This window comes from Solea senegalensis, linkage group LG5, assembly GCF_019176455.1.
Source record: "Solea senegalensis isolate Sse05_10M linkage group LG5, IFAPA_SoseM_1, whole genome shotgun sequence".
NCBI lineage: Eukaryota > Metazoa > Chordata > Actinopteri > Pleuronectiformes > Soleidae > Solea > Solea senegalensis.
This window is the reverse complement of record NC_058025.1, coordinates 11,783,941-11,910,236: the sequence shown is the minus strand read 5'-3', so window position 1 is coordinate 11,910,236 and position 126,296 is coordinate 11,783,941. Positions and strand designations below refer to the sequence as shown.

General features: G+C 42.7%; 6 protein-coding genes across 7 annotated transcripts in view; 4 read left to right on the top strand and 2 right to left on the bottom strand.

Moving 5' to 3' along the window:
* Positions 1-5,390: 5,390 nt before the first annotated feature.
* Positions 5,391-51,203, bottom strand: LOC122769636 (zinc finger SWIM domain-containing protein 6-like). Its single transcript, XM_044026333.1, has 14 exons — positions 50,636-51,203; positions 24,782-25,138; positions 22,840-22,988; positions 20,701-20,851; positions 19,152-19,331; positions 17,866-18,036; positions 17,601-17,747; positions 17,316-17,462; positions 16,393-16,653; positions 15,376-15,511; positions 9,748-9,905; positions 9,490-9,653; positions 7,995-8,076; positions 5,391-7,897 (listed from the first exon to the last, which is right to left on the bottom strand). The coding sequence occupies exons 1-14, from the start codon at positions 51,066-51,068 to the stop codon at positions 7,032-7,034; spliced, it is 3,402 nt and encodes a 1,133-aa protein (XP_043882268.1). The 5' UTR covers positions 51,069-51,203; the 3' UTR covers positions 5,391-7,031.
* Positions 51,204-55,292: 4,089 nt separating this feature from the next.
* On the top strand, positions 55,293-57,215 carry smim15 (small integral membrane protein 15). The gene is made up of 2 exons (XM_044026336.1): positions 55,293-55,357; positions 56,509-57,215. The coding sequence occupies exon 2, from the start codon at positions 56,540-56,542 to the stop codon at positions 56,762-56,764; it is 225 nt and encodes a 74-aa protein (XP_043882271.1). The 5' UTR covers positions 55,293-55,357; positions 56,509-56,539; the 3' UTR covers positions 56,765-57,215.
* A 436-nt stretch (positions 57,216-57,651) lies between these two features.
* Positions 57,652-71,689, bottom strand: ndufaf2 (NADH:ubiquinone oxidoreductase complex assembly factor 2). The gene is made up of 4 exons (XM_044026335.1): positions 71,497-71,689; positions 61,836-61,925; positions 60,798-60,838; positions 57,652-58,758 (listed from the first exon to the last, which is right to left on the bottom strand). The coding sequence occupies exons 1-4, from the start codon at positions 71,609-71,611 to the stop codon at positions 58,516-58,518; spliced, it is 489 nt and encodes a 162-aa protein (XP_043882270.1). The 5' UTR covers positions 71,612-71,689; the 3' UTR covers positions 57,652-58,515.
* A 75-nt stretch (positions 71,690-71,764) lies between these two features.
* ercc8 (excision repair cross-complementation group 8) lies at positions 71,765-82,015 on the top strand. The gene is made up of 12 exons (XM_044026334.1): positions 71,765-72,163; positions 72,316-72,411; positions 73,163-73,264; positions 73,610-73,733; positions 74,546-74,627; positions 75,566-75,634; positions 75,750-75,816; positions 76,349-76,452; positions 77,045-77,169; positions 78,783-78,980; positions 80,138-80,233; positions 80,975-82,015. Exons 1-12 carry the CDS (start codon positions 72,087-72,089, stop codon positions 81,038-81,040), a joined length of 1,206 nt encoding a protein of 401 aa, XP_043882269.1. The 5' UTR covers positions 71,765-72,086; the 3' UTR covers positions 81,041-82,015.
* An 808-nt stretch (positions 82,016-82,823) lies between these two features.
* On the top strand, positions 82,824-89,602 carry elovl7a (ELOVL fatty acid elongase 7a). Of its 2 annotated transcripts, XM_044027196.1 has the most exons (9): positions 82,824-82,940; positions 84,744-84,825; positions 84,975-85,165; positions 85,620-85,700; positions 85,784-85,840; positions 85,930-86,035; positions 86,140-86,276; positions 86,372-86,663; positions 88,645-89,602. In XM_044027196.1, exons 2-8 carry the CDS (start codon positions 84,765-84,767, stop codon positions 86,615-86,617), a joined length of 879 nt encoding a protein of 292 aa, XP_043883131.1. In that variant the 5' UTR covers positions 82,824-82,940; positions 84,744-84,764; the 3' UTR covers positions 86,618-86,663; positions 88,645-89,602. The 2 variants fall into 2 exon arrangements, with proteins under 2 accessions (XP_043883131.1, XP_043883130.1); XM_044027195.1 differs by lacking the exon at positions 88,645-89,602 and having other exon boundaries at positions 86,372-87,201.
* Positions 89,603-97,962: 8,360 nt separating this feature from the next.
* The window catches only part of LOC122769436 (cAMP-specific 3',5'-cyclic phosphodiesterase 4D), a 36,377-nt gene continuing 8,043 nt past the window's right edge, over positions 97,963-126,296 (top strand). Inside the window, exons 1-2 of the mRNA XM_044025956.1 lie at positions 97,963-98,099; positions 120,039-120,095. Of these exons, the coding sequence (XP_043881891.1) occupies positions 120,051-120,095 (45 nt within the window). The 5' untranslated portion in view covers positions 97,963-98,099; positions 120,039-120,050. The remainder of the gene's footprint in view (positions 98,100-120,038; positions 120,096-126,296) is intronic.

The following is a 126,296-nucleotide window of genomic DNA, read 5'->3' as shown; positions in this document are numbered from 1 at the left end:
GCTCAGGGTGTAAGTTATGGCCGTAACTTTCTCACTCTGTCAGGCGCTTTAACCGTCTGTCCTGGAGGACACATTAACTTGGTATCCTTAAATAAAGTCCTTTAAATAAAGCTGGGGGAGTTAAATAATGAGAAAGCTGCTCCCACTGTCCTTTCTGCTTTTAAATGAACCTCTGCCTTTCTTATTAATGTCCCCTTATCGCTCATCACAGCCACTGACCCGCTGCTGTAACCCCTTCCCACTCAACCACATGAGAAGCTCTGGCAAGTGGTCGCCGCAGAAGTAATTGAGGGCAATTTTCAAATTAAAATTTAAACCCCTCGTCCATCTTCATGGGGTGGGAGGAGGCGGAGGAGCCGGGGGGTTGGCGTTTTGGGGGCTGATGACTTGATCAGGTTTTGTGAGCGAGGCAGGTACTCGGGCCGGGCGAGGTGAGATGATGAACGAGCGGCATTAATCTCTGTGACAGAAAGAGAGGAGTTAGCAGCGGTGATAGCAGCGCTAACGGCTTTAATTAGCATTTAATCAGATGCCTCGGGGCCGATGGAGGGGGAGAGAAGAGATCAAACTCCAACGGCCTTCTGTAAGACGAGTAGGAAAGGAAGACAGTCCCTGTGGTAGTCGACCTGATGCTGCAGGCAGTGTGGGAGAACACATGCCTGTGATCTTCCTTCTTTTTTTTGTACTCCTGTAATGATAGCAGGCTCCATGCATCACAAAAGCCCCAGACCTTTCTCAGAATGATGCTAATGTTAGAACGCTTGAAAAAAAAGTGTCTTCTCAGGACTTTTCCTCGATAGTTTTTGACTCCACAAGTTACGAATGATGACGGCGAGACAACTGGGCACCGATCCACAAGCATGAGGTCTCATGCTGGACTGAAGGGTCGTAAAGTGGGAAGAAATGCCTTGTGTATGCCGGGTTCATAAAGAGAAGTTACCTCATCAGCATAGACATGATTAGTTGACTACAGTTGGAGGACGTCCAAGGCTTGGGCAGACGTGTCGCCGTAGAGTTACCTGCACAATTGAAGGGTGAAACTCGGGGTACTTTTTCATAAACGGTGAAAAAAAACACAGGCATATACATCAAAATAATGTATATTATGTGCGTATTTCAAACATCACAGAGCATTAAAGGACGTCCATTTGTGCCACCACTGACAAACTGAAAAGCTGAAGCATATGCTTTGTAAACACATGATAATACACTGTGTGGTTGGTAGTTTTATTCAATGCTGAGAGGATAAAAGTTAACAACAACTTAAAAGATAAACTTCACTGGACGTGATGCCATTTATAAACGAACATAGAAAGCAGAACAACCTAAATCTACATCAGTGCATCGATCAGTACTAAATCCAGTCTTGTATAAAGTACTTTAAAGGGATACTTGAGTAAGAGTAAAAGTATCTTACCAGAAAATAGCACCCACAGCTTGTGTTCTTGTACTTGATTAAACTATAAAACTAAAACATCAAGACCAAAATGTGTTGTTGACGTTGTGGCACAGTGTGTGTGTGTGTGTGTGTGTGTGAAGGAGAGGGAGTGAATGCTCTGGATAGTTTTGATGGTGACGATGAGGAAGAGAACTCTTGGCATGAAAGGGGTGAGTGTGTAATCATGATGTCATTAGGAGGATACAGTGAGACAGACTGGAGGAGGCTGCTGCACCACACGTCACCCAAGGGACATCATTACCAACTGGAAGTGAGCAGGGACCTGAGCACAGGTCAGACACACAGGAAGTGGACGCACACACACACACACACCCAGAGAAGTGTGCGCTTACTCGCATGGATACACACATTTACCTGAGTCTTTTTTATTCTCCAACACACACACAGCCAGACATCCATCACATAACAAATGGACAGTTCTGTCTGGCATGTGAACGCAGACGGGCGCTTTTGTTACTAAACCTGACAAATTCCTCAATATCTAAGTGGACACCTCTATGGACGCACGTGCCTCGCTAATGAGCACACACAGATGGACGACGCACAAACACACACACGTCGACGCAGACCGGGAGCCCGTGCTGTGCTAAGCTGTGGCGTGTTCGCCGGTGTATCCGTCTGCGCTTCATTACTGTTCACACGCAGACAGTTGCAGTGTTTTTGTGTCAATGTTTAATGAGGGGCTGGGAGTCTAGGGACCTTTCTGCTGTCAGGAGCTCCTGTAGTCTGGAGCTACCACCTGTTCCCATTCACTCCCTAAAGGCCTCGACACACATGCAGGAAAACACATGCAGACACACGGAGGCATGCAAACAAGAAGGAGCATGCACCAAAACATGTCGACACAAACACACCTGACAAAACTGCGTACACTGATTTAGTCATTCTGTGGCACCACTGTCAGTGTTGGATGCGCGTAAACAGGTTAGTGCGGTCGGCTGCACAACGCGGCGATACACGAAGACGACGGGACTTTCCGATTGATCTAGTGCATATTCATCGTCAGCCTCGTCTGAGATGACAAGTGTGAAGGCTGCTGCCAGCCAGAGTGATCTGACTCTGACTTATTCTGACACGGCTGTTTGATGGAGATCTGCGCCGTCCCGACTGATGCGTCGACTGACGGACGCCTTCAAACGCACAGGCTGCGTTCAGTCCAGTAACGATCCATGACAGACCTCCTGAGACAAAAGTGCAGCTGTGCAAAAAAATAAAGTTTACTGTGTCAGGGTGCAGGGGTACGGAAGAGTGTTTGGGCCACATGCAGAGCAGATTTCTGTGAAAAGTCTGAGATTTAAGTCAGAATTCTGACTTTCTTCCCAGACTTTTATCTCAAATTCTGATTTATCTCAGAATTCTGACTTTCTTATCAGACTTTAATCTCGAATTCTGACTTTAATCTCAGAATTCTGACTTTCTTATCAGACTTTAATCTCGAATTCTGACTTTAATCTCAGAATTCTGACTTTCTTATCAGACTTTAATCTCGAATTCTGACTTTATTCTCAGAATTCTGACCTATCAGACTTAATCTTGAATTCTGACTTTATTCTCAGACTTTAAACTCAGAATTCTGACTTTCTTATCAGACTTGAATCTCGAATTCTGACTTTATTCTCAGAATTCTGACTTTCTTATCAGACTTAATCTTGAATTCTGACTTCAATCTCCGACTTTTTCTTTCTCAGAATTCAGACTTTTTTCTCAGAATTCTGAGATTAATTTATTTTTTACACGTGGCCCTAACACTCTTCCATACAGGGGGGTAAAAAGCATCTCAAAGACATGAATATACATTTCAAAAAAACTAACTTTTATTAAAACAAAAAAACAAAAAAAAACAAAAAAACAAATCAATTATTGACTCATTAACAAGATTATAAAACAGTGATTTTAGTTACATAAATAAATTGATATCGGTGTATCAAATCTTAATTTCATAAGCATGTATACATGGGTCATTGTAATAAATAAAATGGGAGAGCAGAAGTTTCCTACACGAACAAAAGAAAATCAAAATAAAAAATGAAATAAAAACAGAGAGAGAGAGAGACTCAGAGGAAATTGTTTCTGAAGAGAACAAGAGACACTGGACAATGATTTTCTTTTTTTTTCTTTTTCACCAAACACACGTGAGGAATTGCTTTTGTTAAAGCATGAGTTACACAGCCATTCACTTACTAATTAAGGACACTAAAGCTGGGACCAAGGTGGGTCGTCTCTCACCTCTTAGAACGCGTTTGGTTGTTAGACAAGATCTCCCGTTTGGTTACTTTAAAGCGTTAAGACAAGGCAAGAGAAAAGGCTGCTTTTTATGTTTAATCAACACAAAGTAGAAAAGAAGAGAAAAAAAAGAGGGGAGGGGTATAAAGAAGAAGAAGGTAAATTAATGACAGGACAGCTGAACATCGCAGAGGAGACACTGGCAATTCTGTGGTGAACGGAGGGGAAAAGTGACTCGTCTGTTTAATCTTGGACAGATTTGAACCTGTGCATAACTATCACTGTGTGTCTGAACGGCCATTTAGCTACAGATGTGACACTGACGTCAGCCAAGACTTACATTCATGCAAGGCTGGACACATAGTACACAGTTTCTTTTTTGTTAAAAAAAAAACCCAGGTTCTGCTCCAATTAGTAAAACACATTATCGTTTACCCCCCATAGGATCCTGTGGAAAACTAGGCTAGTACAACGGCTTACATGCATAATTAAGTACTTCAAGAAATCCTGTAGTGTTTTCAAACATTTATCGACCCATGGCCTGAAGTAGTCTACTTCCCTCTTCTTTCTCCCATGCTTTAGTCAGCAGGAATGAACATCTTTTATTTCTCTCTCTGTAATTACCAATTTGACTCAACTTGCATTTCTTAAGGGGATCCAGCATCTCATGTATGAACGCCCGAGGCCTTTGTGAGCGTAGAAATTTGTCAACAAGGTCAGTCTAGTCCTTCTGATATGTTCTGTTTTTCAACCAACAAAATGTAGAAAAAAAAAGAAAACAAGACAAAAGACAGAAAGGAGAGAGAGAGAGAGAGAGAGCAAACTACAGCGGCTTCAAGTATTTCACATTACATAGAATACTCTGTATAAATTAGTTAACATATACTTTCAGATCCTCCATATTCAGACATATACTATGGCATATATACAGAGTACAATAAATGCTCGCTCACGTTGTGTCATGTGTTTGTCTTTCTTTTTTTTTTCCTCTAGTCAGTCATTCATTTGTTCCGCCTTGGTTTTTTTTTGTTAGTTTTTTTTTTTTTTAAATCCTGTGTAGAGAAATCCCTGAGAACGTTCCGGTTTGACAATTACTGAAGGTTCCACACAATGAACTATAACAGCAGAGAGTCTAATTTTCTATGATTCACATGCACATAGCGTAAAAAAAAAGACACTGGCCAAGTCTGAGAATTGACCATACAATGGTGGCCGCAGATGAGAGGGGGACCGACATACAAGACATGTCTTCCGAGTGCCAATTTGTCTCTTGAAAAGGGGGCGGGGTTTAAGTACCAATGCCAGGGCAGTGATGATGTACAGCAGAGAAAAAAAAAAAAACACTGAGCGGGAATCCGACTCCCCCATAACCTTGGTGTCACTTGTGTGAATCTCTTGTTTAATTAACACTGTCGGGCTATCTGAGATGATAAATATCACGATAGCGGGAAAAAAAGAAAAGAATCGGGAGCTGGTTCAGTACCGTGTCATGAGGTAGTCGTCTCCCTCTGCTTCAACGAGAAAACTCAGCTACAGTGTGTGTGTGTATGTGTATATGTATATGTGTATGTATGTATGTATATATATATATTTATGTTTAACTTTAGCCTCATTTGGGGCTGTTGGGAAGTAACAGCTATACTGCATTACATTAATGTGACAATAATACTTGTTATCTTTGGCTACATCCACATTACTTAGTTTTCAGTTAAAAAAAAGGGGGGGGGGGTGATTCCCCTGATTAAGAGTACTGAAAATGGATCATATCTTAATTTTGGTTTGAAAACAGAAGCACAGACGCACCCGATTGGTCATTACCAGCAACAACTTGGGAGTGAAAATCCCAGTTTTCCTCTTCACCTGTTGTTTCTATAGACCGTATGCGAAAATGGACGTAGCCTTCTCATTTAAAAAGATAAAGCGCAGAAGTAGCAGTTAGCCACTAGGGGGCGACTTGGCTGGTTGCAAAAAGAAAGAACTCCATTTGAACCGAAGTCTATGGGAAAACGAGCGCACTTCTTACTTGACTTCTAATGTCGGTAAACGTTGTCCTGAGGAGTGGATGTCTCAGTCACTAGTTGCAGGTCTTCTTCAACAGCACATGATGTCAATTTGGTAAATAAATGATGTTCCACATTAGAGGCTGATGGACGATAAAGCATGGCTTATGTGAGTGTCTGGTTGCAGGTGAAATTCTGGTGGCAAAAGCCGATCAACTTGACTTGGAAACTGGAAGACTACGGCCATTTAATTACGCAGCCTACGGTTGTTCCTCTATGTTTATATTTGACCAAACTAAGTAACAGCAGAGCAGAGAGTCAACGTCCTGTTTACACCAGTACATAATCATTTTCAGGTGTTTTTTGAGTCTGGATGCAGATTTTTAATATCTGAAAATGCTTTTTTTTTCTCAAATGAAAGCACAGTAGTTTGGATGTAGCCTTTGTTTGTACGTGTAGCGCCTGCTCGCTGTGTTCGACAGGCACTCGTAAGAAAGGGTGTGTGAGACAGACTACGACCAGAGCAACACCAAGTTAGCTCAGAGCATTATTGTGTCGTCATGAAACTAATGCCTGGGACCCAGAGAACACCAATAGCTTCCCATGTGCCCAATGCTGCTGCTGCTGCTACTGCTACTACTGCTGTGTCTGGAGAAATGCTGATGGCAGCTTTCTGTCAGTGCTAAACCAAGCTGTGCCATGCCGAGCTGAGCCGAGCTGAGCTGTGCAGTGCTGCCCAGCACCCAGCGGTGAGGGCGTAGACAGAGGGAGGTGCTCTGTGTGGTTTAAAGCCTTAGTTTCTCTTTGAGGATTGCCGGGCTGTTTTTTTCTTCTTCTTCTATATTTGCTTGTACATGAGCGCTATCGTAGAAGGGCTTCTGCCACTTGACAACATATACCTCTTCATACACTGATAAAAGGGAGAAAATAAAGATGCTTCAAATAAAAAATAAAAAAAAAGCCATTTCACTTTTCATTTTTCCTCTCGCACACATGATGTAGAGAAATACACACAACATTCACAACATGACAAATTTCCTCTCTTCTGAAAAATAAAAACACGTATGTACATGTAGTAGTAATAATGTTATCAATAATAATAATAATAATAATAATAGTAATAATGTTTATAACAATAACAACAGCAAGAACAATAATACCACGTGTGGCTCTGTTGATTTTTTGTCATCTTTTCCTTTCTCTTTTTGCTTCATTCTACAAATCGCGTCCCTCGTTTTTCATTTGTCTGTTTTTAGAAGTCCAAAAGAAGTTCAAAAAGGCAGACTCAAGTTAATAGAAAAGTACTAGAGTCAGGAGGGGGGGCTTTTGTTGACCCCCCAGCCTCACCCTCAGCCGAACCTCTCCCTCACAAGCATCATTAGTTTCTTTTTGCCCTTGTAGATCTGTTTCAGGTTGTCTATGAACTGGGTGAACTGAATGTGTCCATCATGAGCCATCATGAAAGTCTCCCGGGCTTTCCCCAGGAACTCGATGAATTCGCTGTAGTGGCGCGGACTAATGTGTGTGAGACGTGAGTGCGTGGTGTTAATGTAGGCCCCGATGGTTGCGTCTAGCAGTTGCCTGAGTGGGGCCTTGTCCAGGGACATCAGTTTCCCAGAGTTCCTGCGGCTGTGAAGTGCGGACACCATGCCCGGCGTGGTCAGCGTGCACCGCCGCAAAATGTCCGAGAGCACGGTGGCGCACTTCACACTCTTGACCACCAGGGGGATGACGGCAGCCAGCTCGTTTTTCCCCAACGAGTGGCTGAGGGCGCAGGCCCACAACACGTCGTTGATGGCCGGGTGTGTGTCCTGGTTGTAACTTAGGTTCAGATGAGCCATGGCTAACGTGGCCAACTTATACGCCCGCATGGGGTAGCCGCGGTGTTCCATGTAGCGTGCTATAGTGAACAGCTGAGTGTAGCTCATCCCGGTTGCCGCTGCATCCAGTACAATCTGATAAGCTGTCTCAAAGGCAATGTGGTCCTTTTCACAGAGTGTAAGAGCGGAGAGGGCGCAGTTCTGGGGGTCCTTCATGGCGCACTGGAGGGCCAGGGTGCGGGCGGAGGAAGCCAGGTTCTCCTGCTGGTGGCAGTCCAGGTGGAGGCGGACGATAGTGCTGTTGGACATGACCGTGGTGGCCACAATACTGGTGGCTTCTGTGGGGGTGAAGAGGGTGAACCAGCTCTGCATGATGCTGTCCAGCGCGTACACACCTGCAGGAAAAAAACATGATAAAATGATTTAGAAATGCTACAAAACAGGAGAGTTAAAAAAGAACAAGAGGGGAGTTTAGGAGTCACGGTCACTAACCAACTTCGGTGGCACATGTGACTAACCAGCGCACCATCTCTCTTCTCCTCCAGTTTAACGTGGACAGCGTTATTCTCATTACCTGAGGGATAAGGAAAGAGTGAAGCAGATGGAGGAAAAAAGAAAAGATTTCAATACAATACAATTAATAACTGTCTCACTATCCATTGTATCCAATTTGAACCCTCAGGGGCATTGAAGAATAAATAGATCTTTGTATCCTTCGCACATAAATATTGTGTGAAGACAGGTCTTAAGACTGGTCTGGATATTAGAAAGAAAAGCGACTCAGAGTTTGATCTCTGAGTTCTGGTCCTTGTTCTGCATGGCCGTGTAATGGCCATGTAATACGGAGCCCTTTTTAAAGGAAGTCTAGTTCCTAGTATTCTGGGGAAATTTTTTTTAGGATTTTAGGTTTCACAAACACAGGTTGTACATCACTTAATCTTAATATCCTCAAAGGATTCTTTTTAGAGTTGTTTCAAAGAGACAGTGAGTCAAATATGAATATCACACAGAGTGAATGTAGAAGAAAAGGGCATTTGTCTTCAGTCTTCACACTTTAAAACTGTAATCTGGGTGAATCTAGTGAAAGCTGAGATACAAATGCACAAAAGCCACTATACATCTGTAGCACGCATGGCTTGGCTCTGCTCGAGAGTTGTCTTTTTTTTTGCTTTTCCATTAGCGATAGTACCTGGTATACCTGCTCTAGTGAGGACGACATCTGACACAAGAATCAAACCGAACAATGCCGAACTGCAGATCAGTTAAAAAGACTTAACAATCCTGAAAACACGAGTTAATCTCCAACATTTAGCGAGGGAATTTGTCAAATCTCAGTGATTAAAAGGGGAATCTGGTGTATTTAGTGACAGCACTGCTGAAAGGCAGCGAGCGAGAGCCAAATCACAACCCGTTCAGCCGAATCTTAGTTCAGTGACTGTGTCAGGCGGAGTCTGTGCTCCGGCCGTGCAGGAAGTACTGAACTGATCTTTTTAGTTGCACTGAAAACCACTGCTTTGCACTCGTCACTAGTTTGTGTCTTCCTGTCTTCCTGCAGCTTATGCCACGAAGACACTGCTCACGGTGAGGAGAGTTATGCCGAGTCATGCAAGAACTGTGTAGTGCAACCGTTAGAATGAAAAGAGCCATTTTTGTGCACCCAAATAAAATTAATCTGGAGCTGCAAAAACCATTTGACCCATAAAGTTAAGATAATATTACTATATACATGGAAAATGAATGAAATTAAAAGTAACCCACTTATATAAAGCAATATTGCAGTATGTGGATCCTGGCTTCCCATATTTCAAACGCCAGCTTTGACGTAGATATTGGATGACATATTAATACACTTATTTATCACCTTGATCTCTAAATAAGAGTTGTATTCAAAGCTGCAAGGAGCCACTGCAGAGGGGCCACAGGTTGCAGACCCCTGGTGTAGTGGAAAAGTGCCATAATAATGTACAGTATGTGAGCAGTTATGTACCTGCAGTCCCAGCTCCAGAGAGACTTTGAGAAGCGTGATGTCGGGCAGGCTGTCCATCAGCGTGGCAATCTTGAATGCGTCCTGTGCAAGTTTGAAGATGTGAGACGAGGAGTGAATGTTTTTCTGGATGGACTCCAGGACTGTTTCCAGCCTGCGACTATCGCCTAAAAGAAACACACCACAAACGCATGTGTGCGCGTGTTAGAATGGGACAAAACGTGCTTGGGTTAATACTATTTCTTGTGAGGGTTTATGCACCTTTGGCAGCGGTGAGCATGGTGGAGGCCAGCTCACACTGCTGAGACTCTATGTGGCTTAGGGTGAACCAGCGCGGGTAGCGATTGGGAACCACCGAAACAATGTGGTGAGGTCGCGACAGGTCACCAGACGAGGCTGTCGACTCCAACACCGGCAACCTAATGGACAAAGAGACGCAGGGAATGAGCTCCAAGGAACACTACTATGAATCAGAAAACTTCAAAAATACTAATAAGGAGAGTACAAAAAGGATTATGATGGCATTAGAAGTCGAAATAATAATCCGAGACACCAGAGGTCCATAAATCAGTAACATCACAGTGAGATCTTTTCTTTCTTCTTTCAGTAACAAGCAGACAGACAGAAATCCTGTACAGAGAGAACAAGTCTTCATTATGACGGTCTAAAAAGTGACTTCAAAATGACTTTGGTGATCACAGGAGGATTACAGTTAGCCTATCCCTGCAATTTATTTGCAACCTAGTATTTAATCACCTAGAAACCAAGGTATAATTAGTATTTTCTTCGGTCTAATTGGTCATGATGAACTCGGAGCTGTGCAACACCTGCTGGAGGATGAAGGAGCTCCACTAGTTTCCTTTCTCTCATTATGATAATTCTTGACAGGGCAGAAGCTTCACCGGCACCACGAGCATCACCACCATTACCACCACTGTGGCCGGCTCATCTCCTATTCTGCTTCACTTCTCCTCCCTCCGCTACCACCTCACTTTTCAAAGGTCTTCTCTCCTTCAGAAGATACGGCACAACCTGGCCTTCTCTCAGCCAATCACAAAGCTAATTGAGTCCGCGGGGAAATTAGGGAATTCACCCTCCAGCCCTGCAAGGCTGGACACACATCAAACAAATACCAACACACATGAATGAAAAGAGTCAGTGTGCACATGCGCGCACACACACACACACACACACCTGCCCTTTTGAAAACACATCAAAGCAGTCCGGTAAAAGCAATGTGATGCTAAATGCCAGTTTCAATTTCAGCGCAGAAGTGCATGTGATACTGTTGCCACCTGAGTGAAGGCAAGCACAGACACGACCTCGTCTTCACCGGGTTTTAAGTCATGCTCGTCACCGAGTGTGAGAGAGAGAGAGAGCGTGATGGAAAACAAAACCAGTCGAGAAGTGTGCAAATGTGAAAACTCACACATGGTGTAAAAACGCCCTGGCAACAGCCGCACACATCTAAGGAGCTGCTAAAAGCTTCCACAACACTGGGGCCTTCTGGAAGATTCCTGGGGTGTAGCAAAGCACAAAAAAGGGCCCTGGGTAAAGATGGAGGCCTCATCAACATTCCTGTCTTTGTTTGGGTTTCACCAGAGAGCCAGAGGCCTCCACTGGATGGGAGCTTGAGAGGCCTGGCCTGCTGAAAAATAAGCTAAAAATGTGGGGAGGAAAATCCATACTGGGCCATTGTTTCAGGAAAAACATGAAATGAAGGGAAAAAACCTAGTAGAGTAGAGTGTACCCCACTACAGGCATGTTCTCGTCGAGCATCTTGTAAACTGCTGCTGAATGATGCAAACTGGTTATAAACACCATCGTCTTCTCTGCAAAAACAACACTACACAGACACTTCATTCAAAGTCAAGTGTGCTTAAAAATGTGAAATTAAACTCATATTTCTTCGCGGCACTGCCATGGCTGGATATAAATGTACATCAGTGATGTATGGGGGGTCAGGTGTCAACCGTGTCCTGTGTGCGCTGTCGCACCGCGTCACATCTACGGCAGAACTTCAGCGCCTAAGTCTGAGGTGTTCATCCACACAACATGCTTGTTGACCTGAGCTACTGTAACCTTGCATGTGACCTGGCTGTCTGGAGTAGAGCTGAAACAACACAATAACAAAAATAACAAAAATTAAATTAACCAACAACTATTTCGATAATCGATTCATAGGTTTGAAGCTTTTTTCATGATTAAAACAAGATTTCCAATTGTTTGAGCTTCTTAAATGTGAATGTTTTCTTAATTTCTTTGCTCCACATAACAAGGAAATCATTAAAAGTGGACAAAACATTTGAGAACATCATCATTTCCAGGTTGGACGAACACCGATCAACATATATTAATCGAGAAAATAATCAACAGATTAATCGATTATGAAAATAATCGTTAGTTACAGTATTGCAGCTGCAATACACAAAAACAAGGTCGGTCACCAAGAAGAAGACGGTGCTTAACATGCTGTTGTGTTTTGAGAATTGATGGTTGAATGAATAAAAGGTGTGTCGAGATGAGAGCAGAATGTAAGAATTTTAGCGTTGTGTGTGTGTGTGTGTGTGTGTGTAATTCGGGATTTCAATAGGGAGCTGTAGTTGCATCCAAAGTGTGATTCAGAGACACTGGCGTGAAGGGAGTCCACAAAGGACCATGAAGACGGATAACACACACACACAACAAATCAGGAAACTATAAAAACAACAACAAATGGGTTGCTGTATTCTTCTTGGATGAATTTTATCTTGATCCATTGACACATGTACACAGCAAACTGTGTGGCAGGTGAAAGAAGAAGAAGAAGAAGAAGAAGAAGAAGGAGAAGAAGATGAAGATGAAGAAGGAACAGAGGAAGGAGTGAGACGTTGATAAAAAGCAGCCCCGCCAGGTTTTACCCAAATCCCAGGGCTTTGGGTTTCTGGTCAGCATCACCATGACTACTGACTCCCCAGGCTCACACTCCTCTCCCCCTGAGACGATAAACACCTTTCACTTTTCATAATCTATGGAGCACACATCCGTCAGCTCTGTGACACATCCGCTGGAAGACCTCCACTCTATACACAAACCAAGCCACTCAGGCCGGAAACCGCCGCGATACCTGGTGACAGGGGTCAAGTCATACTGCACACGACCTTAGAATTTCAGTCTGTGGATCTTAAGCGTCAAGGATTGTTGAAATAACACGTGTTTGTTGTTTCCTCGTTCAAAATATTAATGTCTTTAACAAGTTCTTTTACGATAACAAAAGCTATTGTCGCTTTCACAGCAGTGTGATCTCTGTTCACATGCCATACGTCAATAATAATAATAACTATCGAAGAATACTTTCATGAGTTCTACTTTACAGAGATTTTGTTGCCAGTAGTAATGCAGCTATAGATTTTTATATATATATATATATATATACATATATAAATATACATATATACTTCTAGGCTGGTTTTGCTATGTTTACTCTTGTAATGTTTAGGGTTTGAATTCTGAATGAACCAAATGAAAATGCTTTATGTGTACATTATGTGTTTAGACTTCCTGCTTTCCATAATTACCACAATGATATCTCATATTCAATAGATCACAACGTAATAATGTGCAAATTAGGGAACACATACAAGAAAAGAAAAAGTTTCAGTCAGAGTGAACTGAAAGACAAAAGGATGTTGGCTTCCTGTGAGTTTCACTGGCATCGCTGTTCTAGAATAGCCTCAGTCTGTTGTATGATACACAGCACTCTATGTATATATATATGTATATTTTACAGATTATGGATTATGCAGAGGATCGGCGGGTTGTGGATGATGGCGAGGATATAGATTCATTAGCATCGGAAGACTTGAATCTCATATGGAAATCTCATACAATACCAGAACGGCTAGGATTTGTCTCTTTGGCGTCCACGCAGCCGGGATAAGGACGATCTCTGGAGAGGCGACAGCCATGAACCAGTCAGCAGACTCCTTGTTTTTTTTGTTTTTGGCCGCTGCACATGCTATTCTCACACACTTTACTGAACCCCCATCCATGTGCATGCGCGTGTGTGTGTGTGTGTTAAAATACTCCACTGGATATACAGTATATGTGTGTATGAAGGCACTCTGACTCATTAAAAAAAGGCCCGTTTTTGAGAAGAGAAGACAAATAGAGACGGCAAGTGGAACGTGAAAAAGTGTGTAAATGAGAGGGTGAGTTAGACTTTCTCTCTCTTCTTGTATCAATGATCGTCTTATAATGGGTCCATTAAAATAGCACTGGTTCCTTTACCTCCTCCTCTATATTTAACTGTCCGCCATCCCGTGGGAGCAGGGAGGTATATGCTATCATATTACACTATGCTACATTACACACATTCATTATGTGCTGAGTAGACACCCCTGGTTCCCAGGAGCGCCCATAAGTGGCCATATTATTCTAAATCGCTGGTTTCACACCACAGGAGTGAGGATGGAGGAAGCAAGGGGAGGAAATAGGGGACGGAGCAAGGGATGGTGGGGAGTGGTTGACTCTGGGAAAACCGGCTCGGGGAAACACAGCAGCGAAAATGTGCAACCTTGGAACCGCATGGCCCTTAAATGAGAAGGTCCGACGTGTTGTTTTGGTTTTGTGAGCGTGTTATTTCAGTTCCCGATTCCTCACTCGACTCCTTAACTGCAGAGAGTGCAGAGAGAGTGGGAGCCATGTGTTTGTTGTTTGCTTTTGTTCTTTGCTTGTCCTAGTGTGGTTGAAGAGGAGGAGGAGGAGAAGAAGAAGGATAAAAACCTCCCTTCTCGTTCATTCACTAATCATTTACCAGTTTTACTGCGATGGATTTGAAGAGGCCCAGCTTTGCAGAAACACAACAAACATCTTCCCACACTGCCCTCTCCCTGTTGGCCCTGCATGTGTGTGTGTGTGTGTGTGTGTGTGTGTGCGTTCTCCTCATTACAGCCACACTAATTACACTCTCATTAATGTAATTAATATTCACTGATCAAGCTCCCACTAGTCTCAACATCAAAACACAGTAGCGCACACCGTTAAACACACACATACACATGTACACAGATTAACACACACATACACACACACACGTACACAGATTAACACACACAGAAGCTTGAAGGGCCCATATTTTGGCAACTTATAGATTCATAATATTAATGTTGAGGGTAGGGGAATCTATTGGAATAGTTTACACACCATAATATTTTTTTTCTTTAATTCTCTTTCACTTCTTGACCCTGCTCCCAAAACAATAAAACATCCAGGCTGCTCTGCTCTGATTGGTCAGCTGCTTGTTCCGTGTGTCGGAAACATCCCTTCCCCCGGGGCTTTCTGGTCATCTGTAAACTTTGTCGCCATGGCAACAACAGGAGTGTCTGTCCTGCCACACCAATTTCAACGTGATATCAGATACTGACAGTTGGGAAGACGCAGGCGACAGATCCGAGCCACCTTCACCTACGTCACGGTAAAAACTGTATCTCGGCAGATGTTTTTTTTATAACTCGTCAGGTCTTTTACACGCACTAAAAGGTAAACACACTTAAGGAAAGGGGGGAAAAACCTGAGAGGCTTTTAACATGGGTCGGCTCTTTCATGTGCCGTAGACAGATGACTGAAACCGACATTGGAGCTTTAGGGAAATGTGGGGAGATCTGGGATCAGATTTAGTAAGAGGTGTTAAGATATCCAACAGGTTTTACAAGCTTTCGTTCGAGTTGGGAATCCGGACCAATCTAAACATGGTCCTGCACTCTCAGGAGGTTAGTGGCTTTTAATAGGCTCCATTAACGCAAACTTCCTTCATCCAAATATCAGACTCGTGCAATTTGATCTATGGGGGGGGTTTGACATGGTTACAGCAACACACAAGCAACACACGTATAATATCAAGAGACCTACCGCATGGCTCTCAGTGCAATTTTGTACGCAAGTTCAGCGTCATGAGGTAGGAGAGAGCTGAAGAGATAACGGGCGAAGGTGTGCATGGGGACACTCTCTCTGTGGACAATCTCTCCGAGGCCAGAGTACGGACCAGCTGTTTGAGAAATGCACACAAAAAAAAGGGGTGTTTTAGTGACGGACAAAAAATGGAGATTGAAGAATTGAAAAAAAAATTCACCAACACAGCAACAATTTGTGCCATCAATCCAATGAATTTCTGCTTCTGAAATGTTCATTTTGCCATATTGTGAGCTGTGGTTCTCCCCCCTCCCCCCCCTGTGCTCCGAGTGAGCACGACTGGTCTGTTCCGTTGCAGCCAGGAAGAGGCAAAACCATGCAGCATTAAAACAAACCGTGACGTCAAAAAACCATATGGTCGTGTGTGTGCAGACTTGGCCTCGCGCTTGCTCTCTTCCTGCACTCCCCCCCCCCTTGTCTCTGGTGGGTTATTTTAAACCCCGACAAACTCCCAAGCCACAGACCACATCACACAGTGGTGCGGCTGCAGCCTCCTGGGGCCTGTGGAGGCCTCAGAGCCTGCTGTTCTATTAGCAACGGAGCCAGAGGTGGGTGGTCGTGCCGGGGCCGAGGCAGGGCTGGGGTTTGGGTGGGGACTGGAATGGAGATTGACTGGGCCAGGCCCTCCATGATCCGACACCTCCCTCCCTCCACCTCCTCCTCCGTCTACCATTTCCACAAACCAAGCCCCACTCTGCTCCGGCCCCGCTCCTGTAAATGCATGTGTGTGCTGACACAATTCCCCCGGTGTTGCTGTGTAAAGAGCTCATTTTGGTCTGGCCCAGAGCAGCTCAGCCTCTGTTTGCACCACAAAATGAAAGGATAATAAATAGTGAGACAAAGTCCAATGTGTTTTTTATCCAGTGTTGGGCTTGTGTCTGTGCCTTTGGGTGGAGACTGGGAGATGTAGTGAATTAACAGGGACAGCAGTCATTGAAATCTCTTCAATTTCCTCACCCTCGAGCAGAAAGACAGCCTGTTTACGGAAGATTTTGACCAAGGACTCGTCCAATTCCACTTCTTGCAGCTTGGCTAGTAGCTGCTCCTCGTTGCGACAGACCTTCTCTTGAGCATAAAGCCCATCGGGCATCACGCGCTGCTGGCCCAGACCTATCAAAGCTGTCTCCACCGCGAGCGCCACGTACGATTCGCCGTCGCCGAGCAATCGCTGCACAGGCAACCGCTGGAGGTCCGCTCGGCTTACGACGCTGGAGCAGTCTGTGGAGGAAGGGGAAGAGAAGGAAGGAAAAGAAAAAAGGTCTCCTGTTAAAAACCACCGCGTCATGGTCGAGGTCTGAATCCAACAACAATCTGAAATAAAGATCAGTGCCTCAGGAGCATTGCTCAGTTCACTTCTCTGCCTCAGAGAGGGCTATTTCTGGGAGCAGAGGAGGCATTCAGGGACAGAGCAGTAGTTATTTCACCACACTGTGTACAGTATGTACACACTGTATTTGATATATATATTTATATATCGAGGCAATATGATCTTTCTAAATTTACTTCACATGCTGCCATGAAACCTAAGCTGCATGTAAATACATGTGTGAGTCAAAGCTGTGCTGAGCGACTTCCACGTAAACAAACTTTCAAGCCACGTTCAAATGAGTTCACACAGTGCTGATTAAGCCCATCGGCTCTCCACGACCCTCTCGGTGTCTCTCCTCAGCACACATTCCCATGCTGGACACAGGAAGTTATTCATTGTCATGGCAACAGCAACGCTGCGCTAGTAAAGCGTGCACACAGGGACGCAAGCAGGATGGAGAGCGGCTGAAAAGCATGTGCCCACGAAACGAAGTGAATTCTACTGCTCAGAAAAACACAGCATACAGCGCTCTCTCCGTGCAGCCTGAAGTACAGGTGTGAGTTGAATGTACCTGAGAGGTCTAAGCAGGTGTTCGAGCCCTCTTCTCCTGATCGTCCTGACTCAGTCAGCGTGCTGAACAGGGTACCAATAGGATCGAGGGGGTGTCCCACCCAGCCCTCCATGTTGGTTATGGAGGTGTGGCCTTTCTGGAGCACCTCTGAGGGACAAAAGACAAAGAAAGTCTGAAATGATTAACTGTGAGCATCAATATACTAGACGTGTATGGGTTTGTTTTTTTTTGTGCGTGTGCATAATCCGAGAACTGGTGAAGAATAATGATAGAAATAATCTCAACCTTTCTTGTGCCGGCGGAAGTGCTCGAGCTGTCTCTGCTGTTGCCTTCGTAACGTGTTCACCACAGCGATGGCCAGTCGGAGGGCTTCCCTCGGGTAACCGTGTGAGCGCAGGGCGTCGACCCTGGCGCAGGCTGTCGGGACGTGTTCTGCGGAAGAGGCGACGTTTTAAATCACAAGATTCACAAAGTGGACATTGTACGTTCTCAGCCAAAGCCCACTTCGCCAGAATCTGGAATCAGTTATACACACACAGTCGAGACGTACCATGCCACAGGGGCCAGCCGCGGGAGTCAAAGAGGGAACCCTCCTGGTTGTCATGGTAACAGTAGTTGGCGTAGAGGTCACTGGCGATTATGTGCTGAAGGTGCCGGTCCTGCCAGTGCAGGTCACAGGCCTCGATGGCTCGTGTGAACACAGTCCGGTGGGGACGCATCTCTGCGACAGACCAGAGGAGAAGCGAAGAGAAGAGGAGAGGAGAGGAGAGTTTAACGCTTGAGGAAAAACACATTAGTGTGTGACTCTATAATATTCTTAATAGTGTCTGAGAACATGTGATTAGAAATGACAACTGTGGAGGAGGGAATTATACATTTAAGACGACAAACGGTCTCTCTGAACAGTGTTCTGACCAGAGGTTTTTTTTCAGGTGTGTGTAAAAGGAGCACACGGTAAGCACCACTCCGCTTGAAAACGTTGTAATGATGTCACGGTGAAACCCTCGCCGTGCTTTATCAGCGGTTTACCGTTTGCTCGTGAGTAATTACACCTGATCCCACACACAACTGTTTGTTAAGATGCCTTTTTCCTCCCCCCCACAAAGAAGGTGCAGAAAAGGCAATTTTCTCACTTCTCTTACACTGCACTTTAAGCAGCGGAGAGAGAGAGAGAAAGGCGACGCCATTGCGTTTATAAAAGGGGGAGGAGTCTGGGAAAGAAAACTTATGACGGAGGCTCGCACCAGCGACTTAAGCGTGGACTAAGAAAGGCAACATCTGAATGCCTGCAGTAAATATGCTGATTTTTTATTGTTGTTGTATAATTTCAAGTGTGAAGATTTGGCAAATAATGTTACTAGGCACAGAAATTCACTGGGTTTCACCTGTAAAAAAGTGATTCATTTGCACTTTCATGACCTTTTTTAAGTCCTTCAAAACTTGGCAAGGTTGTCTGTGACACATTTTTCTGTGGGTTGACAAATTCGGGAGCGATATTTTTATTGCTTTGCACAAACTTTGATTTTCAAGCCGTACCATTATGACTGAAAATGAATACAACTGTCACCTAAAAGACTGGCAGCCTGAAGTAGCTTCTGCACCATAGAAAATCTGCCAGGATGCTTCTTTTTTTTTTTTTTAAAAAGAAAGCTTGCGGGTGAAAGTGCTACAGGGAAAAATGACCTCAAATGTGTTGATCGTAACCAAAAGAGTAAAGAAGAACCTCTTCAGGTAGAGGCTTCACCTGTGGCACAACTCACTTTGTCTTACAGTCGTAAAAGGTATTACAGAGTAAATATGCTATTGACACACATACAAAACGTGTCAAACTCTGACCTTGGTTGCCATGGGCACCCTGAGGCAGTGAGTGGGTGAGGTTGGGCAGCTCGTTGCCGTGGTTACCATCCTCCCAGGGGCAGACGTCCACGCTGTTCCATCTGCGTAGCTGGCGCAGCCATGATGACTTCTGCTCTGGTTTACAGTGAGGGTTCAGTACAATGCACATCCACAGGGCACCTGGACACACACACACACACACACACACGCACATCACTTATCTGCCCTACTTTCCAATGTATGACAACAATGTCATCAACATCCTAAAATACAGTTATCAAGCAAAGATTGAAAGCTCAAGGCAGTTTTCATATCATCAAAACATTGGTTCCTGTTTCCCTTTAATGCACTATTTCTCTATGCTGCTGCCATCTTGCACTGGAATACAAAATGATTTTAAAAAACACAACTTAACTAGTCCCAAGGCTAGGCTGACTGCACACACATCATTTTGGAGTAAATTGGAACAAACAGAATATGAAAAGTGGCCGGGTCCCCGGGGAGGTGAGCACATTCAGGGATTTTACTCTCAAGACTGCTGAGGATTTGTACACTCCACAGTGTGTGTGTGTGTGTGTGTGTGTGTGTGTGTGAGAGAGTTTGAGAGGAAGGACAAAGACAAGGACAGACACGGTAGAACACGGAGAAAAAGAAAAAGTGCAGAAAAAGCGAAGTAGAAAATGAAATGAAAGTCGAGATGGTTTGGACAAGGATGAGGAGCCGTGAATGAGGCACGGCTGGCGTCTGGAGAAGAGGAGTAGCTCCGGCTCAAAGAAGAGAGAGACAAAAGAAGGAGCGAGAGAGAGAGAGAGAGAAGGGGAAAGAAAAGAGGACGAGAGCGGCGCCGAGAGGCAGCATTCACCACACATCAGGGGGAGTGATAAGGACTTGGGAAGAAAGGATTGAAGTATGGACTTCAAAGAGACTGTACACACACACACACACACTTCCGAAAATACGTGGAACTGAAACAGATGAGATCACGGCACTGTTCTCACAATGTGCTAAACAAGACTAAAGGGAAAAAAATGAACAGCATCATCAACTCCTGCAGCAGCAGCAGCAGCCGACAGAGAAACAAAGACAGGAGGAAACGCGACTGCTGTCCCGCTGACGGCCTTGTTGGTTTTTGTGGTTTGTGAGGAATCATTTTGTTGTAGATACAGTGCGTCCGCCACGACAACTGCACACTTTATCAAGAGCAGTGCTGACTAAATGTGTCATTTTACACCATTCTAATATCTGTGCTTTTGATGAGGCGTGATGCGCGGTGTTAAACAGCTCCTAAGTTACAAAAGACGCTCCTGCTGTGCTGTCACTGTGGAAGGAGAACGGAAGAGGCCGTCAGTGACGAGTGTGTGTGTGTGTATTTGAGTGGGTGTCTCTGTGTGGGCTGTTCTGGAAACAAAGGACAAACAAACAAACAGGAAAGAAATATGTGTTTGTGTATGTGCCTTCCTGTCAGTGTCTGGGATCCATCACCCACCTTGCTATATTCGTCCGTACAGAGTGTGTGTGTGTGTGTGTGTGTGTTTCCTCGCACACTCACCCAACTCATCCCAGAGCTGTCTGTACTTGTCGGTCATGGTGGTGCCCTGCTGTCTCCACAGTGCCAGCCGAGGGTCGGCCATGAACTGCTCTGTGATCAGTGTTAACATCCTCGCTCCGTTGGAGTCGCGCATCTTCAGCATCTCCCTCACCTACAGGGAGCGAGAGAGGGCGGACAGTTACACACACACACACACACACACAAACGTACATGACTGCACTCGACTATACACTCATTATAAGTGATAGTGTGAAGTGTTTACTTTGTGTACTGTATTACCGGTTTGCCATCAACACATTTTACAGTGACAGTATTGGATCTTTTTTTTTTATTATTGTTTGTGCACAGTCGATTTAAATTTAAATTTAGACGCAGCATCCAGTTGTTCTTATCTATATTTAATTGGAAAAAAACATCTCACATGCTTCATACAGCACACTGTGACACGTGAAGACAACAGCCGAGAGTGTGACATTCAGGTGTTTATTACTGAGAGATACTAAAGTTTGTCTCAATCTTTTTTTTTTTTTTTGTTAGGATCCAAACACACAGTGTTTTTCTTAATACTATTCAATCTCGCATTAGTAGTTTTGTCAGTTTTCTTAACGATGTTGTCTAAAAGCGACAAGATTTTCCAATTCATTTGATTTATTTACATAAAAGGCTAATTAAGTGACAATATAACGGAACTGTTTATTTTGGGATTTAGTGAGAGAGAGAGAGAGAGAGAACAAAGACCATTCACAAAAGCTGCCACTTGGTAATTGAACTATTTCCTTATTTTTCTAAAAAAAACATCTTTCTCTTACCTATTCACACTAAGTAAAAAAAATAAATGCATATGCAGTATGTGTTTTTGTGATTCGTGGGAAGCGCTGTGTGTGTGTGCACAACTCCCAGTGTGGTAGTGAGTGTGAATTTGTCATCGTGTGTGTGTGTGTGTGTGTGTGTGTGTGTGTGCTGAAAGGGATATAAGAGGCATAAAAGAGCAGAGGACATTCTAAAAGCTGAGCGGGATGGATGATAATGGCCTTGGCTTGCACTCTTTACATAGCGTACAGTACATTAATGCTGCCCCTGCACTGCCACTGAAATACCAGGCAACAGAGACAACCACATATCGCCCGTGTAATTGTTTAATCGTGGGTAGACAGTGTTATACTCTGTGAGATGTCCTTCCTTCTATAGGTCTTTGTCTCTTTCTCTCTCTCTCTCCATCTCAAACTCTCCCTGTTGCAGCTAAGAGCCATAATGGGATTTAATTCATGTGCCAATATGTATTTTGTCTGGATTGCTCTAAACAGAGTAGGCAGAGTAGGAGTCCACCAATACGTTTTTCCTCTGTGGCCGACGCCAATGGCAGTTTTTTAGACAACAGGGTATATAGCCGATAACTGCCATTTGTTATTTTTCTTTTATTTGATCAAATAAAACAGTTAAATGATAACAAATAATCAAAAACAATGACACTAATGGTCTGCGTCTCAATCTACATTTTATGTCTGCACTGCAGAGAAATTATATACATTATTTTAATTAAAAAAATGATGTATAAACTCAACATTTGTCCAGTTTGTCATAACTGGACAATTAATAAACAATAAACCAATTAGAGCTGAAACAATTCATCGATGAAGCGGTTATTAATCGATTACTAAATTATTCGACAACTATTTTGATAATCTATTAATCGGTTTGAAGCTTTTTTCATGATTAAAACATTTCCAATTGGTTAATGTGAATATTTTCTTCATTTCTTTGCTCTGCATAACAAAGTTAATCATCTTGGTTTGTGGACAAAACAAGACATTTGAGAACGTCATCATTTCCACGTTTGACGAACACCGGTCAACATTTTTAAAGTTTTATGGACCAAACGATGAATCGATTATGAACCAATGCTCTAAAATCAATGCTGATTATTATAAAAAGGGCAAATATCAGCAGATAAATCAGCAGTCTGCTTCGAGAGGAGGCTCCGTGTTTTTTAAGCAAATACAAGATTAGTTCTTTGTAAACAGGAAAGGAAACCTAAAGGAACAGAGGTAGACTCACACACAGGCACAGGAAGGCTGGCATGTTTTGCATGTGTAATGTTATGTTCTGTATGTGCATGAATGAATGTTGCCAGCTCTTGACCTTGCTGAAGAGCAGGTTGAGTTGTTTGCCGGAGCCGTGGTATCCTCCCTGGGAAAGGAAAAGCTTGACTTGCTCCTGAACCTGCTCCTCATCCAGATGCCAGCAGTTCTCGTCGTCCACACTCGCCCCTGCTGTAGGGTCCGGGGCCCCTGGACGCATACAGACACACACAGATGTGTATTAGACGACTGAAATACCCTGCAAATGGTTTCTGTTTAATCATTAAAAAAAACAACAACGACGATGCACATTATGGTGATGAAGACCTGTCGTTCTCCTTTTCTAATTTGCTTTTCTTATTGACGTCCTGCATTTTTAAACGTCTCTGTTTTTCTTCCTCTTCCTTAAATGTCTTGTCATACACAAACACACACCTCGGCTCTCTCATGCCATCTCCCCCGTCCCATGCAGTCCCCAGTTTCTGTGTGTTGTCTGTCCTTCCGTTCTCCCCCTCTTTTATTAAAGTAAGCAGCAGGAACAGTATTGATAACAAGAGGTATTCTCTTCTCCTTTATCTCCCAGCCGTTCTCTCTGTCCCTGCCTCTGTATCAATCTCTCTTTCTCAGAGGTAAATAACGGGTCTATACTGTTGATTACAGGCACACAGTCTCTACTTTCCTGTCTGGATCTCACTAATGAGCAACATTGATCCCGCCACACTTTACTTCCATCATGCAGTCAATACACGTATGCACGTATCACCACGAAAACGCACACAAACCCACATGATGCTGTGGGCTTAAACATGCTCATTATCTTTTGCACACACAGAGCCCCCAGTCACCTTAACGTAAACCTAATTCTAACCCGAAAACAACGGCCCAATCCCACCTCTCCTTGCAACTGAGTGACAAGGGGTAAGGGGTTAAAATCTACCCCTAAGAAAAGGAACACCACCTTCAAGTATGTGACACATCATCACATGCTTTTGCCAAAGGATTCTGCATGCCGTAATCAGCGGCTCTTATATCGCTCACGTGGGCTGTGAGCAAAAGCGGAGATGTGTTCCAAAATGTTTTCAGCGCCTGGGAATACCGGCGGAGCAGTTTATGGTGTGTGTACAAAACAGTGGCGCTCGCCGGTCACACTTTGAAACAGAGGGAAGCTCATTTCAGACGCAGTTATTTATACATAAAGTCTTATATAAATTCTGCAAACGAACAACCGCAACAAAGAAAACGTGATAACTAAAAAAGAAAAATCACAGAGCAAATAACACACAACGACCAGCTATGTCAAAACAACCGGTTCCGCCTTACACACAGTTCCTCCAATCATCATGCAGAAGCCCAGAAGTCCACTCCTGACCACTGCTCCACAGACTCCGAGAGAAGCTGAGCATCCGTGGAAGTGACACTTTGGAGATCACCAAAGGGATCACCAAAGGGAGCTTCCCTTGCTAACAAGTTTTGTTGTGGTTAGCATAGCTACATTACATGCTAATCAACGTCCGCTTCGCAACAGTAAGATTAGTTTCTTTGGATTCTGTTAGCCAGTTAGCCCTTAGACTTCGCCTTAACTCCTCTATCTCAACAAGGACCGGGGACACCCAACAACTACATATGAAAGCACAAAATAATGAGTAGGGCAAACCCTCAAAAAGACCTGAAGCTGGGAAAAATGTCCTCACATTGAACCAAAATGTGTTCTCACATCTTTATAAAGACACACAGTTTCACGCAGCTATCCTAATCTTAGCTTAAATCTAACCAGTTCCTCAAAAATGCTCACAGTGACTTGTTATCCTACGCGTCTCAAATCCTCTGTTTACAATTATGTTACACATTTTTAACCTGTTTTTTTTCACGTATTTGTTTCACTGTTGCTTTTTTTTTTTTTGAGAGAGGTGATAAAAATAATTATAGATCATTAGGACCAGGTTTATGCCAGATAGAGGTAACACATACAAGTACACACACACCCACACACTCATTTTCCTCACCATGGACCTGGTTGATCTCCGAGTTCTGTGACAGAATCTCGTCAGCCAGTTTCTGTGCAGTGGGCAGAACCTCTGTGTGGTGGACTGAAATGAGATACTGGACGAATTTCTGCAGCTGGTCTCTGCTCATCTGGAACAGGGTTTCCGAAATGGGCAGGTGGAGTTTGACCTGCTCGGGCTTCCGTACTCTGTAAAGCGAGAGTGCCACTACGTGGGCACAGTAGAAGATGTCTTTGTTTCCGCAGGTGCACGTTACTGCCGTGATCTTACAGCGGTCGAAGCTGACGCTCACGCTGCACACAAGCTCGGGGGACGACGGGGTGGCGGGATCCGTCACTGTGCCGCTCAGATGAAAACCTGAGGAAGGAAAGGAAGCAAACACAATATTAGGGGTTTTAAAATAGTTATTGATGAGAAAGTGTGTTATGACAAGATGGAGGCAGATGGATATTTTCGAAATATAACAAAAGAGGTTCAATGAGTGAGTGCTTCCGCCCCTTTTACCAAGATAACTTTCACTTTTGATATCTGACAGTTATTCAACCGTTTAGGAATTATAGCACTGAGAAGCAAAGCTCTATTTCTCTGCTTTCCGGGAACCATCTCATCATCCGTCTTCTACCGCTTTATCCTCCACATGAGGGTCGCATGGGCTGCTGCGCCCATCTCAGCTGACATGGGGAGAAAGGCGGGCTCACACCCTCGACAGATCGCCAGTCCATAGTTTCTTGAATTTTCTAGACATCACAAATGGTCCAGGAGTTGCGGTAATGAGACGTATGCATGCCAAGGCCTGACGACAGGATCAGTAAAAGAAGGGCAACACTGTGCTAGTAAAAAGCAAGGCGGCTACAAACGGATGTGACGGATGAAGGAATGAAGGGAAACACAAAAACGTGCTCATTAAAGGTGATTTTTTTTTATTTACAGTTTTGTGGGATAAAAGCTCATTGTCCCTGCACTGATGCTGTATATACACAAATTCTGTTCAGGAAGACCAGAGGCAGAACAGTGACACTATCAACAGAAAATCAGCTGAAGTTACACACTGCAGCTTTAAGGTAGTTAGGTTTCAGTCTGAACTACTTTAAGAGAAGATCAGAGGTTAGGATTATTAATCAAGACAGTGATAAAGTCATGCATTTCTCCAGACAGACTCAACGACTGGAACTTTTGCCTAAACACTTTGAAATGAAATGGGAATTGGATGACTCACTGAATGTGCCCTTCAGTAAACAACATGATTTGGGCAAACGTCTGCAAATGAAAGCACACAGACAGGACAGAGTTGAACCATTATATGAACCAGATTCAGTTGGCCACAGTCACCTGCCACAGGCCCTGTAACTCCCTCTTATCATGAGAGCATGATGATGAGGAGCAGCTGCAGTGGTTCACTGGTCAGACTCTGAGCAAATGAGCCCGACAAGAATCGCAGGAACTAAGTTCAGCAGTGAGGGACAGAGAGAGAGACAGAGAGAGAGACAGAGAGAGAGACAGAGAGACAGAGAGACAGCGCGAGATGAGGGAGTGAGCGGTGAGTGCGCACGCAACAAAAATGAACAACACGGCGTCTTGTTTTAATATCATGTTTGATCTCATCCTGACTGCTATCCGGAGGCGCGGCTGGTCATTATGCGGGGATGAATATTAATGAGCGGGGCGGGGTCCCCAGCAGTGGCCTAAAACACACGGTGATGAGCATATAAAAGAGAGAAACCGTGTAGGCCCATACTGTGCCACAGCATGAGATCATGCATTTATTAATACTGGGAGTGGTTAGTGGAGATGAGAGTGACTCGTGAATGCATTTATGTGTGCACAGAAGAAAATGCACGCAGACCAGGCAAAGACATACATCTCTTAAATACGTTTATCAAAGCGCCGAGCACACGCACCGCTGTGATGTCGAGCATGTACTAACGCATAATATCAAAGCTGTTGCCGGGCGTCTAGGTATGGAGGGAGGGGCGGGAGTTTGAATATTTCATAGGCTACAGATGGAAATGGGTCAAGGTTTACGCAAACTAAGCTGAACAGAGGTCAGGTCATTGTAGCTTTTCTCTGTTCGTGGCGGTTCAGGGGAGTGCAGTGAACAGATAGAAAAATGGAGCCGAGAGTAAACAGGGTCACAATATTTGTCTATAGTGGTGGATGTGCCCCCAGGTCGCATATAAAAATAAAACTAGCTGGTTGTAGAGGCCTTATATTTCTCCTCCCCGGTCGCTCTCTACAGGCATTTGCAGAATCGCAGCCGGTTTAAAATAATACCCCCTATGAGTTCAGACTTTTCTCCAAAAATTTCAAAAAGCTTCTTCTGTGGATGCAGTAAACCTATAACACCACAAAAGGTGCAGAAATAGCAGCCACTTTGTTACAGGTGACCTTTTGCTCGGCATTATCTGCAAAACCAATAAGTGTTGGCTACAAATATCCAACAGTGCAGAAACTGCAGAACATTGCCATGGAGATATGCTTTTCCATGAAAGCCAGCTGGCAGAGAAAGTAACATGTTCATTAACAACATCCACACCAGAGAGGGGGTATGGATCAAATATGAAAACCGCTCGCATCCGCAGTGATCAAAGCCTATACGTCTGCGGCCCTGTCTGCGGCGGGCTCACAAAAGGTTTACATGGTGCAGCTGGTTGTAGAATAGCAAGCTTTCAAAACAAAAGAATATGGAAAAGAATATAAATGAGCAATGGCTTCTAACACTTGCTGATACATTTTTAGTATGTGTGAGTGTTTCTATGTGTGTGTGTGCGCATGCGTGCGCACGTGTGTGTGTGTGTGTGTGTGTGTCATGAGCTTGTGTTTCAAGAGTGGCCCCTGGTCCAGAGAGCGGAGAGAAAAAGAGAACATCAAAAACATGTGGGGCTGAGGGAGCTCAAAGGCAAATCAACGTCCGATATACACACACACACACACGTGCACACATACTTATCAGACAGCTGAAAAATAAGCTGCAATTTCTCTCGCAATTGTTAGTCTTTTTCCCCCCACAGGGCAAATTTACAGTTTGTTACAAACTCAAAACACATGGAGTATGAACAACTAAACGAAGAATACAGATTTGTGTTCGTCTGAAAGCTGTTGTGATTCCCATTTTCTTTAACGAACACTCAAAACGCTGTTGCCTTCCCAGCCCCTTTCAAGCATCCCTCCCACCATCCACATTCCCATCGCTCTTTCTGTCTCACTCTCTGACAGATGGGTAGGTAATGAGTTTCGCCTTTCCCTGTCCAATCGTCTGGGCACTGAAAACTGTCCCCCCACGCCAAAAATGCCCTTTTAATTTAGCCAGGCGCTGAGTACAGGGATATTACTGTTTAGGTACAGACACACGCACACACACACATTTATGCACACACACCTCCCATGAGTCCTGGTTGGGTGGGTATGAAACCTTCAATGTCTCATGTGCTAGCTATTAAGGATCCTCGTCTCCCCTCACCCAGTCCACCCAGCTCCACTGCCCTCCCCTCCCCTCCCCAAGTGGTGCTCATGGCTCTTTTCTGTGCATGTTCAAGAGGCCAGGGTTGGCTTTCAAAGTAACCATGGCGGCCATTTTTAGAACAAGGCCTCTGTGAGGTTGCCCTAGAAACCCCCTCTGACCGCCCTGGTGAAGTCACACTTGGCCAAAAGTGCTGTTCAAGGCAGCGAGAACAGTGTGTGTGAGAGAGAGTGAGCAAGAATGAGCATATGTATATCTATATATGTGTGTTCAAATCCCACAAAGGCCTGCAGACCACCCACACTCCCTTTTTTTTTAATGTGGGGGGGTCCACATCAAAAGCATTCCCCCAAATAGCCCTTCACTCAATCTTTCTCTCTCATTTTGAAATTGTATGACTGCGGATAAGCCAGCGAGAACCACTTCTGTCAACTCAACAACAAGGGGCCCCAGAAATGCTGCTTTAATTCCAATGACGTAAGTCCAAAACAAAGACCTGCGACTCCTTCAACGTACGTACATCTGCTGCAATGGCAGAACTCAGTCGGCACAGATCAGGGCTGGGCCTGAAAGGTTTGCTTGCCTAAGCGCAAAATTGCTGGGTTAAATGAGATGGAGCAACATGCATACATGTCTGCGATCACATGAAGACTCTAAGCCAATGGAAATTTAGACCAAGCCGTTGGAAGGTCTTCAGGTTTATTGGTTCATGAGTGACGGTCACCGAAATCAACAACACCACGCAGTTCATGCGGCGCCCTTCCATTGTGTCTGTGCGTGAATTTGTGTGTGAGTGCGTGATTCATTTTAGTGCAAAGAATTAGATGAAGCAAACGGGATGGAGAGAAAGTAAGCAAACAAAAGCAAAGAGGGAGAAATGAGAGCAAATAGACATTTAAGGCCTATTCGCCTGTGTCAATTCAGTTTAGCCTCACACATTAATCAAATTACCTCACACGCTGCAGGCAGAGACGCAACACCATATCACTCCAGTGTTGGCTTCTCTACACTGGCTCCCTGTACAGTTCTGAATTCAATTTAAAATCCTCCTCCTCCTCACGTACAAAGTGCTTAATGATCAGGCGCCATCATACCTTAAAGAGCTAGTTTTACGTTCTCATCCCCACAGATTGCTTCGGTCCTAAAATGCATGTTTACTTGTGGTTCTCAGAGTCTATAAGAGCAGAACGGGAGACAGAGCCTCCTGTTACCGGGCTCCTCTCCTGTGGAACCAGCTCCTGGTCTCAGTTCAGGAGGTGGACACCGTCTCTGTATTTAAAGTTAGACTTTAATCCTTCCTTTTTGATAAAGTTTATAGTTAGAGTTGTCTCAGGGGAACCTGCACCCTTAGTTATGCTGCTATAGGCCGAGACTGCTGGGGGAACTCCTGTGGTGCACTCACGCTCACTCCTTCAGACTCAGGTTATAAATATGACATTATTACATAACATTAACCTAGTTTGTGCCTTTCCTCCCTGTCTTCTCTCTCTCTCTCTCTGTCCTCATCTTGGAGGTGACACCTGGGCTGCAGGATCCAGATCCGGTTGCGAGGCCATTATTATTATTATTAGTAGTAGTAGTAGTAGTAGAATAGTTTATTCATTATTTTGTGCATTTGTTTTTCAACAAATGAGGTGCACGTCTTTGAGGTTCTCTGATTCACAGAGGACCACCTTCAGGAGTTGGTGCTTTAACATGGGATTGTACTCTACGTTGACCAAAGATAGCCTGCTAAACCTGGACGGGAATCTAATCCGGTTGGTTGTATTGAACCGAGAGGCCCCACTGAAAGCCGATCTGAACCACAACTGAAGGAAAGCAAATGCTGTGCAGCAGGTCCAGGTGGGGTCAGGAATTATTGGGAGACATCCACCACGAACACAAACTCCATCCCACCCACAGCTAGCGGAGCTTTTTCCTCATTGCAGCTCCTCAAACTGGCCCCGCTTAATAAGACGAGTACAAAGACGAATACAAGGCCTTTCAACATTTTACAGGCTGAGGACTGAGTGAGCAACAATGAGTACACGTGTGTGGTCCTATAAGGAAGCACCCATACAGAGACTATAAACAGAGATCAATGCTGTTCTGTGGGAGACCTTGCTCTGGGCATGTGTGTGCATGTATGTGCGTGTGTGTCCTAGGTGTGGGATGGGCTGCAATAACACAGCTGGGCTCTGCAGGGGCTGCCATATTTATGCCCCCCTTTTCTCATCTGGTGTGTTTTCGTCGCACACACACTCTGTGTGCTCATCCCGACAGTGTTAATGTTTTGAGATATTCTATGAATTTCAATGCGTGTGACAGCACAATCACAGGAGGGAGGGAGAGGACATCTGTGAATGTGTGTCGACATGCATGGTCGTGTGCATGTAAGCATGTGCGCGTGCTCGCATGTGCAGACTGACAGTTGTGCGGGTAATGGGAGTTGTCAGTGTCTGGCGATTGAAATGACAGTCGACTTCTGGGCCGCTGCCACTTAGTTGCAATGCAGTACATCAAGAATGACTTGGCAATTTTCTAACTATCACTTTCAAAATGGATTCTAATTTTGCTGGATTGGGCCTGTCAGGCAGAGCTGGTGTTACTGCTCCGCTGACGGATCCCAAAGGTTGGGTTTCAGACAGCTGACCAGAACAGAGAGACAGTGAAGCCTCTGTTCAGGGACGTGATCGAGACAAGACAAAAAAGGATGAAGCGAGGAGAAAATGCAGCCTCGGTCTAAGCGGTTTAATAGAGGAACGCTGTAGTTTAACATTTTGGGGAATCTGTTTGAGCGTTCGAGCTGAGAAGATTGTTGATAATATGATAATGATGTCTTAGCAAGTGATGAGTCACAACTAGGCATGAAACAATATGACAATTTGTTGTCATGACCATCCAAATTAAAACACTTGTGATTCATGAATGTAAAAATATGCCAACGCGCTGAAATTATGTTTGAAAAGAAGCAAATTGTTCTTTTGTGTTGCTGAGATGACACATTTCTAAAGTGAATAACATGAATCTTATGTAAGATCACTGCAAATCATCAGGACTTGGACTGACTGGAAAGGTTCAAACCAAACTTTTCAAGACACTCACATGAAATATGAATGATTTCCCACATTCATGATTATCCTGATAATGGAAATTCCCCATTAACAAATTATTATTATTGATGCATAATAAGTATAGAGCCAGCAGCCAGGGCTGCTGCTTCTTCCTCCATTTTAGACTCCTCTTAGCTTAACTAAGCACAGCACCGATCACCTCCAAAAACGCCATATCTTATTTGTTAAAGACGCTTAAGTGTAAAATCAACAACTTGTGGGCCAGATGACACAAAGCTGCTTTCAGACGTGAACTTAAGTCCATGTGTCCGAATAAATGTCTGGACATAACCCGGCTGTTTTGAACGCGTCTGACTAAGACAATCTCCTGCTGCATTCTTCACATAAGAACAGCAACCCTCGGAAAGTGACTTCCAGTTGTAGCTCCTCCCTGTAGCTGGATTTTATTACCAGCTCGCTATTAGATGGAGCTTCATATTTACTATAAATACTTCAAAAGTAGTATCAATGTCTCCTTTAACTTTTAACAAACGAGTGCAAGCTGAACAGATGAAGGCAAAATATCGATCCTGGTAGCATAGAATAATAATTCTGAAAGGAGTGTGTGTGTGTGTGTGTGTGTCACTTAACTATTTAACACCTAAAATTACTCTTGCGTGTAACTTCAGAACGGTACCTGTGCGATATTGGGTGAACTGCGCCTTTAGCTGCTATTCAGCAAATGTCACTGGAGAAGCCGGTGGCCTGCTAATTCCGTCTCCGGGCTGTACATTAACTATACATTATCCCAATCCATGTGCAAGGTTCATTAGTGTGAATGAAATTACAGCTGGCTGCAAATGAATGTGTGTAATTAGGAGGGGGGGTCTGTCCCAGTAGAGCCACGCAAGCTATAGAATGAAGGTAATGGGATCCATTGAAAAGCCATTGTCCGCTAGTTCAGTGACTTGAGTCTCTTTCTAATGACAAACCTATACGGTCAAGACATTAAGGCGCAGTGTCCTTTTTCCCAGAGAGGGGAAGCCTCGAGTGTTCAAGATGAGCTGGTCCATATCGGTGAAGAAAAAGAAAGGGACGATTAAACAAATAGGGCAACTACACAATTTCTTTTTGCCATGCGTGTGTAGAACATACATATGTGAACTCGAGAAGCCCCTGGGAAAAAATCTTTCACATAACTCAACATAACAAGTCCACTTGCTTGATCTTGAATCTCCAAGACGATAATTTGCGGAATTTGAGGAAATGTGCCAAACAACTAGGGCTGCAACGATTATTGTTGTGAATTCAACTATTTTGATAATCCACTTTTAACAATTAAAACAAGATTGCTGCTTTTTCTACTTCTTAAATTTGAATGTTTTGTCATGAAGTGTCAGATCTGTTAGTGGTTTTGTCTTAGTTAGTTCAGTTCTTGGGGTAGTTTAGGTCTAAAGTCACGTTAAGTTCATGTCACTTTTGGTGTGGGTTTGATTTTCACTTCCCCTTTTATTTTGGTAAACCTTCATGTCTTCCTGTCACGTGGTTTCTTCAGTCATCTTGACACATCTCCCCTAATTCCCTCATGCACTTCACCTGGTGATCCTTAAGTAATCACTTGCACCTGGCCTTGATTCCCTCTTCTCTATATAGTGTCCCCAGTCCCTTGGCCATGTGCCAGTGTGCCGTTTATGCTCACAGAGAACACGTCAGAGTCCAAGTCTGTTTTGCCTTTTGCCAAGTTAGCTCAAGTGCCAAGTTTTGTCTTATTAATTCAACTTCTAGGAAGAAGTGATTGTTTTGATTGTGTTTGTCTGATCAAGACAATACAGACCCTTGAATCTTTCATTGTGCATTTTGGTTCCAAGCAGTGTATTCTCCCTTCCTAACAATTTTCTTTGGTTTCTTTGCTCCACATAACAAAATAAAATCATTAAAACAAGTCATTTTTCTCAACTAATCCTTAGTTGCAGCCCTACAAATGACATCTGACGTGTTCCTCTTGCTTGACTTGAACTTTGCCCTAAAACTTTTTGATAAACCTATTTCCAAAAATGTGTCGTGCAGAAGAAAGCCAAGTAGAAACTGGATTCAGATAAACGCTTGCACAACATAAGAGGAAAACATAAGAGTGGAAGCTGGGGGAAAGTGGACAGAATTCATTTGCATATGGAAACAGCTGGACCCCAACAGTGCAACAGACTGAGAACTGCAGCATGGCTGCGAGTGCACACGGGCAAGTTTGTGTGTTTCTAGGTTCACTTATTCTTGCGAGGAAATAACCATACACTCTTTTAACCTTCACATTTCATTTGGAAAGTCACCTCACATATTGCAACACACACACCTCATGTTGCCTTCATGCATGCACGCACACTGGTTTCAGTGACTCTCTGCAGTCAACCTCTTCCTGCTCACAAACAGCCCCTCCTTATTCTTCCTCTCTCCAATAACTGACTCCTCCCCTGTTTCCCCCTCCCATGACAAAAACACATGCACTCACTCACTCACACACACACACGCGCACGGATGTATGCACGCACACCCACACACAAAGGGGAATGTTGCCTAGCCCTAAGCTGACCCGTTGTGTATACTGACGTCACGCACTAGACAAGGAGAGGCATCATTCCAGACAGACACGCACGCACACACACACACACACACACGTGTGTACACCCACACACACATAAAAATACACACACACACACAGGCCCCAGCCGAGGGGGAAGCTGCATTCCAGTACAGGCACACAGACACACAAACACACATCACCACGCCTGGCGGTGGGAAGCATGGGGAGCGCTCAGCTGTAGCAGGGAGGCGGGGAGAAGGGCCAGGGAGGCAAAGGGGGGGGTTTCAGTGGAGGGAGGAGGGAGTAATGGCCCTGAGCCAGTGTTCCTCTGAGCTCAGCACTTCCCCTTTCAGCTCCAGCCAGCCGCCACTTTGCGTAACGCAGCCCATGCAGCTCTGCCGGCTCTGCTTAACCCCTTCCTTCCTGGAGTCACTGAGGTCACAATCAACTCGTTCCTGTTCGGCAGCACATGCCACATCCTGGTATAAACCTGCCCTTGCCCAACATCCCCTGGCTCAGACTGTCCCATTAAAGCACTGAGCACACTGGCCCCACTACTCATACTTCCACATTATTACCTGACACAGATGGGAACACGCGCACAAAAACACCACCGAGAAAATGGGTTAACCTTTTGCATGCCGATTTCATTTTTCCACGGCAGTGTTCGAGTATGAGCGTGCATAAAAGTGTCTGAGGTTGACCTGGATTTACAGGTAACACAGCAGCAAAGCGACGACAGAGAGACAAGCGATTCACAACAAGCAGGCACAGGACGACCGCCACAGACATAAAATCCACACATTAACCACATCTCTGTTTACACTATGAAATTACAAAAGAGCACAGCGAGAGTAATGTGGGTCAGGTGCAACGTATCTCTATCTGTTCAATGGGTGTATGGGCTGACCTTCCCAGAGCTTATGTAGGCCAAAGTGTCCACTCTACCCAGAGAGATGTGAGGCCTCATACATCAGACGTGGCAACCTCCACCCCTTAAACCCCGATGAAAAGTGTCATAGCTCACACTAACCATGGCCGACACAGTCCAGGGCAATGCAGAGGGAGGAGTGAATGGAGGAAGAGGTTGTGTGTGTGGTTCCCTCACAGTTAATATCACTTGACACACATCATCCAGCATCTCTCAAATAGCTGCTGAGCTTGTGTTAAAGCCCCACAAACCCCTGCCAGACATGTTGTGCATGTGTGTACAAGTTGCACCTTGTAGACACACACACACACACACGGACAAACAAAGGTAACCCAGTGAGAAATATCCCAGCCACCTGGCACCGCGATGGACGGGGCTGTTGCAGCTGAACAGGAATAACTGGGATGAAGACAAGTGAGGGAGAGAGGAGCGAGGGGGGAAGAGGGGGAACAAGAGAAAGGTTGAATATGTCTCTGCTGAATCTTGGTGGTCGATTCTCTTGCCTGCAGGCTACTCCTGTTAATATTGACGTTGATGTTAGGACCACTCTCTTAAGGATAAGCTATAAAGCAAGGGGGTTAGATTTGCTCGGCGCAAACTGTACGCATCTAAAATCTCATGCTACGCTCTGCCTTCTGCAAGTGTGCTGAGGGGGGAAACAGTGAGAGACGAGGTAAAGAGCTGCAACCACATGAGGGAATTGAGCTCTCTCAGTAGGTTTACAGCTCGTTCCTCTCCCTCTCTAGATGGTTTAGGTTTCCACTCTCAAGCTAAAAGCAGGCAGCTGACATCAAAACCTTCATAGAGACCCCTATTTCCCAGAAACAGCTCTTGTTTCATGTAAATAGCTGCCTTTCATTGCCACATTGAGATAAATTGCACCCTGCTGGACAAGAGGGAGACAATGTTCACCCCATAGCATCTTTTGTTGACATCTGTATGCGTTACCATGACAACGTGCCAGCGTGACCGTGCAAGTGTGTGCGTTTGCATCCAGGAGCTGCAATTGTCGAGGCATACATGAGGGAAAACACGGACGCACACACAGTAAAGCGGGCAGGTCCACACACATAGAAACAGCAATGCAAATACCTCTGTCATTCTTTCACACACACACACACAAGCACAGCAGCACTTAAAAACACAAAGAATAATACACGAGCAAGACCAAAACTTCAGGTTATCAGGTTAGACTTGCTTCCAACTGCCATGTCCTCGTGGGAGGCTGCAGACACACACGTTTATTACTAATTATTCTCACATTAAAAAGAGCAAAAGTAATCCAGCTATGACAGCAGCATTTCCAAAACCCTCCAGAGGATCACATGTGCCCGGTCAAATGGGACCTAATCTGCCGGAATGCAATGATGCTTGAATTCATTTTAATTCAAGTGGGTTTAAGATGCAAATCCTCCTGTGGCATCGCCGCTGCTGCGTCGACAGTGGTCGTCTCTGTCCATCCAAGTTTGGAAGAGAACGACTGCGAACGGCTGTGCCGTCAAAGCGTCGCCACGCCGTGTGATAGAAATTGGTCAAATTAGCATTTTCATAGATGACAGAAGAATAATCATATCTGTGTGCAATTATGTTGATCATGTCTCTTCTGAGACCAGCGAGGGGAAGGATTATGTCACCTCCGAGACAATATGGAACAAAGGCCAACTGCTTTGTTTATATTTTACCACGTCTTTTCTCTCAGATCCTCATTATGTTCATGTGGGATGTCAGTGCCAGGAAGGGGGGGCAGGGGCAGAGGCACAAGGGAGAGGGTGAATTCCCGGCACCAGTGCAATCCTGAAAGTTGAGGGTCTCTATATTCATAATGTGGACAAGAATATGTGTGTGTGAGAGAATCCCCTCCCGTGGGCAAGTCAGCAGTCACCCATGAAGTAGGTCAGTGAAATTTGCCCAAATTAGGTCAGTGGCAGTCAATGGGTGCCATCCTGGACAAGAGAAAGAATGAGTGGTAAAGAGGAGGAGGAGGAGGAGGAAGAGACTATAAGGTTAGGAGAGCAGAACCAAGCGGCTTACTTCATCTTGGCTTTTACACTTAGTTAATTATGAATGTAGTGGTCCATATAAAGCACACACACAGACACACACGTTCCATAGAGTAAATAAAAGCCCCAGAGTGAGGAACCAAAACAAAGAAACTTCTTTAAAACTTTGTCAAATCAGTAACCGTGTATTTAGCACCCTTTCTCCTTCCTCTACCCCCGTTAGCTGTTTGGATGGTTCCTTCTTTGTCGTCTGCCTTCATTTCCTCTAAATCTTTCCCGCCCTGTTTTGAAGAAATCCACATAGGGAGAGAGGTTGTTGTGCATTGTTGCCAACAAATGGCAGAACACAGAAACCTTTGAAGTCTGTGGCACATTGTGATTTGCTTTCATCGTGCTGCATCTGTCAGTCAGCAAGAGAAATCACGTCTCCAAAGGAAACTTATGTTACCTCCCACACCCCCAGTTTCCTCTCCCCACACACACACACACACACACACACACACAGAAAGAAAAACAAAACCCAAAAAAAATGACAAAGACAGAGGGAACGACAAAGCTGTATTGGGCATTAGACAGACAGGGAGTGGGCTGAAAGATTGTGACGTTGCTTCAACTCGAGCAGACTGACTGCTTCTCCTTCTTCTTCTTCCTGCCTGCACTACACACTGGCCCACTTCTGCTCAAAGGGTGTGCGGTTGAGTGTGTGTAGCTGCGTCGAGTTGCCTGTAAACTTTCCTCTGTCACTCGGCTCAGTGTAGTCGGGTTTTAGAGAGGAAGCGCATTGACAGGTGTCTTCTGTGGGCCGTGGCCGTTCAAAGGCCTGCACCTGATCACACAAGCACGTACTGTCGCTGTGATGTCCACAGAGGCTGAGAGGGAGGAGGAGGAGAGGAGGAGGGGACAAAGGCTCTCCTCCTTGGGCAGCGATCAAATCCGAGCCCCCGGCTTGCCTGCAGATGTGACGAGGCCCACAAACCCTTCTGCAATCCCCCCGCACCCCACTCCTCATCTTCCCCCTGCTGCCAATCATGTGTCGTGCGCCTCACAATCTTGTATGATGCACGTGCTCGTGTGCTTAGCGTGCGTGTTTGTGCTCGGGCAGTCTGTCTACACCAGTTAAAGAGATGTACGGGAGCAAGTGACGAAGGAGACAAAGAAACACACGAGGAGTCAAAGTGCGTCGCAGGAAGTGTTGGGCCAGAAACGACCAAATGTACAAGCTCAACGTGGCTTGGAGTAAAGCATGCCACAATGAGTTACAGTGTCTAACACTGGTAGCCAGAGAAAGAAAGATGCCTGGCTAGAGACACTGGGTATAGGAGCCAGAGAACTGAACTGCAGCCAACCTGGATAAGGCCTCAGTCCAGATATGTTGGGACAGTACCAGGGGCCCCTGCTACAGCCCCGTCAGAGAAGGGAGGAGGGAAGAGAGAGAATTAGAAAGAAGAGACGAGAAAGAGACAAGTGAAAAAAAGAAAGAGACAAGGACAAGGCCAGAGACACACACACACACAGAGACAGAGAGAGAGAGAGAGAGAGAGAGAGAGAGAATGGTTTTAAGCCTTTTCAGCTGTGAAGTGGGATAGAGGGGGATGGTTAAAGGGAACCGCTAACAGTCGGGCAGCTCGAACTGAGGCTCAGCACAGGGCCAGAGCTGGACTGGGGCTGCTGAGAGAAGAGCCAGGGCTAGAGGCCAGAGGAGGAATGGAGGGAGGGTGTGTGGGAGAGGGGCTGGGAATAGGAGGAGGTTGTGGCAGAGCTGGGGCTGGGGCCAGAGCCACGGGGCCCAGCTTTAGATTTAGTCAGCTGTTCCCCTGGCCAGCAGCTGGAAGGACGTAGGGAGAGAAAGGGAGGGGAGGTAGCAAGGGAAGACAGCGCACAGACTTCGGGGAAGAGTTTTAACGGGGTAAAGGGAAAGTGAGAGGAGATGGAGGGGAGTAAGACGGGAAAAAACCCCAGCAAGCAATACAGGGAGGATGGAGAAGAGAGAAGGGGGAGATGGTGGTGGCGGAGGCTTGGAAAGAGGACAGTGGAAAAGACATTAGATTCCTATGAGAGAGAAAACAGCACTGAGAGCAGACAGACTGACAGAAGGTGGTTAAGGCTCACTGGCTTTGCAACCACTATTTCTTTCCTCCCTTGCTGGTTCTCCTGCTCCCTCATTTCTCTCGCCCCCCTCCCTCCCTCCCTCCCTCCATCCATCCATTTCTCCATCCTCCTCCTCTTATTCCATCAGTGCTCTGCTATTTTCTGGCTAGCTCCCACTTAGCCAGTTGTGCTTTGCCAACAGCCCTGCTATTCATTACACATGACCTGAAGGCATGACCCCAAACACACACCAAGATCCCAAACAGGTGCCCCCCCCCCCAGGACTTGGGGGTGTATGTAGGGAGTGCAGAGAGAAAGGGTGAAGCTAAAAGACGGAGCTCTCTCTGGCTGCACGAGAAGCATTACAGCACGAACAACAAGCAAAGAGGATGGAAAGACAAGAAAACATTGACAGGGGAACAAAAAAAGAGAGGATGTAATGAAAGCAGAGCATAAACACACTTTGTTTCGATAAAAGTGGTGAAATGAGATTTGGAGTGGGGAAGCAAGGGACAAGGGTTTGCCACGGGGCAAGCAGCCACTGCTAGCAAAGCACTTTATAGCCTATTATATTCCATTCAAATGGACCAGGCGTCTGGGATAAAAGCATTTAGTCTGTGCGTTAGTGAGTGACTCAGCACTTGGAGCCTTTGCAGGTGGACCCCATCATAACTACACAACGCATATCAATGAAATGGCCCATTCGCTGCATACAGATCACTCACCCCCTCAGTTTTTCTTTTAACCTCCTTCCTACCTATGGCACCTTTTATTTGACATTTCCTTGCACTTCAACGCCCCCCCCCAAAGTAATTACACCTGCTCCTCTCATATTAATGATCAGGGCAGTTTCAATAAGGCAGGAAACAGGGAGAGGCGGGAGGAGAACAAATGGTTCAGTGTTCTCTTAAAAAATAAACAAAGAGTCTAACGAATGCACTCCAAGCACATTTCTTGAATTGCATTTTTTTTGGACTTTTCCATTAAAAGGGGGATTTCTGTGCACAGCAGAAATGTTTGAACCACCTCCCTTTTTCCTTCATTTAGTGTTGAGACGGCAGACACCCCCCCATAGCATTCTCTACATCACTCTCTTGTCTCCCTCCACCTATCTGCCCTTTCCTACTTGTTCTACCTCTCCACCTCTCCATCCCCTTCTCTCCTCCCCCTTGGTGGTGGTTAATGGCACAGGGATCCAGCATGGAATATAGATCAGTGTGAGATGGATGGGGCACCAGGAGCTTCGGCCAGTCCCGCAGGTCCCAGACCAAAGATTAACTAAATATTAGCTGACAGGAAGAGATAGAGATAGAGAGAGAGAGGGAGGCAGAGAGAGGGACACAGCTGCAGCTGCTGGTGCCACTACTGGCAGAACAAACGACAGAAACTGTTTTTAACCCCCTTTGCTCTCGGGAGAGAGAAAGAGACACATTTGCGATAAACACACAAGAGATGCAAAAACACACAAAACACATTGGGGTATACGGGACATACTGCTGTGCACGCGTACGCACGCGCTATCAGAGGCACCCTGGGAGAAGGAGTACACTAATCACATTCTCTCCTCCCCCTCCTTGCCCTGCCAAGGCGGATGGCGAGGGGAAAAAAAGGAATAAATCTTTATTAGGCAATGTGTCCCTGCTTTATCGATCGCTTCGCTCTTTCACTCCCCTCCTCCCTCCCAGTCTCCCCTTCTCTCTCCCCTCCTTTTGTTATTTTAGGCATGTGTCTGCCATCCAGTCCAATTGAGTCAGGCTGTACATCAGAGATGACCATTACCCACGTCTCCCTGGGCTGGTCTGTCACTGGCTGTGAGGGGGGTCGGAGGTGAGGTGATGTAGCCACCCAGGAGGGACAGCTATCCAGCTCACACCTAGCCAGACAACCAGGCAGACAGACAGGCAGACAGGCAGATAGTGGGTTTTCTTGACAACAATGCAGAAAGACTGGATGGCAATAAAACACGGTGGGAGTCAGAATGGTCAACAATGCCAAGGAACAACAATGATAGAACTGTACTTCATCTGAGCTCAAGCCCTTTGTGGTTCTATGAGCCATGGCACAAACTGATTTATGGCACTAATTTCCCAAAAGCCACTCTTGGTAAAGAAGGGTCAGAGCGTATTTCTGGCAAATGGTCATAGCAATAGATGTACTGCATAGAGCAGGGATTCAAACCCAGCAACTATAATACTCGCTAAAAACATAGGACAGGCTATGGTATTAAATGATCTTCTTCCAATGCTGATAACCTCAGATTTGAAACCAGCATTCTGTGATACTTTCTCTTCTGGAATGAATGCTGGATTCTTAACAAACAACTTTTTCCAAACAACCGAAACCTGAACTTTTCACATGTTCAGTATTGCATGACAATAACCGCTTATTTAAATCAATAATTATGTGAATTAAGTGCAAGTTAACACAATTATGCTTGGAAAAATGTGTTCCGTTCATTTCTGCTTCATAGGAGCAGAGTATGGGTTATACAGCCGTGGCTAGGTGGTAAATGTATTAGTATAAACACCTTAGTGCAGGGATCAGCAAGTAAATGTGGCAGAGGGCCAATGTTTTTGTAAGCAATTGAATATTGGGCCAAAACATTGTACCTTCATCAGGCAAAGTGCCTTAAAACATCCTCAGTCCACAAAACCTCCTCAAAACCCACGTTTGCAGCCTTAAGCGAACAATAAGGTGGACGTTGCCTTTAATCACCAGCTTGTTACGAAGACAAATGCATGTGAGATAAACACTGTTAATATTTATTGTGCATCATTTCAGTTTTTCTTCTTTGAGCCTAACATATGCAAGCAGATATTTTACAGACCAGCAGTGTCTTTATTTTTATTTTTCAAACCAAACATTTAGTTTCATTAATCGGTCACTTCTAGCAACATATGAATCTGCACTTCACGGGCCACCAACTGCTGACCACTGCCTTAGTGGTTTAAAACGACTAATATCTGTATTGGTAGATACCCGTGGTTGCTTATATCAGACAAGAAAAAGTGGTATAAAGGCCTCCCTGTACTTGGCCCCCAACAAATCCAAAGTGTTTTATGTTAAGAGTGTACGTTGTCAGGTTAAGGCCTAGGGGTAATTTAAAAAAGCTTGAAGAAATACACCACAACAAATCAAATCAAACCACCCTAATAATTCCAGACAGCGACACACACAAAGAGCTTCTAAATGTAGCCACAGTGATAGCCTCAGAGCTCTGGTTGCAGGCTAACACTGAACACAGCGCAGAGAGTAGGAGCTAGCTAGCCAGCTAGCCTTCCTTTGGGAGTTTAGACACAGGAAGCACTACGGAAACATGCTGTATCTAGATAGGGGTAGTGTAAATAAGATATGAGTTTCTATTGCCTGGCTTGGGAAATGAAACTGGAAAACTGAGAAGGGGGAAAAAAGAGATCATTATGGCTCATGAGAAGGAAGGAGTCCGTAAAAGAGGAGGACAGACCCAGGTAAGTGCGGAGTGATCACGAGAGGCACGAGACGAGAAAAAGCAAAGAAGGAGCTCCTTCAAGACCAAACTCTTTACAAGGGCAAACTAAATTCCGCATTGAACTGATAGCCTTCATCTTGATCTATTTGAATGCCTTGCATTTTCTTTCATTGTCTGACTGTCTGTCTCTCATACCCGGAGAGCCTGTCGAGCTCAGTGTGCCAGAAAGCGGTGAATGCATGTCTCACATGCCACACAGCCACGACATCTTTGGACCAGGCACGGCCAGAGGCACAACTGCACCTCCTCCTCTGCATAGCTCACACAGCACTTGAGCCTGCCAGGCAAAAAAGAGAGAAGGGGGTAAACTCCCTCTCTCTCTTGATCTGGCTCAGGTTCCCGATTGTTCCACAAAAGGACAAAGACAATGGGCCTGTTTTTTGTGTGTGCGAGTGAGTGAGTGAGTGAGTGAGTGGGTGAATGAGTGAGACATTACTTACTTAAACATGTAAGAAAATATTGCTCACATTCAATCAAGCAAGCCAGCTTTTCCTTTGGTCAGGTACTCTTTGGATTGGAAAACAATAACGTGTGCATAGGCCCGTCTTTCTAACGCAGCAATCGGACACTGGAGGTACCAGATTGACCTTTGACTCAAGTAAATCCCCTTGAGTCAAGGAAAGAGGTCAGCATTGGGCCAGCTCATTGCTGGGAGGAGGAACTAGTCAATGCGTAAACACCTCTGTTGGCGTGTGTGTGTGTGTGTGTGTGTGAGCGATAGGGGTCAGTAGCAGGTAAACCCTCATCCTTTGCTGTTGTTTATTCTAAGGTGCCTAGTCACTGGCGCCCTGGCACTGAATGTGTGTGTGTGTGTGAGAGATAGATAGAGTGGGAACGATGACAGATGGGAATGTCATCCACCCTCTTATCATTAGCATGCCTCACCTACACCTCACCCTGACACACATACACACAGCCATAAACGTGCCTGCAGAGCCATTAACACACCGGGTCATACACACTCGTGCTCATATTCACATGTACAGATAAACTCTACCTTTACTTGCAGGGCTGTGCAAGTATTTTATGGAGCATATTTGTGTCCAAGAAGTGGCTTAAGGGAGTAAATTCCAACCTTACTCATAACAGATATTTATGGCATTAAAGGTTAAGAAATTGAATTTTAACAACACTGACATATTCTTGTTCCCATGGTGGCCTCTTTTCCGATTGGCAGGACTTTGAGGTTTAGAAGTTTATTTACTGTACCGTAGACCTGAACAACCTAAAGAAATATTTAGGCACTACAAGCCAAAAGTCAAGATATTCTTTCCCATGCCCTGCATTTTTTTCTGGGCTAGATAATAAAAAACTACTCCTAATCTGGGACAACAGCAGGTAACTTTCATCTGTCTATGCAAAGTAGTATACAGTGATTATGTGTGGTTTGCGCGCGCGCACACACACACACACACACACACGCACACACACACACTTGTTTGTAGCTCTTGGGCTGATGCAAAGCTGTTTGGCTTCTGGGGAGAAACAGCTGTTGACCAAACTGCACAGAGAAGCTCTGTTCTGTGGCAACAGTGAGAGGATGTGTACTCTTGAACATGTATTCTCATACTCATGTAGTAAATGCACATACACACACGTGCACACACAGAGATAGTACATACATATACATCGAACCTTCCACTGCAGTAAGCGGAGTCTTGGACTGCTTTGTGCTTATTTCAGCAGCCCATTGGTGCAAAGAGGAATTCATTAAAGAGAAAAAAAGTGAAGGGGAGCATCAGATAGGAGAACGCTGAGTGCTGCATTCCCCTGTTGTTATTATTGCCAAATCGAAGAGAGAAAGGCGGCTGGTAATAAAAGTCATTAAATGAAATAGAAAAAGCGGCCTTTAATAGGGCCTTGTCATTGTGGATTTAGTAGCCTTTCTATCGCCCCTTCCCTCAGCTCTTTCCCCGTGCTCACAGAGAGGAGAGAGGCATGAGCTCTGTGGAAGGAGGACTGGATTCCTAGACAGAGTCAGCCAGCTGAGGAACTGTGCTGACGCACACCCAGCAGCCACAGTCTGGGACAGGAGACAAGTCAAGCTGGAATGGGGACTGGGGCAGACGTTAGAGAGCTCATGGTGGAACTTTATTACTTTAGCTGGTTTATTTTAACGGGAGCAACTCATGCTGACCCTGTACACAGAGCTTCTCTGAAAGCGAGCCAGTATTAGCATGCAGGGTAATTTTGAAGCAAGATCATTGGGCAGCGTGGTAACAAGACCAGGATCTGTGGCAGACACAAGGCGGCTATAGGGCTGGAACTGGGATTGGTGATTTAAGAGGGTCAGGGGGAAACAGCTACGTCTGTGACCAGCAATGGAACTTTGGGGGGCTAGATTAAGATGGTAGAGGGTGTGTCCAATGGCATGTTTTGGTCTTGGAAATTTCATGAGCTGGACACAGACAGTTATGGCTGGGTGTAGGAGATGGAACATGGCTGGCTAGGCTAAGTTATGATCTGTGGACGGAATAATCTGTCGAGGGCCACATCTGGGACTGGGAACGGGTTTGCTTAGAGTTTGGAGTTGGGGTGGTGACAAGAACTGAGACCATCTGGAAAATGCTAGAACATGACAGCAAAAGAACCAGTGGCCATCTAAAGAAGAGCACTGCGATATCAGAGTCTCCTTTATCACTGAGCGGGCCACCCAGGAGGAAACCTGGCAAAAGCTGACAGTGAAGTGATCGATGGAGGCAACTGAGCTTGAGCTGAGGCTCATTATAAACACAACAAAAGTTATTATAATGAGATGCTTGTGCTAGCGTCACTTTACATGGAGAATGTTCCGTGCAGCTTCTGTTAAACAAAATCCCATCTCCATGGACATTACATTACATTACATTACATTACATGTCATTTAGCAGACGCTTTTATCCAAAGCGACTTACAATGGAATCAAGTACAATTAGCCAGGGGTGGAATCGAACTTGCGACCATGATGTCTTTGGTACACAAGGTAGGGTCTTAACCACTGAGCCACTCCACCCCCCCAACACGTGGATGGACATTCAATCCACGTGTTCTTTTACAACAACAAATGTTACATAACTAATAGTAGTGATATATCAAACTGAAAAAAGGGGTCGTTTGTCTAGACGGTCATCTGAACAGTCCAATTTGCGTGTAAGCTCCACAAGCTCTCAGAATAAGCTAATGCGTTGCCATTTAACAATACCTGGAATGCATCCTATCTTTTTCCATTCAACATTGTGGGACAAAGGTCTGAAATCTGCTTCTCTCTCTCAGACAGACACATTCAGGGAGAGTCCTTTCCCTAAAGACTCCATGTCTCTTCACATGGATGCAGTTGCTGCCCCTTTCTCTCTCTCTCTCCCTCTCTCTTCCTCTTGGACTACCAGATGTTTACACTGGCTCCAGGCTCAGGCATGTTTCCATGACGATACAAGCCCAGGGTTAGTCACATGACTGGGGGTGAATCATGGACCATTGCTCCTTGGGTGCGATCATCGTAGAGCTGGGCCCACAAACATCATCCGACTTTAAGGTTTTTAATAGACCTTCTACTTTTCTTGAATAAAAGGTAGCATGAAGAGCATCATTAAGGGCATACTTTTTCCAAATCTCCTGAGTCATGTTGTGTCAGTATCCACGTAAGTCCCGAGTCACACGTTATACCTCTTTACAAGACGTTGGTTTCACCCAGACTAAAGTAATCGGAAGCGCTCCGTCTCTCCCTTTCTTCGGTGGTGGTAGGCATGTGGGCTCATTCTCAATGGGCATTGTAAAATGATAAAGGAGCTCTCCAACCTAACAGGAAAATAAAACCAGATCCACCCACATGAAAAGAAGCGGTCCACACACAAACAGAAAAAAGCCCTCACCCATGAAAAGCCCAGCTCAGCCTGGATGACATGCTCATGCAAGATTTAAGTTTTGCATCTTCAAATTCTGCACCTTCAGACAGACTGCCTGAGATGTCGATGTGGGTCTTCAAGTAGACCTTTGTAAGGCCTTGTGAATGTTTAGAATGCTGCATGTGTGTGTGTGTGTACCGTATTACTGGACACCTTTTGAGAGTGCATGGAAAATATTCCTCCTTGGTATATGTCTTACAGTTTTGTCACACAAACAATATAATGCACTAGTGTGTGCAAATACTCTTTTGACACACGATTCTGCCTGAATGGTGTGCGATTTAGGGGCTAAACATAATGTTTCGAAGCACCTTTGTAATGATTTTCACCATCAGAGAGGTAACAGGTTAAAACAGGGGAAACACCAGCCTCGGTTGCTATTCCACCGTTTCATTGACATCATGATAAAAAAAGAGGGTGAGAGTAGATGACGCAGAAACCTAATTAAGATTCTCTAGAGCGTGAACAAATTAACCTGAGTTATGAGCATGCAGAAGCACAAGACCGACACACACACACATATGCACACACATAAGCGCACGCGGTTCGTCTCCGGAATAGGGGATGCAGAGGAGGATGACATTCACACTCAAACAGGCAGGACGACCACGGAGGTAAGGGGAAGGCAAAATATTACAGGCTACCTCGTCCAACAACACCACCATGGAAAATTCACCAAAATAGGCTACAGGATATGCATATCTACTTTCATGCCTGCTGAATGTGAAGCATTCAAGTGTCCACCTCATCACTCGGATTTGGGGCAGCAGCATGATAAAATGACATGTAGCCTCATTTGAGAAATTAGCCTAACAAGGAGAGTGGGATAAGCGGGCTGTAGCATGTAGCCTGTGCTAATGACATCGCAGAGAGCGACATATGCCAGGCATCAGTATGTCACTCCTTGGGGACATGGGGCTTAGAGTAACAGGATAGTAAGAGTGAGGTGGTGGTGCTGTATGTGTGTGGTGGTGGGGGGGTTATGATTTTTTTTAACTCCTGGCACAAAGCCCTGAAGGCAGACATGGTGGGGGGGTTAGAAACACAGGGATTAGGGGTCAAAGGGAGGAGGAGGAGGAGCAGCAGCAGCAGGACAGTGCGTGTCATAGATGAATGAGAGGAGAAGAGATGAACTTGACCCAGACTGGAGGACTAAAACAGGAAGGAGGGTAATGAAGTGCAAACATGCTTTGTCATGCCATGTTAGAGCCATAGGATTGAATTCTATAATTAGAGGACGGGGCACCATAATACTAGCCTTCGTTTCAGCATGATGAGCTGCTGAGGCTAAATTACACAAGGGGGGCTGGAGAACAGATGCTGAGTTGTGAGCAGGCACCTTAAGAATGGTGAATGGTGCTCAGCTACAGGCCTGCAGTGCTGTCTGATCGACAGACTAAGGCAAATGTTAACGTTGGTGAGAGTAACTCATTACATTCACATGACGTTTGGTTTTGCCTGACCAAACTTTTAAACTTTAAAACACAAGTAAACACGTTCAGTCCAGCTGATATTATACTTCGATGACGAGGTTGTTTGTGGCGTAACGGGTCACGTGGTAAAACGGCACTAACAAGATGACAGGGGGCATATCGCCACCTAGCCTAGAGGAAGTAAACACACACCACTCAATAACTCCCTGCTAGTACGTGTACTGGGACAAGGACACTAGACCAATCAAGTGGTGTAGTCGTACGACTGTAGCTCGCCTTCACTGACTGACATTTATGTGATCGGCATATGACAACATCATGTTTTATGATGGAGATGCTGCCATTGGACAGTCCACCAAATGGACGTGTGCGTTTCTTTTCGATTGTATTATTACATAAAGAACCCTTACGCAGAGGTTAAAGGTTAGATGTCTGTGCCGCTCCCTGTTCAAATTCATCACCCGGTTCGACAATAGGAAGAGTGCAAGAGGGCCGAAGCCGGGTCGGTGTAACAATATTATAAGCGAGGAGCAGCGGACTGCTAGATAACACTTGCATTTATACATGAATATTTATCTCAAATGCTGGCACTGGAACGGATGAGCTTGCATGGGAGAAAGAACAACCCATCCATCTCACTCTCTCCCCTTCTCAGCATTCATTCTTTAGTTTCATGCATCTCCTTCTCCTGCAATCACCAATTCAATGCCTCTTTCCCTTTTTTGCATTTTCCACCCACTTTTTTCCCCTCCAGGCTTCGCCCTCTTTTCCCTGATATCGCCCGATCTATTGCTCTTCCCCTTAAACGCCATCCCCCTATCCATTCTCTCTGCAGCACTGATGTATGAAAGAGATGGAGGGGAAAAAAGGGAAAAGCGTGTGATTAATGTCTTTGAGAAAAAGATAAATAATCACAGGAGACTGGGGGCTGGTAGTTGGCCTTAGGGGAGTAAATATGGAGAGTTTTATAGCTGCTCACTTGGGAGAGAGGGAGGTGGAGGAGGAGATGAGAGGGGGAGGAGAGGAATATAGCGACAGCAGATCCATTCAAGTATATTAGCTTTTCCCCCCATACACAATAACCTCCACATCTCTTCTATCGCTCTACTGTCTTTCATCATCAACAGTGAATCCCATCCCATTGACAGCACACACACGAGACGCCACACAAAGCCCTGCACACTTGTGCGCACACACACACACACACACCATCACAACCACTGTGCACTTTTTTTTCAGGCCAGACCCACTGTATGTGTTTGATGGGCCAATACATGTGGTGTGTGATGTGGCTGACAGCCCCCTCCCATGCTGCCCTGCTTTTAAGCCCTCATCCTCGAGTGGCTGCCTGTCCCCTGGAGTAGATTGCATCTTTTATTTATCATTTTCTCTTCCTTGGCTTTATTTTTCTCCCCCCAACTAAAAAAAATAAAATAATAAAAATCTTGGCCAAAAATTGTAATCAGCATAGCGTGCCCTTCTTCTGCTGTGTGCTCGCCTGTCATCCTCCACTCTCTGTGAGCATGCAGGATGAGACTGACAGCCCGTGCAGACGAAGACACACACATGCACAAACAGATGCATGCACAATCCCCCCTCAGTGTTTGTCAAACCCCCACACATACTGACTCTTTTCTCTCTCTTTCACACACACACACACACACACATTCACAGGCACAGAATATGACCCTGTTACCCTCTTTGACACTCTCTCTGACTGTTTTTCCACAGCGCACACACACTCACACACTGTATCTCTTTTGAAGCGATTCCTCACACTTTTTATTTTACCTCGAGTTGAGTGCTCGGCTTCCAACAGCCCCAAGAGTGAGCACATAAATGAGCCTAATGATGGGGAATCTGGTAAACAGACCAGAGAGGGAGGGAGAGCTGCCTGCCTGTCTGCCTGCTCCATGGCTACTATTGTGCACTACACATTCTCTAAGCCCACAAGAGCTGAAGCCATCTCCACACAGATTCTTTGGAGGGATAGTAAGCCAAGATGAGAGAGCTAGAGAGAGGGGAAGCGAGGGAGAGCGATTGAGAGGGTGAGGGAGGGAGGAAGAAGATCATGCATAAAATCTTGTTTGCTGAATGCATTAAGATTCTGATGAACTGGGGAGGGTAATGGGATTAGAATCCTGAACCGTTTCCAAGGGTGGGGAGTCGGATTGACAGCTGAGTCTATTGCACTGACGAATGCAGTGAAATATTGTGGCTCTGGCAGAGGCAGCCAACCAGGCAGGCAGGGAGGAAAGCAGAAAGGCAGGCAGGCAGGCAGGCAATCAGAGAGGACGGCAGGAGGTTGCTGAGCCTACACCTCTGTTTACTCCCAGCTTTACCATAACTAATGCAGTCAAGAGGAGGAGGGAAAAAAATATTTGCCTTCATCAGCTGCATATAGCTTGGGCTTTAACTAAATGCTGGGGAGACACAAGAAACGCGTCCGTCTGTCTCACAAAGGTGCTTGGCAAACAAAACAAGAAGCACTGTGGCTTTAAATCACCGTCCCTCCCACCCTGTCTAAATATCGTCTATTTAGCCAGTGGTGAAAAGATATAGGGGGGCTTTTGTCTGCGTACCCACTGGTGGGGGCATGGAGAGTTGGAAAGACACAAAAATAGGAACAAAGTGCTAAGCTTCCAATTGGGATGGCTCTGGGGCGATTCAGTGCGCTCAGCTCAGAGGGCAAAAACAAGAAGTGGGCTGCTATTGTGAGCTTATCAGGAAATAAGTCGTTCTTACACAGCTATAGAGGGTAGACGGGTGTAAACTAGCCTGCATTGTTTATTATCAACAGTGCTGTGGAAGGCGAACACCAGCCCTTTAAAAAAAAGCTGGCACGGTTCCATGGCAGGAAGAAAAGGCAAATAGTACGAGTTAAGTTAGTTGTTTTGTTTGTCACAACAACTGTTTTCCTTCTCCACTGTAACGTAACAGTCCACTCACCGACTTGCAATACGTTGTCCACCCAGCCACCCTCCAGCAGAGTGACACCCCGCAGGAAAGGCAGCTGCGTCTCGTCATTATTGTCCCCGCTACTTCCACTTTCCTCTCCTCCGGCGTTGAAAGAGGAATACATACAGATCTCCTTCTCGCTTCTCGGAAAAGACCAGTATACGATCCTCCGCTGAACGGGCTCCGGGATCCGCTCGAATCGCTCCTCCACCCGCTGGAACGGCCACTTCTCCGCGACTCTGCGCGCCGCGATGTCGAGCAGCGACTCCGGGTTGTGCGTTTTCCCGTTCCCCGACCCTCCAGGAGCGGACCCCGCGCCGCCACACAGAACTCCTCCAGCCCGCTGCCCCTGCCTGCATGCCGGGTTGTAGCCGGGCCGGCAGCAGAGCCGCTTGGCTGGGGGCTGCTGGACTCGCTCGGCCATGATCGCACCGCTTCCAACCTGAAGCGCAGTTCCTCTCCGATCATATAAACGGGATAAGGAAGAGAAAAGGGCAATCTCGCACCGATTGTTTGCCGTACATGGATAAGCCGACCTTATTTGGAAAGAAGGGCGGCGCTTACGAGTTCCGTGAAGTCCTTTGTGTTGTCAAAGTGACCGCGGTGGGCGGGGCCCTGGAGCGCTGCCAGGGCACGAGTGGCGCTATAAAAGGAACTGGAGGCGGAATTCCCGAACGTCGTCAAATCCTTTGTGAAGGCGTCCGGGAGCGCGAGGGCGGAGCCCCGGCGGCCGACGGCCTTTCAAGCTTCCGTCTTATTTGAGTTTGAAGGCGGGGACTTAATCCAGGGGCGGTCTCGGAGTTTCCCACAGGGCTAAAAGGGGGCAAGAAAACTGACTTTTTTTCCACTTGGTGCCTCACTACCACCCCGGGCTCTGGCCGCTTCGGTTAACAACGTGATAGTTGTTTTTTCGAGGCTTAAAGTCCAAAGGACATTCAGCCTTCAGAGGCAGAAAGGGCGTGGGAGGAAGAAGATATGGAGCTGGACATGTTAGTCCTCCACAGTCACTAATCAGTCATTTTGGTCAGACTGTCTCTGCTGTTGCCTGTGGACAAACAGTCACTGAAAGACAATCCAATCCTTTGTCTTTCTCACATACAAACATATCTATTTTTATCTCAAAGGTGCACTCCTTAGGTTTTGCACATGTGGTCAGGTGGCTATGGTTGTCTCAGGAGTAAAGACTGGAGTTGGCCACTGAAGTTCCAGGTCTCATCTTTAACCATTGTGTCTACATAATTTGATTACTCACCAATTTGCACCCCTGAAGAAAGCAACTGAATGAAGAAAGCTATGACTGTGGGTCATCATCTTGTGACCTCACTCTCTGATCCGTTTCATTTCATCAATTTATTTGTATCAGTATCATGAGATATAAACATGTCATAATGAGATATGAAAGAGATACTAACACCTGCAGCCAACTAAATGGTTTCATTTTCAATTGATCTGACATTTATTAATTTGATTTACTTTCTCAGAATTTATTAACAACGACAACCAATTGATTTATTCGTTGATGTTCAATTGCGTTATTAAAGCTTAAAACAGAACTGCGTCAAACTAGATGTGATGTGAATGACATGGGCATTTACCAGACTCTTTACAGGCCACATGAAAAATAATGAACTTAATAAGATCATAATAACGCACAAGGAAAGACATTAGGGCACATTAAAAAATAAATCACAAGGACTGTATGTTGAGAGTTAAAAAGGATTTTCAAGTCACTCACGTGAAATATTAATGTTTATCTCCATTACAATAATAGAAATTCACCCATATTACCTTATTGTAAGTGCCTTTTATCACGATGAACACTGATATCCTGTATTGTCCCATCACTAGCCCCTTAAGATGTCTGCATCTCATCCCGTTCTTTGCTCTTAACTCCTTTTGGTAATTTAGTTCATCGACTTACAACAGAAAAGGCTAAATCAAATGATAATGGAAATCCTCTAGGACTAGCCAGACTAGTGGTTGTTCTCGTAATCATTATGATTCACACCACTAGTGGAGTTGGTTAACTATAAATTGTAGTGCTGTCATTTTATGGTCTCCCCCCTCTCCCCGCCTGCTGATAATAGTCCCATAGCTGGATCATGAAAAGCATATGGGAGATGTTTGCCATCAAGGCTTTCTTCCAGAAAAGCCTTTGCCCATGGTTAATGTTATGAAGAGGTCTATTTTAATCCAAACCACGATCTTTTCTTAAACCTAACCAAGTAGTTGTGTTGCCTAATCCTGACCAAGAAGTTTTGTTGGCTAAACTTAACTAAACTGCGAGCAAAAAACCAAAGCTTCTGCCAGGAAGGCCTTTTGACAGAAAGCCCTGAGGGCAAATTTTCCCCACAGCTCATGAAAAGGAGGCGCAGGAGGAGTTAGGGTGCGGCTGCATTGCCCACCGTCCGGATTCTCTCAGCCTGATGAGACATGTAGCAGAAGCTAATAATTATAATCACATAACAAAAAACCCACCAGATTGTGGATGTCTGTCTATAAAAGTTGACCAAAACTATGCTGGTAAACCAGAATGAGTGTTTGCAATGTGTTTGTCTTCTGCATGTGTTCCCAGCTGCCCCTGTCCTTCCTCTGTGAGAAGGTCTAAAAGGCTGGCCTTTGAACTGCACTGAAAGTGATCCATGCCGTATGGACAGAGCAGATGTGGCCTAACCTGATTTGGTTTCAATACTTCCCCACAGGAAGTTCACAAAGCCAGCAGGTCCTCCTTTGTTATGTTAGTCATCTTTCTCAGAGGGCCAGTGGAGCCTGTTGCTTTTTTTGCACTTATTGCCCTATCGTTTGCTTTATTCTCGAAGCAGTGCAGTCTCACACATGATCACCGTCTATGCCATGTAATACACAATAACAATGTGCACATTTATTAGTGCTACTTGCACCTTGTTTAGACTGCAGCCCAAATTGGATTTTTAAGAATATCCAGATTGTATCTAGCTTGATGTTTTTGGGTAGTCTAAACAGCTAAAAAACACATGAGATCTGATTTTTCCAAAGTTGATTCAAACCAAATATGGAGGTGGTTTCGAATGCGATTCTGATCAGATCTCTACAAATGTGTTTCAATCTGAACGCCTTGGTCGCTCAGATAGGATTTAAAAGTGTCTTCTGCGTCACTTGCAGTGCGACTCCATAGACCACAACGACGTAGATCCAAAGAGGCAGAAGTTAAGTTGTGTTGAACAATCGACACAGTAGAAGACAATAGTTTAACAAAAAACGGAAGACAACAACAGACTGTGGGTTAATGAGAAGATTGCGCCATTAAAGGCGGCACAACCGTAGCTCCCCGTAACCATTTGGGACAGAAACACAGGCACAGATTTCTGTCATCCAGTTTGTTCATTTTGTTTATACGACTTGTTTTTCCGGAGGCATGACCTGTAACTATAGAAATACATGTTGAAGACGAGACAAGACGATGTCAATATGGTCACATGCAGATCAGATCTGATCACTTGCAATATGTAGTGTGAACAGTTGGTCAGGAAGATTCAGATTCTGATTGGATATGCATATAAATCTGATTTGCGCTGCAGTCTAAACAAGTGTTGGGTTGCTTTATTGGGAGGTTCTTTACACCTCTTCTCTCTCTGTATGTGAGGATAGCCGTGATCCAAATGTCACGTCCGTGATGCGACATCATGTCAGACTCAGTTAGATAAGTATCATCTCACCCAGAGCTCTACAACACTAGAAGTTTATCTACAGAGACCATTAAAAAAATAGAAAAGGCTTGAAATAAAGTCAGTGAGGAAACCAGTCTATTGGCACACAAAAACAGCACAAAAGCAGAATGGTGGTTTGCGAAAATCACATTTGGAGTGACCGCAGTATAGTTTACCAGGATATTTAGCACATTAAGGATTATGTCAGCGTACAGTCAAGCAAACTAAGTTAATTTGTTATTATTTTTTTTCGCCATTTTTACCCTGTCAAGGATTTTATGTTGTTGGTTGCATTTGTGGCCGAAAGAGGGAATTGCTACATTTTGGTGGTAATGAGGGAAACTGAGTGGCCATAGCGGAGGTTTGCACACACACTACTCCTCATAGTTTAGATATATAAAGTTAATTTTAACACACAAATCCAGGCAAAATGAATCGTATTCATGAGGTGATGTAATTATGTAACCAACAGTTGTTTTTATTAATCCACCTGATTGGTATGTTCTTCTGTGAATAAAATGTCACAAAAATAATGAGGAATATCCATCATTACAATCATAAACCCAGGTGTATGACATTATAGCAAGACCTCTTCCTAGTCAGTGTCCTCATTTGGGTATCAGACTAGATTTGCTGACTTATCAAATATCTTTAATATAGTAAGACTTGTATTATGGTTAGTCATAATTTAGTTGTCTCTGCAATTAAAATGTGGATAGGACACATATCATTGTAAGATATGAGATAAATAAAGCTATCTTATCTTATCTTATCTGAAATGTTTTTCATTTTGACTATGAATACATACATATCCAGTCTGATTAAACTCACCAACAATGACAAAGCAGCTTGTTCTGGAGTTGGAGGGTTTATCAGTAATTCCAGTTTATAAGACTACAGTTACCATGTTGTATTTTAAGACTCATATCCAATCACAAGCCAGTGACGACCAGAAACCACACCCCTTCAGTGTACCGGAACAGGGAGGAGCTGTGACTGGTCGTCGTGGCTGTAAACAGTTATTACGGTAAGTTTATTTTACATTTAGCGTGAATTTACCTCCACTAACAACGCGTAACATATAGTTTCGATGTTGTGTCACATTTACTTTACTCCTGTCACGCTGTGAAGTCGAGTCAGTGCGCTTACTCGTTTGACTAAGGCCCGTCATGGAGGTGCAGAGGGGCTATGTAGCGATGCTAACGTTAGCAGAAATGAATATCTTTCATCGACATTTCAGGACAATACATCCAATAACAGTGTCAGACACTGTGCATTTGTTAACGTACTTATCGTGCATGTGTGTGGCTGTAGCTTGCGGTAAAGCAATACCTTGTGAATATACCGACCTACTATGTGTTAGCTGATGTGATACCAGTTAGCCAGTGGTCAGTCCTGTCAGCAGGTTTTATGAGAAACGGTGAGGATTCCAAGGAAGCAGCAATGAGAAAAGTTCCTGCGGTGGAAAAGGGGCCAACAACTCGCATATCTGTCCGGATTAACATAATAAAATCGATGATCGATTTGTTGTACTAGTGGGTGTTATTCTTATAAACAAAACCTGTTGAAAATGGTGTCTATGTAAGCTTTTTGAATAAATGATGCAACGTAAAACTAATGTTTCACTTCTTAGTCATCATCGGCTGATCAAATTGCACAAACTGAGCTCTTTGTTCCTCTAAACGGGACAGATACCCCTTTGAGTGTCAGTCAATATTTCTATATTCAGAATTATAATATTACCTATAATGTCTTTTGCTGCCTCCTGGGTCCCAAGTGTTGTGAATGAGTGTGCAGGACATCATGTTGACTTTATTTCCCTGAATCACACACATGCAATCAACCCCAATCTTTTATTCATTATTGGGAAAAACAATTCTTTGATCCTCAGTCATTTATATTTGATTCATTTGTTCATAAAGTGTCAGAGACTGGTAAAACATTGTAAAGCATTGCTTCCCAAACATTTAAATAATATTCTTTAAAGGAAGAAGAAAACACACACATTGAAACTGAACAATTGACTATCAAACCATTTGAGACTAATAATCATTTGGTTTTAGACCCAATGTCCTAACCTTATTAGGGATCCAAGCTGCTGACTAGTACTGGGAGCCAATTCATACACACCCCTCAATTCTGGCTGTTCACTGTTTTTGTTTCTGGTACTATCCTTAGGTCTGATTACTCCGCATCATTTCTGACCAAGATGATTGATGTTCGTGCATGGGCAGAGTATGTGGTGGAGTGGGCTGCCAAAGACCCCTATGGTTTCCTCACCACTGTCATCCTGGCTCTCACACCTCTTTTCATTGCCAGTGCACTGCTGTCCTGGAAACTGGCCAAGATGATAGAGGTCCGTGACCGGGAACAGAAGAAAAAGCAGAAACGGCAAGAAAACATAGCCAAGGCAAAAAGGACCAAGAAAGACTGAGTCTGTGGGGGGAAGTATAGGGTCAGTGGAAAAGGAGGAGTAACCACTGCACCAACACAATCCTCCCTATTCCAAATAATGACACGGTGCACTTCCTTGTCCCAGCCCTAATGTCATCGCAGGGCCACTATGCCCCATATCCGGGGTAGAGGGAGGAACACTGGCCCCACAGGCCTAATAGTGCTGAGACGGACAGTACTGCCCGGAGGAGGCTTGTTCCAGTGGGACTTAGGTCAGCAAGAGCACAGTGGTCATCTGTATGATGTTTCTATATAGAGATCTGCTGGTAATATTGTGCAGCTGTTGCAACACCTTGCATTCCACCATTAGCATCTCTGTTGTGCTGAATTGATGATGTAATGAGCATACTGGAACTTTTTCTCCAAGTCACTTGCAAAATATACAAATTATGACTTTCTAATAAAACCAGTTTTCATGATTGATAAGAAAATTGAATTTCTTTTTAGATTCACCAGTAAATATTATTCATAAATTGATGATTCATTGTACACGAGTCCTCATGTTGTATTATACACTACATCTAGTTAGAGGTTTTATTTTACTGATCGACAGTTTGTATTAAAGAACTTGCTATAGCATGAGCGCAAGTCACAAAAGGCCCTAATCCTGATCACAGCACGGGGAGATCACTTGTAAATTCAGGTAGAAAAAATGTAAAATGTCAATTTGTCGCCAAAGGTGCCTGTATTCAAATTTTCTCTAAAAAATATATTTATTGACTATGTTGGAAAAATAATTAACCATTCAAAAGTCCAGTGGGATGACTGTTTTTTACAGGCACTGTTATTCTAAGGACTTATGAGCCTGTAAAGAAGCAATTAGAACCAATAACTCCAGACAGGTGAACAAATGAACATAACAACATATTAGTTGACCCATTTTTTACTCATTCACCTCTTTAATCCTGGGATCCAGAGTGCTGTCATCTCCTGAGAGCATTTGCATGTGTAGGAAGAACATGTTCTTGGCTGAAAGATCCTAGTTCATAGCTTCTTTTTTTTGGATTTTGCAAGTCCTCATGCTGTTCCTTTTGGGCTCCTTTCTTCAGCAACTCTGCTGCCAACATGAACTCTAACCTCAGGGGATGGAACTTCATACTGTGGCAGATCAATTAGTTGCTAAACTGGTTGTGAGTTTGACCTATGACCCGTAGGCAGTAGGGGCCACCTGCGTAACACTGTATTGTAAATGTTACTGCAGTCGAATTGCACCACATTTAATTTAGAATTAGCACTTCATCCCAATAGTTTATACATTTTCACCAGATTTCACAACATCTAATTTTCAAAAACCTGTATTTTACAAGGAACAATCAACCAAATGAAATGCATTCTTCAGGTGCTATTACAACATTTAGCTTTGGCTCAATACGAGGTTTAATTGAATTGAATTACAGTTAGCATCCCTGCAACATTTGCAGTCAGTGTACACCTGAACAATTTCAACGTTCTGCTTCATTCAATTATTTTCATTACTTATAAAGTGAGAGATTAAAATGATCTTGTGTATACTATAGTATAATATATACTGAGGGACCAGAAAAGTAGAATGTAGACCTAAAAAAGGCATTGAAATAAATAGTTTTACTCTGAAACAATGCAGAATTATTTGAGACTTAAATGTGAGATGATTGTTTCGAAAATATTTCCATAAATGTTTGTGACAAATTGGTACTATTTATTGCAGGGCTTCTCCATTAGACTATTGTCAGTGTATACGAATGTCTTGGTCTATTTCTTGGCAGTGGGCATCCAGGAGCCGGGCTGAAATGTGTTTGCAGTGCTGGTGGGTTCCTCAGACATCTCCTCCTTGCCAAAGCTGGTGGTGGCTGCATGGCCTTTGGCTAAAGTCTTTACAGGAGTCGCCACCAGACCTTCCTGATACTCGTTAGCCTGAAGGGCCAGATCTTTCTCCTCCACCTCCTTGGCCTTCAGCTTGATTTGCTCCCTGTACGACACATTCTTCTGCAGCTCCTGTAAAACACACAGGTGGAAAACTATCAGGAACAGCCTCAAATTATTAAGTCAACCATTGACAATCATATCAAATTTTTTTGACCTTGGAATATAATCAGTTAACATGATATGGACACGTCTGACTAGCAGGGAGATGATGAGAGATGAAATAAAGTTAAAGATAATTCGGAGGTGTCACTGATATGTTTGTGGCCCAGGATAAATTGAGATCTGTTAATCAGCTCATAATTAATGCACGAGCAGTTCAGCCCTGAATGATGTCTCAGATTAAATTCATGCCATCATCTGCTACCTCTCTGTAAAGCACTTTTCATCCATGGAGGTCTGTGAGGGTATGGTGGTAAAAGATCAGGCTGTTTCCTCCCTGTGGTGAAGACATGTGGTCTAATGAATTCAAACATGGCAGAACGAGTTGTAGACAAACCTCCGGTTCAAGAGAGATAAGTCAAGATTTATTTTCTTCAAAGGAGAAGTGATTAGTGTGCTCTGTAACCAATGGACTAGGTGTACAAATGTAACTGTTCAAAAATAAGTGCGCTGGGTTTCAGAAAGAATGGACTCCTCCTTCTTTGGGCCACACACTTACCAATCACCCTTCTAGCTACAGGACACAACACAAGAGTAAACACGGCAGCACTGCTTGTCATTTATGAATGTATATTCATTTTTTTGGCCCACAATTTAAAATGAAAATGTCACAACATACCAAATGTGGTATATTAATGGTAGATGCCAACACTTGGATGTGTCACATCACCCGCACCCATGAGGTAGAAGTTTTCTGAAGATTTGACAAAATCTGAGTGGGGCTGCAAGATATTGCAGGAGTAAAGCCCAGATCATCAGCAGCTCACGAGTCAGAAGCAGAAAAGACATCAAGTTGCACTCTGCAGTTTCCGGGAACAAATAAATGGACGTGTCAAGCATGAAATAGGGTATTTGCTCGAAAAAGAACGCTGTTAACCTGTATTGGTCCACTAAACTCCGGTTAAAAGTGTAGTGCTTGGAACAGATGGGTAAACTAACGTGACAGGAGGCATGTGTAATATAAACAACCCTTCCAACTCATGGAAACAATAATAACCCGAGCATAGTCCACCAGTGGAATAGCTACCCACTCGAGACACAGCTAGTGTCCAGTGATGTTAGTCTCTCCCTAAAACGGGCAGCCAAAAGGGAAGGGAGGACTGGGCATAATGATGTTGTGTGTTGGAAGAACTGAGGGACTGGAAAAGAGAGGGAGAGAGCTGTGGCCAAAAAGCCCCGCTTTGGGGAGAGAGACAAACATACTGAGCTGCTTTTCCAGCCTGTTAATGACAGGATTTAATCCAATCAATTTATGTCAGCTTGGACTGGGAAGAGAGGGAGCGTGACAAGGGGTAGGGTAATGTGCTGGGAGTAAAGCCTTGGCCACATCAACACTGTCCAGCTGTCGATGGCAGCTATTGGGCAGAAGCAAGGCAGAAAATTGGAAGAGAATGTTCTGGCAATTGAGGCAGGGGATGGCATTGGCCACTGGCAGGGACAGAGGACAGAGAGACAGAGAGAGGGCCTGGGTATTGGCCTTCCAAAGGATTTCCTATAGGCCCACATTTCACTGGCCAAATAATTTCCAGCATTCTCACATTTACAGAGCAATAAACCCAGTGAGAGGTACACCAGGGGAAAAACTGCACTCCTTCACTATTCCCATCTTGGAGACTGCCAGAAATAAAACACAAAAAGGCGAGATGCAGGCTTCTGCTGGAAAAAAGAAAGTAAACTAGGACATAGTGTCAGTGAGCCCCTTGTTCGGAGGCTGTCTTTGCTCTCAGTCTTGCCATCAACGTACGTCTGCTGCTGTTTATTTTAACACCTGTCCCCCAAAGTTCCTGGATTCAGTTCGAAACTACAAGATAAAACGAATCAAAGCGTCTCTTTTATTCTGCCTTTGCTGCTTCTTTCCCTCCCATGTAGCCAGCCCCCTGGAGTCCAACCATCAGCACAGCAGGGAGGCTGGAAAGGGGGGAGAGTGGGTGACGATGACGACGACGTACCTCGATGGAGGGGGGTTCCTTCCTTCTGCCTCGGAGCCAAGCTGGAGGAGGAGGAGAGAGGAGAGAAAAAAAAGACCCAGTGAGAACACCCACACAAACATACGCTGCACAAACAAAAAGCTGCAGTCATATTTAAAGGCTGCAGCGATAGTACCACCGTGTTTCAGGGCACTGCACTATCTCAGCGTGCCTACTGAGTAAACCAGGGTTGTCGAGGGAGTGTATCCAGAAATGTTTTAGCTTCAATTCCCTTTAAAAACTATAGGGGAAAAAACACGTGAGATCATATCATCCAAGCCTGATGAGCTCAAAACACAAGAGCACGGCCGGAGAGTTCTACGTCTCACCAGAGAAAGTGTGGATCGGCTCTGATCTTTGAATTTGAATGTACACACTTTGTCATTCTCCATCAATACCCTGAGAGATGACAGACTGTGTCTGTCTGTCATCTCTCGCTCTCTCTCTCTCTGTCACTCTTTTCTTTTTTTTTTTCTTTTTTTAAGAACTCTATTTTGGCTGAGCTGGCTGCACAGCAGAGCAGGTTAAAGGCAGCCAGAAAGAGAGATAGCGAGACAGCGAGAAAGAGATTTCCTAACTCTCCCATCAGCTAGCACGGGGATTCTGGGCCTCTTTTATCCCTTTCTTATTTGCATCCTGATGAAAATGCATGAGGGATGGGGCATAGTAGGATGAGGGGTTTAAGGTGGATAAAGCCAGTCTGAGACAGAGAGAACAGTTTGTATCCACTTGTAAGAAATTTGAAACACAATTTTATGGTACGGTTGTATAACGCCAGCAGAAAGCGTCTTTGACAAACTCATGAATACACTTTTCCCCAACCCCCATCTCACAGCATGATGAAAATAAACATAAAAATCAGTGGATTAGCCAAGGCCCCAATACACGCAGTCATGAATCTATTCCTTTTTATTTTGTGCAGCACTTTGTATTCTCTGCTGGGAAGCTCTTTTGTTAACACTCTCATTTATCCATTTTAATGATAAAGTGTGCAACAGTGATGCTGCAGTCTACACTTACCGTCCCACTCTATCGGTATGCTGCCTTCTGTATATTCATACTCTGTAGCATTGGCTGCCTCTACCATTCGCTTGGCACGGACAACTCTTCCTGGAAAACCGCACACACACACACACCACACACACACACACACACACACACACAAAAAAAGAGGGAGACAAAAAGGCAGTGAGTGGGAGCTAGAGTTAGACAGAGATGCACAACAACGACGCATACAGATCGCAAAAAAACACACACAAAGAGGAGCAGACACAATGCTCTCCGTCTGTTGCCGTCAGACACACAGGCACACAAATACACAGAGGGATGACAGCGCTGTGACAGGCCATGGATGATTACCTCGTGGCCCTCGGGCCCTTCTCCTCAGATCTCACTGAGTGGCTCCAAATCTGGGCTAAGCCTTTATGCAAATGAGCCTCCCTTTAACCCAACCAACCACAGCCCCCCTCACCGGCAACCTCTTCCAATCACAGCGCACTGGCTAACAATGCCCTCCAAAATCAACATCAAGCCGAGCAGGAGACAAAAGAGGTCAGATATCACAGACAACAGGAGAGCTACGAGCAGCGAGGAATATTAAGTGCTCCTTTCCCTATCTGTATACAGCACAGCGCTCTCGAGCAGCAAAAGCCACCGCCAATTATTTTGGTAGGATCTGCTGATTAGGCAAGTTCGGTGTCGCACACAATGACATGAAGATGGAGGTGGAGAAGGTGGGGAGCAATGGAGAGTGATATAGACAGAACAAGAAAAAAAAACACAAAAAAAACCCCACAGTAGTTGAGTCGTTTCTTTGTGTGGTGCAAAAGAGCTACAGAGTGCAGTGTTTTAATAGTTTTTCCTCACAGGTAACCAGATGTCTGTCCATCGTTTCCATCCCTCTGTAAAATGATGAGCAAAGGAAGGAGGACGGAGGAGGGAGGGAGAGGGAGAGAGAGAGATGATGCATGGCAAACATGGCTAGCAGGAGAGAAATGGATGGGCAAGGAAAACAACACGCTCCAAAACACAGACAATCTGTCAAGATTCCATCACCATTTCTCTGCAGCTGACTGGACATGGACAAATGGAGGCAACCACCTCCATGCACACGGCTGACTGATGGCCTTAATGTTTACTTCAACCATAACAGATAGCTACGGCACTGGGATAAATGAATGACGGCACTCCATAAAGGCACTAAAGAGTGCTCTGTGTGGGAAGTCGTGTTGCTTTGCTTGTGCCTCCTCCACGAGCGGTGACTTCAATATTTTCGTTTGCCTTCTAAATAATTCCAATAAAGACAAGCCTGCTTGCAATTGTGCCTTGTTAGAATAATTCCTTTCCATACACCGTCGAGCCTCTATAGTAATCAGGTCAGCTAATTAGGCTACTATTGCTTTGGTTCCCACTAGATTGTCACTATAGGGCCTCACCGGCTCCAGCTCTGCAGCTTTAGCTTTCTGATATCCAGGTCTGGAAGACAAAAAAAGAAAAAAAACCTCACTGCATTATTTCGTTTTATATCTGCCTTAAAATGTCTTTTGAGAAGCAGTTACCCAGAAAGCAGCACAAAGGCAACTGCACGGAAGCAAAAGTCTATGTTCTCCAGGTGATGCTATGCTAATTATAAACAGATCATATCAATATTTGTGTTAAGTGTGGGCGGCAGCAGATCCAAATGGTACAATTATGATACAGTCCCCACAAGAAATGGGCTTAGCTACAGCTAATGCCTAACTAATAAGCATAAAGAGAGTCACCCACTTTTTCTTTTCGTCTCTCTCTCTCTCTCTCTCCGCTAGGTCGCATCTCACCCTCGCCACTCTTTCACACTCCCAACATGGCTCTGCTCTTGTCTTGCTGCTTTTGCAGCATGACTAAGCCCCTTCCACCATGGCTTTTATCCTTGGATTTGAATACCAAATCGACTATGTACATATATTTATGAAACACGGCCAATCCTCCCACCACATACACATTGGGAGGATGCACCACGGCCTGCTCTCATGGTAATTTCTGATCGGGGGGGAATATGCACATCAAGGCCATGCTGCTTCAACAAGAGACGCACAAAGGAAAACGCAGCAAATCTCCAAGAACAACCTTACATGACCTGTCGATTTTATTAAAAAAGAACACAATTAGTTTCTGTCTTCACCTAATGTAGCATACAGAATTAGCTGGCCTTGCACACCATTTGCATAGTGCTTTCATTACAAACTTTTCTTCTTTTTTTTAATCAAACATCCAACCAAAACACCTTAGAACAAGCCTATGTGTACTTTATGCAAGGACCTTGCTTTGCAGAGGCTGTAAATGTGCATTTCACATTTTGAAGCTACAAATTAAAATCAACAATAACTATATCCTTGCAGTCTTACCATCAGATGTCACCAATTCTTACACACCGGACCTTTAAAATGGGGAAAAGAAAGAAGCACTTTCAAATTAAAAGACTAGCATTATTAATAATATTGCAAATCCAAAAGTGCAAAGCAAACACAACAATGAGGCTTGCTGACGCCACACGTTTACTACGGCATGTCTTAAAGCCACACTGTATTTATTACTTATGTAGTTTGAAATCACGTATCAGCACAAAAACAAATTACTCTTATTTGAAATGAATTATTAATTTCCAATTATGAGAGAAGGAATTGCAAATCAACTCATTAGCATCAGCATATTCACTCTGATGAAGTGTATAAAGTTAGTGTCTGCTTATTCCGAGGACTGCACTTGACACAGTCATCAAGTCGAGCCTAAGCTATCTATCACAGTTCAGACCTTGGCTCTCGTTCTCCCCCCCATCATGGGGGAGAACGGGAGAGAGAGATGAAGGGTGTTAGGAGCTTTCAATCTCAGCAGGTACCCTTGTGACAGGTCTGCCTCCTCATCACTCACTAGGGGAAACCTACTTACCAGTCACACACGCACACCGACACACACACACACATACAACTGGCTAGAGAGCAGGCAGATTAACCTGAGGAACAGGAGCGAGGACACTGCCTCTTACCGTGAAGGACAAACGCAGCACTGCATTGAGGGAGGGGCCAGCGGCAGGAGAAATGAAATCCCACCACATAAATATTCATGAGCCATCTCACCTGTCTGAGCGCGACTCATCTGTGAGCCTGGCTCTGGAACCGGGGGTTGAAGGTAAGGAGACACAGAGGCAGGATGGGTGAGGGGTTGCCGTGGCAGCTAGATCGGGAGCCAATCAAACTGCAGGTATGCCTCTGCTTTCCCCCTTCTTTAGAATAAGACGTGATGCGCTCTGAGGGCTGCTCTTTGAACCCTGAACACACCCCACTAAACTCCATCACCTGCTCCAGCACGCACACACACACACACACACCACAAATCTCCTAACTTCACACATCAGCTCCCCGGTGAGTACTGCTGGGGGCGACCTGAGAGGTTTTTCACCTCCACAATGTCATTACAGGCGTCTTGTGCTGCATGTCTCGCTCACTCTTCACTTTTCAGCTGCAGTCGGTTCGTCCCGATTGCAGATGCAGATATGAGTGGGTAAACAAACGCACCGCAAACTCAGGAACGGAACGAGCTCCAACTGGTGGACTGGTGGTCTCATGCAACACACCGCCACCACAAATGTTTAACGCCACCACATTCACTTGCTCTCCAACAGATTGCCATGCAGCAGCACAGCATTCACTTCTCCCTCTCAATAGACAGCAAAAAGAGCAGCTTTCTTAAGTCTTTGTGTTTGTATGAGGTAAAGCGCTGGGGTTTGGAGGCCTGACGCTGTGGCGGGAACAAAAAGCCGTCCTGAAGCTGTGTGCCTATATGTGAGCCTGGCTTATTCCTCTCCAGCACAAAGCTCTACTAGGGAGAGATGCAGGGACCAGTATGAGCATGGTAATGGACAGCTTTATGAAGATGGAGTGATCCGATAAGCATCAGTGATACAATAGAAACCAGGTACCAGTGCTGAAACCCTCTCACCCTCTCCTCCTCCAATCTCTTTCTCTGGAAGAAAAAAAAATGGCGAGGATGTGTGAGGCCTGTAACCATGGTTACCCATTAGCCCAGAGTCTTGTGATGAGGTTTAGAGGGAAAAGGCCAGCCGTTGTTTTGCATCAGTTCTGGTGAGAGGAGGGGCTTAGACACAAAGTAGGCCTTCTGCTGCTGTTCGTTCCTTCCTTTTTTTTTAAATTCAGCCCTCATTCTGTTTGTCCCTGTTGCTGTTGATCCCGCTGAGGCTTGAGCAACTCACGGCAGAACAGAGGAGAATAATTCATATAGAAGTAATAACGTGCCGAAAAGAATACTCTGATTTCCCCTGTGTGTTACTTTTAACTAAACGCAGGCGCACTTGAGGGTGGAAGGGATACTTTAGACCCCTCTGCTTAAGACCACATATCCTCTTGAAGTCTCTCCCCTGTGCGATGGGTTATAGAAACAAAAAAAAAAGGAGTAACACAGGAAGTCAGCATCCATTGTGAGCCTGCGGAGTGGCTTGAACCCCCTCCCTGCTACCGACTCCTCTGAGGCCCATGCATGTGATGTCCATACACCAAGCTGTCCACCCCTTTCTGTTTACCTCCATCACGCTCATGCATCCCCCCCCTTCCGTTTCCTTGCTTCACACCTTCAGCCCCCCTGCTTTCTCGCTCTCCATTAACCTACCTCCACCTTCTCTCTCTACCCTTCTATCTGTCTGCCTGTTCCACCCACTCATTTCACCCTCTTTCTGTCAGAAGCCCTCCTTTCACATTCACTCTCTCCAGTCTTCCCCCACTCTATAATTTCACCCCATATGTCAGCATACCCCTTGTTCTTTGTCACTCACTTCCTTTACCCCACCTTCTTCTCCACCCTCAGTGAGTCTCTCTTGGCCATATCTGCCCCAATACTCCTAGCCTTATTTCTCTCTCTCTCTCTCCCTGCCGGTCTGCTTTATTAAAATATTCTGAATTGAATAAGCAGTGGAGGGCTCCAGGAGATGTCTGCTTGCATGTAAGTCTGTCTGTCAGTCTTCCTTGCTGAATTTCTGACAGACAAGGAGCCCCAAGGTGTCAAAACATCCGACTGGCCATCTGACCAAACAGAGACATTCATGCATTGGACAGTGAATCACATCTAAGCCAAATGGGGAAAAGTGAATTGGATTTATTTGCTGTCCATCACCGCTCACCAAACAGCAAATCGTTTTACAGGAGGCTGAAACAATAACGTTCAATTAAAATGTGCAGATTCTGAGGAGGATGGAGTTTGAAGTAGAGGATATATATATGTATATATATGTATATGTATATATATACATATATATATATATATATATATATATATATACGGCCTAAAGGTTAACTTTAGATTGGCCTGCTAAATACTTAAACCACAGGTGTTAGATCTTGGCTAATTTAAAATGTTCCACCGCAGGAAATGATTTGAGCTGGTTTCTCATTGGAGCATCTATCTTTTCAAATGCCTTTTTAATGAAGTAGTTACGCCACTTCATGGCGTTTCACTACACACACAAAACACACACTTGGCAACCAGACAGTGTACAGAAAGATGAGCTAAACCCACTTGGTTTTCCTATAATGATTCAACAACCTTCATTTAAACCCCATGCATTGCAAAGCTGCTGATCAATTAACGTGATTTACTGTGGTAGCGCTGGACATCGCCGTTCCATAGCAAACCCCGACTTGGTGTTCTACTGTAGGATAGACCTTCCTTCATCACTCCCTTGGGGTGGCTTGTGGCAGAGTAAACAGCCATTTGGACCCTCGTCCCCCTCTCCGCTGTGACTCTTTTCATGGAAATATGTGGCTTGAATCAACGCTCTGATGACACACAGCCATCTGTTGTTGTGTTAAGTGTGTTAGGGCATGAAGTGGAGGGAAAACACACAGTCGCTGATTTTTTAATTCAAAGCAGATAAACACACACACACACACACACACAAGATAATGTGTTGACACGCAGACACATATGCACACACTAACGCAAAAGCGCACAAACACAACTGTTCCTTTAGTCCCCCAAAGTTGCCCATCATGAAATAGCAGAGCTGAGGCCTTTTCAGATTTTTCACTTCACAGAGCAGAGCCGGGGAATCAAATAAATAATAGACAAAAGAGAGGGGGGATAGTGATAGGACGACAAGTCATCGCATCCTTTCTCCACAACAGCATGGCACACCTCTAAAGAACCCCTGAATCTCTTCCATTCTCCACACAGTAGAGAGGACCATTAGATTAAAACTGCATGGCACACACTGTTAATATGAATAGTGCTAAAAATACATCCTTTTCACTAAGACATGAAAGGAAACTGCCTTTCCCCTGTCCAGTATTGAGTTGCCATTGATTCCAAGACAAAGGCTACATCTCCTCAAAGAGGTAAGAAAAATAGCAATCATACAGGCAATTATTTTCAAATGTGCCTGCAGCGGCCGATAATGTCAGTGTGCCTCTCTTCTTAAATAAAGGGAGGGAAGGCAGGCGTCAAAGCTGCAGGCCCACTGCTGAAGACGAATGAGCTCATCCACAGAATGCTTTCCTTTCATCTGGGCAGCATGACATGGCGCCCCATGCAGTGTGAGGCAGAGCTGGGCCTGGGGGACAGATGCACACAGAAAGAGAGAGAAAAATATAGAAGCATAGCTCTATGAAGCCAACACCAAAGCAGAGGCCTTCTGAAGACCAGTGTCCATATAACCAGTGGATTTCTCTGGTGTCCTGTCGTAGAAAACAATCAGTGCAGCTCCGTGGCCTACTGCAGTGCGCAGCAGGCCTCCATAACCGGACCTCTTCTGCAGACAGCTACAGAATCCCTTTCATTTTGATACAGAGAGGGGAACAAAGCATACTGCTCGACCTGACACTAAACACTAATAAAGTGCTCCAGTGTTTCAAATAGAAATCTTTACTGACTGGTTTCAAAGAAGGAAAATCAAGACGCAGCAATGAAGGACAGGGGAAAACAGACCGACTGGACGCAAATAAGGAGCGAATGTCATGATCTTCTCTCTCAGTCATCTCATCCCACCCCAGCTCACCAGCCCCCCCTTCTCATCACCTTCCAGCCACTCCCTCCTCATCAGCTCAACTCCACTCACCTGTTCACAGCAGCTGCACCTGATCACTAATCAGCCCACTATATATACTCCTCTCCACCATGCAGTCGCTGCCAGATTGTTCTATGTCATTTGCACTAGTTTCTCCAGTGTTTTTTGGACCGATTCCCTGGTTTCGACCCTGCCTGTTCTGTTTCTGTTCCGGTGGTCGACTCTGCCTTCTGCCCCCGACAACGGATTCTACCTGCTCTCTCCCAGTTTCCCCCTGCAAGGTTTTCTCTGAACTTTCGCTGAACGTTGTGGTAAATAAAAGTCATTACCAACTGTCTGCCTGCCTCCGTGTACTGGCATGTGGGTCCTCCCCCTGACCCGTTACAGTCAAACTAAGAAGAGATGACTATAATCTGATAAAACCTCAAAAACAAGGAGCTGTATCCTTCTATTTTCTTTGTACAGGCGACCATTGGCATCCCCATATGTTGCCTTCCACTATCAAAACTGCTTATATGCCCCAGTTTTCTAAAGTTCATCAAATGAAAGAGGTAGAAAACAGGAGCAGAAAAGTGTGGCTAAAGGTAGAAGTGAGCACTGGGAATGGTCAAGTAAATATAGGAAGTGAGCAGAGAGAGAGAGAGATGGGGAGAGAAAAGGAGAAAAACTCCTCACCTACATTAAACACTACTCATGTGCTGCAGTGGAAAGCCCTGCGGTCCATGCCTTGAGGCCCTGAGCCCACGCTTGGCCTATCAGTTTAAGATCAAAAAGAGCTTGCTTTAGCAAGACATATGGACTGAATAATGCATCTGTTTTATTTCTACAGGGCTGGGTCGAGTGAGTGGCATAAAAACACACACAATGTGTATACCGTATATTTCTACGAGCTTCTTATGACTTTGTACATAATGCTTGTATGGCATTCGTGAGTGTGTTTGTTTGGGACTAATGTTTCGACAGGCCAACCAGCCTCTCCACTGTGTCAATCACTGTGATTGTACAGTGAATAAAGGAGCCTGTAGTGTGCTGGAAAATGGGCTTCTGTGATGTCTCATTTGAATAGTCTGACAGCCAAGGGTGGAGGAGTAGCCTTGTAATGAATTATAAATACGAGGTGGGCACAAGTTTCCCCGCAAACTGCTGAGAAAAGGTGAAGCACAAAGTCAAGTTTGGTCAGAAAGAATCCCCGGACTGCAGTCTGCCAGAGGTTGGTCCCTCTCCAGATAATAAAAAAACACCGTGATATTTCATCCTATGTATGTCAAAGGTGTACTTTATTTGTCTTGTGTAATGTGGCACCAAGACAGGGAGACAAACACAAGAGGACATGGGTGGAATTTAACCCTTAGTTACCAATAAGCCAAAAGTCCATGGCTTGTTAACCAGCAGCGTCACGTGTAGAGCAGACACAGGTTGTGCTCTTTGACCTGTGACCCATGATCTGTGGCTTATAGTCTGAGTAGAACCCTTGGGATGATGGGAGTGATATATCAAGCCTGGATACTAATTAATTACAGTAAGAATGACAGGACCCTTACCCTTATTGCTTCAGTAAATTGTTCCCCAGAGTTAATGTGCAGTTATACATATGACATAATCACATGAAATGTTTTTATTGTCACTTGGTAAGCAAAAGAGGGGTATGTCATTACACCCCCAAACCTCTGTTACTTTCTGCAGAGATCCAACATCCAGGCCAACATCTTCCATAACTAAACAGAACGCACTTCTCTGAGACACTCACTGATGAAGGACTCACAGAGAGTGAGCCTCAGCATCAAATCTGCAAGGCCGCCGAGCACGACCTTGGCCTCCTATCAGTCAGAGAGTGTGAAGGACACCATTGGTATCCCACCATGGATTAGCCCGATGACATAGATAGTTCTGCTGCTTGGCTTGAGCATTACATACTGTTTGCCATGTCTCAGCAGGGATATGTGACCTCCTTTTAAATCCTCCTCATCATCATCATTATCCGTGCTCCCGATCTCCAACACTATTCAGTCAATTTCAACAACTCGTACATCATAACATTCAGATCATTCAGAAAATTATTGATACCATGTCAAACTTTTTCTGATTTTATACTTTTATTTGGAAACATTTCACTTTTTTTCTGCAGATTTTCTTCATAGGGACATGAATGGAGAGGGCAGCCCAAAGGCAGGTAGATCACAAACAGATCAGAGGCATGAGTAGTCATTACTGAATGTCAAGAAATACACTGACACTTGTAGGACGAGCTGTATTAAAAACAGACATGATTTAATACACCACAATGAAATACTAATAGTGAGGCTACCATCTAGTGGCAGGATCAGAATACCACGAGAGCTGAAGGGGTGAAGGTAAAGACGCATAGAAGCAAATGAAGCATAATACAGAGTATGTAGCTGTATTGTCAAGTGTGTTGCAACTGGAATTAAATGTGTGAAAATATAAAGTGATGTAGCAGTTAAGTCAAGGCAGGGAACCCAACCACAACCTGCATAAATAAAATAAAGCGTTAGGGACACAATAGATACGTGTGATAACTGCTTTGTGAATGTATCGTCATCAGTGTATAGGTGTTATGGTTGTACACATAAAAACCACAACTAGGATTGTAAGTTGCTATTATATATTACATACCCGTCCATGTCTTCTGTTCTGGGATCAAGGTATATCTGTTCCCCAAGTGATCTGTCCCGACGTGTTCGCGAACTAGTCCAAACGTCCGCCGAATAGCTGCAGTGATTCGGCTCATGTTGACAGAGTAACCCAAAGATTTTTGGGGTAAATAGTATTTGTCCTGCTCTCTGCCCTGTCTGCCCTCTCACTGACGCGTTTACGCAAGTGTTTGGGGGGCGGAAAGGAAACCAATAAACTGCGTTGTGATAGGACGGCTATGCTTTGCCAACCAATCATCGCGCTCGTCTTAGAATGCGCCGATAACGTAGCAAAATGGCCGACTGTTGTCGTGAATTAGCCACAAAGCTAGTCGAAATGAATGCAAAAATACACAGAAAGTAACAAGAATTACTCTCGAAAGAGGGTGAAATAGCGCGGTTAGCTACCAGGGAGCGTTAATTAAGATATAATGCAGTGTTGGATGCGCATGTTTTGATTTATTAATCAAAACTCACTTCGTTTTGGGTAACATGTTCGCCTGTTGGCTAGGCTAACCAAGGGTTGCGTAGATCACTCAAAAATTAAAGTCGTATTCTCTTCAAATTGGGATAATGTTGGGGTTTCTGACAGCAAGACAGGCTGGACTGGATGACCCACTGCGATTGCGACGTGCAGAGTCAACGAGAAGGTGAGAGATCCGCAGTCTGTATGCAATAAATGTATAGAATGGAGGCGTTTGACCGATGTGGTGACAGTGCCCATCCTTGAATATCATTGTGTTTGAGAAATGCCACATTTAAAGCGTGCAGTCATGTTAATCTTCTGTTCTTACTTTCAAAGGGTTTTTGGACTGGAGTTGAATCCTGACAGAGATGTGGACCGAATCCATGGCAATGGCATTAACACAATAGACATTGAAGCAGTAGAGGGCAGATAGTAAGTCCTGGCTTACTAATGGTCTATTGTTTATTACTACATTTATTCTTGTATATGTTTATAGGCATCGCACAAAGCATCACGTAAAATATGTCATTGGTTCTCAAACTGTGGTACATGAGCCTCCTCTGGTGGTACTTGGAGGAAAATCAGAAATAATAGTCTACTGTATATACCAGGCAGGGTATGTGATCGGAGAGGGACTGAGGAATTTTGACCAGAGTGCTTAGAAAATGAAACTTACTAACAAAATAATTATTATAAATTAAATAATAATAATTAGTCACCTCATCTCTCGCTCCATCTTAATCTAATTTCACAATACTAGTGTGTGAAGTATATTTGAGGAAGAGGAGGATGAAATTATGTTATTGGGAATAAATCTGCCTCCTGTGGGAAGTCCTGACTTTGCTCGGCCTATTTTAATGTTGGCGGGAATGGTGGTTCGTGGTATAAAAAGTTTGAGAACCACTGATATATGTTATTGATAGCTGTATATTATATTAGTGATACTCCATTGGTTTAATCCTGTAGAGCAGTAGCGAGTGTATTAACAGGTCACCAAAATCAGAAACAAGATATTAAGTCTGTTACAGATACAGAATCTATTCACGTAGCCATTACCAATGCATTGCTAAATTCCCTATACTTGTAAATTGATATTGCAGCTCTGAAAGTATGGGAAATTGCATTTGAATAATTCAAAAACTAAATATCTGAACTTTAAATATCTGAAATATCTTTTGTTTAGCATGTTGTCTGGAGGTTCAGATGGAATCATCGTTGTGTATGACCTGGAGAACTACAGTGGCAAACCACAATACACCTGCAAGGCAGTCTGCACAGTCGGCAGGTACATTTGACTCCATTTCTAATTGTGTCCACTAGAGGGTAGCATTCTGTTGTGCTCTACTGAAGTGACCTGAATCTGGATTACTATGAATCAAACATGTTTTTTCCACGTTGATATCATCATTTTATGCACGTTTAATTCATATAAAATATGTGAAACTCACTCTAAACCATCAGTTTGTATTTGTCATGAAGGTCTTGAAGACATGCAACAATATGACCAAACATTGCTAGAAAATGTGTCTGCTAACAGTCCACCAAGGACAGGAAACAGGAATTTGTTTTGATAAGGATGTGCGCCGTCCTGCTGACAGTTAATCACCTTTGTTTCTGTTTTCCTCTTTAGGTCGAGTCGGTATGTCCACAAATTCAGTGTTGAGACAGTTCAGTGGTATCCTTATGACACAGGAATGTTTGTCTCAAGTTCTTTTGATAAGACCATGAAGGTCTGGGACACTGAGACATTGAAGGTACGGCACATCAGTCATTTACCAAGGAGTTATAACATCTTTCTGACACAGTGTAAACAAATATTCAATGTTATAGTATAACATATGCTTAATTTCGACATGTGTACATGTGGTTTATTGTAGCTCCACTGCCCCGCTTCTCCTTTCTTTCTTACTTTCTTACTTTCTGCTTCATGCTTTCTACCTTTCTGTGCCACACAGTCCCATATGGCAGGCTCTGAGCAGTGCTAGAGTTACACTGGCATCACGGTTGCCTCAGAAGGTCAGACAAGGGACAGAATAGAACCCGCTGACCTTTCATTTGTTTCTGTCTACATGTTCCTCCTGTCTCTCTGCCCCACAAATACACGTCATACATAATAAATTATTTCTAGTGGTTGTGTGTTTCTACATTAGTGTGTGTTGTGCATTGTGGTGCACATTGTCAGTCTGTGTTGGGTTTTATGCAAACAGAGCCTCCTCTGTGTGTGTGAGGCTGTTGGTTCGCAGTCTGTGTTGGCACTGGCACACACTGATAGATGGGGCACACAGAGGCTTTTTATATTTGCTGAAGAATTTGCATTGTAATCACCACTGGTGCTTGGGTGAGCTGCCTGCTTAGCTCTGATACGCGGTACCCTAACTGTATACTTGCCTTAATGTTTATTTTAATTATTATTCTTATTTTTATCTAATTTAGTCAGTATACTCCACCTCTCATTTCATATATACATATTCATGTATTATATATACAGTATATTTGAGGGGCCGCTGAATTTCTACCACAACTTACTGATGCTGTCTTTCTCTGTCTTTAACTTGTGTTTCTTCAGCCTGCTGAAGTCTTTGAGTTTGAGGGAAATGTCTACAGCCACCACTTGTCCCCCATCGCCAGGAAGCACAGTCTCATTGCAGGTGTGTGTGTGTGTTTGTTGATATAAGTGAAGCAGAACAAACCAGCTGGGGTGCATGCTAAAGCATTGGCCTCAGTACAAAAAGTTCATTAGTTACCTAGTCTGTCGTCATTTTCTTTCTTCAATCAGTGTGCCATGTGCTCCCCCCAGAACAAATCCCACCTGGTGACCCACCTGGTTTTTACCCCTGGTTATGAAATGTGAAATATACCCAGAGGGACCAGATAGTGGTCGCTACGCAGTTACACATGGCTAACATCAGGTTCAATGACACATTTCTATTGAAAAAATATTATAGGAATCTAGGTGCTGCCTCACAACCGAGCCACCAAGCAGGACCAACAGGTTACTCATGCTCACAAATGGCACATGGTGCTCTTTAACACATGTGTATCCTTTCCCTTTGACACACCTATTCACAGTCGCCATGTTTTTTTTCCCATTAATGTGCCCCCTCCTCTCAGAGGAGTTGGACATGCTTGTCAAACAGGTTGTAGACTTTTTAGCAAGAAACATGGGCTCTTCATTTCTGCGACATTGAGGCCTTTTAGATTTTAATGACACTCAATCAGCTTCTTTGTCCTGTTAAATTACTTCAAATATCTTGCCCTCTTCCAATGTATACGTGTCTGGGTGTGTTGACTCATGTTTATCAAAAGTTAGTATCAATGAGATTTCGTATTTACCCCACCTAATCCGAGAAAACTTGGGCACCGGTTGTCACTCTTCTGAATCTTGGCTCTCTTGCACAGCAGATTTTACTGACACATTTAGTAACATTTGCTAAAATCAATACTGAGAAATGTAACAATACAATTGCATGTTTAAAGGGGATTTTCCCCTATTAACTTTTTCTCATAAATTCCCTCTTTCAGTGTTGTAAATAAAGAAATAATAGAAATGTCTTCATTAAACTGTCTCTTGTTTATGTTTTTTTAGTTGGCACCAAATACCCTAAAGTCCAGCTGTGTGACCTGAAGTCTGGTTCACGGAGTCATGTTCTTCAGGGTTGGTGGAACAGACCATAGTGGCTTTTTTCACTCACACACACACACACACACACATGCATATATTTGCACATACACATAGTTCAGTAATAAACAATAGCGTGTATCCCTTCCAGGTCACAGAGCAGAAGTCCTGTCTGTGCGGTGGTCGCCTCGATACGAGCACATCTTGGCCACTGCCAGGTAAGCACTCTTTAATGCCACTCTTGCCTGTGGAGTTTCAGCCTCTGAAATCCTCACAGAGTTTGCACACCGAGCCACATCAAAGAAAAGTGTCAGATACCGTGCTGTTGTGCCCAAGCACACATGTTGTCATCTCAGTTCCTGGACATCTGGCCATGTTGCAACCCTGACTCAAGGATAATGGCACTGCAACACAAAAAGCTAGTGCTCTGTGGCACCAGTCCTAGTCCTGTCATATGCTAGATACAGTCCCCACCTGTTTTATGCTACATTAGACCTGCTAATTAAGCCTTTGGGATCACTGGGCTGCTGTCCCCAAGCACTCTAAGTGGTTTTGAAAACAATTGGCACAGAGAGGCACACGTGTTGGAGTAGCATGTGAATTAATCTTCAAAAGCAAACATTAGTTTACAAACACACTGCTGTACCTTGTATAAAGGTTTAGTTGAGCATATGTTAGGAAATCTGTGTTAAATAGGTCAACTATTGGACCATATATTATTTAATTCACTCCCCAGTTTCTCCTTCTAAGTGCAGACAGCAAGGTGAAAGTGTGGGATGTACGTCGGGCTTCTGGTAGTCTCCTCGACCTGGACCAGCACAAAGGAGATAAGTCAAAAGCCTCCACAGAAGCAGGTACTGTTCCCTCTGTTGCTTTCATTTCTGTTCAATCCCAATTGTGTCATTTGCAGAGTAATGATTTGGGGTTTAGCTTGTGTGGCAACATGTAAAAGATTTTTTTCCTTCCTCAACCATATAAATCTACCACTTACTGTCACAATCAAATGATGCTATCACACAAGACCTGAGGACATGAAGAAGAAGACCTGATATGAAGTTGGTGGGGGTTGGTGCACCTTACTGATGATGATGATGTGGTTGAAGAAATATAGTGGAACATTTTGTACTGGTGTCTAGCTGAGGGACCAATAGAGTGTCAGGTTATTCAAACTGACACAGAACCAGGTTGTTCACTGGCTTGTTTCTGCCCGAGCTCTTGCTTGTGCTCCAGCCGAGGCCCCAGAGGAAACCCGTTTGCAATTAAACCAATTTCTCTTTGCTATGCTGTGAAATAATAGGATTCACAGTTTTAAAAACACTTACACTAAGCATTTATGGAAAGGTGTGAGATGTGATTAGACAGACAGGTCTGTGTGCTGAAGGACCTTTAGCACACATTCTTGGATGCTTAATGCACTGTTACTATGTCTTCCTTGTTTCCTACTAGTAAACACAGCGCATAATGGCAGAGTGAATGGCCTGTGCTTCACTGGCGATGGCCTCTACATCCTCACAACTGGAACTGATGACCGTATGAGACTGTGGAATAGTGCCACTGGGGAAAACACGCTGGTAAGATTTATGTATGAAGGCTTTGGTCTGAAAAAACACTGAATAATGTAGATACAGCTATTACAGACCCTAACCTCACCAGATTCTTGAATAGCAAGTGAATCGATTCCCCAGATATCTTGCATAATAGCCTCCAGTCAAGAGAAATAATTTTTTCCTTTTAAATATGAGGTCAGTCTTGCTGTTTATGCCCAATTTGAATATGGTTAGAGTGTAGTTACTGCACAGCAAGCTTATTTGAGCTTTTCACTAGCTACCTACCAAGAGTACATCGTGTTGACCCTAAAAGCCCTAGCAGTTCATATCGTCAGTACTGAATGTTGTCAGTGATGCAATGGAGCAAGTCTTTCACTTTTCACAACTAGCATACAACTTACTATTCACTAGAGGAAAAGCGAAATGACTCTCTGCACTTTTATTAATCTTATTGATTTACTGAAAAATAAGTAAGAGTAAAACATGATCATGACAGAAACAGTTGAGATTGACTACACTTTGATCACTTGTTACTGTGTTGCCTACTTCTTGTTGACTACTACAGTCAGTACGAAAGCAGCAAATACAGAATGCTGCTGTTCAGGTTCCAATTTTGACAAAAAAACAACAACCACAACAAGCTTGTTTTTAAGTATGATATGTATTTTGTCACTTCCCATCACCAGGTCATTTTCAAGTTCGGCTGAGGTTGCCTTTGTTAACCGTAGTGGAGATAAAAGCCATTCTCTGGAATAAGGTTAAAACACTATTTTATTTATGAATAAAACACAAAAGAGTTGTACTCGCCTCAATTTCATAGCCTTGGGTGCATACAAAACATGTATCCTCATCCACATGCATATATCACAGTCACAACATACAGTCATAACAATACGTTCAGGCGTTGGGAGGCTATCTGCCCTGGGCTCTCACACGATCTTCCACTCTGCTTTTCTGCCTCATGCCACAGTTGCCATGGTGGGATTTTTTTCCATCTTCAGGCACAAGACAGCCAGTGAGGGTTGATGACTTTCTCTCCTGGGCAAATAGTATAAGATGGCTTGTGATCAACGATATGATGGGAATGTCTGGTGCACATAACATGGGGACATAAAAGTAAAGCATTAAACCTGAAATGAGGCCTTATAGTTTCTTCCCCTGTGCTTCTGGTAAAAGGTTAAAGCTTAAACCTTGATAAAGATTATCTGCTGTCAGCTTTTCTTTTCTTTTTAGCACAAAAAGTCATAAAACATCCTCCAATAAAGTGTGTATAACTACATAGAAATAAGATGGATACTATTGTGAAGAATTCCTGTTCTTTACATTATTACGGATTGCTTAAATAAGGGGAATGATATAAGGAAAGACATACTTTCTTCTCATTATGTCATATAATCATTACACCGGAATCATAGAGAGCACTTTCTTAAACCAAAGATTTAGCAGAAGGGAAATGTTACTGACAGTTTAAAGGTAGCAATTGTAGACCGTCAATGAGGAAATTAGAGAAAAAGAATATATTGTTTGTTGTAACCTATAAAAAAAACCTTTATATCAATCGAGAAACTAGTATGACATTCTGTGTTGTACATGCACACATTGTCTGAATTTGCATCCCTTCATCTTTTGTCCCTCAGGTGAATTATGGGAAGGTCTGCAACGAGAGTCGTAAAAAGCTTCAGTTCGCAGTGTCGCGTGGCTGCAGCCCCGAGTTTGTATTTGTGCCGTGCGGCAGCTCCGTTGCAGTCTATGCCCTTCACACTGGAGAGCTTGTCACGATGCTCCGGGGGCACTACAACAATGTCGACTGCTGCGAGTTCCACCCAGACTACCAGGTGACGCACCCGTGTGGTGGCTTTTTCCTGTATCTGCCCACTCTATCCCGCACCTGTATTGCCTTTGCTTGTATTTCCACCTGTCTGTGTCTCACTGTCAGCTGTCCTTTTTACTGATGCCATAAACTCTCTCTTCAAATACCCTGGTGGTGGCGGTGCAGTAGAAGCTATTTGCAATCCCCATGGCAGTTTCAAATGAGCCATTTACCTGTGACAGATAACATGGCAAAGTCAAGATTTCCTGAGATATACTTAGCAACTGTAAATGCAAATATAAATTGTCCCCATAGTGAGACACGAATTGGCTCTTTCTGCCTAAATGGGACACTTTCAGAAGGCGGACGATAAAGGTTAAACTGCACAAAAGTAGCCACCTCACCCATGTCACAGTCAAGAGCTCGAGTTGAGCTTGAAAGTTTAAAATTACAATGTAGCAGAGGTCATGTGGTGCTAATATTATGTTACTACTTTTACAACTGACACACAAACGTACCACTGCTACGACTGGATCAATATGGACGTAGTTCTCCAGTACATCTGCAAGTCCCTTGCATACACCGTATAACATTCCACTTTCTTTGTAAGCAAAGCTCAGCACAAATTCAAATTTGTAACTTTTCTGTTCGTTTTCTGTTCTGTTTTGTATTTAAGTGCCAGTAAATGTCTTGTATCTTCAGTAAATCTTTATTTAATGATTAGGCAACCTTAGACACCCACATGTATGACAGCCCACACACTTATTGTTGAGCAATATCAGCATCCGGTATCCCACACAGGTTGTGTTGTATGTGAAGGAGTACACAGGAATGTAGTTGAGTCGCTCTGAAAATATGTTTCACTCCTTTTAAGCGTGTTATGTCCCATGTGAGGACTGATGTTTCCCATTCCATATTCTTGCTTGAAGTGCATGGACAGTTTTGATAGATAATTTTACTTCTGTGAACCTCGTGTCAATGCTGATTTTGTTTTGGGACATGCTTTAAAAGTGAAGGTAATGCTTCCCTTCTTCATTTCTTCTGCCTCTCTTTGTCTATGTGTATGTATATATAATATATATATATATATATATGTATATGTATGTATATATATATATATATATATATATATATATATATATATATGTATGTGTGTGCGTGTATATGTGTGTGTGTGTATAGGAGCTGTACAGTGGAGGTAAAGACTGTAACATCCTGGCATGGGTTCCTGTTCTTCATGCCTCAGCTGTGGAAGATGAGTCCAACAGTTCAAACAAGGTAGGAGCTGATAAAAAAAAACAAACAAACAACAATAGTTAGAAAAGCAGTAATTTTGAGCAATTAAATACACATTAGCCTCTCTGCATGGAGTTTGTATGTTCTCCCCGAGTGTGCGCGCGTTTTCTCCGGTTTCCTCCCACAGTCAAAAAACATGCAGATGTGGGGATTATGCAAATTGGACACTCTAGATTGACCGTAGGTGTGAGAAAGAATTGTCTCTATGTGTCCCTGTGATGGACTGGCGACCTGTCCAGGGTGTTTCCCGGCCTTTTCGCCCTGTCAGCTGGGATTGGCACCGGCGCCGATGTCTATAATGCGAGTAAATACGCATTATAGACAGACGTAACAAACTGATTTCCTATAACAATGTCTCACTGCTATAATAGTGTATTTTTAACCTGCATTTGCCATCGTCTCAGAAATTAAAGACAAACAGCGAGTCATCTGAGGAATTTCCATCATGTTACGTTGGTGTTATCTGGCATGTAGAGATGCTTCCAGAAACCTACAACATTCTCGTAGTGCTTACTCAGTTACAAATGGCTTCCTCTCACCCATGCTTGATCATATGTACTCTGCAGCAGTTATCATCACTCCTGTAAATATTGCCGTCGATACTTTTTACTAGTGTGTTTACTAGGTTTTTGTTTTTCCACTGACAGTGTGTTTTAGTATATATGTTTTTTTATTTATTAGGAAGAATACAATGTGACACGTAGCTCCATGTCTTCTTTACAGGACGCTGCTAGCCAGCCTTCAGTGAACCCTGCCTTGCAGGATGCATGGAGCAGTGATGAAGATTAATGCTGATGTTTTGTATATGGAAATGGACTCATGGTTCACTGAGCATGCAAATGAATACACATCCCCTCACAATTAAGTTGTCAAGAAAAAATGTCCAGTGGAAGGAATAATAAGTTTAGTGAGATGTCACCTGTTTTGTTTTTGCATACAAAATAATAAATGCCTTAAGTGAATTGTATATAATTGCCCAGCTTTGTAAATATGCACAATGTCTTTTGATTTGATAAAGCCAACAGGGTCACATAAAACCCCTCCTGGCTCCTCTGCACTGGTTCTATTATTGCTTTTATCAATGATTTTAAATTTTTATTGCTGACTTTTAAAGCTCTGTGCAGGCTGGCCCCAGATTATTTACCTGACGTGTTAACACCACCCGCCCTCTACACTCTGAGTCCGCTTGGTGGCTCTTTACTGATCGTTTTCAGATCTAGGGTGAAACTGAAGCACAACGGAGCCTTTTCCCAAACGGTGGAACGACCTGCCTGAAAAGAACTAGGCTGCAAGTTCCGTTGCTGTTTTTAAATCTCTCTTGAAAACTGACCTTTTTGAGGATGACTTTTTACTTCTTTTATGGAATATTTTAACGTGCTTGTTTTTCCATGTGATTTTATTTTAACTAGCAGGTTGTTACTGTGCTTTTATTTTAACTTGCTTGTTCTTTATGTACTTCTGTTTGTTGCTTTCCCACGCTTCATATTTTGAGTTGATTTATTGTCCAGCAATGCAAGTTTTTAAAGGTACTGAGTATTACTCATCTTAGTCATGTTTGTGTATAAGTATGAGACAAGCAGAATAAACTTTATATGATAAATTCACACCCTTTATTAGTTTTTCATCTTACAAAATCGTCTGCGGAATACTCTTGTTGACAATATCAATTGTAGGTGATGGAGACAGGTGAACAGGTTTGGTGGCAGTCTTTACTACTTACTACTTTAGTTAATGTTCTCATGGGAGTAACCAGGCATTGAAAAACACTTGTTATTCCTGGAAAAAAAAAGAAATTTGCATTTGTTTTGCTTTCAGTCCTTTTTGAAACTAACAGCCGGGGAACGATACAGAAACCTCAGTCTGCTCTCTGTCCCACCCTCTCTTCACAGATTTACATAAGGACTGTGTTGTCCTGTAACTTCTGACCCAAATCAATTGTTTTCTTTTTGAAATAATACCTTTTTTTATTGCACATGAATTAGGGCTGGGCAAATATTTCACTCACTTTGTGTCTTCAATGTACACATAAAATAATGTTGTCACATTATTGCTATTAAATGTTTCCCCTCAGATTTGCGGTTATTTGTTTAAAAAACAAACTACATTCAACTGTTTTATTTTTTAAACTTTAACTCAGGTTTTCACTGAGTCTTTAATTGTCTGATATTTTATAAGGATAATTATAGATATTTATACAACTTTTCTTGTATATTTTTAATATCGCTCTAATATGAACCCTGTAAATGTATGTGAGCAGTTTATTGTTGTCTGGGTCACAATTTCTGTCTTCATAATGAACAACTTTATTGATTTTCTTTTTTTTTTTTAATCTTAAAATAAAAGGAATGAGAAACTGCCTTATTTCCTTCTGACTTTATCAATCCTAACTGTGATTCATCGTTAAACGATTTGTGCTTATATAAATTATTACGTTTGAAGAATAGTATGTCCACAAAGTCAGGACTTCACATTAATTCCCACACGTTCACAAATTAGCCTATCAGGAGTGGCGGTGGGCGTTGTTATCTGACAGGCCCCGCCCCATTGCTTTCTTAAAGGGCGCTTCCTGTGTGTGAGAGCATGAAGAGAGTCGCCCACCCACGGACGGGAAACTGCAGGTCAACAGGTACTTTGTTCACGGGGAAATTTTAAGGAACCCACAAAGTTTCCTCGAGTAACGGCAACAAAGGTGAGCACTTTAACGTTGTAGTTTTCATTTGACTCTAAAGTGGACCAGAGAGACAATTAGGTGAGATGGAGGAATACACCTGTGCGCCGAGGCTAACGCGTGTCTGTGATTCGCCTCGTTCACCTGTTTCACAGCGATACCGGTATTTTGTTGGAAATGTGTTTCCTTTTTAATTGTAAACCTGAATTTAACAACGTCTTATTAATACCAACCACACAGGGAAAGGCATTTAAACGCAGAAACTGAACATAAAGGAAACTTCCAGCACCTGCTTGGAAAATCATTAATCTGACGTGTCAACACACCTGCTGATCCATGGCTTTGATTGGAACCAGGTTCCGCTGTAGGTTCTGTTCACACTACGGGCTCAAGTGGCCCAAATCTGAGTGTTTTATCTTCTTTTTGATTTGTGCTACTCATTATCAGTCACTTTATCAGTTTGGGCATTTTAAGGTATTTTATTTGCTCACAGCAGCTGCCCCTCATTCTCTCTAAAGCCTAGATATGGTGACTGGAAATCCCAGTATATTCAGTTTCTGAAATGTACATGGAGCTGTTTTTTTTTGTGTGTGGCACCAACAACCATGCCAAGTCAATGAAGTCACTTTACTTCCCCATTCTGATGCTTGCTTTGAATTCCCCAATTCAATTACAGTTGGCTGATTAGATATTTTATTAACAATCAAAGTTTAGGGCCATTATTGAGCTCACAGTTTGGATGTATCCTGTAGGACAGCGTTTTAATTCAGCCTGGGGTTTTATTTTTTTATTTTATTTCCACCGTGATGGGAGCTGACATTTAAATGCTGTTAATGGAAGAAGTGTACCATGGGAGTTGCTGCTTTACATCAGGATCCCTGGCTATAATGTAGACCCAGCGTGTCAAAACCTGCCATGTCCTCATTAGAGAAGAAACTCTAGACACAGCCATGCCTTTTTTTTTTTTCTCTGTCTACCCAATGATTTTCACCTTGCCCTATGTGCTGCTGCTGCTGCTGCTTACGTTCAGGTAGACACACCTTGGAAACCTGTCATGTTGGCTTATGTTGGCAGATGTGAGTAAATGCCAGCAAGTAAATCACAGCAAGTGTCTTCAGAAATGAAAATAATCGGATATATTTAAATGCCATGGTTTTGTGTTTGACCTCTCCTTTTTAAGGAGTGACACAGGGATTAGTACCATGACTACCTATGGAATTTCAAAATCAGCTAATTGATTCTAGAAGTGAAACTTTTTTTTTTTTAAACAAGGTTAATGAATGTCTGCCCTTTCATTATCATTCATCTTATGAAAAGCTACAAGATTGAAGGCTAAGATTGACCTAATCTGTGTTTGTAAAAGTGAAATGATTTGTGACGGCAGGGCAGTCTTTAAACAAAGAAATTCTGTGTTGGACATGTGTAATGTTTCTTCAATGGATTCTTGTCACCGTTTGTTGGAAGACTGCGGCACAGACAGCCGTTCATTGTGCTCCTCGTACACTGTTGGCTTTGTCTGACTTTGATGCTAGCAGAGCAGTATCTATCGGAGTAGCCTCTCTTTTTTCTTTAGTTTTTTTCCATCCCAGCAGTTGCACGGGGAGGAAATCTGATTCATTGTTGCCTGATTCATTCAATAGCTTTAGTTACTCAACTCCCTTTTTTGCAACTCGTCAGCGACTTGTCTTCACTTAGGGTGTCGACATGAGACCTGACAAACCGCTGAGTGCCCTTTTAATAGAACCTCAGTGTGAAGGGATTTGGATTTAATATAAAGAGTAAATCACTCCCGGTTTCTTACCAACCTCTGCTTTTGCCCTTTAGGTGAAGATCAAGGATCCCAAAATGGAATTTAATTTGAAGTCGACAGCTGTAATGCTTTATGACCGGTTGATGCAAAATGCAGGTGAGTCATAAAGCGTTCACTCTAGAGTTGCTTCATTCACAACTTAAAAACCTGACACTCTCACTTTGACTGGTTTCTGTTGTCCGTGACAGCGGGCTTTTTAATTCAAGCACTGCTCTCACAGACCTGTGGACATGTTTCTGTTGCAGACTCGCGCACAGACGACTGGTTCCTCATGTCGTCCCCTTTCCCACAAACGATCGTCATTGCGGCGTACATTTACTTTGTCACGTCGCTCGGGCCTCGGCTAATGGAGAACCGCAAGGCATTCGACCTCAAAGGACTCCTGATTTTTTACAACTTCAGCGTGGTCGCCCTCTCGTTGTACATGATCTATGAGGTGAGTCATTGTCTTGTCACTTTGCGTTCTTGATGTGAAGTGCCACCGTTTTGAGATTAAAATGTGAGGTTTCGCAGCGCAGTCGGAACACGAGTATTTCTTTGCATTGTGTGCTCATTTGATAAGAACAGAATCGTAACACGTGACTATGACCTTGTTTTGGTTCATGGACGGACTTGATTGATCTGAGGGTAAACCGGACTGACGGGTGTCGTTTCCTTTTCTCTGGAATGTGTTCTGTGACTGTTGTCCTCAGAAGTGCACGACTTCCAGCAAGCATGCTGAGACACTTAATGTCTTTGTTCATAAATTACTTTTTGTTTGTTTTGATGTTTGTTTGTTTTAAATTAGAATTGCAGTAATTGTGAAATATAAAGCCTCATTGTGTTGTGGGACTATAGATATTGATAAACAAACAATTGTACTCATTTATTATAACTTCTCACTCATGTAGTTCGTAATGTCGGGTTGGGGCACCGGATACACTTTTCACTGCGACCTGGTCGACTACTCCGATTCACCACAGGGCGTGAGGGTAAGGCAAATCTGAATTTGGCACCAAACCTTCATGTACACATGTATGTGTTGCACCAGTACTGACATGTCTTTCTCCTGTAGATGGCAGCAGCGTGTTGGCTTTACTACTTCTCAAAGTTTATTGAGATGCTGGACACTGTAAGTAGCAGTTGTTGTTTTTAAATCTGAACCATGTCCAACCTTGTGCTTTTTTGTAACTTGTGCTTTTTTGTTTTGTTTTTTTCAAGGTGTTCTTTGTCTTGAGGAAGAAGTACAGCCAGGTGACCTTTCTTCATGTCTACCATCACTCCATCATGCCTTTCACCTGGTGGTTTGGTGTTCGTTTTGCTGCAGGTAGAACTTTCTATCTTTTTTAGTTTGTTTTTTTCATTTTCTTAATTGCATTCATTTTGCTTTTTGAATGTCCCTTTTATAATCAACTGTGCTCCCCATTTCAGGTGGCATGGGAACGTTCCATGCCATGCTCAACTGTGTCGTCCATGTCTTCATGTACTCGTATTACGGCCTGACTGCCATGGGCCCCAGTTACCAGAAGTACCTGTGGTGGAAGAAATACCTCACTACCATCCAGCTGGTGGGTTTAGTCTGTCTTTAAAAATGTTTTTGCTAAAGACCTGGCGTGAGTCCTTGCACTACAAGTTGCTGATGTGTTTGCTTCTGGCTTTACAGATCCAGTTTGTCATGGTGACCACCCACATCTTTCAGTATTTCTTCATGGACTGCCCCTACCAGTTCCCCATCTTTGTGTACATCATCGGCCTGTACGGCCTGATTTTCCTGGTCCTCTTCCTCAACTTCTGGTACCACGCCTACACCAAGGGCAAGAGGCTGCCTAAAGTGCTGCAGGCTCAGACATGGGCACACCACACCAACGGAGTTATGAATGGAAACGCCAATCATGAAAAAGACGAGTGACGCACAACTCGGGTGTTCCGAGGGTTTCGGGGTTGACCTCACTTACGTAAGCAAACCACTGTGAGATTTAACCCCAATTTAATTGGACTCTTTTATTTCCCTTTTCTACTTGCAAGACAATCTTTAAATTATGACCAAGGCTATATTTAAGAACTAAGCTGATGGGTTTTTATATATATTTGTTTTTTGGTTTGTTTACACTAAAGGTAAAGCCCAAGTTCTCTTACTGAAATGTCCAAATATGCCTCAGTTTTCTGCCACCCTATGTTTTCAAGTCATCGAAACATCTATTCAGACTACACGGCTTCACCTCTGACAAGACTGCAGGACCCTCGGTTGTATAGTCACACTGGACCTCCTAAAAAGCCTTCACTGCTGAGATTTATATATATATTTTTTAAATTAACTTAAGTGACGTAATCTTCTCTGAAGGCTATTTAGGAAAATCCAATTCACATTTTTCATTGAGCACTGAAAAGTTTAAGGGTTGTTGATTTCACATGGCCTAAAATGCTGACTGTTTCTCAGTCACCATTTGTTTAAAATGGTGATAAGGTGTGTCCTCTTTTGTGAGGTTGTTTCTTTTTAATAAACGGTTGCATGCATGCAGAGCCAGGTAATCGACGTTCGATCACACATGCATGTCAACCTCTCTGGCTCGACTTCACGGCTGCGGCTGACGGTGCAGACATTAGGTGACAAAAGAGATGAACTTAGTGTCCTGACTTAATTCTCCTATGAAGCAACAGCATGAGTGATGCCAGAGTGGATGACTGACTGGACGGATTATTGTGGTTCTTAACAGGCTGCAGAGCTGAGCATCAGCTTTACAGTTTCACTAGTTCCTCACCAGACCACAGTTGTACACATTCACTTAGTCAACCAGTTGAAAAACCTAAGCAGCTTTGGTTGCCTGCTTTGAGTTTTTCTTTTTTTTTCTTTTGAAGCTCTGTGGGTAATGAGGTCTTCAGATGGCGGAAGTCGGCATTGAGTAGTTATTTGATCCTGTAATTTAAAGTAAATGATGTAACGCTGCTCCTATGGGGACCGAGGACATGGGATACCGACCTTGGTCTGAAGAGTACCACCTTTTTTATTTAGGTGCAAGCCCATGTAAGCATTCAGTTTTACAGATATTATATATAATGCTTTTTTTGCATCTCTTTTATAATATTGTGAGAAATGTGACATGTTTATTGTATTTTATACAATTTATACAAAATAAATGATCATTGTATTTCAAAATCATTTGGTTATTTTTTTTTGGGGTGGGAAGTTACTCAATTTGGAAGTTGAGTACCTAGTTTAGTGATTGATTCTAAACACTTCATAATTGAGCACAAATACAACTCTAAATATTGGATCACACTTTTCCCAGACTTCAATTTGAGCTGGTATAAGTTGGATGTGAAATGGTAACATCAATATTAATTTGTGCTTTAGACCTAACTGTAATTAGCACATTCTACCAGATGGGGGTGATGATCAACAGCACCTCCCTCTGGTTAAAAATAGAAAAAGGTTAAGATGGGTCAACACACATAAAATCAAAATTCTTCATTTATGAAGAAGCATGGTCTCTCTCTCCCTCTCTCTCTCTCTCTCTCTCTCTTCCAAGTCATTTGGTTAAATATATTCTGTATCGTTTCTCTATTTTAAACTGGGAACATTGACCTCCCTTCCTATGGCTCTCTGTATCTGCAGAATAATGGACTATGAACTACATTTTGTTGCACAAGCTAGAGGAACTTTTTTTTATCACACATTTTACAATAAGGGACAGTATGTTTTCTAACCCATACTTGCTTTTTGTTTAGCCTTAAATCAACAAGTTAACTTATAAGTTGGAGTTTTCCTTTTCAAAAGGACAATTAACACCAATATATAATCAACGGTACACATGACTGGTTTTTCCATGACCTGACCTCCAGAACCTAACCCTGTACATGTGTATAATCTGTATTCTAAGTGAAAAATGCAACATTCTCAGTCCATTCAGTCAACCCCTGCTTCCCTGTCTTCCTCAGGCACACACCCAGGAAACGGGAGAGCACACTGACCGGTCTGTCAGATATCAGTATGTCCTTCAGCGCTTAAGTGGTCCATAATGATTCCACCATCAACAAATGGCCCCATGAGCTGTTTATTGAGCACCACTCAAATTGCTCTGTCGTGGCAAATGTGTGAGCTTGTCGTACATAAGCGGCCATAGATGTCAGTGTGAGATTACAACAACAAAGAAGTCATTGAAAGTCAGTTTTATCTTCCATGTAAATGTATTGCTGTATATGATTCTGGTTGACCGGAGAGATGGGGGCAGTCGGCGGGGTTGGCACCAACCCTCGATGGGCACGGATGGTCGCTCTCCGCCACGATGAGCTTTAACAGCCCCAATTTTTTTTTGTGTCTCTGAGCCGCCCTCGCAGGCTTCTATTGTGGGAGAAGAAAGAATAATTAGGTCATTATCAGGCTGAATTTGTGAGCCAGCTCATCATTGTAAATACATGTAACACACACACATGGGGTGAGTCAGTGAAATGAAGTTTGTTGTTGCCTTTCTTTTTCTTTTCTTTTCTTCTTTTTTTTTTTTTTACCAAAAAATGCCACGCAAGTTGATTTTAAAAAAACATTTTTAATGTTAGATTTAAGTTGTATTTGATGGCTTCAGTAGTTTTGTATTTGCATTTTAGACAAAATGTGCTCAGTGAAGACGGGAGAATGATAATCAGGCTCAATGTGAACACAAGTCACCTGCGTGTTTCAAGGCTTGTGTTTGTTTGGCTAATTGCTTCGGATATGTCCAATAATATCTAAATCAATAACCAAGGGGCAAACTATGACTCCCCAAGTTGTAATTAATTACAGAGATACAGCACGGTCCATATTCAGCCTTCATCTGGTCTGAGAACGGAAGTGAACATGTTATCTCACTGTTGTTTTCTTTGTCTTTTAGAGTGAGTCTATAAATAAATTCACCAAGATTTATTTGTGGGGCTTTTTTTCAGCGGCCTTTGTCTACATTCACATACATTTATTTTTTATAAATGGACCTTATATATTATATTATATGAATATATTATATTTTCATCCACATTAGTTGCCCGGAACCAAAACGTCTGTGGAAAAACTGATTTAAATATTCACATTATCTTCACGTCACCTTGAGGCAATTAAAAACAAAAAGGTTTTCTCAAATGTTTTGCCACAAGGGGAAAAAAAAGTTGGCTATTTAACAGAAAGAGCTAAAAACTATTTAGGTTTTCAATATGATCTTTGGGCCACTGGGAGCAACAGAAAACAAGGCTGGAAAATAACTGGAAATACAACACGATATAAAGTAGTAAATGTAGAAATGTGTTTTTCTGGTTTCTTTTCACATCCAGCAGTTGTAGGGCAACATTATTTTCAATTAAACGGCGCCCTTGAAGCTGCTAAATATTCTAAGTTTTCCGAAAAACAGCTACCAAGCCACGTTAGGCCATAAAGCAAAAAGTTATGACCTGGAAAATTCTACAATTCTCCGCAGAACTTGTGATCCGCTGCTGATTTAAATCAAAGCAAACACCACATCATGAAACCAACTTGTCAGAGGACCAACTTTGATGGTGACTGTGGACATATAGGATGTCACATTTGTCACACTCTGCCACAGTCAAAGGTGATATGACATGCTCAGCTACTATCCACTCCTGTGTTGACTACAAATAGGACACAGGAGTACACAGGATGAGCTGATTGCAGATAGGGGAAAGGAAAAACAAACAAAAACACTGGATGGATGCAGCAGTAATAAGGTTTTAGCGTGCCTGTTTTCTTAGCAGTACTCGTTGTGACCTGTGACCACCACACTTAGGCAAGAATACATCCGTGTGTTTCCTGATTTTGATCCTGACAGCAGCCTGGACATTTTCCTTTTAAGGATAATGAACAAAGAAACTGTATGAGAGAGGAGCAGAGGTTGTGTCTGTGTCTGTGTGTGTGTGTGTATGTGTGTGGGGTGGGGGGGGTCTTTACAGCTCTGATTTTAACTCTTCTATGATAGTCTGAATTTATGGCTTCGACTGTATGCAACTTTTCAGACAACTTAAATGGCACAAATGATGCAACATAAATTTAACCAATGCAACATCACACATGTGATCTGCTAAGTTCTCGATATTAAAAAGAGCAAGAGTGTGTGTGTGTGTGTGTGTGTGTGTGTGTGTGTGTGTTGCTCGGTGCCTGTGAGCCTGTCAGCAGAAAGCACATAGCTCTCGGAGAATAATTATTGGTATTCGAGATAATTGTGGGTATTTGCTCGCCTAATAATAGTCAAATCTTCCTTTTCCCTTTTCGTTGTCTCCCTTTCACTTCCTTTAAAAGCTAAGTGCATACAAACTGCACGATTTGGCTTTTTGAAATGTAACAAACGTATACTCGACAGGCTCATGTTCAGCCGCAGTGAGCTGCCCTCAGCTGTAACAGAGTTTGCTTTCATTTGTTATGCCTTTAAATTGAAGATGTCTGCGTGAAATTGATGTGATTACACTTTAATATGCTTATCAAAAGACTGGTGCAGCTGACAGTGCTAATGCTATGTTGTCATTGTGTTTCTCTTTTTAATATCAGGAGTCACAAAGAAAAAAATCTTTACTTATACTACTTCAAATGTGTTAAATTTGGTGGATTTTGGAACTGTTTTGAGGAAGATTTTAGATCTAGATTTTACAGCCAGGACCAAGACAATAAACTCACTGTTTACTGTTGGCACCTGATTTTGTCAGGGACTCATCTCATAATTGTTTATTAGCTCTTTATATGATTTTATGATGAACATGTTCTGTTTGTCCAGGCAACAGCTCGACTCTAACAAGATGATGGAAAAATAAAAGCATCAAATCGTAATAGCTGAGAAGTTGTGTCAGAGGTGGAGATAGTGCTGAAATATTCCACTCAAGTAAAAGTAACACTAGTTTGATAAGATTTTACTTAAGTACAAGTAAAAGTACTGGTCTAAAAATGTACTCAAGTTAAAGTAAAAAAGTAGCTTGTTTAAAGTGTACTCAGAGTAAAAGTTACTTAGTTACAAGGTTGGGGAACACAAATCTCACATTAATTGTTTTTAATTAAAGGCAAAACTTTACAAATTCAAAGGGCTGACAAAATAAACTATATAAACACATAATGTATCAGTCAAAATGGGTCAAACGTCACACATGCTTTAACGTTCTCATTCACTCAGGGACCTTAATTAACGCCAATTCACATGTCCTCTTCATTCACCTGTCCTCTTCATTCACCTGTCCTCCTCATTCACCTGTCCTCGCATTCACCTGTCCTTCTCATTCACCAGTCCTCATCACTCACCTATCCTCACCACTCACCTATCCTCATCATTCACCTGTCCTCGTCATTCACCTATCCTTCTCATTCATCTGTCCTCACCACCACCTATCCTCATCATTCACCTGTCCTCTTCTTTCACCTATCCTTCTCATTCACCTATCCTCATCATTCACCTGTCCTCATCACTCACCTGTCTTCTTCATTCACCTGTCCTCATCATTCACCTGTCCTCGTCATTCTCCTATCCTCGTCATTCACCTATCCTTGTCATTCACCTGTCCTTCTTATTCACCTGTCCTCTTCATTAACCTGTCCTCACCATTCACCTGTCCTCTTCATTGACCTGTCCTCTTCATTCACCTGTCCTCCTCATTCACCTGTCCTTGCATTTACCTGTCCTTCTCATTCACCAGTCCTCATCACTCACCCTTCCTCACCACTCACCTATCCTCGTCATTCACCTGTCATTCACCTGTGCTCTTCATTCACCTATCCTTCTCATTCACCTGTCCTCACCACTCACCTATCCTCATCATTCACCTGTCCTCGTCATTCACCTGTCCTCTTCATTCACCTATCCTCATCATTCACCTGTCCTTCTCCCTTCACCTGTCCTCTTCATTCACCTGTCCTTCTCATTCACCTGTCCTTCTCATTCACAAGTCCTCACCACTAAGAGCCTCTCCTTCCCTCCTTCTCTCCTTCCCTCCCCTGCTTTGAGTGCTGTTGCACAACAATGCAACAAATATGGGCCATTTTAAATCCAGGGATGTTTTCAAGTGCACATCTATCTGCAGGATTATATAATCTGTCCCACAACCAATATATTTATCAACACGATAATGCCCTGTTATAGAGTGAATCAGGCCTGCTGTGTGTTTCAGCCGTTGCTTCGATGGCTATAAGTATAACGACGTGCAGCAGAGAGAGGGCTATTTATGTAGCCTGCTTTCAGTGTTTTTCATGCATTCATGGGAACTTCAGCTTGTCCTTCAGGGTCTACGCATTAAAAAAATTTAACTATTTTTGATTGATTTGACATCTCGACGCAGCGGTGCAGAACTGAATCAAAGCATAATATTAGCATAACCCTTCCACTCCCGTGAGTTACATTGCCTTGGGGCCAGACAGCTTTGTGCAGTAGCTTAACACTCTGCTTGTTTTGTTGAATCCCAGTCTGTATGTCTTCCACACTTTAGCCCGTTTCCAACAAGTGGTACAGTTTGGCTCAGTTTGGTTTGTTACACACATCCATTGTGCAAAATAACTGATGATACTGTCATAGTTTTTGGCACCCTTCTATTATGGCATTGAGGCTTCTAAAGGCTGGAACCAGACACCATTGATTTGCAGACAGAGAATCATCTTTGCCGTGTGTCATAGGGACAAAAAACCCAAATGTTTTCCATGCAGCCTGCAACCTTTTCTTTTTCAAGAAAGCTTGTTTTCCTCTTGTGACAAACAGGATTGCCATCCTTTGTTCACTGTGTCACATTTCTCTTTGGTGGGCCACACTGTGTCGCGCTGGTATGACGTCACGCTATTTTCGTAGCTGATGCAGTCGTCACACGCCCTGCAGTGGAAATAAATGCAAGCCAGATCAGGGTGCACATTCCAAACTACATTGTAGAGAGCTGAACTAACTGTGCTGTAACACTGGGCGCAAACAAAGCCCATGCTGTGTGTGTCGTGTATTTGCTTGTCTTGCCTCTTGCTGGCTCGTTTCACAGACAATAAACCGAAATGAACCTCTAGGAGTTATTGTATAAACAACATGAAAATGAATACATGAAATGAAATATGAAATATGTCAGCATTGGAGAAAAATACTGATCCTTTCAGAGGAGGATTAGCTTAGTTTAGCATAAAGACTGGAGGGAAACAGCTCACCTGGTACAGCCAATAGAAGTATTGGCGAATTCATTTTTATATTCTATATTCTACATTTCAGGCAGTCATAGCTTCCATATTACTATATCTAGTCTATATTATTATTATTATTTATTTCTAATAAAACACCTAGTAATAAAAGTGCTTCATGTGTTAAAGGAAAGTATGGTCATGCAAATAAAAACCTCCATTACAAGAAGAAATAATGATAATATAAAAAAAGACCAGAACAAAGCTGTTTAAGCATTTCCACTCTTTATGCAAACCTAAACTAACGCTCACATCAAAGTTTAGGCTCCAGGATTGAGAATTACAGTGAACAAGAAGTCTAGCAATACTAGGTTTCCTGCAAATCAACGTCTGCCTTTGTTCCAAAACTGACTGTGTAAAAGAGAGAGTGTCATATGGGGTAAGAGGTAGATTACCTTCAGTGTGTATGTGTGAGAGTCTCCTTCATTACCTAAAAATGTGTTCTCAGGAAAATCTTCAGAATCAACAGCACATTGACATTCATTGGATGCCATTTCCTCATCTCTCTTAATGTCTCCTTTGCAGCAAGAAGACCTGGGTTTGTGACCCGGTCGGAACAAGGACCTTTCTGCATGGAGTTTACATGTACTTCTCCCTCCTGTGTGTGTGTGTGTGTGTGTGTGTGTGTGTGTTTTCTCCAGGTTCTCTCATGCAGATTTGGGGATTAGTCAAATTGGAAACTCTGACACAACAAATTGACTGTAAGTGAATGGTTGTTTGTCTCTCTATGTGTGGCCCTGTGATGGACTGGCGACCTGCCCAGGATGTAGCCCGCCTTTCACCCTATGTCAGCTGAGATTGGCACAGCTCCACCCCTCGACCCTCATGAGGAAGATAAAGCAGAAGGAGATGAGAGTGCCTGAGTGTGCAATAACCATTTTGTTTGTAGGTTCAAAGGTTTCATTGTATGATATAATTGTTGTTTTTTTTTTGTAAAACCTCATGTTGTATTCCTCCCATTTCCTCATTGTAGTACCAATGTAGAAATATCTTACCTTAAACTGTCCTTTAAGATCTTTTCCTACATTTACAGTCTTCATGACAAGTAAACTGATGCGCATATGTGACATTGTAGTATTAATGAGCCCAGACTATCACTCTTCAACCCGAACATACTGACGTATGCTGCCTCTCAACACGACCATCACCATTATATAGAAATAAATTACACAGATCCTTATTCAAATGTTCAAAGATATGATCACAATCCTGCCCAGCTGAGTTCTGTCCTTGACTAAAGGTGAGAATCTCTCCCTTAAACAAACACTATGGCTCCAGCCCCTTTCAGGATGAAGGAAAAAAAAGGTGTTTGCGTATGTGTGCGTCAACGTGCCTGTCACTAATAACTAGTTTAAATAAATATTACAGTTTGTTTCAGCAGTATGCACACATTCTCTGGCTCCGCACTCCGAGCCACATCTGCCGCTGGCAGGCTATCATTACATGCAAATGTCTTCCTCAGGCTACGCTGCATTCCACATTGTCACTGAAACAAAGTTGTATTATCTCTGGGAATCGCATGATCTTCTCAGAGCATGCTACTTATCAAAATATGCAACGATAGATCCGGTATTCATTTTTAGTATAATTTCCACCTTTTTTTAATTAGTTTATCTGCAAAAACTGTGCTTAAAAAAACACAAAAACCTAACAAACCTGAACATTTTAGTTTATTTTTATTCATAAAAAAAAAAATTCTGCAGTCTGTGTTTCCACTGCAGTCATGGTTCTGGCACAATAATCCAAAATACGGATTGGTTCAGAAGGTTGGAGTAAAGCTCATCTATCTTGTTAACATGGTGTAAGTGGAAATCATGGACAATATAATGTCAATATAGTCAATTAGATCTCCTGTTAAATCCAACAAAATGCATTTATTTGATCTAACTTCTTAAGTATTTACCCCACATTTTAAAAATGGGTGGGTCATAGGGCAAGGGGTGGGGGGGGGTCACACCCTGGAAAGGTAACAAACAAGTTAACAAACAAAAAACCACAAGGCAAAGAATAAATAAGGACATTGAATCAATCAGTCAGTGAGTCAGGGATATATAAACTTATATGTAAACAGGAGGAGTGTTTACATACGACGTGTGTGTATATATATGCACAGAATACAGCGTCCATGTTCAGACTTACTAGGTCACTCTCAACAAATACAACAGAAATGGTTTCCACATTTTATAAAAAATTGTAGAGTTGAGAGAAACAACATGTCAGTAGTGATTTCTACTAACCAGACCCCCCCAATAAAGGAACACCACCTTTCTCCATAGGGTTAAGATATTTATTTTAAAGTAAAGTAAAGCTTCACTTCAATATTGACTTTGCTATAGCTTTAAAACAACTTTGAGCATTTTCTCATGAGATACCATCTACATTTTAACTACTCTAGTGCAATGAGTGACAACTTAAATGACTACGCTCGGCGTGTTTTCCCTCAGCTTTTGCCTTATGTCAGCGTGGACTGACACCAGTGTGACACCAGTGTGCATTTTTATAAACTGGCATAGAACAACCAAAAATAAAACAATTCAATGTCAGCGATTTAATTATTGATTGTTTTTAAATCATTCAATCTCTAGGGTTTATGTCCAGTTAGTGGCAGTGGCTCTGTATGAATGAATCAATGAATCAATCAATCAAACTTGATTTATACAGCACTTTTCATACAAGGCAATGCAACTCACAGCATAAAAACAGAATCAAAGAAAGCACACCCACCCTCACACTCAGTCACAACAGGCTGGTTTTATGTTAAAAAAAAAACAACAAACACAAAAACAACAAAAACAGCAATGGAGAAGTGAGGAAAAGAAGAAATGTGAAGGGAGAGATGGAAGTGAGGGAAATATGCTATCATGGAACTCACAAACCAAAAAAAAGCCGCGAAACACCACGGGGTGATCTACACAGGAGATAAAAGAAGCTAAGATAAGTGAATCAGTAGTTAATACAAGTGGGTAAATAAACAAATGAGGTAAGGAGTGAAAAGAGTTGTATCTCTATAGTCTACGTTGTATTGATAAAGTAAAATAAAGGTAAAAGTGAAACAATTAAAAGGGACGCTAAAGGGTTGAATAAAGTAATTTGTGTCAGACCCTAAAAACAGAAAGTTAAATAAAAATTAAATAAAAAGTACAAATAAATAATACATCTCGGGTTATAAAGGTGCGTCTTCTAGAAAGAAGAACGTCCACATTTCTGTGACATTTCCTGATAAAACTTAATCTGGTGTGGATCTTCCTCAGGTGACAGTGATTTCACATGTAGGTCAGGAACCACCCACATGTGTGGGTATAAACAGTTCATTCCTCACGCCAGGGCTTCCTGCATGTTTTAGACGTTTCCTTGCTCTAACACACCTGATTCAAATCATCATCAAGCGCTGCAGAAGCCTGATAACGAGCCATTTATTTGAATCAGGTGTGCTGGCGCAAGGAAACTTGTAAAACAACCTCAGGACCAGGATTGAGAAACAACCATTTTGTGAAGTACATAATATACTAAAGTAAGGAAAATATGCACTCTGAACATATATGTTCAGGCAGAATGTCAAACAATAAATGAAAGTCAAGGAAAACAGTGTGACAGTGGAGTTGTTGTTGTTGTTTCCCAGCTTTGTACCGTCAGAAGAAAAGAAGAAAAGAGGGTTTTGTGCTTATAATTGCTCCATAGTTAAGCACAGCAGCAGAAGACCACACCTGGCGCCACCACACTCACACTCTCAGGTGTCATGTGTACCTAATAAAGTGGCCGTGAGTGTATTCAGCAAAGTTACACACTGACACAACAGCTCCTGTCAAGATTTATGGCGTCAAATGAGTCGAGATGGTTTGTCATCTTTGTAAGAGTGAATCCCTGAATGTAAACAAGTTTGGGAAACAGGGACGAAAACAAAACAAGCTCCTTTGCTCTATGGGAACTGTCAGTGGGAAGGTGGGCGGGTACACCGCAGCACTAGGAGGCGTGTGATTGGCCAGCAGGCAGGAAGCGCTGTGAGCTGATTGGCTGTGAGTGTGTGAGTCGTGAGCACAGTCTCCTCCTTATTCCAGAGAGCATGAGTGAGCGGCGGAGCGAGACTGTGCTGTGTTTGAGATACACACCAGACACTCGAGTTTGTTTTGGTTTCCCCCCCTGATAGTGAGCGAGTCTCACAGAGCACACAGGACGCGCTGTACGGTGGCTGGCGGTGGATAAATAAACTCTCCCTGGAACTTCCTCGTAAAGAAAGAAAGTAAGTTCGTCCATGACCTTCTGCTATTGTCCTCTTCTCCTCCTCACACTGAAACGACCTGCACACACACGCACAGACAGAAGTGTGTCATTTGTACTGTGATGTTTATGGAAATGTTTATGTGTGACATTTCGGGGAAATAATTTGCATTGTGCAGAAAAATGAATGAATTATGCAGTGTTGTTTTTTTTATTATTATCTCAGAATGAGTCTTTTATATTAATATGAGGAGCTGGGTCAGCTCTATTTGGACAACCATGTTTCTACAATAGCAGGCAGTGGACAAACCAAATATATATTTTGTTTAGTTGTAATGTTTAATGAAAGTTGCATAGGTTACACAAGGCAAAGGTGTAAAAGTTGTTAAATTGTACACACTGTGTCTTTAACTAAGTACAGTTCATATTCATTTCATTTAAATTCTTTTGCGAGATGACGTCTTTGACCTAGACTTGTAAGAGCCATGTCTTGTTAATTTACCTCTGTTATTATCATGTCTCATGAGGACAGGTGTTTATTTTTTTCTTTGTCTCTCATGAATGACGCAGGTGTGTTTTGTTTTGTTTGTGATTGGTGTGTGTGAGCAGTCTTTTGACCTTATGTGACTGGTACAATAGGGATGAATCGATCAGTGTCTCACGGATCATGTCTGTGAGCTGTGTTGTGGGAAATCTCTCTGTTGCTTGTTGTTGGTTGAATTATGAAATGGAGACTTCCGCCAGACAGACAGGTTTTCATTTCCCTGCAAAGAAAGGTCAGTCTGCACATTTGGAACTTTTCAAAGGAGTCCCTTGATCAAGCAAACGGAGAAGTAACTCCCTAACTGAGATTTGCAATGAATGATGCTTGATCACCACAGAAGCTCTTCTTCCTGTGACACATTGGTTACTGTAATGTGACGTCAGCACAACTGTGACAGAAAATGTAGTAGAAACACACACAAACACACTGCGTCATCGTCACCATATCTCCTCCCCACTTTCAATCAGAAATGAGAAGTTTTGCGTCTGCTGCATACAGAATGTGCATGGGCATTTGTGCTGACACGCTTTCTATTCACAGGAATACTGACAGCGTGTACTTCACAGCCTTTGTCTCTGACGAATAATAGTACATGTTGCAGAGTAACATTTGCTTTAGAGGAGGGGACAGTGCAGTGCCACTTCACAGTGACCAACCTCATCAGCAAACTTGTTACTGCAATGCTTCGCATTGACAGAGGAGCTCAAGGACTCGCCTCCCCAAATCTCTCGGTGTGACTTTCAGGCTGCAGGGTAGTGATGGCAGTGGTGGTGGCCGGCTATAAATAGACCTGCTCCAAATTGTGCTGCAGTCATGCAAAAATTCAGAGAGAACAAGAAAGGGCACATTCATCGTTTTGTTTTTGAGGTTTTGACACTGGCGTAAATAAAGGTAAATCACAGTGTTTTCTGATGTCTTCAATGGCAGCGATAGCCTTAACACCAGGAGGAGAAGATAGTAGTAGGAAAAGAGTGATAAGGAGAGCGGAGAGGGCGAATGGAAGTGCACAGAAGGTATAACATGCCTCCGTCAGGGTGTTTGTGTCAGGATGTTCCTGATGTGTGGAGGCTGTGGATGTATGAGTGTGAAAAGTGTTTGCATGTGTCACTTTTCCTGTCACACGTTGACAGAATGATGTTGAGTGACTCAAAAGAGTTCAGTCCAGACAAGCTAATGCTGATGTTTTGAACTCAGGCCAGGTGTTTGCTGAAATTTGATGCCATATTTTTTGGCTAATATAATTCACTTATGCCTTTTCCCCCCTAATAGATCAATATTAATAAATGTTGCACAAAATTGATTAACCTAGACATTTATGGACCAACAATTATGGACTTTATTTTCAATCTCCATTTTATGCTTTCACACGGCACTTTAGTGAAACGAACTAAACATTTTGAATAACATATTCCCCTCCTCGCCTGAGGTGGCGCTGCATCAAGAATTACTGAAGGAGAAGACACGACAAACAGTGAACAAGAAAAGTAGCTCATCTATTGATGGTTAATGCAGAGCAACTTTTGTTTCCGCCACATAAGAGCAAAACATGGCGCTGCATCAAATCTTATTGGTCTTTATGTGAATATACTACACATACGCTGCGACAATGGACTCATTTCCCCCCGCTATTGTTCTACATGCATGTATGTTTCGGTTGTGTTTTACCCACAATGCCCTGTGTTGTAGTCCACTTACTCCATTTGTCCTATGTTTGTAGGGCGGACCAGAGTTCGCTTCTTTCACACAAACCCAAACGAACCGGACTTTCCGAGCAAATGAACTAGGGTTTGATTAAGAAGGGCTTAGTGATGTCACCTCCAATGCCGTGCTGCCATTATGGTACAGTTCGGTTTGGCATAGAGTACGCTACAGTTTGGAACAGTAAATCCCTGGGTCAGGCTCAGTCAGTCAAAAAAAACCTTGACCTTTTTAAAAGGTCCAGTGTCACATCGAGGAGCTACGGTGGCCTTCACTTATCTGTTTTTCTTGCTTTAGCGTGTTTGCACATTTGTCCTGCTGCTATAGAAACATTGCAGGGGAATATGGCAGCCTCTATAAAGCGAAACCCTTGCCTTAAGTGCATATAAAAGCTTATTCTTAAGCCATTTTTATGTAATAGTGATTATACACACATACTTATGGCTGGAATATAACATTTCCGCCAATAAATCCACCTCAGTGTGAAACAGTGGACCTTTTAAAAGGGTTATCGCTTCTCCTGAGCTCATTTCCATAGACGCACTCATCAAATGACGAGACAAAGCAGCAAGTTATAGCGTGAGGTGAACTACTTTGCAAGTGTTGCATATCATATGAGGACATATGAGGACATATGAGGGCTTGGTCTTGTTGTGTAAACCCACAATTTGCCTAGGATTTAATGCTGAAGCACCTGACCACAGATAACAAACACGTGGACCATGGAGAGTGTATTGAGTCTGGAAAGGGTGTCGTCACCCAGCCTTTCAAGAGGCGTGACCAGCGGATTTACATCAAAAAGCCTCTGTATGCAATTGGATAGACCTACAACCAATGATGTTTCCACACCATATGGTACGGTGTGGAATGGTGAAGCCCTCAGTCAGTCTTGCATTTTGACTCAGAATAGTATCTTTACTGGTGTCCAATATGCCCGATAGCCGCGTCAGCGACGTCAAGCTTTGTATGAAGGAAGCACCGGTTACAAGGGAGTGACTGACGCCCAACAGCCAAGTCGTCGTACCATTACTCTGGTACCCAAAGGGAAGGGTACCAAAAAACAGAACGGTTGGGGCTGGTTATTTTGGTATTACCATACCATACATACCTTACCGGAGGTGTGATGGCTATCTAATAATGGCCTAACTTTTGCCTAGCCTGCCTAATGCACATCTCACCCAGACTAAGAACCAGCCAAAATCAAAAGACAGCTGCTCTTCGGGTCGGCACCATGTTGAATTTCTGTTGTCATCGTGATAAGCCCACTTCTAGCACGCCAGGGAAAAAAAAACCCTGTATGATGTTTGTAGGAGATTCTGAAGTTTGCCAAAACGGCGTCCTTGCCTGACGTGTCTGCAGAGGGAAATCAAATGACTGGCAGACTCGGCTGGGTTTCTCCCAGGCTACGTCATTGGTGAAGACGATGACTGATGGGCGTAGATGTAGATCTTTGTCATGACAGTCAACTTGCCCTGACAGCTTTTTTTTTTTACTTTTTTACAAAAGAGTATACACACATACCTAACAAAACATGTATACAAAACTATTCCTGTTCTGTTTTTTTTTTTTATACCCCTCTACCTGTCTGTCTGTCAGCCTGTCTGTCTCTGGCTCCGTTATTGCAGTGTAGAACACAGGGAGCCTTGTGCTGTACCTGACCTCTACTATGCAAATAGTAACTGACTCCACGTAAGTGAGTCTGTGAGACAAAAGCGCCACGCTGCGCTCACTTTGTTTCACCGGTGTGTTTCATGTGAGTGACGCACAGACTTTGACTTATGTGACAGCGGCGTCTGCTGTGTCTCCTCGGCTGGAGTTCTGTGATGAAGCATCTCCTCGTCAGAGCTCAAGGTGGATTAGGCTGAATGAGGGATGGATGAGTGCTGACTGACTGTACAACGAGTGCTTTAAAAACACAAAGGATCTGAAGAAAGTCTGACGGAACAAACATGAAATGAAAAAATATGCCTGTTTTCTTGTTGTTATGCCCTAGGTCTCTTTCCTGAATGAGTGTCACTGCTGCCTTTTGTGATTCAAGAGTAGCAAAGAGTAATGAGCTTGGTTTGATGTACTCTCTTTGTGTGTGTGTGTAATGTAAGTAGACGAAAAGCATCTGCACTGCTGCTAATGTCCTCAATCTTCTCACCAAAGGAGGACAGTGTGTTTGTGTCGTACGTGCACAAACCTCCGTTGGCTTCACTGATGTGTAAGAGCTAAACCTAAAGTGACAGCATCAGCTCAAGTTTTCGTCACACATTGGTGAATTCGGAAGTAATGACTATTACTGATGTAAGCCATAGACCGCAGGGGGAAAATCATGCTTGACAAATATTACATGACCCCCACATCCACACACACATCCACCCATGTCTGTGACGACAGATGCATCCCCTGGCAGCAGCTCAACCAGCTTAACAGGTACGCTAACAGCTGAGTTGGAGATTGGTTTAGAAATACTTCCACATGCCACTTTTCATATGCTAGTTTTTACTCGGGTTGGTATCTGGAACGTCGTTTTCCATTACTATAGTACCTCGTCGACGTGGGCGGGGTCGGCATAGCTGCACGAAATTGCCATTTTAAACGTCACGCTCGCAAACTAGTGACGACCAAAGCAGTTATTTGTGGTGTACTGAATCATTAAGAATCACTTAATTATAAAGATTAGTTCGGTACTTCCTGGACTTGAAATGCGGCCAAACAAGTTTGCGATTTGGCCGGCTTTCAATAGTGCTAGTGCTCTGTAGAATATTTTCAGAAATGTCCTCGCTAAAAGTTCGCCAAAGTTTTCGGGATTTTTAAGTCTTTTTAACTTATCTACAGCCTGATATCTTCTTCTTTATTGCTAGGCCGACCGGGTTCTGGAGAGACTGATTTTCTTGATCTTGAATCTCTTGAAATATTGTGAAAAATTTACCAGATTTTGAATATGAAGCCCTAATAGACCTCATTATATAGGCCTCATATTATGAAGAGACCATACATTTTTATATGTATATATATATCTATATATATATAGATATGTATACACATATCTATATATATCAATATATATATATATCTATATATAGATATATATACATATGTGTGTGTATATGGTCTTTGCAGATCACAATATATGTGATGATTTTGTTTATACAAAGGAGAAAAAAACTATCCAAACCTACATGTCCCTATGTGAAAAAGTAATTCAAAAGTAATAAGATCATGAAGTAACTGTGGTTTTTGGAAAGTTGAGTGCAATTTCACTGGCCACACCCAGGCCTGATTACTGCCAGATCTGTTGAATTAAGAGCTCACTTAAATAATGTCAGACCAAGTGAAGTGAAGCCAAAACATCCCAAAAAAGGAAGACACCATGCCGTGATCTAAAGAAATTCAGAAACAAATGAGAAACAAAATAGTTGACATCTGTCGGTCTGGAAAATGTTACAAAGTCATTCTTACAGCTTAGGGACTCGTCTCACTTTTGCCAAAAAAGCATCTTGATGATCCCTGAAGTCTTTTAGGACAATATTATGTGGACTGATGAAAGAAGGTGTGCATCCCGCTACATCCGCTACATCTGGCATAAAAGTAACAGCATTTCAGATAAAGAACATCATGCCAACAGTCAAACATGGTGGTGGTAGAGCGATGGTCTGGGTCTGCTTTGCTGCCTCAGGACCTGGGCGTCTCGCTTCGATTGATGGAACCATGAATTCTGCTCTCTACCGAAAAATCCTGAAGGAGAATGTGCGGCCATCAGTTTGTGACGTCAAGCTGAAGCGCACTTGGGTTCTGCGGCAGGACGGTGATCCAAAACACACCAGCAAGTCCACCTCTGAATGGCTTAAAAACAAATGAAGGTCTGGACTTGAATGTAATTGAGATGCTGTGGCATGACCTTAAAAAGGCCTTTCACGCTCGTAAACCCTCCAATATGGCTGAATTAAAACAATTCTGCAAAGAAGAGTGGGCCAAAATTCCTCCACAGCGATGTGAAAGACTCCAGTTATTGCCAGTTATCGCAAACACTTAATTGCCGTTGTTGCTGCTAACGGCGACACAACCAGTTATTAGGTTTAGGGGGCAATTACTTTTTAGATATATATGCTGTTTTCTCTTTTCCTGGGTTATCTTTATCGAACATTTAAATTTGTTCGATAATCTGAAACATTTAGCTGTGACGAGGGGAAGGGGGCAAACAGCTCTGTAAAAAGTGCATGTAGTATTCCTGTTTGCTCGGTGAGGCCAGTTTAGGAAGTAAAAGTATATGGAAGAGTCTGCTGCTTGCAAAAATAATTTTTGGAAAATTAGTTTACTTGTCTCTTGTAAACATTTTTAACTTACGGGTCTTAATCTCCAGTTTCAGGTCATCTCCTGTAGCACATGGCGTCAATTTTGTCAATTATTTTCCCATTTAGAGGAAAATAGACAATAAGATACAGCACATATAAGCGTGAGGGACAGCTCGTACCAGCCCACACACGTGTTAAGTAATGTCACTGTAAATGAGTGACTGAGTGAGTATAGCTGTTACTAGTATAGTATTTCGGGGTCAGGGGTCGAGCAATAGCAGGGACACAGCTGTGTTTAGTGCCAACAAAGTCAAATGTCACCGGTTTCCCTGAGCCACTCTTGGCATTTTATCAGTGGGAGTTAATGGAAAATTATATCATTTGCTTCTCAAAGCATATTCATCAATGCAATAAAGGCACTGTTTGTTTTCCTCAGTTTCTCTCGCAAGGGAGAGTATGCAAAAGTCCTCTCGAGCCCTTGTGCAGAGGGACGGCGATATGCATACATACAAACAGACGCGCACACTCAAATAAGCAAGGAAGCGATGCTAAAGGCATTTTAGTGGAAACAGTTTTCATAACAAGGAGGAGAGCGGGAAAGTCTTTGTGTACTCGGGGCTTCTTGAGGTCATCCACTCACTCCTCACTCACATTTACTGGCCGGTTGATCAGATGTAAAAGTAGACGCCTGTTTTCTAATCTTATCATTCAAAAAGATCCTTACAAGGTTTTTTTTCCACCCGTTACATCTGTTTTTAACTTTAAAGTGACGGACAACAGGTTTTTTAAATCGGACACGGTTTGTTACCTGCCTCTGTGTTTTTGGCAATTTTGTCATGGATCCAGTCGTGATGAATGTGCTGTTTCGTAATAATAGAGAAAAGAGGAAAAGTGTGTCTTTTGAACCCTTTTAATGTCATCTTCTTCTCTCCTCAAACCCTTAAAAGGCAGTGCCACAGACATGCCTTGAGAGCATCCCATGACACATCATGGTTCACATAGATATGTCCAAAAGGGCAATGAGAATGAAAATTATATAAGAAAGCGAATTTGTTTCTCATCTGCTCCTGTCTGCAGTTCAGCTCAGGAAACTTCAGAACAGCTGGACGGAATCATGGGAAACACAACACAATATCTTACCACGGCCGAGCCAAACTGTCGTGTTCAGCAGCGAGGCAAGGCTTAACTGATGTCATGTACACGGACATAAGCGGGGACTGACTGAAGCACATGACGATACTTGAGCATATCTCTGCCTCCGCGGCGTCTGCGTGTGACGACTTTGTTTTACGTTCGGTGGGAAGAATGACCTCCCAGGGACAGGAGGAGGAGGAGAGGAGAGAAACAGCTGCGGCCCGGGGTTCACTTGTACTTCCTTTTCCCTTGTTCTACTGGACGTCCTGTCATTGTGTGTGTTCATTTTTTTTAAATTTTTTTGTCTTCTTAAGAATAACAGACACCCCGTCAGTAATTTAGGATCTGCATTAGTCTGAATTACAGAGGAGGTGGTGGTGGTGGTGGTGGGGGTGTAATAATGTCTCGAGAGGATGATGGTATGCACTGGTCATCTTTTGGTCATCTCTCATGCTGCACGTCCTGGCGCTCTGTTGAACAAATATAAAATGCTTTGTTTTCCTGTGCCACAGAAAACTTTCCATAAACAACTGTTGACATGAGTCACACTGGCGTCGCTCTTGAAAACATGAGAACGCTGCTCGTCACAATTAAAAAGTCTTTAAAGGCCCTCGCAGTTCAATCAAGCAAGGAGATGGAGATGGAGATGCTCTGTGTCATCTCAGCCTGTCTCTCACTTGTGACTAATTGCGTTGCTTGAACGAGGAACACACCACAGACTAATAGGAGAGAAGTGCCTTTGACAGTTTGTGTTTGTGCAACGTTGGGATGAATAAACATCAGCGGTGGCGCAGGGATTATTTGACTTTTTTTCTTTCCGTAGCTATTTATTTATTTTTTTTGTCCTGCAGTGCTGCCAAAAGCGACTCACTGCAGCTGACTATTTAAAACATTTACATTGCGAGAATGACATCCACATCATTTATACTTTCTTTCCAGTGGCACCAGTTGGCTGGAGCCACATTAAAATCAGGGCTATTGGTTAGGTGTTCTGTTTTTATTTGGCAGGCCATGATAAGAGTCTTGCCAGATCCAGGACATTTAAAGGTTCAGTGTGTAAGAATCAGGCTTCTCCGTCAGCTGTAGTACCTGGTACTTATTTTAGTACCTGCTCTGGTGAGGTTCCAAGTAAGCTGAGGCGATACTTAAATGTGACGCCACGGAAAGAGTCATGAGTGTGACGTCTGACACGGGAATCATGCGATTCTTTTTTAACTGTAGATCAGTTAAAAAAGACTTCCTGATGTCCTGAAACATGCGTTAATCTCCGACATATAGCAAGGAAATGAATAAAACAGAGGAGCTTTTTCTTCCTTTGCCTTCTCCTTGTTCATTGGTTCACACGTTGGATTAACGTGAACAGAGCTGTTCTTTTTTTTGTGTGTGACAAGCGTTTGTTTGATCTGCGGTAGAGACGTAGCACGAGGCCCTTCCCTTAAATACAAGGTGTATTATTCTGAGGTGATGAAAAAACAAACCATTTTACATTTTCAAGTGATTATACACTTATGCAAACGCACGTATGTATACTTGAGCTTAAGATTCGTTCATCAAATAAGGCTTTTTGGTGACCTTGACGTGTTTGGTGACATGACGTGTCACGCGGTGTTATTTGTCGCGTGTCTTTTGACGTGTTTTGTACAGGTTGGTTTATACAACCTGACCCTTCTGAGGTTGTATATTACAAAGACGATCCTTTTGGGATTGATACATGTGTATAGTTTATTCAGTTTCTGCCGATAAAGCCTTACACACTGGAGTGAAGCTAGCGAGTCTCCGGTGAACAGACTTTCCTGCCATGCATTTTTCTCTGAAACACATGCCCAATGCAACTTTTGAAATTCAATTAAACTAAATTAGATTAGATTTGATTTAATTGTTTGGCTCGGCCCAGTCTGGTAGTCCAATCATGTTACAGGACGGTTGTTTGAGGTTTTCTGAGGTTGTCTGTGGAACGACTTGTAGTTCTTTTCTGAAGATGTTTCACGTCTCATCCAAGGAGAAATGTCCTCAACACGAGCCCGTCCTGTTTCTACTGATTCAGTGTGTCATCATAAACTACCCTGTGAAAAGCAGTGGTAAAATATCCAGTTAAATAATTCAAATAAAAACATGAAAATCCCTCATTTTAAACATACTGGGATAGAATTATCCCTGTAAATGACACAAAAACTAATTATGTAAACTTAAGAGTCGATATGTGTTTTTCTGTTCGTTTACCTAAACGTTGGAGAAATCAATTCATAGTGTAACTCAACCTTCATATGGAATAGTATAATATAGTATCATATTAACATCCCGCAGGACTGCTTGTATTTTGACTTTCTTTCGCTTTCTTCCTCTCATGAAAATGATCTCTTTGCGCTCGGTTCTTCCTTTTGAGCAAAGACAATTGTGACATAATTTAGTTTCAGTGCAACGATACAGTCTCAGTAATCATCATCACTTATACGTATATCTGCGTGTGTCATCTCATTTTTATCCGCATCGTGATCCTGTTTATCTGTGTGACCGCACATATACAGTAATGTCCCCTTGAAACGAAAAGCCTTATACCAACATGGACTCACAAGAATGATGAATGGCTTTTCTTGTTGTTGTTGTTGTTGCTGTTTTGATTTTGGACAGTGTTATGAAGTTAGGAGATTCTGTTTCTGGTGCGCTGCGCGGCTGCAAACCGCATTCTGGGTCTGCTCCTTTTTTCCTCCCCCGGTTGTAAGGCTGTATGTCCTCACCTCTCATTGTTCACGTCATATACTGCAGACTGTTGAAATATTCTGATGACTCAGGGCTGTTAACTCTGCTGACTGATGCCAGCAGACCCCTGTCTGTACCAGCGGAATGTGGACTGGTTGATTGAGTGGTGTGACGAAAATGCCCTAACCGTCAACACAAGAAACAAGACCTGAAAAACATCTTTCCTCATTGCTTATCCATAAAGAGGAAATGAAACACTCGTCTTCTTATGAATATTCAGGAGTCGTGATAGACGCCGCCCTATCATGGACACCTCACTTGTGAGAAGAGCCAGCAGCGTGTCTACCTGCATAGATGGAGATCTTTTGGAGCCAGCAACAGGATTATTACTCTGCTTTATATGTCAGTGGTACAGACTGTGACTGTCAAAGTTAAAAGCCAGCGCTGCCAAGAGCATGTTCTGTCCTACCACTTACTACCCCCTCCCCTGCACTCATCTCCTTCTGCGTCCACCTCAGTCAGCCCACTGTTCATACCTAATGGATTAGCTTATTCCTGTTTTGTAAGTCGCTTTTGGATTAAAGCGTCCACTAAATGCTTAAATGTAAATGTAAAAACCAAACTACACAATCCTCACTGCGCAAAGATCATCTGTCAACCAGTTCTAAGCAATTGTCATGAGGCGCACGGGAAAAAAAGCATGATCAGGTTACATCTCCTCCCACTCCTCCCGTCTTCTAAACAGCAAATGCCAACTCCTCCGACCCGACTCACAATCCCTACGACGTTTAAACACAACTGAAACATTCGTTCATCCACTAATATTTTATGCTGCTGAACCCGCGCCGTCCTGAAGAGCTGACAATCAAGTTGTATCGTGTCGTAGTTTGTTGGCTCACATGCAGACCTGAGTTCATCGCATATTTCGTCCCATGTTGATGTGGCGCATCAAGCAGAAGCCTGTTAACGTGGTTCCGGCTCATAACGCGGCCGTGCAAATGTTCAAGTAATGCGCTCGTAGCACATATGATTGAGATGCACATACAGCACTGTATGCACTGTGTGTGGTGTGCTGCATACAGCAGTCAGCTCCTATACAGTAATCGCAGTGTCTCCTGAACGCTCATGCACTTCACCGTTGACTCAGGCCCAGAGTAGAATAATGGTTGTGTTTATATTACTATGCACCAGTGCTTTTATCTCTGTGACTAAATCAACGTACTACTATTTCTGGATAACAAGATGGGTAAAAATATCCACGGCAGGAAAATACTTTTATGGTCTTATGGTTGTGTTTTATTACGGAGACGACATGTCAATGTTTCGCTATGATTTTCTGCCTCGTAAGACGGGGGTTGACTGGAAAAATCTGCCCCGTCCTCCACTGGAAATGATTTCATAAAAACAAGATTGCAGATATGTAATCAGCTTTCCGGCTCCGATCCTATAATCTGATGCTAAATTGAGGCTCAGAGGGAAGGCCTTCCTTACATATCAGAAACAGCAAATCACCTCAGAGCAGCAACACTGTGGTAGAGTTGACCTCAGGTCATCCCTATGTCAGCCGAGATTGGCACAGCGACCCCCACGTGGAGGATAAAGTGGTAGAAGATGGATGGATGGCATTCTTTTTAATCTGCTTTGCTTACCTTAACCCAGTGAACTGTTCACATGAGCTGCCAAGGGGAGGGAGCCCCCTACTGGCCATTATATACACACTCGTTTGCACAATAGGAGTCAGGACTGACAGCTAATGTGATTAGAACTCTCCCAGTTTTTGCATTTGTGCTGGAATATGATGCTTATCATGTTATTAATTGTGTTAGCAGGGATTTTCCACATAAACTTAAATATGAACAAATAATATAAAGTGAGACAGCGTCCTACAGTTGGATCTTGGCTGAAAACTCCATGAAAAGGTTGAAATGTGGTTTCTACTGCTCAGAATTTTCCATTACTGTGTTAAAACGTACAGTATAATACAGAGGGTGTAAGAATGTGCAATATAGAGTGTCAATCTATGTGTTTAGGTGCACATATATCTTAAGGCAACATTTTTCCACTTAATAAATTAACATTAATACTGGATTCATATATGTAGGCACTATTATTTAGCAGAGAAAAATGAGCTTAAAACAACTGAAAAGCCTACATGCTGTGTCTTCATATGATGGAAAAAGGTGTCTGAGGAAGACATCATGGTGGAGAATGTATCCCACTTTATTATGTAATGCTAGTGCACTGTAGTTATTCAAGCGAGATGAATAACTTGAGTTCAAGTTTAATTTGCAGCTTATTAAATTGGGTTACTTCTCGTGGTTCTCGATGCCTCCAACATAAACACGTCCCTCTTATCTTTGGTTGAATAACTGTGTTTACTCCAGTGTGTTGTCCCGTGAACCAGGTCCACTAAGACCGGTCTCCACACTGTTCATTCGGCCGTCAGTGTTCGTACTTCAGCGCGTCCGATGTGGTGAGAGAATCAGGCTGAGAGGCGGCTCGCACTTTGTGCCTGCTGTGACTCATTTTTCAGCTCTGTAGGGCCTTCCACTGCGTTGGGTCTGTGATTATGAGAGAGATGGCAAAATGTGTCCCTGTGTGTATTCAGTTCAGGATAAAAGAAAAACAACAACAACAAATTATGATGGTTACATTATTACAGTGGATTTCTTTCTCTACAAACAAGTGTTTTTCTTCTGTAATCTTTGTTATCATAATGAAGGGACAAACATGTTACCAGGAGTGAGAACTCAGGCAGTGATAGCTCTCTGGGCCCCTCTGCTGGCAGTTCAAAGCAGTGCAGCACCCTGTACTATCGTTTTAATAGTCTTTTTTTTCCTTAAGTAATGTTGTTTTTGTTCATCTAAATTTTATTGTTAATACACCTGTGTGACTGATTCTGCCACTGATGTGATTCACTGCAGTTTAATGCCTCATTTAACTGCTCCATGGTGACCTATAAACTGATCCAGACAATAAAAGTATTCTTTGAATTTCCAGTCTGCAGTAAGAAGAAAGAAGTAGGACAAAGCACTGTTTGGTTTTTTTTAGGCAACAGACAACAGTCGCTTTTATCCAGAAAATAAGCTTCTCTTAAAAGAAATTGTCACAAGAAAAAATACTGTATACATATATATATGTGTATATATATGTATATATATATGTATATATGTGTGTATATATATATATATATATATATATATATACATATGTATATGTATATACATATGTATATGTATATACATATACATATATACATATATGTATATATCTATATATATATATATACGTATATATATACATAAAAGCAGGAATATTAGTATTTAATAGAACACTGATATATTTGAGATACTTTATGTAATGGAGGATGGTGATTCATGGCCTGTCTGGTTGAGTATTATGTGAATTAGTACTATATATAAAAGAACAGCTTTGAAAAATTAAATACACAGTAACACAACAGTGTTACAATCAAATCAGTCTGAAAATGTACATGTATAAGGTGTATCTTGTCTGGATGACACTGTATTAACTGTGAAGTGGAGCTTCTTTTTTGGAAGAGACTAACAGTCATTATGTGTTGCAAAGCTATGGCCTTGCAACTTTTATTAAAATGTATAGCGTTATTGTGAAGTGCATTTTCTGAGGGAGGTACATCCCTGTGAAACTGTGAGAGATTCCGAGATTAAATGTTGTTTACCTGTAATCTGGACTGTAAAAAGTGACCGTGTCCATGTGGAAAAATGGGCCAAATTTTGATGTCATGATTGATAAAGTTTTTTGATGTCAACATTTTTGATGTCATATGCTTTTGTTTCATTCTTCATTTGTTTTCCACATTTGAGCAAGAATGGTTCAAAATGTGTCTCTTTGGCTTTCGTATTTAATAAAATGGAATTAGTCATTCCAAAGTAATTTAAAACAAATACATGCTTTGTGAGTGAATATCACCCTGTTGACCCAATTTCACAGCACAAAAAAAACAACAACGAAATCCCGGACTCCTGCTTAGATCTTAGACACACTATAAGACAATTATATTGAAGCAGCTCAAGGTGTGTGAAAGCTAATTTACATTTCAAACAAGTGTTGTTATATTTTCATTCTTGGTCCAGTTGCTGTGAAATTGTTTTCCGAGTTACTGCAAAGGGCTCAAAAAAAAAAAAAAAAGAACTGAAGACATTTCTTTTTAGGAAGTCATATAAATAGGGCTGCTCCATTGCATTTTAATATATGTTTTATGTGTGCTTTTAACCTGCTTTTAACCTGCCTCTGTAGCACTTTGAGATTTTTTTTTAAATGTAAAGTGCTTTATAAATAAAATGAATTATTATTATTATTATTATAATTGTCAGCAAAGGTGCTTAGGGTGGGGTGCGGGGTGCGATGGAAATGAATTAGAGCTGCTTTGCCAGGTGTGGCTTTAAAACTGCCGTTTTCAATTTATCCACACTTAAGAGTGAACGTGGCGCCCTGAAAGCACCACATACCATTAAGTGTGTTGTTCTGAAGTGTAGAATAATGACCGTCATAATCCCTTTTAAGCAATGACGTCTATCATGTGCAGGCTGCATTTCATGTGTGTGTGCATGTGTGTGTGCATGTGTGTATGCATGTTTGTATGCATCTGTGTATGCATGTGTGTATACATGTGTGTATACATGTGTGTATGCATGGTGTATGCATGTGTGTATGCATGTGTGTATACATGTGTGTATACATGTGTGTATGCATGTTTGTATACGTGTGTATGCATGTGTGTATGCATGTGTGCTGCCATGCCTCTGAGGGTGTGTGACTGTATCACAGGAGGTGTCAGTCCTCCAGTGGTTTGATGGTCACTGATGAATGGACTGAGGGGATTGCTGTGACAGTTAATGGTAGCTCTCTGTGTAAAGGACAGGACAAGGTCAAGCAAACATAGGCAGAGATGGTGTACACTGTCTTTCCATGCAATTTCTTTTTCTTTTAAAAATAAATAAATATATATCATGGATGTTGCCACTTGGAGGAGCCACTGCTGTGTTTCAGCTCAGTCAGTGGAAGGCCAGACTGCTGCTTTTGCCTCAACAATAAGGCTTTTTTTTTTATCATCGATCATGTATAGCTCCTTACAAGAACTCATCTTATAATACTGTGAAAGCTGAAGTAGCTAAATACAATGACTTAATCAAAATGACAGTAATTTGCACTGCTATCTTTAGCTAAGTGGGGAAAAAAAACAACTCCTTGATGGAAAACTGCCAGCTGAAGATGAATGAGACTGATTTGAAATTTGAGAGCATCAAACAAGTGTCCGTGCCTATTTACTCTGAAGATGTTGTGTGATCGGTAGCAATTTGTTTTAATCTGAAGCATCTTTTACAGCTTTACAACAGCATGGACTGACTTGTTTACTTATTGATTTAGGATTTTTGAATATTAACCCTTCATGCTCACACGGGCACGGATCTGTGCCACAGGCGCACCCTTGGTAAATAGCTGTGGGAATAATAAGCCACTCCTCATATGCAAAATGCGCTTTTTCGTGTTCTTATGTGGTGTTGAGTCAAAGTCCTGATTAATTATGTGTCGCACATTGAATTAGAGTGATACTTGTGCAGAAGTCACAGAATAGACATAATGCCGTCTATGTTGGGCTTAACCAGACGTCACTTGGTTCAAAACACATCTGCTCGGCTTTTAACTGGTACAAAACAACAAGAGCACATTACTCCAATTTTAGCAGCACTTCACTGGCTCCCAGTTCGTTTCTGGACAGATTTCAGATTTCAGTTAGATTTTGTTTTCAGTCTTAAAACACATTTTTTTCTCTTTGGCTTTTAACTCAGTGTTTTAATTTATTTATTTTTATTTTTTTACATTTTTATTTGTCATGTCTTTTTTATTGTACTCTGGCCAACTGTGTTGTCTTTTAAGTGAAGCAAACTTTGAAATGTGACTTATTTCCAAGTACTTTTTGCTCAGGTGAGTTAATACAGTTGGAGAACATGGAAAAATAAATCATTTAATTAGATTACCTATTACGTTGTGCAGAAAATAGGATATAATACTGCACATTATAGCCACTGTATATACGTTTTAACATAGTAATAGTAAAAAATCTGCCTAAATGCTCTGTGTTCTAAGGGTTATTGTCAGTGATGATGTATCATCTCTCGGCGGCTTTACTCCAGCACGTCAAACTGAACAAAATGCAAACTTGCTTCCTACATCTATGCAGATTTGTCTGCAGAGACAATAACAGTGACTCTTATTCAACACAGCGTCTGCTCCTCCCAGCTGATTGAATGGTTACAATAAAAGGCTGAGATACTTTTGAGTGATTATTCAATAAGCAGCTCTGGGAGCTCAACAAGAGAAAAGAGACATTTCACACGGCAGCTGAAATTTAGAGCACACGAGACAGCCATGACCTTCTATGGGCGTGCGAGAGGAGAAACCATAGCGCAGCTCATTTTTTTGCTCACTCGCCTAATGTGATCACACAGGATAAACTCTCATCGCTCTCCTAAAGATGGCAGGAAGTTAATTGAAAAAGCCAACAGAGGATGTATCAAAGGGACAGGGGAAGAAATAGCATTTGCAGAGGGCAGTTTTTATATCTGGATCACTCTGCCGGGGGATCTGCAGGCCTCACTCTGCCTTATGTAACGCTGGAGCCCAGACAGAAATCAGCCTCCTGTGGTTCTACCGAAGAACCACCCCCTGCCACACTGATCGCACACACACACACATACGCACACCAGTAGTGATTGCTCGAAGACAGCGAAAAATGCCAGTCAAAATATGTACTGCGTAGTATTTACATTTCAATACTAAACAGAACCAAGGTTATTATAGTTACCGAAAACGAACGAAATAACGAAAACTAAAATTGTGTGTTTATAAAATGAACTAAAACTAAAAATTTGTAGCCAAAATGTGCTTAGTTTTCATTTTTGGGAATTTATTTCATACATAATCCTTTTGGTTTCATGTGAAGTGTGTTTTATTTTTTTCACTGCCGGTTATTTTAAAAGGTTGGTATTTAAGACACACTACTTATCAAACTGCAGCTGGCAAATACTCCACATTACAAAAAAACTAAGCATTTACAAATAAAATATAAACTAGCAAACCTGCCCTAAAAACAAAAAGTCAAAACGAAATAAAAATTAAAACTACTGAAAAAACTAGTATAACCTTGCATAGAACGTGGTTAGAACTAGTGTCACTAGTTCCTTCACAATCAGCTGTTTATCATCGTCTTACGTGATTTTTTAATTACCGTAGCAGCCTCCGCATTAAAACCACTTGAAGCCTCAACTGTTCTCTATGGGCTGGCACAGAATAGGATATATTTTTTTCACTGCAGTGAGCTCGACGGTGATCGGACAAATGCGGCAAAAACGTCACTTCCACGGACGCTCAGCTTCTCTGGGAGTCAATGGCGCTGTGGGCGGGTGCAGACGCTGGGCTTCTGCATAATGACTGGAGGAAGTATATCGGTATATTGCCCATTCTCATTTGTACACATACACAGATGTAGCATTTCAGTTTCACATAATTATCAGGCTTCCTTGTTCTAGTTGTTGGTTTGCAGAATGTCTGTAAGAATTTGTGTATAAATAACTGGGCCTGAAATGAGCTTCCCCTGTTTCAAAGACCAGCAACTGCCACCGACACACTCCTCCTGTCTGTAACAATAGACACGAAGGCTTTTGTCCGCAAACTCTAGCGCTGACAGGCTTTGAAAGTGAAATCTGGTGTAACTGGTTATTCAACTGAAAAATATGTCGGCGAGAGAAAGCGTGAATGCGACACTGGCCAGCCTCGTCCCCTAAAAATGACACCTTTAAACTGCGTGACCTGTGTGTCTCGCTCTACGTAAAAAAAGCAACACACTGGAATGTCGTCAAAACAAGATAAGAATCTGAATGTAATGTGGCGGCAATCATTTACATATTCTTAAGCAGTAATTGGCTGCAATTTTTAACAGAGATTTTGAATGCCAGCGTGTATGTATCCTCTTTGTGCAGTGTTCAGGGGCATGTATAACAAGATGAATTCCTGGCTGTGATCAAGGGTGCGAGACTGTTTATACATCTCATTCTACCTCTGTGTTCTCTGTATCGGAGCCGTATCTCCTGCTGCTTCTGTTACCACCTAATTAGCCTCGCCGTTTTTTTCAGAGAATCTTCGTCATGTTTGAGCGTTAGGCCCAGTCTGAAGGGACGGTGGTACATTGAAAGTCAGGGGAGTTTATTTCAATTCGTTTTTTCAGCTCTCTTTGTTCAACGCATGCCACGCTAGACTTAAGTATAATATGCAAATCTGTGGCATTATACGTTTTGAAAGTGGTGGCCTGTAATGGCGCTGTGATTTGCACCGAGGCCCAACGCTTCTGACAGATGCGAAATGTCAACTGCATCGCCGTGTTTGGGAGAGTCAGTTGTGCGGTTTTCTTCTTTGCCGAGAGCTACTTATAACCTGAGAATAGCAGCGATTACTGATAAGCAGCAAAACTGCCATCCAGACAAATACAAATCAATTTGTTTTTTTCCTGACAGGCACTTGATTAACAGAAGGGTAGGACGTGCCAAGTGCAACGTAGCAGGCAAGACTGCACAGAAAGCACCCTTGCATGGGCACAGGGCCGGATTATTATTGTGCTTATTAGTAATAACATTTTTGTTGTTCTTGTTCTAAAATAAATCTGTCATGATTTCAGCCCTGTAACTGGTTAATTGTGATGGTTTGTACCTTGTTAACACTTGCAGAACTTGTTGTGGTTTGTTTAATCACACATTTATTGTTTATTTGGATCTCTTTAGCTAATATTTCCACTTTCAACGCTTTTGCCTTGGATAGGAGGACAACGCTGCAGTGTAGCACATGACATAAAACATAATAAAGTAATGCATGTAGTGCATACAACATGCCTTCACTAGCAAGTAGATATCACGACAGCATTACAAACAACATGAACTTGCCTTTAAACCATGTTAGGCTCAATCACCTCAACAAATCCATATAACAAATGCATTTATTCAACATCTTTTAACAGTTCATTTTTGAATGAATACAAACTCTAAGCATGTTTGATATGAGTCGGTAACATGTTCCATAGACTACAAGTTCAAGTTGACCCATATGTCTGATCCTCTGTGAAGAAGTCGCTTCACTCGGGGAGCTGGAGGCAATCCCATCTGACATAGGGTTGAAAGGTCGCCAGTCCAACACAGGGACAACATACAGAGACACACAACCATTCAATTTAGAAATCTGCATGTTTTTTGGACTGTGCAAAAAAGCCAGAGTACCTGTCGAGAACACATGCGCAGATTTGGAGACCATGAAAGACCCACACAGAAAGACCTTTTGTCAAACCAGGATCTGAACCCATGACCGTCCCATGAAGCTATTTGAGACTAATTGAATTTTATGAATTACACCAGGGTTCTAGCTAGCGCATGATAGTGTGTCGGGGACACATGATAGCGCTAGCATAACGAGGACCATTATGCTAACAATGTGCGGAACGGTCCTCAGTTGTGCGCCAGTGTCGATCTAATCCTGCCAGCATCGAAGTCTGGAAATTACAACAAACGCACGGGTAGTTGTCAAGTAAGACACAATTTCCTTCCTCAGTCTGAAGTGCACCGTTCTCCCCTGTTTAAAATGACACATTTTATGGATGAACTACTGCAAACATAATTGCTAGGAAATATATAATATATATACATACGTTGTCAGACATCAAGGTGGTAGCAAAGCATCATACAGGACAATACCAAGTATGCTGAGAAACTAAAATAATAGTAAATGTTTATTTAATGTGCACATACACTTATACACATTGTGGTCTTTAGTGTGAGATTTGTTTTTCATGAATAAGGGGTTGAATTTACCCAAGGTGACATCATGCAAAGACGGTGCACTCTGTCATAACAAACGTAATCTCCTCTCCTCTCCTCTCCTCTCCTCTCCTCTTCTCTTCTCTCCTCTCCTCTCCTCTGCCCAGAGCTGAATTGATGGAAACAATATGACTGGATTTTCTGTCTGTGGTAATTACCTGGCAACTTTCGAAAGAGTTGAAAGACCAGAGTGTTGGATAATGTGTTGTGAACTGTGTGTCTGATTTCTCATCCGAAATACATCAAGTGTTGCTGATCAGTCCTGGTGTGAAACCAGAATTGAATGACTATAATTGTTATTAAAGTTGCACAGTTTTGTCCACATGGCACAACATTTTGCAGTCTGTGCATTAGTCATGGACGTCCAGCACGACTGGTGTGCATGTGTCAGAGAGACAGAGACAGAGAGGCAGGTGTAAGCTCTGGGTTATTAGGCCAGATAAACAGAAGTGAGTTGTGTAACTCTGGCTGATAATTCATTGACCTTTACCTTTTACACTCTAATGCATTCTAATAGGCCAGTGGATCCCAGCATGGCTCCTTCTCACCTGCACACACACACACACACACGCATAGCCTGGTTTCCATGACTTTAGAGGATATTGTATTGACTTATATCCATTTTGTGGAGACTTACACTGACCTTAACCATAATTACCACTTGCCTAATCCTAACTTTAACCAACCCTCATCCTAAAAGATGTGTCCACTTAAAATGGTGTCACTTGCTTTTTGTCCCCATAATGTGACTGCGCAAACAGATGTAGGTCCCCACAACATTAGTAATACCTGGATCACACACAAAACTTGTTTTGCTATCTTAGTGAGGACAGATCATTGACATACTGTAGTGCGTTCCCTCTGCAAAAGCCCTTTAAAGTTGTGGGGCCAATATGTCCTCTCAAGGATAGGTGTGTACATTTGTTTTGGACCTCACAAAGATATAAATACAAGCGTACACACGCATACATGTATTCACTAGCATCTGGTTGTCAAGGCGAAACCTCCAGGACAGGGGTGTCGAACTCAAATGACCTGGGGGCCAGTGAGTGTCTAATCTGGTCAAGTGGGGGCCGGTCCAGAGAACAAAAAAGTGGGGAAAACTGTTCAGTAGCACAAGTTTCATAAGATATTCATGATGAAGATATTCATGATGATATTTCCCAGAATCTAAAAAGTAAAAGTGCTATGTTGTTTTGATGTGGAATGACGTATTAAATAACGTAAATAACAACTGTAATTAAAAGACCAAACCAGCTTATGTATACACATAATTGAATGTTGTATGTTATACATTCAGTGCTGTGATAATGATGACTGAATATCTTATTATTGCTGTTCTAAAAACATTGCTAGCAAACATGTATTGTATTATATTCTGTCTTTATTCCATCACCTCGCTGGGCAGCTGTGCCTCAGCGACACACTGTGTTTAAAAGGAGGTGAGGTCGTGGGCCATGTTTTTATTATAACATGACATTAAGTAGTGGGCCACATGTAATCGACTGGGGGGCCGCATGTGGCCCACGGACCGCCAGTTTGACACCTCTGCTCCAGGAGGTCAAATAAACTTTGTAGAAAGTGTTACTGTTATTATTAGGGTCCGAGCAAAAGGTCCCTATTGAAAATGAAACTGTTATTATTATTATTATTATTATTATTATTATCTCTTTAACTGTGTGACTAAGCCCCGCCTCCTTTCTTCAAAGGTTGAACACACCATGCAAAAGGATGATCCGTCCGGGGAGGACAGCCAGCAGGATAGTGTAAGTAAAAAGTGTTCTCTGTTTTCCATATACCACATTATTTTGCCCATCCGCATATTCTAGAATCTAGTTAATCACAATCATACCTATGATTTAGAACTTCTATTTAACCGCTGCTCCAATCAGCATGTATTTGGACCGTGGTGGTGGTGGTGGGGGGGAGACGGAGTACCAGGAAAGAACCAATGCACAGTCAACACACGCCATCTTTTGGCCTCATCGTCATATAAAAAAGCCATAGCATGTTTTTTTTTTATTATTATAAACATGTAATTATGTACAGCTGTGAATGAATGTACATCTGTGCATCTGAAGTAACCTTAGAGTTGACACCACTGTTGGCTTTTAGTGGTGAGATGGGAATGAAACCCATGTGAAAGACACAGTCAACCTGAGATGAATCTTAATTGGAAGTGACTCGTGTGATTATGCCTGAATTCTTTCTGCTGTTCAATAGAAAATTGGGATCTTTTGCACAGTCATGCCAGACTCGGTGAGGTGAATGTTTTTGCATAAATATTATTCAAGACAAATTCCAGTGTAGTGTTTGTGATGCTCAGTGTGGAATGATTTCTGACAAATTTGGACTATGTAAAATATTGGCTCAAAAACTCGAACATTAAAAGTCGTGTCACTGTCAGGTGCATCGTTTGTGATTATTCGAAGAGGCAGGTTTTTAGTGCTTCAAAGGAAATTCTTCATTTTCTTATGCGCTTCAGTTCCATATTGAAGCTGAAATATATGAAGTTATTTAATATGCAATATTAAGGCAATAACTTTGACTGAAATCCCCTTCATTTCTGGTGAATTCACCTGGTTAAATTATTAAAATTCTAAAGAATCATATTGTTTACTATTGTAATTTTCATATATGAAAATTATTATTTTTTTGTCTGACAAATTTTTATCATCTATTTATTCATTTATAATGGAACAGTACATATGAATGAACATACAAAAACGTGTTTTAAGAGAGGACTTCAAAACGATGATATGGAAGGACACATAATGTGTGATACAAAATTAAATGGAATCAACTGTACCTAAAACACCAAACAAGCTCATGTATATAATTCTACGTGAAATGTAATACATTTAAAATTGGGATAAATATAACCTAATGTATTATTATTAAGAAAGAATATTGTTTTTTCAGGGGTCATGGGCCAGTTCTCTTTATAACTACGATATATAATAAATAACACGTCTTAAAAAATGTTTCACCATGGTTATTTCTCAGCAAGGAGTGGTTGATGAACATAAATGACAGCCAATCGTTGAAAGTGATTTAAAAGTGATTTCATCATAAATGAAACATCACAGCTATACACTCATTTAAGTAAAAAAAGAAAAGAAAAGATATTCTTTCCTCCATCCTCCATCCCCCACGTCAGCTACACCACCACCTCCTGACTGTATGTGGGCTTTCACACGGGAGTTATGTGCAAGCTGTCCGTCACCCACCACTATCCATCTGGATTTAATAGACAGATTACTGGAAATCCTGACAAACTTTGTGACCAGAGAGCCTTGGTGCTCGGACGGAGAGCAGCAGACGCTGATCACTCCATGCATGAATAAGAGATCCAATCATACTCTACAGTTATTGACCTTGAGTAGACTTTCAGAGCGTCTTAGGCTGACATCAGACAGGAAATGCATGGAGTATGTAATGTAATTCAACTCTAGTGAGAATATAAATGACTGAATTAAAAGGTTTTTGTTTGTTTTTTTACAGTCAATGTCAGCATTACTGTTACAGTTAGTATCTTACTGATCAAGTTCTTTATACTTCTTGTCAATAGCTACAGGGATGGAAAGCAACACCAATGCTAAGTCTTCTTTTTTTGCTTCTATTTCTGTCACATCTTTGCTTCTACTTAGCATGTTCACCGTTTAGCCCTGTGGGCCTGTTTTTTATCACTTTAGTGAGTCACTGTAGCATCCAGTCAGCCCTGGAGATGTAGAAATGAAGAAAAAGAAAGAGAAGAAGGCAGTCATGGAACATAACAGATGCCACCATTAACTAGATAACTAACCGTAGAGCCTTTGTTTATAGCAGTGGACCGCTCAAACTCAAATGAACTGGGGAACCAACTATTTTGGGAAAAAGCAGCTGCTCAGTCAGGGTGAGCGATATGAAAATTACATCACCGTAATCTGATATTGCAATAAAAATGTTATTTGTGATGTTTCACAGAATTTCCAAACAAGAGTGTTGATATGGAACAATTTAAAACTCAAAATAGAAATGTCAGAGGTCACCGATGGAACGCCTGAGAGAAAGGCGGCTGCAGGCCCGACGCACAAGACGCTTCTAATCCTCTTGACGCACAATTAAGAAGCGGCGCCTAAAAGCAGCAAATATAAATGACCTTATAATAAATTGTGTCTCTGAACAAGCACGTTAGGTAAGAGGGTTTGTGGTTTGTTGCTGTGATAGATTTGGTCAGGGCGAGCACGAGTTCATGTCAGACGTGCTGATGATTAATGACGTCATCGATTATGAGAAATGAATCAAAGGCATAGAGGATAGAGACGAGCACATGTGCCAATGTGGAAAAAACAAACAGCAGAAGCAGCAGAGATGCTTCCTCGTCGTCCTGGGGGGCATATCGAGGTAGAGCGGCTGCTGAATACCTTTTACAAGGCTCTTAGGGGCTGTCCAATCAGACGGTGCCATTGATGAATAGTCATGAGTCACCTTATAAGCGTCGCCATGGTTACGCCGTTGTGACTGTGGCCTTGCGAATGTGATGAGGGAATGAAAATGGGCCCGAATGCCGCTCCGTCTCCTTCCCACGCACATCTTGATCACCAATTAGAGCCCAGCAGGGAAGCATCCAGGTCATGAGTCTGGGCCTTTCCAGCCTTGAGGATCAGGAGAGTGAGGTTTTTGAATGTGAGCAAGGGTTCAGAGTGGGCGTCGCTGTCCATTTCCCAAATTTAATCCATTATGATTCAAAAGCTCTCAATTTTGATTTGAGTTGTGATGTGATTCTGTCACTTCAGTTAGGGATCGGTGTATGTGATGTGTGTGCAGGTGTTAATAGCTTTTGAAATACAACCTGACATGTTCAGAGTAAGTTAAAGCCTTACACAAAAAGGTCATAGATTGTAAAAGACAATTATAAAAAAAAAAAAAAACATAAATGGAATTGAATCAGAGATGATGGTTCCAGCTTTAATGTCTGGCAATTGTGGAAAAGGGGAATTATTCGATGACTTAAAATCCAATTAATCATGATTAAAGCCACTGGGCAACAATCACATACAGGTGAAGGCTGGCAGAGTGAGGGGAGCAGAAATGGATCGCAGGATATTAAATGAAAAGAGCTGGGGAATTCGATTAAAAAAGAATCAGGGGGAGGGGAGCGTGCTGTGAGCAGTGGAAAAAAAGTGACACAGATAAAATAAAGAATTGTACAAGTGATAATGGACTAAGTCAGTGGGACAGCACATAATGATCTCTTATGTGATCCGTTCTCTTTCTCACACTTCTTATCAAACGGAACAACACAAGGTGCAGTTTCTATATGAAACGATCCATTGCCACGACTCAAGTCCTGAAAACTTGTTAGGATTTGAAAGAATTGATGGCATTTCAGGATCTGAGAGAGCAATTTAAGAGGCCACTTATCTATGACAATATATTGCCAAGCAATATTTCTTTTTATTTGTTTTTTTTTTTCATTTTACTGCATCATACACAGCAAAGAGCAACAACCTCATGATAAAGCCGACACAATAACGGCCGTCTTCTTATCACTGATTTGCCAGGCCAAGTGCAAACAACATTAATTGTTTTTGGGGGGGCTACTGTTTATCTACCTTTTCTTTATTTATTTCTGAGGCCATGGAGCAATCTCCTGCATATTTGAACCATGTAATTAGATTAGCAGGGACCTCCATGCAATTGGGACACAGTCAGGCACTCTGGGAAATTATGTTTTTTTTTTTAGCAAACCTGCCAAAACTGGGTCAAACTAGTTTTATCTCTCTGGTCTCTGTGTTCTCGTCAGATTGTGTCAGTCTTGTCTCTAGTCTGCGGGAAGTTTGCACACGGAGACAGTCACGTTGGTAGACAAGTAGACAAGCTTGATATTTATTTATTTATTTATTTATTTATTTATTTGTTTGTTTGTTCGTGTCCTCTAGAAATTACCACTCGCTCGTCATCCTAATTTCACAGCCTGTTGACTGTGTTTAAAGTGTTATTAATCTTGCATGAGGTGTGTGGCGGCGTGCAGGTGGAGTTGATGCATGAAGAGAGGTGTGTAAACTCTGCCTGGGAAGGTTGACATGAAGGATTCATGGCGGGATGAATCTGGCATCCTGTTAGTGTCAAATTCATTCAATTCCACTTTACGTTTATGGATGACTGACGCCATCCTTCTCACTTTTTTCTCACTTTAAAACAATCCTGACTACTACGGTGCTTGACTGTGAGTGGATAAAACACACCACAAGTGGGCTCCACTCTTTAAATTACAGAGACTTGACCCCAAATCTTCTTTATGTCCTTTATGAATAAAGTCATAATCTTTGGAGAATATCAAGAATCAAGAAATTGTATCGTCATTATGAGGACATAAGGAAATTTTGCAGTGGCACACAAAGGCACACACTTAACACTTAACAAAACACTTAAATAAGATACAACAAAATGTGAAACACAACTAAATATAATATAGTTAATAAATAAAGTTGTAATATGAGAATAAAGTCTTAATATTATGAAAAAAAGTTAAAATAAATAGTCTTAATAGTCTAATGAGAGTAAAGTCGTAGTATTATGAGAATAGTCGTAATCTTATGAAAATAAAATCGTAATCTAATGAGAATAATTACGTAATATTATGAGAATAAAATCGTAATCTAATGAGAATAGTTACGTAATATTATCAGAATAAAATCGTAATATTATCAGAATAAAATCGTAACATGAGAATAAAGTCGTAATATTATGAGAATAAAGTCGTAACATGAGACTAAAGTCGTAATATTATGAGAAAAAAGTTGCAATATTAGAATAAAGTCGTAATATTATGAGAAACAAGTTGTAACATGAGAATAAAGTCGTAATATTATGAGAAAAAGTTGTAATATGAGAATAAAGTCGTAATATTATGAGAAAAAGTTGTAATATGAGAATAAAGTCGTAATATTATGAGAATCAAGTCGTAACATGAGAATAAAGTCATAATATTATGAGAAAAAAGTTGTAATATGTCGTAATATTATGAGAATCAAGTCGTAACATGAGAATAAAGTCATAATATTATGAGAATCAAGTTGTAATATGTCGTAATATTATGAGAATAAAGTCAGCGCCACATTATCTTTAGCATCAGGACATTTGAAAAGATTGTGAAGTTTTAAGTTTGGAGTTTGTTTGGAAGAAAGAATCATCTGTTTTTTTGGAGGAGAAATTGTTTTGTTGTAGTCGTTATTCATATTGGCCGATATTAGCGTGTTCTTGTGGAAATCCGATAATTAATTATGCAATATGTATCAGAAAAATTGCAAGTAGATATCTTACCCAGATTGTTCTTGTCTGATGATAATGAGAAAATGAATAATATATTACGTTTTATTTTATTTTTATTATGGGCCAATAAATCTTTGGTCTCAATATTATTACTTTGCATGAATAGAGAGAGAGTGAATACTTTTTCACGATTATTCAGCACATTTCCCTGGATGTGTTGCTGAACTCTCTCTCTCGTGCTCTGCAGCTCCATTGTCCGTGTTTATTTCAAATTCCTCACTGGACACTGACCTGTGCATTTTTGCCCCGGAGCCAAGGAACACGGTGGTTTCTTCTCCTGCCTCGGGCGAATAGATGGAGGGGCTCTTTAAAACAAATGGATTCCTTTCTTTCACCTCCATTGTGACACATCCGTAAACTGTTGTTACTTCTTTATCACCTGTCCGGCTATTTTTCAGTCTTTCCTCGCGTCTCATTTTTCTCACTCTTGCTGCTGAGATAAATGGGAGGAAAGAGGATGTGGCGTCGTTGTACTCACCCTCTGTGTTTGTTTTGCTTCTTGCCAACATCTTTCTGTCGTGCTGGGAAATTGGCCACTTTAGCAACCTTGTTAGAAACATAGGTGTTTTATCTGGTGTGTACTCCAATCAGTCAGAATTATTTTGATTGTGTGTGTGTGTTGATGTTGTGAACGCTCAAGGGCTCATGCA

Bases quoted from the DNA above. Each gene is read 5' to 3' on its own strand.
- elovl7a (XM_044027196.1), top strand. From the start codon at position 84,765: ATGGAATTTAATTTGAAGTCGACAGCTGTAATGCTTTATGACCGGTTG. The intron at 85,701-85,783 runs GTAAGGCAAATC...TTTCTCCTGTAG, and splicing joins ATTCACCACAGGGCGTGAGG to ATGGCAGCAGCGTGTTGGCT. The intron at 86,036-86,139 runs GTAGAACTTTCT...TCCCCATTTCAG, and splicing joins TGGTGTTCGTTTTGCTGCAG to GTGGCATGGGAACGTTCCAT.
- LOC122769636 (XM_044026333.1), bottom strand. From the start codon at position 51,068: ATGGCCGAGCGAGTCCAGCAGCCCCCAGCCAAGCGGCTCTGCTGCCGG. The intron at 17,748-17,865 runs GTACGTCTCGAC...CCTCTTCCGCAG, and splicing joins CGGCTGGCCCCTGTGGCATG to AACACGTCCCGACAGCCTGC. The intron at 9,906-15,375 runs GTAGGTCTCTTG...TTTGTCCATTAG, and splicing joins ATTGCACTGAGAGCCATGCG to GTTGCCGGTGTTGGAGTCGA.
- ercc8 (XM_044026334.1), top strand. From the start codon at position 72,087: ATGTTGGGGTTTCTGACAGCAAGACAGGCTGGACTGGATGACCCACTG. The intron at 72,412-73,162 runs GTAAGTCCTGGC...TCTTTTGTTTAG, and splicing joins GAAGCAGTAGAGGGCAGATA to CATGTTGTCTGGAGGTTCAG. The intron at 73,265-73,609 runs GTACATTTGACT...TTTCCTCTTTAG, and splicing joins GCAGTCTGCACAGTCGGCAG to GTCGAGTCGGTATGTCCACA.
- ndufaf2 (XM_044026335.1), bottom strand. From the start codon at position 71,611: ATGAGCCGAATCACTGCAGCTATTCGGCGGACGTTTGGACTAGTTCGC. The intron at 61,926-71,496 runs GTATGTAATATA...GCGGTTTTCCAG, and splicing joins AGAACAGAAGACATGGACGG to GAAGAGTTGTCCGTGCCAAG. The intron at 58,759-60,797 runs GTACGTCGTCGT...TGTGTTTTACAG, and splicing joins AGGAACCCCCCTCCATCGAG to GAGCTGCAGAAGAATGTGTC.
- smim15 (XM_044026336.1), top strand. From the start codon at position 56,540: ATGATTGATGTTCGTGCATGGGCAGAGTATGTGGTGGAGTGGGCTGCC.